The 113,823-nt window shown below is 49.6% G+C and overlaps 5 protein-coding genes across 14 annotated transcripts; 2 read left to right on the plus strand and 3 right to left on the minus strand.

The window, feature by feature from the left end:
• Nucleotides 1-932: 932 nt before the first annotated feature.
• On the minus strand, nucleotides 933-13,193 carry LOC112673114 (synaptophysin). The gene is made up of 7 exons (XM_025468661.3): nucleotides 13,102-13,193; nucleotides 11,862-11,927; nucleotides 10,652-10,776; nucleotides 7,228-7,423; nucleotides 6,313-6,504; nucleotides 4,946-5,279; nucleotides 933-2,496 (listed from the first exon to the last, which is right to left on the minus strand). Exons 1-6 carry the CDS (start codon nucleotides 13,135-13,137, stop codon nucleotides 4,950-4,952), a joined length of 945 nt encoding a protein of 314 aa, XP_025324446.1. The 5' UTR covers nucleotides 13,138-13,193; the 3' UTR covers nucleotides 933-2,496; nucleotides 4,946-4,949.
• Nucleotides 13,194-14,895: 1,702 nt separating this feature from the next.
• On the minus strand, nucleotides 14,896-41,206 carry CACNA1F (calcium voltage-gated channel subunit alpha1 F). Of its 3 annotated transcripts, none has more exons than XM_025468650.3 (48): nucleotides 41,182-41,206; nucleotides 39,513-39,765; nucleotides 39,024-39,129; nucleotides 38,656-38,795; nucleotides 38,267-38,409; nucleotides 38,027-38,179; nucleotides 37,450-37,646; nucleotides 37,241-37,344; nucleotides 36,184-36,341; nucleotides 35,787-35,879; nucleotides 35,580-35,673; nucleotides 35,381-35,407; nucleotides 35,069-35,229; nucleotides 33,918-34,143; nucleotides 32,661-32,868; nucleotides 32,443-32,563; nucleotides 32,244-32,325; nucleotides 31,109-31,154; nucleotides 30,869-30,920; nucleotides 30,246-30,396; nucleotides 29,941-30,070; nucleotides 29,672-29,731; nucleotides 29,415-29,521; nucleotides 29,236-29,323; nucleotides 28,700-28,807; nucleotides 28,560-28,612; nucleotides 27,675-27,821; nucleotides 26,770-26,971; nucleotides 26,517-26,675; nucleotides 25,599-25,709; nucleotides 25,254-25,337; nucleotides 24,423-24,443; nucleotides 24,080-24,208; nucleotides 23,667-23,732; nucleotides 23,316-23,407; nucleotides 22,697-22,856; nucleotides 22,342-22,469; nucleotides 21,952-22,048; nucleotides 21,607-21,709; nucleotides 21,245-21,346; nucleotides 20,722-20,852; nucleotides 20,339-20,476; nucleotides 19,891-20,060; nucleotides 18,444-18,569; nucleotides 18,215-18,342; nucleotides 17,981-18,093; nucleotides 17,384-17,581; nucleotides 14,896-17,093 (listed from the first exon to the last, which is right to left on the minus strand). In XM_025468650.3, the coding sequence occupies exons 1-48, from the start codon at nucleotides 41,204-41,206 to the stop codon at nucleotides 16,863-16,865; spliced, it is 5,922 nt and encodes a 1,973-aa protein (XP_025324435.3). In that variant the 3' UTR covers nucleotides 14,896-16,862. The 3 variants fall into 3 exon arrangements, with proteins under 3 accessions (XP_025324435.3, XP_025324434.3, XP_025324436.2); XM_025468649.3 differs by having other exon boundaries at nucleotides 36,151-36,341; XM_025468651.3 differs by having other exon boundaries at nucleotides 36,151-36,341; nucleotides 39,513-39,530; nucleotides 41,145-41,206.
• Nucleotides 41,207-42,866: 1,660 nt separating this feature from the next.
• CCDC22 (coiled-coil domain containing 22) lies at nucleotides 42,867-56,734 on the plus strand. 2 transcript variants are annotated; one of them, XM_035711607.2, is made up of 17 exons: nucleotides 42,867-43,119; nucleotides 44,161-44,338; nucleotides 49,652-49,784; nucleotides 50,624-50,730; nucleotides 50,874-50,946; nucleotides 51,039-51,217; nucleotides 52,762-52,956; nucleotides 53,476-53,538; nucleotides 53,625-53,744; nucleotides 54,347-54,466; nucleotides 54,553-54,669; nucleotides 54,775-54,876; nucleotides 54,985-55,092; nucleotides 55,343-55,438; nucleotides 55,681-55,740; nucleotides 55,821-55,895; nucleotides 56,354-56,734. In XM_035711607.2, the coding sequence occupies exons 1-17, from the start codon at nucleotides 43,070-43,072 to the stop codon at nucleotides 56,465-56,467; spliced, it is 1,890 nt and encodes a 629-aa protein (XP_035567500.1). In that variant the 5' UTR covers nucleotides 42,867-43,069; the 3' UTR covers nucleotides 56,468-56,734. The 2 variants fall into 2 exon arrangements, with proteins under 2 accessions (XP_035567500.1, XP_025324438.1); XM_025468653.3 differs by having other exon boundaries at nucleotides 42,868-43,119; nucleotides 50,874-50,940.
• On the minus strand, nucleotides 56,656-76,302 carry FOXP3 (forkhead box P3). 6 transcript variants are annotated; one of them, XM_035711611.2, is made up of 14 exons: nucleotides 76,186-76,302; nucleotides 72,740-72,916; nucleotides 70,866-72,444; nucleotides 63,921-64,149; nucleotides 63,291-63,395; nucleotides 63,064-63,202; nucleotides 62,567-62,654; nucleotides 62,393-62,497; nucleotides 61,395-61,482; nucleotides 61,123-61,203; nucleotides 60,031-60,181; nucleotides 59,236-59,312; nucleotides 57,925-58,026; nucleotides 56,656-57,727 (listed from the first exon to the last, which is right to left on the minus strand). In XM_035711611.2, exons 4-14 carry the CDS (start codon nucleotides 64,125-64,127, stop codon nucleotides 57,578-57,580), a joined length of 1,293 nt encoding a protein of 430 aa, XP_035567504.1. In that variant the 5' UTR covers nucleotides 64,128-64,149; nucleotides 70,866-72,444; nucleotides 72,740-72,916; nucleotides 76,186-76,302; the 3' UTR covers nucleotides 56,656-57,577. The 6 variants fall into 6 exon arrangements, with proteins under 6 accessions (XP_035567504.1, XP_025324440.1, XP_048963283.1 ...); XM_025468655.3 differs by having other exon boundaries at nucleotides 59,236-59,378; XM_049107326.1 differs by lacking the exon at nucleotides 76,186-76,302 and adding an exon at nucleotides 75,924-76,028 and having other exon boundaries at nucleotides 59,236-59,378.
• PPP1R3F (protein phosphatase 1 regulatory subunit 3F) lies at nucleotides 75,820-91,954 on the plus strand. 2 transcript variants are annotated; one of them, XM_025468652.3, is made up of 4 exons: nucleotides 75,820-76,847; nucleotides 86,306-86,361; nucleotides 86,983-87,065; nucleotides 90,194-91,954. In XM_025468652.3, exons 1-4 carry the CDS (start codon nucleotides 75,847-75,849, stop codon nucleotides 91,484-91,486), a joined length of 2,433 nt encoding a protein of 810 aa, XP_025324437.1. In that variant the 5' UTR covers nucleotides 75,820-75,846; the 3' UTR covers nucleotides 91,487-91,954. The 2 variants fall into 2 exon arrangements, with proteins under 2 accessions (XP_025324437.1, XP_035567499.1); XM_035711606.2 differs by lacking the exon at nucleotides 75,820-76,847 and adding an exon at nucleotides 76,871-85,544.
• The last annotated feature ends 21,869 nt before the right edge of the window (nucleotides 91,955-113,823 follow it).

Below are 113,823 nucleotides of genomic sequence, written 5' to 3' on the forward strand. Positions count from 1 at the left end.
TCACGACAGGGCCCCAACCCAGTATCACGATGGGACCTGAAGGTGGAGGCTTAAGCAACTGAGCCACCCAGCCGCCCCCTGAGAAATAGATCTTAAAGCCTTCCCTCCCTGGCTCCTATTTTTTCTCTGCAGTTAGATAGCCCTTTTGCTGAGCTCAGTCCCATAGCTGGGAGTCTCTCCTTTGCCTGTCAGGCTTCGCTGTGCCTCAGGGCTAGGAGGAGGGGGGTCCCCGGCCCACAGTCAGAACTTGGGCGCCGGGCGGGGGGTTTTAATTAGGCAGGGTGATGGCAGCAGCCGGGCCTTTCAGCGTGGGCACAAGGTACCAACTCCGTACCCAGCTCCATTAGGCACATCCCAGTCACTCTCCACCCCCCACCCCTCCTCCAGGGAGGATCCAGGGAAGGGTTAAAGGGAATGAATTAATGAGCTAACGAGTCACCCCAGTGCTCCTGCTTCCTGGCCTTGCAGCCCAGCCTGCCTCCCAGTTCCCCAGGTTGGGCGGGAAAGGAAATGGGGAGAAGCCTGTGTCTGAAGAACACGAGGCTCGTAGGTAGGGGGAAGTCTCCCTGTGAAGTTTGGGGTCCTCTTCAGACCCCATGGGGTTTGAGGACAGGGCTCCACAGGGTCTGGGAAGGGGAGTGGCTAGTGGACCAGAATTAGAACCGACCCCTACAAACACTGGACATTCGGCGGCCGGTAGTGGGGGCAGCAGGCAGGGCTACTCAGAGAGAGACTTAGAATGATCGACAGGTGAGGTGAGGCTTCACCTTGGATGCAGCTTGGCGTTACGCTGCTGGAGGGACCTGAAATGATGGGGTGACTTGAATGGCAGGTCCAGCAGGTCAGGGGCGGAGCTTCCTCTCGCCGCCTCTACCCCACCCCTCTTTCTTCCTCCCCCCTCCAAAAACAGAAAGACACACTGAGAAATCAGATCCGGGTGGACTCGGTGGTTGAGTTTATTTAGGGGAGGAGAATTAATCCTATTTGTTCTTCCTCGGGGAGGTCTTCAAACAATACCGACGGGCTAGGAAAAGGGTGGGCATCTGGAGGAGAGGGGGAGGGACCACAGCCAGACAAAATGGCAACACACAATCACAGGCACTACCGACGTCATAGACACAGCAGAGGGTGCAGGATAGGGACTTCAGACCGGGCCTCCAACCACCCTGGGACGGTGCGGGTGTGGAGGGAGGGAGGAGGCAAGGGAAGCGGGGGAGGGGTGGGCCGGCCCCACAGACCCGTTGGCTCTGTCCTCTGACTACCGGGGTGGGCAAGGGTGTGGGGGGTGCTTCTCTCTGGATCCCACCCCTCACCCTCCAAGCCTTCAGGTCCTCCCAGGTCACCTCAGTACTCAGTTCTCGTCAGGGATATTCCCGCCACCCCCCCACCCCCTGCCCCCCGCTGCTAAGCCTGCCCACTTTAAAACATTTTTTTTCACTGCTCTATTGGGGAGGGCTGCCCCTTCTGAAGCCACCATGAACACCCACTCTAATCCCCGCCCTGTCTAGAACCCAGACCACGACCTCACCTCAAGCTTGGCCCATTCCTGAATCCCACTTCTCGCCTTGCACAAGATCTGCCCCCTGTAGAATCAAACTCCGTCTCCTGAATATTCCTAGCTACACCCCTTCCTTACCCTCTGGTCCCAATCCAAGACCTGCCCACTCTAGAACCTCTCCCACCGTCTGGTTCAGGCCCCACCCCTCTAGAACCCAGTCCCCAGGTCCCCAGTCACACCCCTCCCATAGGACCCTGTCCTGTTCCAAATCCTGCCCACTTTGGAGGCCCAACCCCTGCTTCACTCAAAGCTCCACCCATTCTAGAACCATGCCCCCAGCCTCATCCCAAGCCACACTCCAGAATGCTCTAAGGCACCCCTCTTCTTTGGACTCTAGATCCAGTGTGTCTGGCACCCAAACCCCTTGCTTACTAGTCCTCTTCACCCCAGAGCTCCTCTCCAAGTCCACCATGGGTCAAGTCCCCCAGTCTGCCTTTCTGCCTTCTCAGGGCTGAATTTCCCCTAATCATCCCCGTTTGGGCATTGCTGGAGGAATCAAGGCCAGTTGGGAGGAGGGAAGGGAGAGAGGGGAGAGAGTCTGAAGTCACCCCGACCCTCCCCACATAGCAGAGATCTGTCTTTTTCCTGTCCCCCTTTCAGAGTCCCCCAACCTCAGGGCACAGGGCCAGGGGACAGAGAGGGGCCAAGGTATGCAAGGGAAGGGGTAAGGTTAGGAGAGGGGCCCCCTCAAGGTCAGGCCCCTCATGCATGAGGAGTGTGGAGTGGGGCAGGGCTCAGACAGATAAATAGATATTTATATATTTTATATATATATGTGTATATATATATATATATATATATATATATATATATATATATACACATACAGCAAAGAGTCTCCTGGCTTGAGGGGTGGAGACCTGGGGTGGAGGGGTGGAAAAGGGGGCAGGGCTTCTGAGCTCTTGCCCACACATGGGGTCCTCCCGGGCTGCACTGACCTGTGGAGACAAAAGATACAGAAAGGAGAGGGGGTCCAGACATAGGTTGTGCCCTTAGGGAGGGGGCTGGGCTGCTAGGCCTCCACCTTGGCTTTACCCTCTGCCTGCCATGTCTTTTCTTCCTCCTTCACTCAATAGTCCTTGAAGTCAGCTTCATCCCAGCTGCCCCTATTGGGAATATATACCTTGCACCTGCTAGGTTAAGTACCAAAGACATTACGGTTTCCCCCTCCCCTAACCCCCAAATGTCCATTAACCTGTACTGTTCTAGCCACTGGTGATAAACTGTATTGGGTAGAACAAAGCTCCTTATCTCTGTGGTGCTTGCGTTGTGGCAGAGGAGACAGACTTCAAACAATAATAGAAACGTGTAAGTGGGTTATCTATCATGACATAAGGTGATAATTGAAATGTAAAAACAAAAGGTAGCCCAGGGTGAGGGGGAGTAGGAGTACCAGTAGGGGAAGAAATGTTACTGTAGTAAGTAGGGTAGTTAGAGAAGACCTCAGTTAAGAAGTGATATTTGAGGGGCAGCTTGGGTGGCCCAGCGGTTTAGCGCCACCTTCAGCCCAGGGCGTGATCCTGGAGACCCGGGATCGAGTCCCACATCAGGCTCCCTGCATGGAGCCTGCTTCTCCCTCTGCCTGTGTCTGCCTCTCTCTGTGTGTCTCATGAATAAATAAAATCTTTAAAAAAGAAGTGATATTGGGATCCCTGGGTGGCGCAGCGGTTTAGCGCCTGCCTTTGGCCCAGGGCGTGATCCTGGAGACCCGGGATCGAATCCCACATCGGGCTCCCGGTGCATGGAGCCTGCTTCTCTCTCTGCCTCTCTCTCTCTCTCTCTCTGTGTGACTATCATAAAAATAAAAAAAAAAAGAAATGATATTGGAATAAATAGTTAAGGAGGTGAGGGAATGAGCCATGCAGACAACAGAAGAGCATGCAGACAACAATGAAGAGCATTCCAGGCAGAGGGAACAGCTGGTGCAACAGCCCAGAGGCAGAACCACATCTAGTGTATTTGAGGAACAGCAAGAAAATCGGAGTGGAGTGAGCAAGGGACAAGTGGTAGGAGGTGATATTACAGAGGTTGGTAATGCCGTCCTATAGGGCCTAGATTGTGAGGACATCAGCTTTGACTTTGATGAGGTGTAAGTCACTGGAAGATTTTAAGCAGAGATATATAAAATGAGAGTAAAATGTCTCATATTGTTTCTATTATTTTCTCAATAAATCTTTCTTAACATTAGTAGGGCTCTAAGTGATGTATGTACAGCATGAATAGGTCATGGTCACATCCTCTAGTTTAGTGGAAGAGATAGTTAATAAACATATAAAGTAATAATTACAGACTATGGTAAGAAAAGCATAGGGTACCATAAGAGAGCTAAGAAAGGGGACTTGTAAGAAGCTGGCCAGGTAAGGTTATCAGTGTGTGTGGGCACAAAACTCCAGGAGGAAAGCAAGTACCAAGGCCCTGAATTTGGCTTGTGCCTGGAACACAGTTGGGGGTGGGGAGTGGTAGGAGGTCTGAAAAGTGACAGGTGACATTTGGTGTCGTGCCTGGTGAGGGCTTTGGCTTTAAACGTGAGTGAGATGGGAGCCTAGGTAGAGCTCTGAGCACAGGAGGGTCGTGTCCTGATTTAAGATGTAACAGGATCCCTCCCAATGCTGTGAGTCGAACAGAATGCGGATGCAGGTGGAAAGCTGTGAAGATGTCCAGAGGAGAGGACAGTGAGATGTGGAAGATTATGAATATATTTTGAAGGTAGAGTCAATAGAAGTTTTTGATGAATTAGATGTAAGATACCTAATAAACTCCTCCCTGCCCTTTCCATCCTGGCCAAGTGCCAGAAGTTATCTCCACCCACGTGTTGCCATCTCCCTGCCTCTTCCCATTTCCCTCTCTCATTTGCGAAGTTATCGCTCTTCTCTTTTCCAGGCCCAGCAAGAAGGCCTGCAAACCTTTCCATTGCCCCCACCTGCCCCCTTTTCCTTCCTGAAATTTCACACCACCTTCCTCACCACAGGATCAGTGAGCTTGTTTGGCCTTCGTGACCCCACGCCCCTTTAGCTTCACCATCTACCGGCCTTATCAGAACATATTGGCTAATCAATCACTTCTGAGGCCCACCTCCTTTTCCGTCTTATGCAAGTCCTCCTGCCATTCCCTTCTTTCATTGGTTGTTCTGTCCGCTTTTTCTCTCCCCTCCCCTCGGAGAGGCATTCGTTTCTCTCTCATTGGCTTTCCATTCTGCCAATCTTCAAGCACCGCGGTCCTGCTTTCCACTTATTGGCTAGTTTTTCGTTCTTCGCTTGTAGCCCCGCCTCCCCATTGGCGCCCTCGCCCGCGCCTACGTACCATTTACTCTCGAGTCTTATTGGTTCACTGACCCGCCCGTCTCATTTCCTGTACCCTCCTTGGCCGCGCCGCCCGTCCGTCACTCACCAGACTACATCTGATTGGAGAAGGAGGTGGGCGCACCCTGAGGGCCATAGCCTTGCTGCCCGTAGTCTCCCTGAGGCCCGTAGCCGCCGCCGCCGCCGCCGCCGGCTGGCTGCCCGTAGTCGGGCTGGTAGCCGCCCTGGGGCCCGTAGGAGTCCTGGGGCCCGTACCCGCCAGGGCCCTGCCCGTAGCCCGCCTCGCCATAGGCGTCCCCAGGCGCTGGTTGTTTCTCGGGAGCGCCAGGAGGTCCGCGCATGAATGGGGCAGCCCAGCCTGTCTCCTTGAACACGAACCACAGGTTGCCGACCCAGAGCACCAGGTTCAGGAAGCCGAACACCTGCGGAGAGACAAACCCTGGCTGTAGTGTGGCGCGCATTGAGTTGGCCCCGGGGAACATCGAGGCTGCGCGCGTGGAGCATAGATCCGTGGCCTCCCGAAGAAAAAATGCTTTCTAGAACCCGGACCCTCTAGAGTCCTGGCACATGAACGCAAATGTGCAGAAAAGTCCCCTGGGGTGGGGGTGGGGGGCGTGTTAGAACTCAGATTTTCCAGGATGTCGTCATCTATCGCAATTACATATACACATTTATACATGTCTAAAATAGAATATAAATTTGTAATGGCATGTTAAGCACGAATTTTATTATGTAGATACACCACTAATAGATGCATATATACACATATACAAAGTATATAAAAATATACCTTTACATAAAATATATAGAACTCAGGCCCAGAGAGGCTAAGATGCTCAAAATCTCCTACCTTGTGAGTGACAGAAAAGTTGGTATCTTAGCATCTGTAACACTTGTATACAATTTACCACATGCCAGGCCCTTTTCTAAGCACTTTGTATGTTACTAGTTCACTGAATACTCAACTTTGGAGAGGACTTCTTATTAGTTTTCAATTTACATGCTCAGACTGAGGCTGAGAGGCTAGTTTGAGATCAGAGTTGTAGGTGGTAGAGCTCAGATGGTTTGACTCCGGCCAGTAGGGGGAGCCCAAGTGGGAAAAATTTCAAGTTATTCTTTCATTTGGCATACTGTATAAGGACGCTGGTCCCCAGACGGTATTGAGTTGCTAGAGGATCTACATGAATAGGCTGAGCCTGGGATCCAGATCTCCCAAACCTAATCGGACAGAAGGTCTCATATTCCCCTCCTGGGGACTATTTGTGGTATTGAAGTGGTTATAATTGCTATCTCATCCTTCAAGGCACTGTTGTTGGCATGCTTCCTCCAGGGAGCCCTTGGGGATCTCCTTTGACTTCTCCTCTCATTCTCCCCACCACTCCCATGCCAGACGGTGAGTTTCCCAGCCTCCCTTCCCAGCTGGCCCACCAGCCCAGCCACCTTCCCAGGGCTTACCACTGAAGTGTTGAGGCCAGAGGTCACAGGGTCCCTCAGCTCCTTGCATGTATTCCCTGTCTGGTGGCAGACAGACATCCCTTTGATAATGTTCTCTGGGTCAGTGGCCATCTTCACATCTGACAGCCCCTTGGCCCACGCTGATGAGCTAACCAGCCACATGAAGGCGAACACTGCTGTGGCCAGAAAGTCCTAGGACAGGCAGGAGAGAGGCAGATGGCCCTGTGAGTGGGCTGCTTCACCTCATGCCATGGGGCCTCCTCAGATCACACGCTTTCTTGGGAGTGGGAGGCCCCGCAGAAAAGCCTTGTCTCTCTCCTGACTTTTTAGCCAGCTCGGAAGCCCCCAATACTCACTCGAAGGTGAGCATTCCTAGCTTGGGCTTGTGTGTATGTGTGTGTGTGTATGCATGTGAGGATGTGGGAGTGAAATTGTGATGTGTGGGTGTGTTGTGGGAGGATTTTGTGGGATGGCTTCCGAATCTGTGGAAAGTAGTGTGTCTTTCTACTTTCATCTCAATGTGGGGATTTATGTCATTTTGTGTCTGGGATGAGGGTGTATGAGTATAGCTGTGTAGGAATCAGTGTGTCTGGGTGGCATGATGACAAGCATGACTGCCCCAGTGAACCTCTGTGCACTTTTCCTTGATCTAGACTGTGTGGTTGTGTGAGAGGTGGTAGGTTTCCAGGGCTAGGCCTGTTTGGGATTCTGTGTGGGCTCTGAGCATGTCCCTGTCATTCTATGATTTGGTTTCTTTGATGCTCACAGCAGCAGCAGCAGCAGTGACATCTGTGGCTGTTATGGTGACTGCTTGCATGTGGGACTGTCTAGGGTTTGGTGTGGCCCGTGAACATGGCTGTGTCTCTGAGGCTCCATGGTCCCTGGCCCCTGTACTTGAGTGGTTGTGGGGCTCACCATCATGGGTCCTTTGTTGTTCTCTCGGTACTTATTCTGCAGAAAGATGTAAGTGGCCAGAGCCCCCATGGAGTACAGGAAGGCAAACACAGCCACGGTGACAAAAAATTCGGCCGATGAGGAGTAGTCCCCCACCAGGAAGATTTTTTCAGTGTCCCCTCGGCAGGTGGGTGCATCAAAGTACACTTGGTGCAGCCTGTGGGGAGAGATGGCAGGTGTGGCCCAGGACCTAAGAATACCCCCCACTCCCCCTGCCCAGTCATGGATTCCCCAGATTCTGACAAAGTCCCAGGAAGGAAGAGGGGTGAACAACCATTCGCAGAGCACCTACTGTATACCAGTCACATTTTACCAATTGCGGTGAACTAGGTCTTCTTTGACCACTACTCCAACCCAGGCGCTTTGACTTTTTGGTTATTTGTAGAACATACCAGGCCCCTCCCACCCCAGGATCTTTGCACTGGAATGCCCTTCTCCTAGATATTACACCCTTCATGTCCTTCAAGTTTTGCTCAACTGTCACCTCAATGAGGCCTTCCCTGATCTCACTATTAAAATCAGATGGAACCATTCCCTCCCAGTGCTCCTTAGCCCCCCCGCCCTTCCTGGCTCTATTTTTCTCTGTAGCAGTGATACCCTACGCATCTGACATATCATGTGTTTTACTTTTTTCCTTGATTTTCCCCTTCATTGAAAGAGGGTTGGGCTTGGGCACCTAGGTGGTTCAGTCGGTTAAGCATCTGCCTTTGGCTCAGGTCCTGATCTCAGGGTCTTGGGATCGAGTTCTGCATTAGGCTCTCTGCTCTGCGAGGAGCCTGCTTCCCTCTCTCCCTCTGTCTGCCACTCCCCCTGCTTGTACTCTCTCTCACATGCGCTCTCTGGGTCAAGTAAATAAATAAAATCTTAAAAAAAAGAGCTGGTCTTTTTCCTTTGCTGCATTCACTGCTATATCCCTAGGACCTGGAACAATGCCGCCACATAGTAGGTACTCAGTAAATGTTTATCACATGAAATGGATAAAGGCTGAGAAAAGTGCATTAATTTGCTTAAAGTCACACAGCTGGGGAGAGAATGGCAAGGTTGGGATCTGAACCCTGTGTTTTCTCCCTATATCATGTTGACTCTTCTCTCTACCCTACTCCAGGTCCCCAAGAGAAAAGAAACATATGCATAGCAGAGGAGAGCTCAGAGTCTATAAGAACAAGAGATAGAAAAAAAACAGGAAACAGAAAGACAGGAGGGTAGAAGGGATACTGGAACAAACAGAATGTATGTATGTGAGGTGGGAAGGGGCCAATTGGGAAGGTGTCCTGGGACTAAGGCTTTCCTGTAGTGTAATGGAAATCATAGGGAGAAAATGTGTGTGAGGAGAAGGTCTGGGGTGGGGTTCTGGGGCTCTGGCTTCAGATTGGGGGGCAGGATCCTGAGACTGAGTGAATGGTACTAGTCCCCTTATGTAGCAAAGGTCCTGAGGGAAGGGGCTTATGCTGACTGATCACCTATCAGGCACTTTAGGGAACTGCCTCATTCAGTGACCCTTCCCCTCAATCTCTAAAGGAGGCATTAATATACCCATTTTACAGATGAACAGAGGCTTAGCAAGGTTATGTTAGGTGCCCAAGGTTGTATAGCTGCTAAATGACAGCTAAGAGTTGAATCTGGGGGGATCCCTGGGTGGCGCAGCGGTTTGGCGCCTGCCTTTGGCCCAGGGCGCGATCCTGGAGACCCAGGATCTAATCCCACGTCAGGCTCCCGGTGCATGGAGCCTGCTTCTACCTCTGCCTGTGTCTCTGCCTCTCTCTCTCTCTCACTGTGTGCCTATCATAAAAAAAAAAAAAAAAAAAAAAAAAAAAAAAAAAGAATGGGAAAAGTTTAAAAAAAAAAAAAAAAGAGTTGAATCTGGGTAAGTTTCTGGGTTCCTAGTAGGTTGGGTTGGAGAAGGGGTGTCTAATGGGAATTGGGGAGCTCTGGGGGGTTATCAGGGCAGCAGGGGGAAGGCCAGGGGGGCCAGGGCAAAGACTTTTTTCGCAGGAGACTTGTAGCTAAAAGGCAGATCTTCAGGACTGCAGGTCCTATGTGTGAGAGCTATTGGGGAGTCCAGGGGTTTTTGTGGCCTTCTGGATCCCCAGAGGGCTCCCAGCAGTATCCTATGCTTCCAGCTTCTCCTCCTTCCCCAAACTCTGCTTCCTGGCTTCTGTGAACCAGGGGATCCCTGCTTCCCACTGCCCCTCGGGCCACGCCTCCCTGGTGCCTCTTTTTCTTTTAACCATTCCTCAGGACCAATGCTGGATTTTCCTCTCTCCACTCTTCCCTCTCACCCTGGGTGATCCCCTGAGTCTACATTTGTCGATAGTGCTCAAAAATGCCCAATTTCCAACTCAATCTCCGACCTCTTTCCAGAGGCCCTTAAACTTACTGATTTTCTTTATTTTAACAAGCCCTTGTGGGGAGCTTATTGTGTGCCCGGCACTGTGCTAAGCACCTAACAAGTACCAACTCACTTAATATTCATCAGAACCTTGTAAGGTAGGTATTATTATCTTCTTTTGCAGACGAGGAAATTGAGACCGCAATTGAGCGGAAATTGAGCAGTTATGTGATTTGTCCAAGTGGTGGAGGAGCCTCAGGAGCCTCGACTGAAATGGTGTCTGCGGATCTGTCTCCCCACTCCCCAGGAGGTAAGCATCATCATGAGGGCAGTGACCTTGCCTGACTGCGCTCATCCTCACGTTCCTAGCACCTGGCACACAATGTGAGTACAGTAAATATCAGAATTGCTTAACTGGGTTTAATCATTCCCTATAGCTAATCAGACCCCCTCATTATTCTCTGTGATAAAACCCTGCACGAGTATCCCCTCTTTGAATTTCTCCCAATCTGCAATCATCCTTTTTACTGATTTATTTGTTAAAATGTTGGCTCCAGGAGGGTGGGGAGGTTGGTCTGGGTTGTTTTGTTTTGTTTTGTTTTGTTTTCCCTGTTATATCCCCAGCACTTTGAGCAGAAACTGGCATACAATAGGTTCTCAAAAAAAATGTATATGGAACAAATGAATGGGAATGAAATAATATTAGCTGACGTTAACTAAGCAACTACTGCTTTAATATATAAATATATAAATATATAAATATATATATTTCTGTTTTTGAATCTTGTTTATTGCCAGTCTCCTGCCCCTCTGCATTCACTAGAACACAGCCAGAGGGCAACAGCTTATGCCTGTCCTGCTTACCACGTGTCCTAAATGTCCAGAGCAGTGCCAGGCACAAAGTAGGTGCTCAGTGCATGCACAGTGACCTGAGCCAATGTGGTCTCCTGAGGTGGGGACTGAACAGGAGCCACTGGGGAGGCAGTGTTGGCCAGTCCCACCCCACTCCCACCCTCTTTCTTGGGATCCCTGGGGTGGGTTGGGGTGGGGGCGCACCTGAAGGGGTACTCGAATTCAACCTCGATGCTGAGGTCACTCTCTGACTTGTTGGCACACTCCACGCTCAGCCGGAGCTCCCCGGTGTAACTGCCGCATGTGGCAAAGGCGAAGATGGCAAAGACCTTGGGCCACAGGGGATGGGGATGGCCATGGTGAGCCCGGCACAAGCAGGGCCCCCGCACAAGCAGCAGCAGATGGACCGGTCCCCACCCCCACCCCCTAATCAGGGCTCATCGGCTCCAAGGACAAGCTGATTACAGGGGTGTGGCTGTCTCTTCCAGTCTTTCTCTCAGTGTCTCTCTCAGTCTCTACCCCTCGATGCTTTGACTGCCCCTTCCTCTCTTCTGCCTCAGCCTCTTTATTTCTCTCTGTGTACTCCTGCCTGTCTCTGTTCTCCGTGTCTCTATTTCTCTTGGTACCTGTTTCTCTTGTCTTTCTCAGATGTCTCTTCGTATCTCTGTTTTGCTCTCTGCCTCTGCCTCTCTAGTATCAATGTATGTCTCTTTCGGTCTCTTTTTTCCTCTGGCTCCATCCGTGTAAAATGTATGTCTCCCCTTGTGTGTGTTTCTGTCCTTGGTCTATTTGTCCCTATCTCCCTCCTCTCTCTCTGCCTTGGTCTCTGTCTCATGCTCTCCCTGATACATCTTGCTTTCTCTGTGTATCAGTTTCTCCTCTCCTCTCTCCACTGGGTATCTCTCTTTCTCTGTTTCTGTCTCTCCCCCATCCCATTTTTTCTGCCACTCTCTCTGTGTCCATTTCTCTTTGCATCTCTGTCTCGCTTTTTCTTGCTTGCCTCCACTCTCTCTCATCTCTGTATCTTTTCTTCTCGGTATTTCCATCTCTGTCTCCATCATTCCCTGTCTCTCATCCTCTCTGTCTCTTTCACCATCTCTGGATTTTTCTGGCTTTGCATCTTTTCTGCAGCACCAGCTTCAGGCTCCACCTTCCTTGCCCCTCTCTCACCTCAGGGGAGGAGGTAGGACGTCACATTCTTTCACCTCACAATGGGGGTATCCTTGGTCTTACATGACGTCACATCATGGCCCATCTATTTTCTGGCCCTAACCCCCTGGGACCTCACCCTGGAGCCCAATTCTTCCATCCCCTTTCTCTCCAACCCCCCGCCCATCCATTCCTTGCTCCCCACCCCTACTCGTCCAGACCCCACTACCTCCTTCTCTTTCCCCATGGCCCAGACCACACTCACCCATTGCAGCACCTTCACGAAGCCAAGGGGCTCCTTGACCACCCGGAACTGACCCCCGGCCACCAGCTGAGGAGAGAAAATGGTGGGGAGGGGGTGGGATTGTTGGAGATGGAGAGGGAGGTGAGGGGCAAGGCCACCAGGCGATGACCCCTGGGACTAGGGCATGTGTCCTCCGGGAGTGAGTGATGTTCAGAGGAGAGAAGGGGTGAGGAGAAAGTGACACTTCAGGGAAGGTGGGAGTACAGCGTATTGGAGAGAAGACCCTCAGGGTTCAGAAGTGGTGGGGAGGTCTGGGGAAATGGTGAGGTTGATGGCAGAGGGTCGTCGGGGTGAGGAAGATTGGGATGGAGTCAAGACTAATTAGGGAAGGGGAGAAGGTCTGAAACAGTAAAGGTAAGTCAGATGGTGAAGGGGATCAAGTGAGAAAGGAAGAGTGAGGAAGGAGTGGGGGTTCATTGAGGGGAAGGGGGTTTTGGGTGGTGAAGGTGAGTCATAACAGGGAGGGAGTCAGGTTGGCCATGGTGGGGGAGGGGTTTGCAGCGGTAAAGGTGAGTCAGATGGTGGTGGTGGTGGTCTGAAGTGATGAGGATGGGGAGGGGTTGGTACTGGTTAGAGAGAGGGTGAGGTTCTGATGTGGTGAAGAAGAGTGAGATGGCAGAGAGGGTCTGGGCTGATTAAGGTGGGGGAGGGCTGGGACATGGCTTCGCCAGATATGTATTGGGGGACGGGAGACTAGGGGTCTTGGGGAGGCAAAGTCGGATCGTCCCCCTTGGTCTGCTCTAGGGGAAGGGGTGGTCATCTACTGGGGTACTTTCTCTGGGAGGGACAGGTGCCAGCCCTTCCCCATCCCCCGCCCCCACGCCTTCTGTCATTCTATTTCCTAGCTCAACTACAAGCAACCCCCATCTTCCTTCCACTCTTCCTCTTCTCCCCCACCCCGTTGCCCCTACTGTAGCCCCAAGACCCCCCTCCTCCTCATGGTGGCCAGTAAGGAACCAGGCTCCAGGAGGACCCCGCTGCGGCAGTGAGGACGGCCCTCGCTGCGGCAAAGGGCGCGCTCCTTCTTTTCTCCACCTCTCCCTTCCTCCCTCGCCTGCCGCAGACCCCAGCCCCAGTGCCAGGGACCGAGCGTCCGCTGCCAGGACCCTGGCCACCGCCTCTCAGAGTCGCCCGATCCGCGGCGATCCCGGCGGGGAGGCCGGGCAGCGGCGGGCTCTGTCCTCGGTGCTGGAACGCGTACCTGATTCACCACGTCCATGTCTGCCAGCAGCAGCATCAGCAATGCGGGGGGCGGGAGGCGCCTGCTAACAAGGGCGGGCGCGGGGCGCGGCGGGGGCGGCGCGCGATCGTCGGAACAGCCCAGGCGGCCGCGGCTCCACCCCTCGCGCCCCCGCCCCACTCGCCGAGCGCGCGCCCGCACCCAGCCGGACGCAGCTAAATCTCGCTCGCCGCCATTCCGGCCGGAAAACCGGAGCCGCGAGAGCGCTCAGAGAGGATCGATGTCTCAGGGACCACAGCTAGAGTTCTGGGGAGAGGAGGACCATTCGGTCCTATGGCATGACGTTTTTGCCAGGGCCTTGGCGGCGTTTGTTGAATGTGTTCCTTCCAACAGCCCTATGTGGTAGGGACTATTAGCCCCGTTTTTACAGATGAGGAAAATGAGTCCCCGGAGAGGTGAACCTACTTGCACAAGGTCGCTGCGCGAGTAATTGGTAGTGCCCAAAGTCTCAGCGATTTAAACATTGTTCAAGGTCTTAAAAACCCCACCCGCCCCCTCCAACCATCTCCTCTATTTCTCTTTTTACTTTCAAATTTTTGCCTGCACCGACTCTGCCCTTTACAGACTGTTTATTTCTCAGCCCTCTTTTAATTGGACTATTCCACCTTCATGCTACTAAAACTAGGCCCACAAGGTCAATGACGATTGCCATGTTGCAAAACACAGTGGATAAACACAATTGGGGTTTAAGATGTTCAACCTCATTTATGCTAAAAGAAATGCCTATGAAAGCTACTAAGAAAGAAAAAGAAAGCTAAGATACTGCTTTTCACCTTCGAGGGTGGTGAATATAAAAAAGTTTACTTAAGCTCGGTATTGGCAGGTTGGCTAGAAACAGGCATTCCCATAAATTACCGGTGGAAGTTAAATTAGAATAACCTATGTAGAGGGCAATCTGGCAAAACCCGGCAAACTAACATATCCATATACTGTTCGGCTCAGCATTTATACTTCTAGGAATTTATCTGACAGATTCATACATGAGCTAAAAGATGTATGTATAAGATGACTCACTGCAGCACTGTTTATAATATGAAAGAGTGGACACTCCCTAAGTGCTCATTGCTAGTGGCCTGTTTAAGTAAAATCTGATATAGCCTCAAAATGGGAGTACAATGTAGCTGTCATTAATACTAATATGGAGCCTTGGAATGATTACCAAGATAGTTTTTTTTAAGATTTTATTTATTTATTCATGAGATACATACAGGCAGAGGGGAAGCAGGGAGCCTGATGCAGGACTCTGGGATCACGACCTGAGCCAAAGGCAGATGCTCAACCACTGAGCCACCCAGGCGTCTTGATCACCAAGATAGTTAAGTAAGAAATGAAAGATGCCAAACTGTGTGGGAATTGTGTGGAAAGAAAAGGGAAGAATTATATCATGATTATATAGAGAATGGCTAACATTTTAAATTGTGCCTGTTCTATGTCAAGCACTGTTGGGAGAGCTTCAGTATGTCACTCATTTAAATCCTCACAGCAGACCTATAAAGCAGGTACTACTACCATCCCTCATTTTACCCATATTTTTATAGCTGAATAAACTAAGGTGTGAGGAGATGAAAGAATTTTCCTAAGTTCACACAGCTGCTAAGTAGTAGAACCAGGTTTTGAACCAGGAAGTCTGGCCTTCAGCACCTGCTTTTCTTAACCTCTGTGCTAACTTATCAGTACAGCACCATATATATATATATATATATATATATATATATATATATATATATATATATATGTTTAAAATGTATCTGATAACACTGGTTGCCCCTAGAAGGAAGGGAAAATTTCCACTTTATGTTCTTCTGTGCCTTTTGAATTTTTTAAAAGTATATTTATTTATCTGTTTGTTTAATTTCTACACCACACATGGGGCTCAAACTCACAACCCCGAGATCAAGAGTTGCATGTTCTTCTGACTGAGCCAGCCAGGAGCCCTATGTACCTTTAGAATCTTGAACCATATATTTAAAAAATATACCTATTTTTTTAAACATCCCCATACATACACACTCAACTTCACACAAATATGTAATGGATACTTCCCAGGTAGTGCCTTTTTGGCGAAAGAACTTGGGTTTTGGCATTCAATTGCTTGAATTTGAATCCTACCTTCAATATTTATTCCTGTATGACTTTGGACATGTAATAGAGTTTAACATGGTACCTATGGGGTTGTTGCACTTATTAAACAAGATAATCACTGTTATGCACTTCGCACAGGGCCAAATAAATGGTTCATTCTACTTCCTACACATCTCTGGAATCCACTAATTTCTCACCATCTCCATTGCCACCTCCCCTGGCTAAGGCAACCATGGTTCTTGCCAATTTTAGCATCTACAGTCTCTTCCCCCTCCCTTCTGTTTTCAGCACAGCCGTCAGAGCATCTGTTTAAAATTCAGTTAACTATGTCACTACCCTGCTCAAATCTCTCCCATGGCTCCCCACTGCTTTTAGGAGAACTCTCGGGGTTTAGAAACTGGCATTGAAGGGTCTGCATCATCTGGCCTCAGGTGGCTTCTCCCACCTCATCCCTTAGCAGTTTCCCTTCACTCTCTGTGTTCCGTCCATGACTTGCTATGCCCACAATGCACCACCCTAGCCACCAAAGGCCTTTGTTTCAAGGTCTAGTGCAATCCTATATTCTGAGTCCCAGTCTCCAATTCTGGCTTCCCTCAAATTTCAGTCCTGGCTGGATTGACACAAATTACAAAAATGAGCAATTTTTGCTCTGAAAGCTGAGGATGAAACCCTAGGTCAGAACCTCCCCAGAAGTGGCCCCCTCCAGGACCTTTCCCCGCACTACTTCCAATTCCTTTGGAGGGGAGCTGACCAGTACCTTGGACAAGTCTTGTGGCACGTTTAAGCCCGCTCAGTCTGGGGTGAGGGAAACCCAGGGCAGTGCCTGGCACAAAGTAAATGTCCAATAAACCTTTACTTAGTTAATGAGACCCCAGAGGGTGGACAATGACTACAGGCAGGGCAAGGAGCAGAAAGGGGAGCTCTGGGATCTGTGTGGGAGGATAGGGGGGTACTCTTAGGTGGTCTCAGGAAAATCAGGTGGGTCCTAAGTGGGTACCCATAGGCTGAGGGCCTCACCCTTTGCTGTCACCCATGTCTCCTGTCAGTGGACTTAGATTTTCTTTTTCTTAGGGTAATCCCAACTTAGCTTCCCAGAAATTCCTGATGATGTCAGAGAGGACCCTTCTGCCTGACATATTACATACCAGGCTAATTCCAACCTCTAGGCCTTTCTACTGGCAGTACTCTCTACTCTGAGTATTTTTATCCTTTCTATCCTGTCTGTCTGTCCTTCCTCAGTCTGAGCTGACTGACCCCTTGTGGAATCTCTGACTTTGCCTCACTCCTTATCCAAGCCCCCACACATTCTCTCTCCTCCTCCTTCCTCCATCTCTGTCCGGTCCCCTTTCCCTCCCCCACCACCTCCACTCTGTCTCCAGCTTTTTTTGGCTGCTGTCTCTTCCTCCTCCTCCTCCCTCCTTCACTGACGCTGAATAATCAGGCCTGGCTGTCCTGGTTTCTGGAAATATTCGTGTGTGGGCAGTGGCTCAGGGCTGAAGCAGGGAATGGATGGCTGGGGGCTACTGGGCAGCCCCAGGCCCCAGTGCAGACACCAAAATCCAGGACTGTGGTCCATGCCTGTCTTCCTCTGGGGAAGGGAGAGCAGGAGTTTTATTGAGCAGTGGAGGAGGGGTGGGAATTCAGAGGGCATGGACACAGGTCATTTCATCTCCCAGGTCCTCCTCATCAAAGCGAGAGAGGATAGATTCCTCATCACTATACAGTGAGCTGGTCCCCTGTGCCAACAGGTCACTGGCAGCACTGTCCATCTCGTCCAGTGTCAGGCGGCATGCATCTGCAATCTCCTGCTTGGCTAGGGCCACAAAGCGTGGGTCTCGGGCAAAGAGGCCTAAGCCCTCGGAGATGAGCACCTGGGGGCACAGATGGGATCAGAGTTGGCAGAGGGCACAGCATGGAATCAAAGCAGTGTGCACAGAGGAGTCAGTGTAGATAGATGATGCATCATCCATGAAAGTGCGCAGGGGAGTCACTGGGGACAGTGGTGCATATGTCATGCTGAGCAGAAGTTGCAGAGCAAAGGGATAGATAATTACAAGCACAACACAGAGCCAGGGTGGGGGGGCCCTTCCCCCTCCTTCCTGAGCTCCCACTTCCTTCCCATCTCCCCCATCCCTCTTGCCCGCATCCCTTCTGGACTCACAGCCTCCACCAGACTGTCAGCACTGCCCCTCTTGCCATGGCTGGAGTCTGAGTGGGTTCCGGGCACACGCAGACAGGTGAAGGTACGCAGCGGACCGCTGGACTTGCCGAGGTATCCCTCCCCTGCTGCGCCCTCCTCCACCAATAACAGTGGGGCATACAGGAGCCGACCCCGTTGAGGAGGGGTTGCCCAAGAACCCTGGACCAGAATAAACAGGGGGATAATGACTGCTGGGTGGGGTATTAGGATCTAGGACTCACCCCTGTGCCTACCTCTTACCACTGCCCACCCCAAACACAACCGGAGTCAAACTGAACACATATAAATCAGACTTGAGTTTACTTAAGAGCATAGAAGGCCTGGGTTTAAATCTGAGCTCTGCCACTGACTGGCTGTGTGATCCTGGCTAAGCCTCTCTGGGCCTCCGCTTCCTCCTCTGTAAACTGGGACTAGCCACAGTACCTGTCTCACCGGTGCCATGAGGATTTTGTGAATTCATACATGCCTCATTCTTCAGAAGACATGTGGTGTGTTTGATAAATTCAGCCTAGGCTTACTCCATCCCTCCAGACCTCCGCACCCCATTCCCCACCTCACCTGAGCCCTGCTGGGCCCTGAGTTGCGCCCACGATGATAGGTGCCTGGGATGGGTAAATCCTCACAACTGCCCTGGCGCCGCAGACACTGTATGGTGAAGGAAGGCTTCCGCTCTGGAGGTGGGGGGAGGCATGGAGCGGGGAGGGGGGCGGCAAAGAAAAATGTCAGTGCGACCCCAGCCCTCTGCTCTGCTGGCCCCTGTGGGGGGCCCCCAGGGTCCATGCCTGCTCTCACCTGCAGGCGTGGGGGGCAGTAGACGGCGGCGTGGTGCATTGTGCCCATCAGCACATCTCTGGGGTCTGTGGGGTGGCAAAAGGATGGGGCGTGGGGGAGTCCCTGCCTGCTCATCTAGGTAGGAGAGCCTGTGCAGGAGAGAGAGCTGGGGGTGAGCTCAGGCCTGGGCATGTGCAATGGGGTCCCATTATTCCTGTCCTCCTGCACATGGCTCATGAGGTCATCCTACCTGTTGTGGCCAGAGTCTTTGGTGGGAATTTCCTCTTCCTCCTCCTGATTCTCTTGCTCTTTGGTTCCCTTGTGCTGAGAACTTCCTTCTTCGGGGATGGTGAAAATGAAACCCCCAGAGCTTCTCCTGGGGAAAGTGAAGCAAATTAGACCAGATTCCCCCCAGTATGGGGTCCTGGGGTCCTAGTTCCTTTTTGTTCCATGCCTCATCTCCTACAGAAACTCTGTAGGTTTTTTTTTTAATTGAGAAAACTTACATAACATAAAATTAACCTGTCATCATTTTATTTTCTTTATATTTTATTATCTATCTATCTATCTATCTATCTATCTATCTATCTATCAGAGAGACTAAGCAAGCACACAAGCCCGGGGAGGAGCAGAGGGTGAGGGAGAGAGAGAATTCCAAGCAGACTCTGCGCTCAGTGCAGAGCCTGAGTTGGGGCTGTATCTCACAACCCCAAGATCATGATTTGAACCAAAATCAAGAGTTGGATGCTTAACTGACTGAGCCACCCAGCTGCCCAACTTGTCATCATTTTATTTTATTTTATTTTTTTAATTTTTAAAAAGATTTTATTTATTCATGAGAGACACACAGAGAGAGGGGCAGAGACACAGGCAGAGGGAGAAGCAGGCTCCACGCAGGGAGCCCGATGTGGGACTCGATCCCGGGACTCCAGGATCATGCCCAGGCTGAAGGCGGCGCTAAACCGCTGAACCACCCTGGCTGCCCCCACTTGTCATCATTTTAAAACAAATAGGAGACACCTGGGTGGCTCAGCAGTTGAGCGTCTGCCTTCGGCTCAGGTCATGATCCCGGGGTCCTGGGATCCAGTCCTACATCAGGCTCCCTGTAAGGAGCCTGCTTTTCCCTCTGCTTGTGTCTCTGCCTCACTCTCTGTATCTCTCATGAATAAATAAATTAAATATTTTTTAAAAGATGAATATGGGCTTTATTTTAATAGATGTTTCTCATAATAAGGACCCAACATTTAAAAAATCAAAGTTGGCTTGTTGAAGAGACACCTTCAACACAAAACTGAGGGTGTATTAGGGGAAGTGAGGAGGAGGCCGTAAAAGCTAGGTGTGACTTCATTGCATTCTTTCATTATCCCCGTGAGGTAAGTGCTGTCATCATTCCCCTTTTATAGGTGAGAAAATTGAGGACCATGGAAACTAAGTTACTAGCCCAAGATCACTTAGCAAATGGCAAGCCGGGATTTGAACTTAAACTCATTTTGTTCCATGTTATGTGCTTTTTGTATTAAACCTTTGCATTGCTGTTCTCATGAATCCCTTATTACCCTCTGTTCCCATATGAACCCTTGAATCCCTTCCATCCTTCCCAAATTTCCATTCAAAGGCCCTCTTGCCCCTCAGTTACCCCCATGTAGTGGCTAGTCCCTGCCTTCCCTTAGAATTTCCCACCAGACCCTTGACCATACCTGTGGCCATGGGATCCAGCCTGGGGTACACTGGACTGTCTGGAATTGGAAGCCCCCCCATCATCATCACTCGGGCCAAGGGAGAGTGAATCTGGAAGTCTGTCCCCAACAGGCAGAGACACAGAAATCACGGAGCTCCGGCGAGATGGGGGCTGGGAGCCCATCTGGGCCTGTGGAAGTCACAAGACTGAATGTTACCATTCATGTTCTATCTAAGTCACTTGGTCAGTGACACAAGTCACTTAGAGTTTATTTCCAGTGACCTCCTTAGGGGCTGAATCTGGATCTCACCCTCCAACAGTGGATGGTAAGTACCAAATAAACGTTTGCCTGTTGCAGGGGAGCTTCTCTGGGAGCCTCCTCCCCAGAGGCAGTGTCAAAGTTACTTAGGAATTAAGGGTATATTTTTACAATCAAATTCTGTAGGGGAGTGAAAACTTGTCCTCACTTTGTGTGTTTCCGGGTGTTTCTCATCTTCCTCCTCCTCTCCCTCCAGCCCCTCTTCCTCCTTCTCCTCCTCATCTGTGTCACAGGTGAGGGCCTGCCTGATCTCAGGACCCAAGTCGTGTAGGCTCCTCAGACCAGCCTGTGGAGGTAGAAAAATAGGAAAGCAAGGCATCTCAGTGTCTAAACTCCCCCGTTAAAGAGCCTGTTTCCCATGCAGGAGTGTGGGGTGGGGTAAGGGGTTCCTCAGCCACCCCTGACCCTCTGTGAGTCCTGGGGTCTCTGTTTCTTCATCTGTGACATGGGTTCCATGAGATCAAGAGGGCAGTCAGCCTCAGCCACAGTGCTCCCATATACCCCCACCCACCCAGGCCCCTCTCTGAAGACCTGAAGGGCAGAGGAGGTACTGGAGGGGGCCTCGCTCCCTAATAGCCCCTTTTCTTTCCTCCGCCGGAATTTGCGGAAATAGTCCTGGATCAGAAATGTGGCGTAGAATTTGCCCACGGTGACCTCTTCCTCTGGGGGCAAGAAGGAAGAGGCAAGGTCACACAGGGGTCCTCTGTCCCCCCTACCCACAGCATAGACTCCTCTTCGTCCCCTCCCCCATCCAGTGCTTTTTTTTTTTTTTAAAGATTTATTTATTTATTTGAGAGAGAGCACATGAGATAGAGAGCACTGTGAGTACTGAGCAGCGGGGAGCAGCAGAGGGAGAGGGAGAAGCAGGCTCTCCGCTGAGCAGGGAGCCCAATGCAGGGCTTGATCCCAGGACCCTGGGATCACCACCCGAGTTGAAGGCAGGTACTTAACCCACTAAGCCACCCAGGCACCCCGTCCAGTGCTGGTTTTTGTGATGGTGAGCAATCATTTGACATTTGGGTGGGTTCAAGTAATTGGGGTGGAGCCATCTCACCGTCAGCAGGGGGGATGACCTCATCTAGTAGCTTCTGCTTCATCCGCTTCCAGATCTTTTTGATGACAATCCGCAGCTCCTGATTGGCTTGTTCCAGGTTCCCTGCATCAGGAGAGGATGTGGGGCATGAGCCAATAAGAGGAACCCTTTCCAGCTCCTTCCCTGTTGGGGAGGGGCTTCAGGAGCTTCTACTGCAGTTACACACCACCCCCATTGAACAGGTGGGAAAACAGGCCTGGAGAAGCCAGTCACTCATTTTGAGGTTCAGAGACAGGAGCTGGGCCCACACTCAATGAGACTAATCCCCAAACTCTCCTCAGGGGCCCTCCCGCTCCTGCCCCTTCCCCATCCCTCCCATGCACCTTCTGTCTTGATCTTCAAGGATGTCCGAACCAGGGCAAAGAGTGTGGCATTGAATGTCACTGTCCCATCTGAGTTGAGGGGCATGTTCATCGCCACAAGTCTCTACACACACCAGAGACATGGAGCCCCCCTTGAGCAAATGCCAGGGATGAAAGCATTGGATGCCCAGGGACAGAAACCTTTGAGGATAAAACCAAACATACCCTCCCCACCCAAGGCAGGGTCCCTGCCCACCCCTGCCATGTGGTGGTGGACAGCCCTCTCACAGGTGGGGGTGTGTGTGGTGGTGGACAGCCCTCTCACAGGTGGGGGTGTGTGTGCTTGGGGGGAGGAGGTGCACAGACCTTGCAGGCTACTCGGTGTGGGCAGAGCTTCCCAAATCCCAAGGGGGGCTGGATGCGTCTCAGCAGGGCCACCACATCCAGGTGCTTGATGCGGCCCCTGGGGCAGATGGGGGCAGGTGGGAGGCACCGCTGGATTGGAGACATCTCCTCTAGCCCTTTCTGAAGACTCTACCAGCTCAGCACTACCTCCCCCTCACCATCAATACCTCAGAGCCTGCCAGGGAAGAATCCGAGGGCAGTGGGGAAGGAAGATAGAGGACAGAGGCAGTGGGAAAACTGGGGCATCTATTGCCTAGGTAATGGAAGACACAGGTCAGAAGTTCTGGGGGCTGGGCTACTGGGTGGAGCAGTGCACTGTCCCCTGCAATCCCCTGTGGTTACAGGCCATACTTGGCTCCAGGGTCATATTCAGACCAGATCCTCTTGAATTCATCGAGGTGATGGGGGCCCAGGATGGACCAATCTCTGGTTAGATAGTCAAAGTTATCCATGATGACAGCCACAAAGAGATTTATGATCTGTGGGCCAGTGAACAGTGGGGATTAGGTAAAGGGCAGAGCTAGGTATGGGGGGGTTGGTGGGAGGCTGAGGTAAATTTATGGTTACTGGATCACGAGCCCCTGGTTGATCTCATCAGACCAGCCCTTTTACCTGATCTGAAGGTTTGGGCTCCCCACCTTGTCCCCAGACCCCTCAGGGCCAGCCCCCATGGCAGTTGTGGTGGTTGTGGAAAAACGGTCCTCACCAGGAAGGCACAGAGCATGAAGAAGCTGATAAAATAGGCGATGGCAAAATTGCTGCCACAGGTAAACTCCTCGCCAGGGCTGACGTCAGATTCAGGGTCACACCGACTCCCGGGAAGGCTGGCGAGCATTATCTCTTGCCACGCCTCACCGGTGGCACACCTAGGGGTCACATGGGGGGGGCCATCCTGGAGGGGAAGCTATGAAGTCATGGTAAGTGGCACTGTGGGGGCTGGAGGGATGAGGCGATGACCCACTTCTTGCCAGGGGTTGCATCTGGCACAGATAGATTCCATAAAGTATTTCAATATTTTTGAAGCTGGTGTGGTGATTATGATGACAGTCATGTTCATCAGGTATCCCCATTTTGGTCCCCATTTTACTGGTGGGTCACTAGGGGCTAACAAGAGGATCCATCTTACAGCTAGAAAAAGGATGGCTGAGCGTAGATTATTATACAAGACTCTTCAGATCACAGCCATAAAAGGTCTCAGGTAAAAATGGAGTCCCATGCTGTCCTGTTATTTCTACAGCTCAGGCAGTCTGGGGGCCAACAGGGTGTGTGGGCACTCAATGGCATGTTGGGGACCAAGATGGCAGTGGAAGGAGGGTAGATGTCACCTGAACAAAAGTAGCACAGCCTGTGGAAAGGTCTGGAAGTTGTTGTTTCGGTTGATCTGTGTGCCATCCTGAAGAGCCACCTTGCCAAACATCTGTGGGTACACAGGGCATGTGTCAGAGGAGTGAGCCCATGCCCCCACAGGTTGTCATTCATTTCACAACTTCTAATACTCAATAGATCCTCACAACCCTGACATGCAGGCACTGCTGATCCCATTTCACAGATGTGTGGACTGATTCAGTGTCATCCAGCTTGTCTTTCAACCCACCACCCCCACTGTAGATGAATTCCTACCCAACACCCCTCAGCAGAGGAGTGCCTGGGGGATGCTCCCTAGGGTCCCCACTTGCCTGCATTCCAATGACTGCATAAATGAAGAATATCATTGCGATGAGAAGAGCCACATAGGGCAAGGCCTATGGGGGTGGAGAGGAGGATAGATATTTAGGTCCAGGCAGAGCACTGTAAGCCCCAGAATGCACTGCTCCCTCAAGAGTGGGCCTGCAGAGAGATGTGGCCCATCCCCAAAGTGCTCACAACTACCAGTGTCTCACAAATGTGGACATGGTATTAAATACAATAGAATAAGGTCAGTAAGGCCAAGGCCTGTTGGGAATTGGGAGCCTAGAAAAACAGAGAAAACCAGAAGAGGTAAATTTCAGACGGTAATGATACACAGGGAGATGTAGTGCTGGGGGTGGTAGAAGGACAGGTTGAGAGGCGTGAGATGGGGGTGGGGGTGGTCAAAGGGATGGGGGTGTACCTGGAAGGACTTGATGAATGTCCAGAGCAATGTGCGGATTCCTTCACCTTTACTGAGAAGCTTGACTAGTCGCATGACTCGGAAGAGGCGAAAGAAAGTGATGGAAATGCGGGAACTGTCCTCAGAGCTCTGAGGTTGGGGGTGTGGTAGGTATGATCAGTCTACATTTGCCACAGCCACCTCCTTATCTCATGCTTTGGACCTCCCAGCCCCCAAATCCCTCAGAACTCAGGCCCCAGGATGGTCAGGGAACATTTCTAGGGACTCTCAGGAAGAAAGGAAGGGAGGGTGGGTATGGAAAGGAGAGAGTTCCTGTTGTAAGGTGGGGACTATTGGGGACTACCTCGCCAAGGTGGCCACCATTCTGAAGGGAGGTATGGCCAAGACAGAGGTGGCAGAGAAGATGATAAGATCACAGGCCCAAATGAACAGGAGAATTGATGTAGCAGATATAGGGAATAATGGATGGTAGAGTAATTATTCAAGGGATGATGGAGAAGGTTATGAGGCAGTGGATCAAGGTTGGCAATGAGGGTGGAAGGGAAATGAAATGGTACAGGAAATGATGGAGGAGAGCCAATGGAGCCAATGGAGGAAATGATGGAGCCAGTGGTTTCATGGAGATGATGAAGATTAGAGAACCGATGGAGGACCCAATGGAGAAGTCAGTGATGGAGATATGGAACCAGCAGCATTGTCAGTTGAGGTGACAGAGCCATGTAGTACCCAATGGAAGAGATGATGGAGCCAGTGGTACAGTCAGTGGTGATGACAGCCGTGGAAGACCCAGTGTCGGAGACAATGGAGTCGTTGGAGGAAATGGAGCCAATGAAGTAGAAGAGACGATGGAGCCAAAGTAGTTGGTGGAGATGATGGAGCCAATGAAGGGTGATGTAGAGGAAATGAAGGAGGAATGGAGGAAATAATAGAAATAACAGGAGAGTCATTTTAGGAGATGAAAGAGCCAGAGGATAGGTTACAAATGGAATAAGGGAGCTGGTGGAGGGGGACTTTGGCTAAACCTGACAGGGACTCAGGAGATACAGAGCTAGGATGAGGAGCACTGAGTCTTCAAGAATAGGGTGGAGGTAAGCGAGAGGCACCTCTTCATGTGAAAGAAAGCCCTGGGGTTGAGGTGGGGAAAGGCTGGGTTAGTGGAGAGGCCAGTCCTTACGTTGACTTCAGTGACGGCAATGTCCACTACGCTGCCCACTACAATAAGAGCATCAAACGTGTTCCAGGCATCGGTAAAGTAATGCTGTAGGCAGGAAAAAAGTAGAGCCTTGTCCTCTCAGAGCTAGCAAGCTAGTATACGAGGCCAGTAGTGGTAGGCGACATTGTGGAGGCAGGGCCTGGCTTGGACCACATGATGGGCCTGCATCTGAATCCCTGTCACTCCCTGGTCTCATGAGTCCTTGGTTGCTGCCCCTACCCGCCCCCCCCCAACCTGGAGCTCTGCAATGAACTCCACCCCAAGGAATTCACCCACGGCAGGTTGAATCTAGGGCTAGGGAGGCACCTTGGGTTTGAAGGCGATGATTTTGAGCACCATCTCAATAGTGAAGAGGCCAGTGAAGACCATGTTGAGGATGTCCATGGCATAATTAAAGGGAGCAGTCTGTTCATAGTGCTGGGGGAGAAAGCCAGGGATGAGGACAGAGCCTGAGGCAGAGACCTTGCCACCCACAACCAAATATTTTCTGGCTTGGACAGAGGTGAGATGTGGTAGCACTATGCCTTGGCCAAACCCCTCACATTGTATCCCAATATGGATCTTGGGAAGCCCAGCTTGTGATTTCCTAGCTTTCCTTGCAGCTGCTTCTGACGAATGAGACAGAAACAGAAGTCTGCTGCTGGCTGGACAGCTTCCATGAAAACTATTTTTGCTTTCCAATAAAAGGTTCAAATGAGGAAAGCCCCCTGGTGCAACCTTCCCTCCTTTTTCCTGCCTTGGATTTGGTTTTGATGTCTGGAGCTGCGGCAGTCATCTTGTGATCACGAAGCAACCACCATAAGCATGAAAGCCAACTTGTTAAGAATGGTGGAGGAGAAAGAGCCTGGATACCTGATGAACAATGGTCAAACAGCCTACCTCTAAACTTCTTGTTATGTGAGGTAGCTACCGTATTTTGTTGACTCCAATATGCACATCTTTTCACATTTATGATCACTGAAAATGGAGTGTATTTCACAATCAATGGCAACTTACAATGCCCATCAGCCATTTCCCCACATTCTTATATCTCTTAAGTCAGGATACAACTTCCAATTATTGGCCTTAGGTTTGAAGAAATGTGGCAAATATTTTTATAGCTTAAGTCTCTGTCAGTTGGGGGTTTTGTTACTTGCAGCTGAAAGCATTCCTAATGGTTCCAAGGTATTGTGTGGACAAAATAGGATCAGGTGACTGGCAGGGGTCAGGAAGGGGAGCTCAGACCTGCATTGCTAGAGCAACGGTGTTGAGCAGGATGAGCAGGAACATGAGGTACTCGAAGGCAGCAGAGTTCACAGTGGCCCACACACGATATTGATGTGGGTTCTTGGGGATGTAGCGGCGGAGTGGCTGGGCCTTGAGGGCATATTCCACACACTGGCGCTGCATATGGGTGCAGGGCATGAGTGAGCCATGGGATCTCAAGGCAAGGAGGTGGGGAGGGGTTGGAGGCCATGGGTGAGGGGTCAGAGGTCACCTGGTTCTTGTCCAGCTCACAGTTTTGGTATTCCTGCTCGCCCTGGGCACGGAAGGTGATGATGACAAAGCCCACAAAGATATTCATCATGAAGAATGCAATGATGATGATGTAGACAATGAAGAACACTGAGATCTCCACATGGTAATTATAGATAGGGCCCTTGTCCTCTGCATTTGCATCGATGGCCTTGTACAGTAGACTGGGGAACCAGTGGGGGTAGGTGAGGAGATATCCCAGTCTCCTGAGACCTGACCCCAGAAACCTTATAACAGACACTCCAGAATCCCCTATTTGGCACCCCAAAGGCCCTAAATCCCCTGACCTAAACACCTGGAACCTCCATGCATACTCCAAGTGACCCCCACCTGTCCTCCAAGATCCCCAAATCCCCTTCTTCAGCCACCTAGAGATCCCCATGTAGCTCCCCAGAACTCCCCCACAAGCCAAGCCCCCAAATATTTCTAAATCCTGTCCCATCAATTTGAATTCCTTGCTCCTCTTCCCCAAAGATCTTCAGTTAGTACCCCAAAGACTTGTACAGCTCCTAAGAACTGAATCTCCAGCTCCAGCTCCTCTGAGACCTCCTCCAGTGCCCCTCCACCAGACCTCTACCTGGTCCCCCCTAAATTCTACCCATTCCTCTCTAGACTTCCACCTAGATCCTCAGAGGCCTCTAGCCAATTCCTGGAGATATCCCCTACCCAGTCCCCAAAGCGCCCCCAGCCAACTTCTGGAGGACCCCCACCCACTCCTCTGATATGCCTACCAGTCCCCAAAAACCTTATCCAGTCTCATGAGACCTTTATCACATTCCAAGATACCTTCCCACCCGTCCCCAAGGAGATCCCAGTCTAGAGACTCCTGCCCTATCCCCTGTCCATCCCCGGGGCCCTGCTCCTCACGCAGGCCAGCCTTCGAAGGTAGAGACAGTGAACAAGGCCATCATGGCTGAGAGGACATTGTCAAAGTTGAAATCGCTGTTGACCCAGAGCCGCTCCCGGACCAGGGGTCGTGATACATCTCCATCAGGGTAGACCAGGAAGGAGCCCCTGTGGATGTTGCAGACAGGCTGGATGGGTGAGGAGGGATGAGGAGCTGGGGAGCTGGGGAAATGGGACTGGGGTCTCTAGCATGGATGCAGCAGGGCATAGTGGTGAGGATGGATAGCCTGGGTTCAAACCCTGGCCCCCTGCCCTATTTACTGGCTGGGTGACCTTGGGCATTTAACCTCTCTGTGCTTTAGTTTTCCTCATCTATGAAATAAAGATATTAACAGAACATATTTCCCGGGGTACCGGGATCGAGTCCTACATCAGGCTTCTTGCAGGGAGCCTGCTTCTCCCTCTGCCTATGTTTCTGTCTCTCTCTCTCTGTGTGTATCTCATGAATAAATACACAAAATCTTAAAAAAAAAAGATGGAAGCCTGGGACTAGGTGGCAGTGGCTGTGGGTGGGTGGGGGGTGTTTAGGGATTTCCGAAGGGTTTGAAGTAGAATGTGGGTAACTCTGGAGAATGTGGAGAGGGGTTTTGGGGAGGTATTGGGGGATCTCTTAGGGCTTAGTGAGATCTGAGGACTCTGTAGCTCTTGGGAAAGTTCTAGGGGTTTTATCATGGGGCCTTGGGGGAATTCATGGGGGTTTGGGGTCCTCAATAAAAACTGAAGGAGTCTCTGTAGTTTTTAGGAGGAATGTCTAAGGGTTCTAGGGGCCTTAGTGAAATCTAGGGGCCCCTTTGGCCTTTGGGAGGGGTCCCAAGATCCAAGAAGGGCAGGGTTTTAGGCACTCACTTGCATTCTTGTGGGGTGTGTTTGGCTTCATCAGTGCAACTGTAGAATTTCCCCTGTAGGGAGGATATTTGTCAGGCAGATCTCCCCCTTACTCTCCACCTTGACCCATACCCGGACATCCCTCCGGTGTTTCCTCTCACCTTGAAGAGCTGCACGCCAATGCAGGCAAACATGAATTGCAGGAGTGTGGTCACAATCATGATATTCCCAATGGTCCGGATAGCCACAAACACACATTGCACAACATGCTGCAAGCACCCACAAATATGGCTAAAGAAACTGCATGCCACAGCAGCCATGGGGTAGGGGTTCTGGGTGTAGATGGGGCTCAGGGACTTGGGCTGGGGACATCTGGTTATGGATCAGGGATGGGTGGTCAAAGATACAGGCCCAGGGCCATGTGGGCACCAACCAGGAATAAGTGTTTACCAAGAAGGGATATGTGGTCATATTTCAGGAACTTGAATCAGAGAAATGTGGCCTTTGATAAGGAATTTATAGTCACTTGGATGGAACATAGGTCAGGCCATACAATCGGTGGTCAGGGATGTGTGGTTACATGTTGGGTCCAGGCTCTGTGGTCATGCATCCACGCAAATCCAGTCTTATTGGAGGTCCTGGCCCTAGGAGTGGGGCAGGGGCATGGGTCCTGTGGGTTTGGGTGGGGTTGGGTTACCTTGAGTCCCTTGGCTCTGTTGATGGCTCGGAGAGGCCTCAGGACTCGGAGTACCCTCAGAATTTTCACCACTGAGATGGCGCTGGAGCTGGGGAAGGGTCAGTACTCAGGTTCTGGCCCAGGCTTGGCCTCTGTCCTGGGAGGAATAGAGTGAGGAGGAGGTGGGGAGAGTCACTCACTGGATGCCAAAGGAGATGAGGGATACGCTGACCACCAGCAGATCCAATAGATTGAACCAGCTACGGCAGAAGGATCCTCGATGCAGGAAGGCCCCAAATACTGTCATCTGGGGGAGGGGTAGAAGGACATCAGGCTAGACTCTAGGTGTGCTCATAGAGAGGGGAGGAGGGTATGGAAACAGGAAAGGTGGGCTGTGGGGATGGGGGCAGAGTGGGTTGGGGCAACTGGGGGTATGGCTGGGAGGCCTATTTGTTACCTTTAGTAGAATCTCCACAGTGAAAATAGAGGTGAAAGCATAATCAAAATACCCCAGAATCTGGGGGGGGGTGAGAAATAGGGGAAGCCATTGAGTCATAGCTGAGGGGACACCTTGGGGGTGTGTGTGTATATGTGTGTGTGTATGTGTGTGTGTGCTCACACCTCTCTGTAAGTTTTGCTGTCCCCCTCTCCTTCCCTCCCTCTCTTTCCTCCTCCCTCTCCTCCTGCCTCTGGGAGTGTCCCCCTAGTCCCCTGCCAAAGGCTCACATGGTTGCGGAAGGAGTGGGCTCGGATGGGGTCCTCAGCGGCCAAGGACACACTGCTGAGGATGATGAATACCAGAATAAGATTGGTGAAGATATGATGGTGGATGAGGGTGTGGCAGGCCTTCCTCAGCCTGGGGAGTGGGGAGTGGGCTGCGGTCAGAACCCAGGACCAGGGAGTTGAGTGGGAGAGCCCAAGGGATACAGCTCAGCCTCTGTTGCATCAGGCCATGCCCGCTGCCAGAGCTTTGGCTGCTCCCTGGCCCTCCACCTGCCCCAGCCCATCCTGCACCCACTCCCAGCACTCACGGGTTGGTTTGGCTGAGACAGAAGAAGGCGCTGCCCTCAGGGATGGGTACCACCTTCTCCTTGGGTACAACTTCCTGCAGGAGTTCCACATGCCCTGCACCCCCTTCCTCCTCTTCCTCCCCCTCCTCCTCTTCCTCTTCTTCCTCCATGCCTGGCATCAGAAGAAGATCAAAAGACAGACAATTCATTGGAAAACGTATGTACAGCACCTAGAACAGTGCTTGTCACATGGAAAATTCTTCCCATCTCCCTGCTAGAATGTCAGCTCCTCGGAGAAGGGATTTTAGTCTGTTTGGTTCACTGTTGTGTCTCTGGCACTTAGAACAGTGCCTGGGACACCGCAGAAGCTCAGGAAATGTCTGCCGAGTGAACACCACCATCCTCGCAGTCCACTATACACTATTTTACAATAAAGGCTCTGAGAAGTTCTGCAGTAAAACAAAAGTCACTTCTTTTCTTTAAATCTCAACATCCCAAATGTTGCTGGCCACACACCAAGCCCCTTACTTTCAAGATGATTTCAGAAAAGGCTTCTCAAGAGAGGAGGATTTCAGGGGTCAAGAGCTCTGCCTGGGTGCCATCTCTAAGGTCCAACACCTTCTCCACCCGGCCCTGCCACTTGCCTGCTCCTTCATTCTTTCTGCCCTCCTCTTCCTCATTCTCCCCACCAGCCACCTGGGGACAAAAATATGGGGGTCACCGATGGTAGGGGAGACACTATAGGATGGACCCAGGGGAGGCAAGGAAGGAGCGCAGTAATGGAGGAATGCACAGGCAGAGTATGGGGGTTAAACACACACACACATACAGACAGGTATGGGTGGTAACGCGAGGTGTAGACAGTGATCAGGCTTCTAACTCACCAACACTCCATTTTCTTGTGGGAGAGCCCCCTCGGTGCTCTTCTCCCTGTTCGAGGAAAGGGGAGTGATTGCTAAGGATCATAGCAGATAGGCGAGGCTGAGGGGGGTCAATGCAGTCAGAACAGACCTTTCTGAGGTCCCATGGAAACTCCCTGCTTCTGCCCTCATCCTCACAATCTGTTCTTTTCACAGCAGCCAAAAGGATCCTGTTAAATCTTAAGTCTGGCACATTCTTCGTCTGCTCACACCTCTCCCATGACTCCTACTCACTCAGAGCAAAAACCAAAGTCCTCACCATAGCCCAGAACGCCCCCAATATGGCCTCACTGTTCCCCCATTTGAGCTCACCTCCTACCACTCTCTTCCTTGCTTACCCCACTCCAGACTCACTGGTTTCCTTGGTATTTTTTTGGATGCACTGAATGTGCACCTCAGGACCTTTGCACTTGCTCTCCCCTTGTCTTGAGCACTCTTCTTCCAGATATTTTCTTTTTTTTTTAAAAAAGAGATTTTATTTATTTATTCATGAGAGACATACACAGAGAGAGAGGCAGAGGGAGAAGCAGGCTCCATGCAGGAAGCCTGACATGGGACTGGATCCGGGTCTCCAGGATCACGCCCTGGACTGAAAGCGGCACTAAACTGCTGAGCCACCCAGGCTGCCTCCTCCAGATATTTTCATGGCTCACTCTCTCACTTCATTTGGGTGTCTGCTCAACTGTCACCTCTGAATAATGGCCTTCCTTGACTGCCCTAACCAAAGTAGCAACTCTCATTTCTCTCTATTCTTTTATTCCATTTTCTATTATCAATTATTAACATATATTTAAATTAAATTATGTTATACATTCATTTGTTTATATTTTGCTTGCCTCCCTCAACTAGAATGCTATCTTCATGAGGGCAAGGGCTCTGTTTACCTTGACCATTGTTGTCTCCTCTGTGTCTAGAACATGGCCTGGCACAAAATAGGTGATCAAGGAATGCACATTGAATGAATGAGGACCGACAGAATGGATCTAGGGATATGGGTTGCCAGGGTGACCAAGGCATCTCTGGTGGGGTGGGGTGTATGTGTGGGCACCAAGTCAGGGATCCCAGAGAGAGACTGTCTTGGGGGCAGGGCCAGACGTACTTGCCCTTGTCCTTGGGAGTGCCTGTATCTCCACTGGCCAGGTTATCCACAGCTATGGCGAGAAACACGTTCAAAAGGATGTCTGGAGCTGAGCTCAGGGTGCAAAGAATGGAGAAGCAGCCTGCCTGTGGACTGCCCACATCCCCTTATCCACCCCTCCATTCTACCACCACCCAGCCCCCCAAAGCTCCAAGGATACAGTTGCCACAGATGAAGAGGATGATAAAATAGACACACACCAGCATTCCTGGGAAGAAGGGGCCACCATAGGCCATGATGCCATCATACATGACCACGTTCCAATCCTCACCTGTCAGGATCTGGGGTGGGAGTTCACCGTGAAGCTCTTTGGACCCTCCCACCCTACGGTTCCTCCTCCCTGCCTGGCCCACCTATCCCATGGCCTCCAGACTCCACCTGAAAGACAGTGAGGAGGGCCTGAGGGAAGGTATCAAAGGTGCTCCGCTTGGTGTGGGTCTGGTCAAAGTTGAACTTGCCCCCAAACAGCTGCATGCCAAGCAGGGAGAAGATGATGATGAAGAGGAAGAGGAGAAGCAGCAACGATGCGATGGATTTCATTGAATTGAGCAGGGATGCCACTAAATTGCTCAGAGATGCCCAGTGCCTGCAGCAGAGATGGAGGAGGCAGGGTTGACATGTCCAGTGGTGGGTGAGGCAGGAGCCAGGGCAGGACTCCAGCTTGCAATGCACTGGGCGTGGGCTGGGTTAAAATGAACTTTGGAGTTGGGTTGAGGCAAAAATGCGATGTGAGGGGAAGGTTGAGTTTGGAGTTAGGATTGGAATTAAAGGTGTAATGAGAGATGAAGTCAGGATAGAGGGTATATGGAAGTTATGAAGCTATAATTGGGTTTCAGGTTGGGAGTATTTGGAGTTAGATACCTGAGTTGGGGACAAGGTTGTTGTTGAGAGTTGGGATAGAAGAGGGGGTAGGGATGAGATTGGGTCTGAGTCTGGGGTTGCAGCTGGAGATAGGCTGCTGGTTAGGAGTTAGGGACATGGGATTGTGGTTAGTGATGGAGATGGGCTGCAAGTTAGGGATGAGATTGGAGATGGGGTTGACTTTGGGATTTGGTGTTGGGGCTGTAGATGAGCTTGCATATGATGAGTGGCTAGGGGTTTGGGGTTAGAGACGGTGTAATGTTTGGGGATGAGTATGGAGGTGAATTCAGAGATGCGGCTGGGAATACTGTTTGAGCTGGAGTTGAGTTTGAGGAAGGGGATGGAAATAGAGTAGACACCCTCCACAATGGCTTTTAATCACTAGGCAGGGGGCGCCTGGGTGGCTCAGAGTTTGGCTCAGGTTGTGATTTCAGGGTCAGAAGATCGAGCCCCAAGTCAGATTCTGGGCTGGGCATGGAGCCTGCTTAAGATTTTCTCTCTTTCCCTCTCCCTCTGCCCCCCTTACCCCCACTCGTACTCTCTCTCTCTTTCTCCCTCTAAGAACATAATCTCCATGAGGTGGGAATTTGTGTCTGTTTGATTCCTGCTGTTTCTCCAGGGCCTGGAGAAACAGCAGGAATCAAAGGGTGCCTGGCACACAGTAGGCACTCAGTGGATATTTGCCAAATGAATAGTGATACAGATAGTCACTGGAGCTGGGGAGAGGGATGCTAGTGCTGTGCTTGGGGCCCAATCCTCCCTCACCCCACGCACCTAGTGACCTTAAAGATCCTGAGGAGGCGCACACATCGGAGCACTGAGATGCCCAGGGGCTGCATGGCGCCCACCTCCACCAGGGTGGTCTCCAGGATGCCCCCACAGACCACGAAGCAGTCAAAGCGGTTGAAGAAGGAAGAAACATAGACAGAAGGACCCAGACCGTACAACTTGAGGAGCATCTCCACCGTGAACAGACAGAGCAACACCTTGTTGGCATACTCTGTGAGAAGAGGGGCAGAGGTGACTGAACTGGCCAATTTCCTTGGTGAGGTGTAAGGAGGTAGGGGCCATGGGGCAATCTGGGGTAGCTGGCATTAGGCCAGACGCAGCTGGTGGTAAGGCTACGGTTAGGGGTTGGGGTGAGTTTGTAGGTCAGAGTGGGTGAGGTTTTGAGGGGCTTGGAACCAGGGTGAGGGGCAGAATCAGGGTGGGGGCCTCAGTCAGTCTCTATGAGTCCAGGAAAACACCCCTTCACAGGTAGTGTTAGAATTTGGGGTTTAGTTGGGACTGAGGCTGGTTTGAGGCTTGGGGTCAGAAGTGTGTTCAGTATTCAGGTTGGGGTTGAGATTAAAACGAATAATAGTAAGAGCTAACACTTATAAAAGGTTAGCTTTATGTGGACCAAGCCATGTCTGAAGCACTTTTCACCTGAACTAATTCAATCCTTCCAAATACCCCCAAGAAGTGGGTATGATTACTAGCCCCATTTTGGAGACAGGAAACTGAGACATGGAAGGGTTTAACCTGTCCAGACAGCGTGGAGTTAAGATTCCTGACTCTGGGGCCACCTGCCTGGGTTTGCCACTTGCTAGCCGAGTCTTGGGATTAATCATTTAATTCTTCAGTTCCTTGGTGCTCAGTACTCTGTGCCTTAGTACTTGATTCACATAAGATTTTTGGTCAAGAGTAACTGAGTTAGTACATGTAAAGTGCTGACAACAGAGCTTGATGCACAGAGCAAATGCTACATCATTGGAAGCCACAGGGTGGGATGGGACAGGCTAAGGTTTCTGCATTTGTTAGGGCAGGAAAGCAATGTCCAGGGGGTCTGAGGAACTTTAGAGATCCTGGATTTGGGCTTCTGGGGTGGAGGGAATTGGGGGCTGGGGAAGAGGCCTGGCAGTCGGGGCGGGGGGACAGCGCACCCTGGATCTGGGTAAGCCACATGGGTTGGCCATGGTGCTCTGAGGCTATGGTCAGTGTGTTGAGGAAGACGAGCAGCAGCACGGCCCAGTAGCAAGCGGTGGACTTCACAGCCCGCCGGCAGCGTGCCCGGAGTCCTCGGTTGACTCGGCGGAGGCGGCGGCTGGAGGGGGAAAGGGGAGTTCACTGGCTGAAATCACCCACCTAAGCCATGGTGGGGGGCTCAGGTAGGGTAGCCCAGGGGTCATGGGGGCCTTGGAGGTGGGGCTCACAAAGTCATGGGGTCCCAGAGTCCCATAACTTTCTCAACTCACCAGACCCTGGTTTTCATGATCTTGTTTCTGGAAAAGAGGAGGATGAAAGGTAGGGGTCATAAGGGACGAAAGGGCACAATCAGTGGCTGGGGTTGGCGGTCAAGGGCTGGGGTCAAGGTTAGAAAGTAAAATAAGGAGTCGGGTCAGGGTCTGGACTGGGTTCTGGGCTGGTTAGGGGCCAAGGGCTGGCGTTGCTCACAGGCAGCGTGTACAACTGGCCAGAGCCCCCTCCTCCTCTTCCTCATCGCCTGGCATCTCTGCCATCGAACCGGTGTCACTGGCTGGGAGGCTGGCTGTGGGCAGGATGCGAAAAGAGGTCAGTATGTGAAGACCCCAGAGTTCTAGCCTTGGCTTTCTCCTCTGTCTACCCATCCTACCCCCCTCCTCAACCTGGATGGGCCCCCACCATGGCTGCTGGTGGAGTGTGTGGAGCGGGTGGAGTGACTGAACCAGCGCAGATGTCCACGTCTCCTGGTGGTCAGATCTGCCAGCTGTGGCCCTGGGGACAGGGAGGACATCTGAGGAGCATGGCCTGAGGCTGGGTTAGGGCCACGTGGGGGGAATGTGGTGGGGGCGGGGGCTGCTATTTGGAGTCCTTGTTTTGGGCACACTCTGGGAAGGGTACTTGAGTCTGGGTCTGGTCCTGTGTCCTAGGCTGGAACTGGGGGGACTGGGTGTCCAGGCATTGCCGGTGGGGGTGGGGTCTCAGGAGGGTAGCCCACATCTGAGGCAGCAGGGAGCAGGGAATGGGCCAGACTGGGGTTGCCTACGGTGGCCGGCCCGGCCCTCTTCAGCCATAGAACCAAAGTTGCCATCGGTTGAGGGGTCTTCGAGGTCCAGCTCCTCTGCCTGCGTGATCCAGTCCAGGTAGCCCCGTAGGTCCTCCTCCAACTGCTGCTTCTCCCGCAGCTTCTGGAAATCCCCTCGTGCTTTGGCCTTCTCCCTCTCCTTGGAGAACTCCCTGGAGGAGGAAGATGGAGAACCACCCTGGCTCCCTTGCCTTTACCATTCCAGCCCCACTGGGCTCCTTGCCGTTCTCTGAATATGTCCAGCACATGCTAGCTTTGCACAGCTGGTTCCCCTTGCTTGGAACACTCCACACAGCCCGTGCTCTCATCTCTTTCACATTTCTACTCAGATAACACCTTCTCGAGTAGGGCTGTCCTGATTGTCCCTATTTATAATTGCAAGAGTTGCCCATTTCTATCTTCAGCCTTGCTTTTTTTCCCCCACAGCACGTATTCCACATAAAATACCACATATGTGGGGCGCCTGGGTGGCTCAGCGGTTGAGCATCTGCCTTTGGCTCAGGGCATGATCCCGGGGTCCTGGGATCAAGTTCCAGTTCGAGCTCCCTGCAGGGAGCCTGCTTCTCCCTCTGCCTAGGTCTCTGCCTCTCTCTCTGCATCTCTCATGAATAAATGTTAAAAATCTTTAAAAATCTATACACACTACATATGTGAAACGCCCAGCTGGCTCAGTCAGTAGAGCATGTAACTCTTAATCTCAGGGCTGTGAGTTCAAGTCCCACATTCGGCATGGAGCCCACTTAAAATAAGGAAAAATTAAAAAACCCACTACATACGTGTGTGTGGGTGCATGTATCCACAACCTGTTGTGTATATTGCTATTATCTGTCTCTCCCCATCAGAACATAATATCCAAGAAGACAGAGATTTTTGTCTTTTATTTCATTCCTAGAATGGTGCCTTGCACACAGTAGATGCTCAATGTCGACTGACCAAATGAAGGGGCACTTCAGATGGGTGCTGAAAGGTGCCTAGGGGTTTGCTAGGAACAACAACAAAAATGAGACAGGGGCTGAAGGGCGGTATGGGGGGAGGTGTCTAGGCTCCTCACCCACTCAGGACACCAAGCACAAGGTTGAGGACGAAGAAGGACCCGAAGATGACGAGACTCACGAAATATACCCAGGGCAGCTCATACCCCATGGCGTCCTGCATCTAGGGAGAGAGGGAACATGCGTTTCTCAGGATATGCAGACACTCGCCTGAGCTTAGGAGGCAAGGCAGGGGCAGTCTCGCACCATGTGCGGTCGTCCACCTCACCCAGTAGAGCACGTCGGTCCAGCCTTCCATGGTGACGCACTGGAAGACCGTGAGCATGGCGAAGAAGAAGTTGTCGAAGTTGGTGATGCCTCCGTTGGGCCCTGCCCAGCGCCCCCGGCACTCGGTCTGGTTCAGCGTGCACGCTCGCCCTGAGCCCGAAGACGCACAGGGCGACGGGTCCTCCTCGGCTTCCAGGTCTGCGGGAAGACTGGAGCTCCGGTTCGGGTTCCGAAGCTCGCCCACCCACAGCCACCGCTACACTGGAGCCCCGCCCATCTGGTAAGTTCAACTCAGGGTTGAGATTTTTCTAAATCAAGGGCGGGGTAGGGCCTTGGCCTGTCCGGGGAGTCTTGCGATGGGGCGGAGCTATTGGCAAAGGGGCGGCCGTAGTTCGGGATTGAGGGCAGAATCTTGAATAAAGGGGTAGCACTCGTTATTCTGGGGGTGGGGCCTGAGCCTGGGGGTGGAGTCTTGTGGATTTGAGTGGGTTTTTATGAGAACAAGGTGGGGGCCTAGGAACCGGTGGAGGTGGTGGGGGTCGGGGGCGTCCTGGCTCTGGAGGGGTGGGATGGCTGACCAGATCCCAGGAAGTAACATGTCTTGTGCATGCGTCCAAGGAACAGCTCGAGTCCGATGATGGCATAGATGATGATGACGAAGAGCACGAGCAGTGCAATGTGCAGTAGCGGCACCAGCGCCTTCATGATGGAATTGAGCACTATGTGCAGGCCTGTAGGGACAGAGAGGGAGGTGGGCCTATCCCACCCCTCTCCTGTGCCCTTCCCCCACCTCCAACCTCCCAGGGCGTGCCACTCACTTGGCACCCCAGATACCAGCCTCAGTGGCCGCAGCACCCGAAACGCCCTCAACGCCTTCACATCGAAGCCCCCCGGCTTCCCCCCGGTATGCGGGGTGTCCCCCGGCCGACCAGGGCCCTGCTCAAGTAGCACGCTGAACAGCCTGATGGGGTAGCACGGGATGAGAAGGCCGAGGTCAACTCTTGCGACCTCCCTCCACCCCTCCCTTCTCAGAAAAGCACAAGTCCCTGTAACTGGAAATGCGAATATATTTAAAACATGTTAACAATCCTGATTCTGGCTGCCAAATGGGACCCGGAGGAAGTGGACATTTCCCCCGCACCCCGAACTCAGCGGGCCTGGGGTAGGAAGTTGCACCAAGGTGGGGCTGTCCCCTGTAGACGCGCACCCGACCACAACGATGATGAAGTCAAGTAGGTTCCAGCCGTTGCGGATGTAGGCGCTGGGATGGAGCACCAGCCCATAGGCCACGATCTTGAGCACGGTTTCCACAGTGAAAATCACCAGGAATACATACTCCACTTGCTCCTGAGGGCGGAGCCAGGGGTGGGGCGGAAGAGTAGGGGGTTAGTTGGGGATGGGGCTTGAGGGGAGCTGGGGAAGGGAAGCATAGTCGGGGATCTAGGGTGAGGCTCCATGGGAGAGGGTCTTGTGGGTCAGCGAGGAGCGGGGATGGGGGGAGCTTAAAGGGTTGTGGTGTGGTTCTATTGGGGCTGTATCTGGCTGGGGGCAGCAGGGGTGGAGGGCGAGCCTCACCAGGTTGTGGTTAGCAGTGTTGGAGTCATCCTCTGGGAAGGGGATGTAGACCCCCAGGGCTACACAGTTGGCAAAGATGGTCAGCAGGATGAGGATGTCAAAGGGCCTCAAGTGGACAGTCAAGGACCCAGGCAGATAGGCATCAGGATCTCCGCATTCCCTTGGTGCTCTCCCCACCCAGTGCTGATGGTTGACCCAAGGCAACCAGCCTCGGCATTCCCAACCCCTGCCCCGACCAAGGCTTTGACTTTGAACCCCTTAGAAACCTTAGCTATCCCCAACTCTAGCCTTGATTTCTTCCTTAACTCCTGACACTCCTCCTTTCCCCAGTGACCTTCACCTTTCTCAACTCACCCTCTAATCCAGTTCTTGACTCTTGGTCCCTAGTGACCTCAGCCTTCCTCCATTCCAGCCCTGACCCAATCCTTGACTCTTGGTGCCCTGGTGACCCTCACCCCTGAGCCCTGCCCCCCTGGCCTTCCAGGATGCTTCCACTCCACAATGCTGATGCAGGACCGCCGCAGCGGGTTGGCCAGAGTGAGGCAGAAGAGCGCCCGGGGTGACCGTTGGGCACTGGCCACTGCCACCGTCTTGTGCTTACTGTGCTGAGTTCTTCGCTTAGGGGTCTCTGGGCCCACGGCCCCGCTGATTTCTTCACCCCCTGATGCTGGAGGCCCAGGACACAGCCCCCATTCAGGCCCAGGGCCTGTCCCATTGACTGGGCTGGGCTCTGGGGTGGTGTCTGTGTGGAGAAACCAAGTCAGGGAGGGATGGGGTATTGGGGCAATCATGATTGCCTCCTTCCTGATCCCATTCCTGTGTCTGGGGGAAGGAGAGAAGAGTATGTAAAATTAGGGAGAGTCGGGGGTGCCCGAGTTAAGAATTGAGGGTAAGACTTGGTGTTGTAATTGATTGGGGGGTAGAGTTTTTGGAGAAGGGAGGGTGAGATTACATGTCCAAGTAAAAGAGGCTTTGCTGTTAGACTTGGTAAGGAGTTTAAATTGGCACTGAGTGGGATGAAGTTTATAGCTGGAGGCAAATTTAGGGTTAAATTAGAGTGGTGGACTTCTGGATTGGATTTCAATACAGGTAGGAGTGGAGTGTGTGAGTTGGGATTAGAATTAGGATCAAGGTTAGGGTTAAAGTTAAGTTTCGATGGGCCCTGAATTTGGCCCTGGGGTTTTCAGCTAAGGCCATTCCTAATTCCTGTGGCTTTGTTCCAGCCTCTGAGGGGCAGTAGGTCGGCTTGCTTAAGATCCCCAGGGTTAGAGGAAACAAGCTGTCTGAATTTTTATTTCTGTCTGAATTTAAATCCTGACTCAACCACTTGGTAGCTGTGTATAGCCTTGGGAAAATTATGTAACCTCTCTGAGTCTCAATTTCTTTATCTGTGAAATGGAATCATAAGAGTACCTATGTTTAGAGTTGTGAGGATTGTGAGTTCAGTATTCAGAATAATGTCTGGCACAGAGTATTATTCCCATTTTTCAGGTGAGGAAATTGATGCCAAAAGGGAGGTTAAGTGATTTGATGAAGTAGCTGAATTGGGATTCAAACCTATGTAGTCTCTGACTCCAAGCCTTCATGACTTACTACCACCATCAAATGTGTTCATTCTCTCTCTCTCTCTCTCTCTCTCTCTCCCTTAAAAATTTATCTGTGCTCTTTCTGGGAAGTCAGAGACCTACTTATAACAGTATTGATATCTAGATGTTGGGATTGAGGTTAGGTGAATTTAGAGCTCATAGTAAGAGCTGTATCTACATTGGGCTTTAGACTCTAACGGGGGTTTGCCTTCTGGTTGGTAAGGTTTGTGTTAGGATTAAGCTTGGGGCTGACTTTGGAATTGGGCTTGGGGTGGGCACTAGGATGGAGGTTGGGGCCAGGATTAGGGTTGAGATTCAGTTGGGAACTAAAGCTGTGGATGGGGCTGGGAGGCCATAGGGGCAGGGTCTGGGTAGGCTGAGCATCAGGGTTCAGGTGGCAGTAAGGCTATATTTGGTGCTGGCTGGGATGGAAACAAGGCGATATGGTTCTGGTCCCCGGTGACTCTCCAGGGGTGGGGTCCCGTTGGGCAGTAGATGGGTCAGAGGGACAGAGGGTAGAGCAGAGCCTAGGCTTGCTCCAAGGGTCTGCAAGGGTGGAAAGCTACTCTCACCTTTCCCGCCATCAGATGCCGACATCCTCCTTTCGAGGTTGAAGAGCCATCTGCACATAGCCCCCCTCTCTTCCCCCAGCTTTAGAGAGATTAAGGTCACAGGGAGGGGCCATAGCAGGGTTGGATGGGACAGTGAGTAGGGGCAAAGATGGGACATTTATGGGCTAGATCCTGGCAACAGAAAAGGCACTGATTTTTTAAAAATATTTTTATAAAATATATACCAGTACCAGTCAGTCAGAAATTAAAATAAGGTGATCCCTGGGTGGCTCAATGGTTTAGCACCTGCCTTCAGCCCAGGGTGTGATCCTGGGGTCCTGGGATTGAGTCCCACGTCGAGCTCCCTGCATGGAGCGTGCTTCTCCTTCTGCCTGTGTCTCTGCCTCTCTCTCTGTCTCTCATGAAAAATAAATAAAAATCTTTTTATTTTTTAAAAATATTTTATTTATTCATAAGAGACACACAGAGAGAAGCAGGCTCCCCGCAGGAGCCTGATGTGGGACTCAATCCCAGATCCCAGGATCAGGACCTGAGCCAAAGGCAGACGCTCAACCGCTGAGCCACCCAGGGATCCCAATAAAATCTTTAAAAAAATAAATAAAATCTTAAAAAAAGAAATTAAAATAAGAAAAATGATATCATTTCCCAATAGTATCTGAACTTTGAAGTACATAAAAATAGACCTAACATACGTATGTGCAAGATCTCCATGGAAAAAAATGATCAAATATTATCAAGTGATTTAAAGGGAACCTAACTAAATGGAAAGATAAGTTTACTAATAGAAATGGTCAATGTTGTGAAAATGCCAATTCTTCCCAAAGTGATTTAGAGATTCAATGCAGTCCCAAACGAAATCCTGAAAGATTTTTCCATGGAATTTGACAAATTGATTCTAAAATGTATATTGATATACAAAGGACCTAGAAAAGCCAAAATCCTTAAAAAAACAAGATGGGAAGGTATTCCAGATCAGATATCAAGGCGCGTTATAAAGCTACAGTAATTAAGAACAGAAAAGAGTTCAGAAAATGAGCCCCACATATATGTACACATGATTTATTTATGATAAACATGGCACTACTAAGCAGTGGAGACAGGGTAGTCTTTTTAATGAGATGGTGGTCAATTGAATGCCCTGTGTAATTATTCTTTGGAGTGTACACAGATGTGTAACATTAAAAGAAAACATTTATGGAATGCATGAATACTAGTGACTACAATTTACATAGTGCTTTCCTACTGTACTATGTGTCCGGTATATGGTAACAAGGTTTTACACAAATTGTTTTAATCCTCGCAGCAGGTATATTCATAGTTCCATTTTACAGATGAGGAAACTAAGACGCAGGGAAGTTATGTAACCTGCCCACGGTTGCACCTTTAACTAGTTGAGCTAAAGACTTTAGCTAAAAAGCTGAGACGCAACCGAAGCCGCTTTATGCTAAAGCCCTTGCCCTTATATTACGGAAGATGAATGCAAAATGAATGCCGCCTTAAATGAATGAGTCAGGAAGCCGCTCTCTGGCCGGTCCCTTTTCTACCAATGCGCGCGCGCGCACGCACACACACACACACACACACACACGCTCGCGTGCGCGCTCAAAATATATTTCTATGCCCCCTCGGAAGAACCCACTGGACTGCAAGCGGAAGAACTACAACTCCCAACAGCCACTGCACGCTTAAGCCTGTACACGCACCTTCGCACCAGGACGCCAGGCATCCGGCTCGCGCCACACTCGCTCACCGAACTACACTTCCCGGCTTTCCTTGCGCAGCCGTGACACTCTTTGGACCGCGAGTGCGGATCGGGGTTTCAACAGCTGCTTCTCTCTTCCTCGGACCCGGCCCTGGACCTGTCTCCAGACTCGAACACGGCTCCACCATGGAGGAGGCGGACCGAATTCTCATCCATTCCCTGCGCCAGGCCGGCACGTAAGGACACAGCCCCCGCCCACCCCGGAATGCCCACATCCGGGACTCCAAAACTCTGGACCCAGTCACCCGGGAACCTTAAAACCCCAGACCTTGACATCTAGGGCTCCAACTTCCAGAACCCTAAGACACCCCCCACCCACCCACCCACACAAATGCTCTCTGACATCAAGGACCTCCCAAACCCTTTGACCTCAACACTTGGTAAATCCCAGATTCCAAGACCCAGACATCTCCAAGGTTTAAAACCTTGGATCCTCAGCACCCAGGATCCTGAAATATGTGGTTCTTGACATCAATCCCCTGGGCCCCTGGTATTTAGAAAATCTAAGCCACCTGTATTTCGAGAACCAAGGAATTTAAACACCCAGGACCCTGGCACTCAAAACCCTGGGACTGGATACTTGGGAACCTTCAAATCCTGTTTTCCAACACCTGGGCTTTTAAAATTCCTGGACCCTAAAATCTGGCGACCTCAACACTTAGTGACCGTGACACACAGGACTTCTGCATTCAAGGGCTCTAAAAACCCAGGATGTCAACATCTAGGGAGCCTGATTTCTGGATTGCTTGAAACTAGAAGGTCTTGAAATCTGAAGATCTTGACATCTAGGGACCCTGACATTCAGAACTCCTGAAAACCTGAGCCTCGCAATATCTAGTCTCAAAACCCTAGTAGCTCAATACCTAGGGGCCCCTGACATGTGAGGAACATGATACCTGGGGATCCAGAAACACAGAGAGCATGCCATCTGGGTCCCTTGCCCTTCCTAGACCCTAGAAATGAGAGACTTTTAAGCATATGGCAATTTGAGATGATTTTTGAATTCAGATCCCTTCTATCCACCATTAGGACCCAAGGACTTCTCTGGTTCTTAGTTTTCCAAATGGAAGTCCCAGTCACCAACACCCAGGACCTGTCTGAACTGTGGCCATCCCCTCCGTTCACTCCCACCCCAATACTAAGGTGTCCAGAAGGCAGCATGGTCCAGCCTGATCCCAGTTTCCTGGCTGCTTCGGACCTGCCCTTTTATTTTTCAGGGCAGTTCCTCCAGATGTGCAGTCCCTGCGAGCCTTCACCACTGAGTTGGTCGTAGAAGCTGTGGTCCGCTGCCTGCGTGTGATCAACCCTGCCGTGGGCTCTGGCCTCAGCCCCCTGCTGCCTCTGGCCATGTCTGCCCGGTTCCGCCTGGCCATGAGCCTGGCTCAGGCTTGCATGGTGAGTGCCCTCCTCCCAATATGTACAGCCTCTTCCTTCCTCCTTCACAAAGTCACCAAGCTCCTTCGAAACCCTTGCCTGTCCTCTCTGCCATCTCCTCTTGTGGCTTAGCATTTATTAGTGGTTAAGGATGCTAACTCTATGCCTGAGTAGCTCAGACCCTCACTACACCACTTGCTAACAATGTGACCCTAACCCTTCTGGGCCTCAGTTTCCTTATTTGTGAAACCGAGATGATAAAAATAGAGTTGATAGGAGCATTATATGAGTTGATCCAGTTTGCCCTTGGCTCCCACATTTTACGCTTAGTACCAAGAATCCCCCCCCACTTCCATGGTATCCATTTATTATTTTTTAAAGATTTTATTTATTTATTCATGAGAGACACACAGAGAGAGAGAGGCAGAGACACAGGCAGAGGGAGAAGCAGGCTCCATGCACCGGGAGCCCGACGTGGGATTTGATCCCGGGTCTCCAGGATCACGCCCCGGGCCAAAGGCAGGCGCTAAATCGCTGCGCCACCCAGGGATCCCATATCCATTTATTAGTTCCAGAAAAAGGCTTGGCTTGGGTCGCATGTTCACTCCTAAATTAATCACTGTGTACTCTGACTGGCTCAGCCTGGATCACATAATCATCCCTATAGGACTCTGTGATTGACTCCTCCTTCAGGATAGTTTGGGAGTTGGGGGCCAGAGGGTTACTCAAAGGAAGAGAAGCTGGTTATATAAAACTGTATCTCTGCTGGGTTCCCCCTGTGGCAGCCACACACATCTTGCCTCTGCTGAGTATAATTCCCAAACTGTCTCTCTCATGGGTAAAGTGCCTTGTGATGAAGCACTCATGCCTCCCTCAGTACAGAGCAGTATTCCAGTTACTATGTCCAGGGGCTCTGAGTAATGTCATTTCTCTTGGCTTGCTAGCTCTGTCACATTGGGTCAGTCTCTTAACCTCTTTGAGCCTGTTTTGTCATGTGTAAAATGGGTATAAGAGTTGTACCTACCACATAGGTTTGCTATGAGGAGTAAGAATTAGTTAATATAGAAAACAGCTGGCTATAATATGCTTTGCAAAAGTGGTATCACTATTAGGGAGGCCCAATCTGGCTGCTTGCCTTCCAGCAACCTCTGGCTACATATTGAGTGTGTGAACCTGGCCAGTGGACCTAGGACATGACGGTAGAAGGACAGTAGAGTCACTGCAGTGAATGTTTCCATTTAGCCCCTGGGGACAGGGCGGTCAGGTTTCTTGAATTCGAATCTTGCTTGTGCAGTTTCTGTCTCTTAACAGCAGGCTGCGGAGCTCTGCCCATCCTTTAGCTCTCAGGTTTGGCTGAATCTCAGGGGTTCTTAGATTCTTCTCTCCGGGGCTCTCTTGGGGTGGCCTCGGGAGCCAGGCCTGTCCCCTGGCCTGGAGCTGTTTTCTTGAGGATGGCACTTCCTGAGCAAGAGGTTCTGTCCCCTTTGACAAGGAGAGTGCACACAGTGAGAGATGTTGAGAAGGGGCTGGGGGTCTGGTGTCCCCCAGCTCCCTGTTTCTCTCTTCTCTCAGAGCTGCCTCCCAGTGGCTTTGGTGTTGACTCACTGGTTCTCTTTAATGTGGGGCAAAGAGCATGGCCAAAGCGTGCCTGCGATTGGCCCCAGAACCCTCATGTACACATCAGCAGGCAGAAAGGGTCTCTCATAATCCAACCAGGTGCTGCCCCTGTAGCCCACTCAGGCTTGGCACCACTGCCTTCTGTTGGCCGCCTCCTCATGTGGCCCCCTGCCTGCCACCACTTTCTGCCACTCAGCCACCTCCATATTTTGGTGTCTGTCACTTCATACACCTGACTTCTGGATTGAGTTTCTGTATCAGTCACAGTTCTTTGATTGCAGGTGTCAGAAAAAAACCAAAGTAAAGTAGCTCGAAAGCCAGTGGTTTTCACACTCTTTTGACGGTGACCGTCTGAAATAAATACCTCTTATGTTGTGACCTAATAGACGCGTGGGCACACACACACATACACACACAGATAATAATGAGTTTTGCTGAGTGGATTCCCCCCACCCTGTGCTGGGTATGGTGGTATAAACTTGCTTCATTCTCGTGGCCACTTTCTGAAGTAGGTACCATGGGTATCCCTTTACTTCAGATGAGGAAAAGTAAAGCACAGAGAAGTTTAGTGATTTGCCTGAGGTCACACAGCTGGTAAGAGGCAGAGCTTGGATTTGAATCCAGAAAATCTGCTCTCAGTGTCCATGCAGCCCCAGAGCGACAGCAACTCTGAATAGAAGAAAAAGGCTTTCTTTCTGGACCTGCTTCTTAGTCCCCACGCAGAACGCTGATGGGGCCTTTGAGCTCTGAAAACAGGCACATAGAGAAAGTCCTATCAGCCCCATTTTATAGCTAGGAAGCTGAGCTTCGGGTGGTGAAATAACCAGTTCAAGGCCTTAGCCAGTAAGTTAGTACAGGCTGGATTTCAATCCTGATCTTTTTACACCAAAGCCCATAAGTCTCTTCTTAAAAAAATTGTTTTGAGGAGGTCATTTTATTAGTCTGGGTCCAGTCTGGAGCCTGAAACTCCAGCAATAGTTGGAACGGGGACATCTAAATATAAAAAATTGTTAATTTGGTAAAAGGTGGCTAACTACTGAAAGGGTAAGAGAGAGCTCCCAGGTGTGATGGAAGGAGCATGATACTGGCGGAGTCTCACGCACCAAACCGTTCACCTGTTACCCTGCCTGTCTGCTGAAGGGGATGACTTTCATTGGTTTCCTGTGTTTCTTTCCAGGTTTTTTTTCTTTTAATGCAGATATAAGCAAATCTGAATATACTTATTTCCTCCTTTCTTTTTTCTTTTTTCCTTTTTTTCTTTCTATTAGATTTTGCCCAGTTTCTGGCCATAACCAACGGTTCATGACATATACTAAAGGTCCCCTCCACCTAACCTAATATCTGTATAGGATACATATAAACCATGAAGCAAGTCAAGAACATATTTCTTTGAAATAGTCTAAAACCCTTATATCAAAAATAGATCCACTTAGAGCATTGTATGTCATATGATTGGACATTGTATCCTTCCTCTTCATGGCATTTCGTACTCTGCTGTTTCCTGGTTGTTCTGCTCCAGAGAGCACGTCTGCATACTCTGCAGAGCCTGGAAAGGGAAGAGCAAAACCAAAAATCTGCTTCCTGGTTTGGCGCTGGGGAGAAAGGCCCTCTTCCGACTCTCAGAAGGGTCGACTTGAGGTCATCTGTGAACCGCATGAAGTTTGTTTTCAGAGCCTTTCCTTTCCCAGGTCTCTGCCCCTTTATATTTATTCTTTAGCAACTTTTTCATTACTTTGGCTGTTCTGTTGAGAAAAGGCTCTATAAGGAACCCATGCTCTGTTGTAAATTAGTAAAGCATGTCACGCGGAGGAAGAGGAAGAGAGGACAATGAACCTGTAGCCTTTTGAGGATAATTCGGACATTGTAGCACTTTGGTAGTTGGTAATTTTGCTTTATGGGAAGTCTACAAAATGCGGAAAATAGAGACTTGCTACCCATTCCTGTGTTTGTTTTATTTCTCTCTTTCTTACCTTTTTTAATCCCTCGTAACAGCTGCATTAAATGTATTAAATGTCCATTGTACATATGTACTGCAGTACGTGCATATGATATCCTGTGCTTGGACACTTAGGATTTTGCAAATAATGCTGTAATGAATAATCTTGTGTGTGTCTGTCCTCTTGAATTGTTAGAGGGATGGTTTGACAGCTCCTCAAGGTAGGATTGCTAGGTGGAAGGGTAAAAGCATATATTGTTTTGTCGGACTTTGCCCAATTGCCCTCACTGGGCTTTGTTTCATTTCTGCCTTCCCAACGGCAGTGTGGGAGAGAGCACCTGTTTCCCCACAGCCTGGCCCACTGATCTGTGCCCCTTCAGTAGATGAGGAATGATAGCTCAGTATAGTTTTTCTCCCCAGCTTTCTGTTAAGATTTTGCTCCATTCTTTTCTCTGTATATAAATGCATGCACACACACTTTTTTGCAAACCATTTGAAAGTGGCAGACAGCATGATACTTCATACATATAATTTTCAGCATGCCTGTCCTAAGTAGCAGGACTTTTGCCAGCATAAGCACGATATCGTGATCACACCCATGAAATTTAATATGTATGTTAACAATCGATACTATATATTAGAATAATAGTGTCTAATATCTAGTGCATGGTGGAATTTCCCCGGTTTTTCAAAAAATATCCTCTATTGCTTTTTTTTTGAACTGTAGCATCTAATCAAGGATCACACATTTGATTTCACTGTTACCTCTTTAATCTTTTGTATCCAACAGTCCTCCTTCGTTTTTGTTTCTTTGTTTCCTTTGTGATGACAAATGTTTTCTAAGAGTCTTGGCTGGTTGTCGCCTGGCACAGCCTATGCTTTGAGTTGGTCACAGTGTTTTCTGATGATCAGATTCAGGTTTGGGGCAGCGGCACTGCCCAAGCGATGGTATCTCCCTCCCAGCATGCACCTGAACGGGACAGACGTCAGGTTGTCCTGGGTCAGTGACGTTTGTGTGAGATCTCTTGGTGTGCTTTCAATTTGTGTCTGTCTCATAAGCCAGGTTGGACATATTTGCCTAGGTTTAAGGGCCATTTTCATTTCTTTTTCTGTGAACTGCCTGCTCCTATCTTTTGCCTACTTTTTTCTTGCATTGCTGGTCTCTTTTGCTTGTTTGATTTTTATTTTAATTTTATTTATTGTTATTTTAAAGATTTTATTTACTCATTCATGAGAGACACAGAGAGAGGCAGAGACATAGACAGAGGGAGAAGCAGACTCCCCGCGGGGAGCTCAATGCAGGACTCAATCCTGGGATCATGACCTGAGCCAAAGGCAGATGCTCAACCACTGAGCCACCCAGGGGCCCCACTTGTTTGATTTTTAGATGCTCTTCAAATATGAAGTAGATTTACTCTCTGCCTGTGATGGGAACTCCAAATATTTTTTTTCTAGCTTGTCATCACTCTTATGGTTTTGGTAATTGTATTCTTGAACATTTCTGTTTCTTTCCATGGGTTCAGAAATACTCCTCCTTTATGGCCTCTGGATTTAGGGTCATAGTTAGAAAGGCTGGAGCCTTAATCTTATTTCTTGCTCTCTGTAGCATTGACTATAATCACTCTGTGGCTCCCCTCAGAGGCCTGGAGTCCTTGTGGAGCCAAGGTGGAGTTGAGAGGGTGGTGGTTGGCAAGAGAGTGGGAGCATTTGTGGTCTAGGCCCAGAGCTCCCAGGACAGGAGGGTTCTGCCTGCCTGATAGAGGCTACCCCCCAACCCCCAGGACCTGGGCTATCCCCTGGAGCTTGGCTATCAGAACTTCCTCTACCCCAGTGAGCCTGATCTCCGGGACCTGCTTCTCTTCTTGGCTGAGCGTCTGCCCTCTGATGCCTCTGAGGATGCAGATCAGCCTGCAGGTATGGTCTGCCCAGGGTACGGTGGGTGTGGGGTGAAGGAGAGCATGGCATTCCTGGGTGTTATAGGGGCTGGGGGAGGTGGAGGTGGTAAAAACGTTGACCAGGGCTGGGGTCAGGGATGTATCTTTGGGAGACCTGGGTGGGAGGGGAGGATTGGGTCTAGGGGAGGGGGGCAGGGCAGGGCAGGCGGAAGGGGGCCTGGGCTTGGGCTGCCTCAGGTGGTGGGGGGAGTTGGTGTTGGGTGCTGGGTGCTGGGAGGGGCTTCTCTGCCTTACTTCCTCCTCGCTCCCCCTCCTCCTCCCCACTCCAACCACACTAGCCTTCTTGGTGCTTCTCAGACATTCCAGGTTTGCTCCAGCCTCAGGGCCTTTGTATTTGCCAGATTATTCTTCCCCTAGATATGTTCTTGGTCCACCTTCTTACCTTTTACAGATTCTATTCACATGTCACCTCTGGGAGGCCTTACTGAGACCGCCTTGTTTAAAATTACATGCTCCTCTCAATAGTCTTTACCCTCCTCTTGGATCATCACCTGATAGTTTTTCTGTATTGTACTTTTGACTTTAATCATGTTCTCCTTTACCAGCATCCTGGCAACGTGGGGGCAGGGCAAGTTATCAGTCTGCTCACCAAAGTATTCTGAGAGTCTAGAACAGTGACTGGCACATAGTAGGTGCTCAGCAAGTGTTTGTTGACTGGCCGGGTGTGAGAAGGATAGCTAGATAGAGATGCATCTCTGGGGGGTAGGGGTCAGGGAGCCATGGCTGCTTTCCCAGGGTATGCATTTTGGGAATTGTGGCACTGTCACCTGGTTGACACTCCTTCCCCATCCCCTATAGGTGACTCAGCTATCCTTCTCCGGGCCATTGGCAGCCAGATCCGGGACCAGATGGCCCTGCCCTGGGTCCCACCCCTCCTTCGCACTCCCAAGCTGCAGCACCTCCAGGTGGGACCCCCTAGCTCACATCGATGTTGCTTGGCCCCACCTTGGCCCCATGCTCGGGTTTTTAGCCTCCCTCCCACCACCAGTGCCCTCCCCTCCCCCTGCCACAGTTCATCAGGGAGGCTCTGATTCTGCTCTCCCACCAGGGCTCAGCCTCCCAGAAGCCTTTCCACACCACCAGGCTGGTCATGCCTGAGTTGAGTTCCAGAGGAGGTACGGGTGAGGCTGTGCGGGAAGGCCGGGAGCAGGGGGAGAAGTAGGCCCGAACCACCGCCCCCTCCCCAGCCAGCTGACTCTGTTCCTGCCTCTAGAGCCCCGGGAGTTCCAGGCAAGTCCTCTGCTGCTTCCAGCCCCCACCCAGGTGCCCCAGCCTGCTGGGAGGGTGGCCTCACTCCTCGAATGTCATGCCATCCAGCTCTGCCAACACAGGGGCCGGGACCGCCCCGGGGATGAGGACTGGGTCCAACGGGCACCCCGCCATCCCACCCAGGTACCGCCCAATGCTTGGCTCTCTGCTGCCAAGGCCCTTGCTTACAGAAATGCCCCTGTTTCAGCTTCCCTTGGTTCTCTGTTCCCCCTGCCCTCACTTTCTCCCTCATCGTCTCCTCTCTGCCTCCTTCACCTGGCTCTTCCCTGAGAGAACCCTGGAGTTAGAAAGACTGTGGACTTCCGACAAGTCACTATCCCGCACTCCCTCCAGAGCCTCAGTTTCCCTTCCTGAGACTTGGGAGGTGATAGTACCCTCCCCTCAGGCTAGCACTGAACCAAAGGCAGGTTCTTAGCAACCAGCGTGCTCAGGATTTGCATACTTCTTCCCTGTTTCTGTTGCCTTCTTCCCACCCCAGAGCCTCTCATTCTTTCTCTGTCTCTGCCACTGTCACCGATGCTTATTTTTTCTGTCCCCGGGTCCCTGCACTGTCTCTTCTGGTCATTATCTTTCTTGTCCTTTGGCTGTGCTGCCCCTCCTTCCTGCCCCTCTGTCTCCTCATTCCTCTGCTGGGTGTTTCCCTGTCCTATTTGTTCACCTCTGTCACTGTCTCTTCTTTCTTTCTTTCTTTCTTTTTTTTTTTTGAAAGATTTTATTTATTTATTCATGAGACACACAGAGAGAAAGAGAGGCAGAGACACAGGCAGAGGGAGAAGCAGGCTCCATGCAGGGAGCCCAACGTGGGACTCGATCCCGGGTCTCCAGGATCACACCCTGGGGTGAAGGCGGTGCTAAACTGCTGAGCCACCTGGGCTGCCCCCTGTCTCTTCTTTCTGCCCCAGCTTCCCCCACTGCCATTTGTTCCATCTTTACTCCGCCTGTCTTTTTTTAAGCTTGTAGAAATTTTCAAACACAGAAATAGAATGTTCCAGTGAATCCTGTGTGTCCATTATCCACCTTCAACTATGAGCAGGTCACCAGTCTTTCTTCATCTGTTCTCCCCTAAGTGTTTCTCAGTATTATTTTGAAGCAGGTCCCAATATGCATGACACTTCAGCTCTAAATACTGAGACAGACATCTCTTAACTCAGAAGGGTATTGACTTTTTAAGGTAACCCGTGGGTCATTTTCATACCTACTACCATTAGCAGTGATCTCTTAATACTGTCACTGAGTTCATAGTCATATTTCCCTAGTTGTCTCGAAACTCCGTTTCCCATCCCCCATCTTGATTTAACTCTGCTTCCATTACTCCTTTGCCCAGCACCTCTGACTCTCCATTTCTGTTCCATCCCCATGTAGCCTTTCAGTGTGGCCCTCTGATTTGGGGGGTTGCTGATTGCTGCTTCTCTCCCTTGCCTCAGCCACCTCCAGTGTGGGGAGCGAGTGGGTGGAGAGAAGCATGGCTGTGAGGAGGGGACCCTGTCCTTGGGGAGCTCCCAGACCGGTGGGTCAGGAGAGGGGGACTGGGCCCCTTGGTGGGAGGGGTTGAAGGGTGGGTGTGACCATGTGGTGGCACTTTGTCAGGCAGCTCCCTGGAGGAGGCAGGGCCTCAGGTGCCTAGCAGGCCTCTACACCTTCCCGTTTGCCCTGCCTTCTGTTTCCAGGAAGATACACGGGCTCAGCGGCAGCGGCTGCAGAAGCACTTGGCCGAGCATCTCCACCAGGCCTGGGGCCGACTGGGGGCTCCGCCACAGGCCCGAGACCTGGGAGAGCTGCTGCAGGCCTGGGGTGCTGCAGCCAGGATGGGTGCCTCCAAGGGCTCCCGCTTCACACACTCAGAGAAGTTCACCTTCCATCCAGTGAGTGGGTCTGAATGGACCTGGGTGTGCTGACAGGGCCAAGGCAGGCTTGCAGGGTTGCTTTCTGTATAGACAACACACTTGATCCACACAGGTTCCTGTGTTCCCACTGGGCATGCCCTTTGTGAGCTGGTGGGTGGGGGGTGTCCCTGGTTTCTCAGGGGCTTCGGTGGAGCAAGGGTGGAGGGGTGGGAGCCACATAAGGGTGTGCGAACCCTAGCTTCCCTTAGACAGTTTCCTCTGGACTTAGCTTCTCTCCTTGATCTAGAGGGGCCCTCATCCTCCCCGTGGGCAGGAGCTGTGCCAGGATCAGGGAGGTTTCTTTATGAGCAAATATGTCTAGCCTGAGGTTTCAGAGAGTGCCCGGGTCCTCATAAACCCAGTCTGACAGCTGTCAGCGGTTGAGTGGATGTGAGGACGGTGCTGGAAGGGCACTTGGGTGCTGAGGCTGGGTGGGGTGGGGCAGGGCAGGGCAGGGCCTTCTCCGACAGCCAGGATACTCCCTTCTCATTCCCGCAGGAGCCCGAGGTCCAGGCAGCTCAGGTGTCTGATATGCCAGTCACCTCCCAGCAGCCTGAACAAGTAAGTGGAGCAGTGGGGGGAGGCTCTGGGCCTTCACCTGTCTCATGGGCCTGACACCCCGACCCCAACTGGCCTGTGCCTCTCAGGACACAAGGGCAGCTCAGGAGCAGGAGCTGGAGTCTCTTCGGGAACAGCTGGAGGGAGTGAACCGCAACATTGAAGAGGTTGAAGCCAACATGAAGACCCTGGGAATCAGCCTCATGCAGGTGGGAGGTGGGGAGGAGAGGGGCTGCCCACCTGGGGTTGGGTCACAGTGGGGCCTAGAGGGCCTTGCAGAGCCTGAGAAGACCTTGTAGAGGTCTGCCGATGTCAGGAGGGTTCAGAGGCAACCCTGGGGACCCGTGGGCTCTCATGGGTTTAGGAGAATAAGTGGAAGTGAGAGGGGGATGTAGAGTGAGTGGGTTCAGACCTGTGGGGGTCAGGGGCACCCGTGGGCATCGGTCAGGCTATGTGGGTGTCTATGAGAATCAGGAGGGGTGTGAGCATCTGTGTCAGTATGATGTATCTGTATGGGCAGGGGCTTGAGGGCCGGGTCAGGGCTTCTGGGGTTGGGGGTGTCATTTTGTGGAGGTAGAGGGATCAGAGGGATCAGAGGGGCCTGTGGATGTCTGTCACTGCTTACAGGTTTCCGTCACTATCAGGAGGGGTCAAGGGGCTGACAGAGGGTAGAGGGGTGTGTTGTCATCTGTGGGGGCTCAGGCTAGGCTAGGGCTTTCCAGGCTCAGTGGGGGCTAGAGGGCTTTAGAGGGCTTTGGTTGTGTGGCTGAGCTACTCCGCTGACGGGAGTGGGGGGCTCATGGGGTGCCAGGTGGAGACGGAGTGTCGGCAGAGTGAGCTCAGCACAGCAGAGCGTGAGCAGGCCCTGCGCTTGAAGAGCCGGGCAGTGGAGCTGCTTCCCGACGGGACTGCCAACCTCGCCAAGCTGCAGGTGGGTTTGGCACCATGGTTAGGTGGGAGGGCTGGAGTTGGAAGAGTCCATCCGGTGTGACACACATCCCCTACTGCCATCCCCAGCTTGTGGTAGAGAGTAGTGCCCAGCGGGTCATCCACTTGGCGGGTCAGTGGGAAAAGCACCGGGTCCCTCTTCTGGCTGAGTACCGCCACCTCCGAAAGCTCCAGGATTGCAGAGAGGTAGGTTGTGAGGTCCTGGGCTGTGGGTGGGGCAGGTTCAGTCCCTCCCTAGGTGCTCATCCTTGTGCTCTGCTCACTATCCCTCTACCCATGGGGTCCTGGTAGCTGGAATCTTCTCGACGGCTGGCAGAGATCCAGGAGCTGCACCAGAGTGTTCGAGCAGCTGCCGAAGAGGCCCGTAGGAAGGAAGAGGTCTATAAGCAGCTGGTAAGGCTGGTGCGGGGGCCCTGGGTAGCCTGGAGTGGGTGAGGAGTGGGTCCCAGTGGAGTGGGTGGGGTGTAGGTCCCAGGGGAGTGTCTGCTATGTTCCGTCTAGGTGTCAGAGCTGGAGACCCTGCCAAGAGATGTGTCCCGGCTGGCCTATACCCAGCGCATCCTGGAGATTGTGGGCAACATCCGGAAGCAGAAGGAAGAGATCACTAAGGTACATCATTGCAGCTGTGGAAGGTTGGGGCAGATGCATGTAGCATGGCCACACGGGGACTTCACATTCTCTGAAAGGCAGAGCTATCTAGCCACACCCCAACATAGAACACTCCTATCCCGTCTGCTCCAGCCACACCTGATGCAGTGGCGCAGTGACATCTGGGTGTGAGCACATGCACACAAATGCCTGCAGCCGGCTGGCCAGCCTGTGCCAAACATGGGCTCATGGCCACCCTGTACTCTGCCAGATTTTATCAGATACAAAAGAGCTTCAGAAGGAAATCAACTCCCTGTCTGGGAAGCTGGATCGGACATTTGCTGTAACTGATGAGCTCGTGTTCAAGGTATGGGTCAGGCTGGGCTGGGTGGAGGGGTGGGGTGGGGCTGGGCTGCTGCCTGTCTGTCTGCTTACAGGTTGGCTTGGGCCCAAGCCCTGTGTGAGCCCTGTAGGTATGCTGCTGCTCCAGCCTGGCTGTGTGCCACAGAGGATGATTAGGGGAGTGGGAGAGGGTGGCCTTGTGGGGTCCTGGAGGTGGTATGTGTTGGAAACGTGGGGGAAGCCCACTGATCCCTTCTGTCTGATCAGGATGCCAAGAAGGATGATGCCGTTCGGAAGGCATACAAGTATCTAGCTGCCTTGCATGAGGTGAGTGGAGTAGTGTCCAGGGGGGCTGGCCGGGGTGGGGCATGGTGGGGGTGCAAGCCTTCTGCTCCTGCCATCCATAGAACTGCAGCCAGCTCATCCAGACCATCGAGGATACAGGCACAATCATGCGGGAAGTTCGAGATCTTGAGGAACAGGTGAGGCCCGTGGGTAGGAGGAAAAACCAAGGCAGGCCAGTGGACAGCACCCCTGGTTCACACCAAGAGAGGCTGTGGGAGCAGACACAGCCCACGGCTGGACTCTTGGCCTTACCCCTTAGTAGCTGTGTGTGTGTGTGTAAACTGTCACTGGCTAGCAGCCTGCTCTGAGCCCTGGCTCCCATCCCAAAGGCTCTCTCGCCTGCCTCCTGGGGCCATCGGCAGAGGCCTCAGCTTGAGTATGTGTCGGCTCATCCTGCCATGTAGCAAATGATGCTTTAGGCAAATAGATGACACACGCAAAGGCCCAATGGTGGTGGGACACAGCAGGCTGTTGTGGGAGGAGGTGGGGGAGGGGCACGGGAGGGCCTTCAGCAGCCTTAATGGAGAGGGGAGGTGGGAGCAGGGTAAGGCCCCCCTCACCTCACACTAAAGACATGTGATTCACGTTGCCTTAGATTGAGATGGAGATGGGGAAGAAGACGCTCAGCAATCTGGAGAAGATCCGCGAGGACTACCGAGCCCTCCGCCAGGAGAATGCTGGCCTCCTCGGGCGGGTCCGGGATGCCTGAGGAGCCCCCAGCACCTGTCTGCTCCCAGCCTGGCCTCCAGTGGGGAGTTGAGATGTTGGGGGCGATAGCCAAGGGCTTGCCCTAGCCATTCCCTCTGGTGGCTGCGCAGCTCCTCTTGCTACGGCCTTGGCCCCAGACCCCTGCCCACCTGACCCCCACCCTTATCTAGGGTGATCATCTAGAGCATGGAAACTCAGCTGCAGTTTATTGGAGAGGGTACCGGGGTTAAGACCTTGGATCCCAAATAAATGAAGGGCTCTGTCTGCAGTCTAAGCAGAGGCATGGATGGGGACACAGGGTTCAGGACAAGGGAGGTAGGGTGGGTGGCAGGTGAGACATGGGGTATGTTTGGTGATTCAGTGTGTATGGCTGTGAAAGCCCATGTGGGACGCAGGAGACCCACTGGGGTGCCAAGTGCATGTGCATGCCCATGAGATGCACAGGTATATTCTGGTGGGCCATGTGACCAAGCTGATGTTTTGGGAGCTGTGTGAGAATGTGCACAGCTGGGATGTGTTTGTTTGTGTGGCTCTTTGGGACCTGAGATCCTGAAGGTACCAAGGCTGCTTCAGTGCAGGTCCCTGGGCACATCTCCTGTGACACTGCACCTGTGGGCCTGGGGATGGCTGTGGGTGGGTGCTTTGGGGTACGGGGGCTGACAAGGCTGTGCTAGGGTGCGATCGTCTGCGTGATTGCAGGTCTGAGGTTGTCTGAGTGTACGGAGGCAGGCTCTTTGTGTTCTGGTGTTTGTACTGCATCTAAGGGACTGGATTGTGACCGTGCATGTGTCTTTTCCAGCCCCGGGGTCATCTGTGAGAATGACTGAGGCAGGCTGGATGTGTGGTTGTTTGTGAAGGCTCAGTTTGGCTAAGGAGTGTGTTGCAGGAAGCTGGGATGGGAGCTGGGGCCGGGGCCCCTCTGAGCAGCCTGGGTGCAGAGCATTTGACCTAAAGAGGGTGGTCAGCTGAGGATCAGGGTCCCTGTACACCTCACTTTGTGGTCCCTGTAGGCATATCCAGGGCCCGTAGTCCCTGCCCCTGGCCACTTCCATCCCACCACCACCCCCCGTTCGGCCCCTGTCCTTCCTTCCTCCTTTCCTTTGCTTTGAGTTTAGGGGCCAGGTGTGGGGTTGGAACTCCTGCTAGGCCTTTGGCTTCTCTTCTTGCGGAACTCGAATTCGTCCACGGTCCACACGGCCCCCTTCTCACTCTCCACCCGCACGAAGCACTTGTGCAGGCTCAGATTGTGGCGGATGGCATTCTGTGGAAGGCAGGCCAGCCAGGCCGGGGGCAGGGGAAGCAGGCAGGCAGTCATCCTCTGAGGTCAGCAGTACCCACCAAAAGCTGGCCCCCTGCCCCTTCCCTACATGCCTAAATGCCCTCCCACTCCTGAGCTTGGCCAGTACTATGGTAGCATTTGAGGCCCTCCCAGCCACTGCTACCTCCAGAGGAACTCACCTTCCAGGTGGCAGGGTGGTTCCTGAAGAAGGCAAACATGCGTGTGAACCAGTGGTAGATCTCATTGAGTGTCCGCTGCTTCTCAGGAGCCTCCAGGATGGCCTGGAGGTTGGGGGGCAAGGGGGTCACTTCTCCAAAACTGAGCTGAGAGTGGTAGTGGCCCGCCCTGGGTATCTGACATGGGTGGAACTGTGGGGGTGGGGGGAGGGGAGGGAGGGAGATGGTATGGGGTGATAGGTCAGAGACAGGGTCAGAAGTGGGCTGAGGGGTCAGGCCAGGATGGGGTGAGGTAGAGGGGAATGGCTGACATTGTGGTAAGGTCTGGCTCAGGGTAAGGCCGGGATCAGGTTAAAGGTCTGGGACGGAGCTGGAGCTGGCTGTCTCCACAGGGGCGAGGTTGCAGGGTTTGGGGAGGTTGAAGGCCAGGAGCAGGGTCAAGTTAAGGATTTGGGCAGGGTAAAAGGTCATCAGGGAGGGGATTCATTGAGGGTCTGGCTGGGGATGGACGGGTGAATTGAGGGCTCAGGGATGGGATAGCATTAGGTTAGGAGTCGGAGGTGGACCTAGTGATACAGCAATCTTATGTGTCAGGCATGTATTTGGGTTCAGGGTCAAGAAGGAGGTTGGTTGTGTGTGGTCCTTAAGGGTCAGGGCTTGTGTTAGGTGTGGAGTGAGGCTAAAGGTCAGGGAATTTGATCTGTTTGGATTTAGGAATGGGGTTAAGTAAAGGGTCAGAGGTTATGGCTGCAGTGAGGTTCTGGGTCAGGATGGGGCTAGGCAGGGGAATGTAGGGGCTAGGTGTGGGCCTACCCAGGATAAAGGTCTGGGCAGGCTCTGATGGAAGTGCTGGAAAGGCATCAGGGAGATTCACATGAAGCGTTTGGGATGGGGTGAGGCCAAGGGTCAAAGAGACGTCACAGAAAGGGGTTAGAGGCAGGGTCTGGCCGAGGGATGTGCTGACATATTGGGGCATGTACGGGGCTGGGAAAGGAGTTAGGATAGTATCTGTGGTGGGTTTAGGGCACGGGGCAAAGATCAGGTTCATAGTGGGGCTATTCTACAGGTCTGGGTGGGGGTACATATGGGTGGGTAGCAGGGAAGGGGTGGGTCGAAGGCCCGAATTTGGCTTGCACTGGCCTGGATAGTGGTTTGGGTTTGGGTTTGGGTTTGGGGGCAGGTCTGGGGTGAAGCTGGCATGGGGAATCATATCTGAGACCTGTCCTGGGTGTGCTCAGAAGGAGGCTGGGAATGTGGGAGGCCGGTCCCCACCCTGTTTCTTTTCCTTCTCCTTGACCCCCACTGCCTGCTTACCCAGCGGATGAGGGTGGCGTAGGTGAAGGGGGGGCGCATGTTGTGGAATTTGAAGTAGTCCATGTTGTGGAAGAACTCTGTAGGGGGTTGGGGAGAATCAGGTCCCATCCTGGAGTGCCTCACTCCCTCTCCCATCCTCCATGCTACAAACAGAATCAAGTAGAATCTACCCTGGCTGAAATCCCTTGCTAACAGCACCGCTTTTCACCATTGGAGTTACTGTGCCAAGCCCCGGGCGTCAAGTATATGGCTCACCATTAGCACCATTCTCACCAAAATGGGCCTTGCTGTCCCCAAAGTTTAGAAGAAGTGAAGTAGCTGGCACACCAAAGGGATGTCACTGGCCAAGTGGCAGAGCCAGGCTGACACTCAAGGGCCTGGATCCCTCTTAAGCCCACAGCCCAGGCCTTGTGGGCAGTAAGGGGGTCCGTGAGCTTGGGAGAGTCATGCCGCTTTTTCTTGAAGGGGGAAGGGACAGTCCCTTGGAATCACTTGGCTAGTTCTCTCCCTTCTGATGACCAAATGGAGTAGCTGAAGCCCAGAATGAGTGAGCCCTGAGCCCCAGGGGAGATGGGGCTAGACACAAGAAACCATGATGGGGAGCTTGCAGGCTTTGGAAACACTGAGAGGCAGCTTCTTTTGCAAGCAGTCGAGTTTTCCCAAAGGCAGGGTAGCAGTGCTGGGGAGGGGCAGGACTGGCTGTCTCCCCCTACCTCTGTGCCAGTCAGGGGGATTAGGGGCTCAGGATGAGGGTGGTGGGGGGTGGGCACCATGTAGGGCATAGACCATCCTTACCTGGGAATGTGCTGTTTCCATGGCTGCCCCAGAGGTGCCTCCTCACAGCAAACAGGCCATCAGGGGCCTCCTGGGGGCTGGACCAGGCCGGGCCCGTGGTGGCAGGAGTGCCAGCAGCTACGATACAGCAGGAGCCTTTGTCAGATGATGCCTGCAGGAGGAGGGAGAGGCTACTGACTCAGAGGCTTAAACTTTCCACTTCAGTTTTAAATAAGTAAGTGTTTTTAAAAACAAGGGAGCTCTCTTCTCCTTTCCAGTCTGATGTGGAATCTCACGAAGCAGCATGAGTTGTATTTATGAGAGTGTGAGTGTGGAGAGTGTGGACGTGTGCGTGTGTGTGTGTGTTTAAGATTTTATTTTATTTATTCATAGAGACAGAGAGAGAAAGAGAGAGGCAGAGATACAGGCAGAGGGAGAAGCAGGCACCACACAGAGAGCCTGACGTGGGACTCCATCCCAGGTCCCCAGGATCATGCCCTGGGCTGCAGGCGGCGCTAAACCGCTGCGCCACCCCGTGTGTGTGTGTGTGTGTGTGTGTGTGTGTGTGTGTGTGTGTGTTTAGAGCACTAATGCTGGTGCCTCAAGCTGGGGCTGAATGGGGTTCCTCTCCTACCCAACTGTGACCTTAGGGATGATAGGAATACCTATCTCACAGCAGCATCAGGAGGATGAGATAAATTAACCCCAGCAAAGTGCTCAGGAACAGTGCCTTGCACTTGGGGCCGGCTTCATGGGTGTGTGGCTTGTTTAATCACACAGGTCTCTGTACTGTGTCTACTGCTCTGCGGTGGTCATCTTGAAACTCGAGCTCCCTGTTTCTATTTTGCACTGGTCCTTGTGTGTTATATAGCCAGCCCTGCCGGTGGCACAGGGTCTGCCTCCAGTAAGTGGTGATTTGCTGCTGCTTTGAAAAATCAAGATCACGATGTTTTGGGAATCTAAGGGTCAGAGGGTTTGTAACTGAAGAGGACAGATTTCCAGGTCTGGGCATGTTTGGAGCTGGCCCCAGTCCTAGGGCCTGGGTTCGAGGTTAAGTCCCCTCCCCCAACCCCTCCAGTTGTCTCTTACACCTGTGGGCCTGGGGTGGCTCACCGTGGATGGAGCTTTGGTCAGGGTCATCTTCCCAGCCAAGTGTGCCTGCATAGCACCCAGCTTCTCCTTCTCCAGCACCAGCTGTGAGGATAGGCACAAAGTGAGGCCTCACCTTGGCCTTTTTCTGTCACATCTTTGCTCAGGCCATGGTCCTTCCTGGGAGTGCCCTACCTCCTCCCTTCCTTTATGCCAGCCCCCATTCTGGGTGAGCTAAGCACAGGGTAGACATAAGGCTCGCCCGTCATTCCCCCCCCCACTCTCTCCTATGTCACCTGCTGTTCCAGAGACTGCACCACCTCCCTCTGGAGGAGACACTGTGCTCTGCCCTTCTCATCTAGGAGATGGTCCGCCTGGCAGTGCCTGGATAGGGGGAAGATTCCATGTGGGTGACCATGGTGGGCCTGCCTCCTGACTCAACACTCCGAGTGAGGAGAGCCAGACCATCTTGGAGACGTCTCTGCAGAGCCTCAGCCTCTCTCCCCTCTCTACCTCAGTCTCCCTCTTAAACCTGCTCTTGCTTCAATACATGCTACTTGGCATCTCCTGATGCCAGGCCTGAGCTCACCGCTTGAGCCCGGCCAGGAGGCTGGGGATGTTGTTGGGAGGCTGGTGAGTTAAGAGCAGACTAGGTAGATGAGGGCAGGAGAGGCACTCCAGGTGGAGGGGACAGCTCGTGTAAAGTCATGGTCATGAAGAGGACAGGGTACAGAGTTGCCACTGGTAGTTGGGTATGGTTGGAAAAGGTTGTGTGTGTGTGTGTGTGTGTGTGTGTGTGTGTGTGGCTGAGGGGAGGGAGCAAGAGCCACTGTGAGAATCTGGGACTTTGGTGCTCAATAAAATCAGGCTGCTGTGTTGGCATGAGGGGTAGGACAACAGGGCAAAGTGGTCAGGAGTGTGGATTCTGGAGCTTGGCTGCCTGGATTCAAATCCCAGCCCTGTCACTTAGGAACTGGGTGATTTTGATCAAGACACTTAATGTTTTATGGCCTCAGTTTCTGTATCTGTAAAATGGAGGTAAATAATAGTATATACCTCTATTATGATGCCCCATTATAAAGATGGGGAAACCAAGGCCCAGAGAAGCTAAATAGCTTGCCCAAGGTTAGACAGCCAGGGAGTGATGGAGCTGCAATTTGAATCTACAGTCTTAGCCTTTGCCTTTCGTCTTGTCACTACCTACTGAGATGAGGCCCGAGCTAAGACCTGTACCACATGCCACCTCCCACAGACTGGGGACCCTTCTGGACTGGAAAAGGCCTGGGTCACTCACTTGAGGAAATCCTCTGGCTCCTCGAAGACCTTCTCACATCCAGGCCACTTGCAGACACCATTTGCCAGCAGCGAGTAGGAGCCCTGGGGCACGGTCGGAAGGGTGCTGGGGGGACACAGGGTGTCAAGGGAGAGAGTGGCAGGGCAAGGGCCCTTCCCAGCCTGGTCCACTCACCTGTCTTTCCTGGGTGTGCTGGGGCTTGGGAAGGTGCAGAGCAGTGCTGGCTCCCTGGACACCCACTCCAGGCTGGCTACGTTGATCCCTGCGGGTGGGGACAGGGTACCTTGGGGGACTGTGGGCTGGGCCCTCCAGCTTAGCCCACAAAGACTCTCATTTTGAACTTTCCACCCTCCTGAGCCTTGCAGGCCCTGACTCCCGGGAGGGTTGGGGGGGTGCTCTGTTGTCCCTAATGTCCAAGGCTTCTGGTGGAGCAGCTCAAAGACTGCCATTTGCAAATGCTGACATTTTGACTGCAAAGACCTGTGGTTCTGTGATTTTTGCTATCCTGCATCTTTAGGTTCTGAGCCTGACATTTTCAGGAGGTTGGAGTTTCCTAGATGAGAAGACCTGATGCCTCCGACCTCCTGAAGGCTGCCATTCGGCAGCCTACGCTGCTCACATTCAAGCACCCAGGGGCTCGGTTTCTGTAGAGCTGTGGGGTGGGGTGTTACCAGGTGGCAGGCCTGGCCGGGCCTTGAGGGAGAAGACGCTGGTGGCAGCAGTGGGTGGTGGCAGGCTGATCATAGCTGGGCTGTCCAGTGGGCGCACCTGCAGCACCGGGGTCCGGGTGTGGGTACCCACCGTGGAGAGCTGGGGGAACACGGGGGCTGTGGTTCAGCCTACCCCTGCCCAGTTCCCCCACCTGCTCCCCTCTGCCCTGCCCATTGCGGGTTAGTACCTGGTGCATGAAGTGTGGCCTGTCCTGGAGGAGCGCCTGCAAGTGGGGCGAGGGGCCCAGCCGTGCCCCAGAAGGTGCCACCATGACCAGAGGCACTGTGGGCAGCTGGGGGGAGAAGGCATACAGGTGAGGTGCCGTCCTTTTCTTTACTGCTCTACACATCTCACTCATATACTCCTTACCACAGCCCCACGCGGTGGGCACTGACCATCCCCATTTCACCTATGTAGAAACTGAAGCTCAAGGAATGACTTCTTCCAGATCAAATGGCTAATAAGTGGCAGAACTGGCCTCAACTCTGTCACCTCACCGCCTCGGGCTCCAGCCCTCTCCCCTATCACATGGGGATGGGGACACATGGCCATGCCTGTGGGACCATGATAGGATCTCCTCTCCTGAGACAGGGATTGGGAGGTCGGGGAGAGCCTCGGATCTCTGAGACCTGCTAACCAGGGACTTTCTTGGCTCTGCGACATCTGCATAAGTCACAGACTTGCCTGGGACCCAGAAAACCACTTCCTGTGCCCCAGCTGGGCCCCCCGCCCAGTGCCACAGTAAAGGTTGGCACCTGTAGGCCCAGGTACCCACCCCCTGCCTGCCCCATCCTGGGCCCTGGGCCCGGGGCCTCACCTGCAGCTGCGATGGTGGCATGGGGTTCAAAGAGGAGGAGGCATGGGTCCCGCCTCGGAGGTCCCGGCCCTGGAAGGTCACCCCCGGGCCCTTGGCCCCAAGCAGGTCTGAAGCCTTGGGTGCAGCCCTCCAGCTGGGCAAGGCTCCTGGGGATGGGCCAGGTGCCAAGGAAGGGGCTGAGGGCTTGGCTGGCCTGGGGTTGGGCATCGGGTCCTTGTCCGAGGGCAGGCTGTGGGGACATAGGAGGAAGGAGTTACACATGTCCCCAGCAGGTGCATGAACTACTCAACCACCTAAACCATGTGGACCCCCAACTCTGGTCAGAGCAGGCAGCGGTTGGGGCCTGTTCCCAAGGGCTCCACAGCTGGATCCCAGCTCTGATCATGTGTCCATGTGGCACACAGCCATGCATACAGCGGTGTCAGGAACACAGGTATGCATGTGTCTCCACACATGTCCCATGTGCAGATGTGCCCGGGGTCAGCACTCAGCCTGCCTGTGCATGTGGGCAGAGCCCTGCTGGTGATGTGTCCTCCTCCACAGGGGAGGTAGGGGATTGGAGTAGTTTGTGGGGCCTCAGACAGAGCAGGGGCAGGTCTTGGCTTTTCTCCCCCAATTGCTTGAAGGTTGTCTTCAAACCACAGCTCCCTGGTCCTCCCTGCACTTTGCACAGGCCACACAATATTTGCTGATCCTGCTGGGACTGGTCTCTGACTTTCCTGGTGGCACAGTTTTATCCCAGTGACCTGGCATATACAAGAGCAGAGGGGGGCCATGGACTCAAGATCCCTCTGGATGCTGTGAGAGGGACAGGCTTTAGGAAGGTAAGAGCAGGGATACTGGCGGGGAGGCTCCTGTGACAGTCCAGTCACCAAGTGACAATGGTGGCACAGACAGGATGGTGGCAGTGGAGATAGTGAGAAGTCGATGGATTCTGAGTGTGTTTCGGAGGTGGAGTCAGAAGACTTTGCTGGCACCTTGGATGTGGTGGGGGGTGGTGAGAGGGGGAGGGTCAAGGTGACCTCCAGCCAGGTATTTGCCTGAGCAGCTAGATGGACAGAGTGGATGCCACCTGAGATGGGGGGAACAAGGTTGGGGGTGACGATCCAGGTGTGGATGGACACGAAGAGTCTGGCATTAGACATGAAAGTGGAAATACTGAGTGGGCAGGAGTCTGAGTACAGGAGTCTGGAGCTCAGGCAGGGATAGGGTCTGATCATCTCTGGGCTCCTGCCTTGCATGAAGCTGAAGTGGCAGGTGGCCACAGGGGAGAGAGATAGGCTCTCTTGAGCCAGGGCTTGTGGGAGCATCTTGACTCAGCCCCCACCAGAGTTTACCCCAAGTCTGCTTTCCAAGCCTGCACTCATATTCTATGCCTTGCCTGGAATGTCTGCTCTTCCTCCGTATCCCCTATCTGAGCCCTATCCAGAAAGTCCTCTGTAATGGCTCCAGGCTCCTTTGCTGAGCCCTAGAACCTTCCACTCCATGACAGGCAGGGCTTCAGTTTCTCAGAATCCCAGTCTAAGAGGAAGCCAGAGCTGGAAGAGGCTGCCTTGTCCAATTGCCATTTTACTGAAGGGAATACCCAGGTGCAGTGTTCCACAATCCTATGGGCAACTTGAGAGCTCCGTATCTTACTCTAGAAAGTGTGTGTGTGTGTGTGTGTGTGTGTGTGTGTGTGTTAGAGAGAGAGAGAGAGAGGGAGAGAGAGAGAGAGAGAGAGAGAAAGAGAGAGACTCCCCACCCCACTTCACCCCGCAGCACTGGGTTGGGCACGTAGCTGCTGATAGCAGCCCAGGCTGGCAACAAGCAGGGTTTAGGGGAGCAGCTGCTCCTTCCTTTCTTTGCTGTCAGCTCACAGGGATTGTCAGAGCTCTGGTGCAGAGGGAGGTGCAGGTGAGAATCCAGGTATTAAACTTTTGGTCTCTCAGGGGGGTTAGAACATTACTACATGAGAATCAAGAGCCTGAATCTATGGAGGCTCATAACTCAGCGACCGTGAGGAGGTGAGCAAATTAATGAAGGCAGAGATCAGGGTGATGCTTCTAGAAAGCCAAGGCATGCCAAAGACTGCCAGCAATTCACCAGTAGCTAGGAGAGAGGCACAGACAGATTCCCCCTCACAGCCTTAGGAGGAACCAACCTTGCCGACACCTTGATCTTGGACTTCTGGGCTCCAGAACTGTAAGACAATAAATTTCTACTATTTAAGCCCCTCTCAGTTTGTGGTACTTTGTTACAGAAGCCAGAGTAAACTAATACTAATTTTGGTCAGTGAGTGGATGGTTTCCACCACTCTGGCCTGGCTCATATGGCTGGCCTGTGGTCACTTCTGAAGCTGCCTGGACACTTGTCTGTGGCTCATAAGAAATCTCTTTCTCAGACACGTCTAAGATGTCCAGACTCAGAGAAGCACAGATACATTCTCAGAAAGGGGACACAGATATGGTCTGTCTGATGGTAGGGAACCTGGAGGGCCGGGCTGGGCAGCCAGCTTCCTGCACTGTCTGTTGGGGCGTCCCTTTCTGACAATTTCTCAGAAGCTGCATGGAGGATGTTTCTGGGACGCAGAGCATGTTTTCATATCGGGGTCTGCATCTGGGCCCTGTTGTCACGTCTCCAGATTTTCCGCCATTGACGTCATGGCGGCCGGATGCGCTGGGCTTCATTGGCCCCAAGGAGGAAGAGAAGGAGGCAGATACCCCACCCCACGGGTTTCGTTCCGAGAACTGGCTGGCCCATCCTGCAGCCGTCTTGGCCCAGGTGGGGGTGATGTGGGTGCCTGCGGATGTGGTGAGTGACGTCCATCTGGCCACCATGACAAGCCCTGGGCCCTGTAGACTTGGGCCATGGAGAGGCCTAAGGTTTGATGCCTGGGGAGTACCATGCAGATCCGACAGATACTGGGACCCTGGGGGAGGGGTTTTCAAGAGGGGGGCTTCTTAGGTTCAAAGGATCCCAGAATCTCAAACCCACTCTGTGGGGTCCATGGGTCCAACTGCAAAGTATGTGAAAGCTAATGTCAATGGTGTCCAAACTCACTGGAACTCCCTGAAGGACTGGAACTTCCTACCTCATAGGGCCTTTGAGGCTTAGAATTGTAGCAAGCCTCCTCTTAGCCTCCCTACTAAGTTCTGTGATGGCAAGAGGGGTCAGAATCATCTCCTCTACTCCCCCTAGCCTGGGGTTGGGCTCTGCCACTAACTAGCTATAACTCTCCTCAGGCTCATATGTAAAGTGGGACAATAATAGTACCCCTCTTCCAAAGTTAATGCACATGAAACGTTAACAAAATGTCAGTGATGGTCAGTGAACACTTACAGGGCCTCAGTCTCCCTGCCCATTCTAGGACAATGTTCCCATACTCACAGCCATGCCACAAAATATGGGCAGGGAAGGAGAGGGAGGTAGAGACCAGCAAGCCTTTGGCTAGAGCCTCAATGCAGGGAGCAGGAAAAGCCTCAGTCAGTAGAGAGCCCACTGCCAGGCTCTCTGGAAGGGCCCCAGGATGGGAGATCCCAGGAACCAGTGCCAACGCTGGGGACATGGTTGAGCTCTATCCACAGCCAGACCCAGAGCCAGACTGACTGACTTATATCCTTCCAGTATCACTACCCTCTGGCCACAAGGCCTCCTGACCCAGGGGACCCTGGGACCCCACCCTGACTAGTTCTTGTGAGGATGGGCCTCCCATGTGGCCATGGAGCCTCCTGCCTGTTTAAGCATCCAAGTTGTGAGGGCAGAAGGGGGAATGCAGCAGCTGGAGGGCAGCTCAGGTATGCCCCTCCTCTCATGGGTGCTGAGAAGTAACTTGAGGCCCACAGTGGGGGAGAGAGACAAAACCAGGGTCCTGCCAAGAGCCCCATGGTCTGAGCTTGGGGCTTAACTCTGCTACTCCATCTCTGGGAGGCCTTGAGAGAGCCCCCCCCCGCCCATTTCCAGGCCTCAGTTTGCTCCTCTATACACTGGGTAGAGAGAGGCGTGGAGTAGGTAAGGGCCAGGGCCCTTCCACTTCGTGTCTGGATGACTTGTTACATGTCTACAGGGTGTCAAGTCGACAATTTCCCCTCCATCCAGGGGACTGGCTGAAAGACAGGGATACATGGAGACAAAGAAACAGGAATAGGGAGAGACAGACAGATAGGCATAGGGGAACACAAAGACCCAGAGACCAAGAGATACAGATAGATGGGAGAAACATGAGGTGGGACAGAGATACACAGAGAGTGAGAGATGCTGGAAGAGAGGGAAGGAGAGAGAGAGAGAGAGAGAGAGAGAGAGAGAGAGAGAGAGAGAGAGAGAGAGAAAGAGGAACTCCCAGGAGCAGAAAGTCCTAGAAGTACACACAAGGAGGGAAACAGAAAATGAGAGAAACCAAAAGAATAAGATAGAGGGAGAAGGAGAGAGAGAGTGAGGGAGGGAAGGAGAGAAAGGGAGAGAGGGGGTAGGAATAGATAGACATGGATGTCCCAAATAGGAACAGTTGTTAATCTCTGTCTGGAGGAACTGAGGCTGCAACAGATAACAACAACAACAACAACAAAAACTGAAGGGCAAGATGCTGGGGGGGCCTATGGTCAGCGAATCTACTGTATGGCAAAGCAACAATCAGCAAAGTGGTATGGCTCAGACACTGAGGAACAGAACAAAACAGAAAACTTGATCACAGACCAATGTCTAGAGGGAATCAAGTTTGTGATGAGTGTGGCATTTCAAACTGGGAGATGGTGGAGGATATACTGTTTGACAAATGCTTCTGGAAACGTTAAGGGAAAAAGACAAAGTTATTGAATGAATAATCAGTCCATTTTTCCCACCAATTCCTCTCTGCCCAGTTTGAAAAGTCATCATCATCATGTACCCCAAAATACATTCCAAATCTATGAAAGAGATAAATAAGAATATCTAATGTTGCTCTTGGGTTTCTTATGTGCCAGGCCCTATGCTAAACACTTAACATGGGTAATACATTTAATCCTCACAACAACTCTTTGAGGCAGGTGCTGCTATAATCATCATGGTATCTATAAGGAAATGAAGGTACAGACAAGTTAAATGCCTGCCTAAAAATCACACAGATGGCTTGAGGTGAGGCTGGGTTTGTCCCAGACAGTCTGGCTCCAGTACCCACACTCTTAACCTCCACAGCAAATGGAAAAAATGAAGCCATAAAAGAGACTAGAAGCCAACACAGGTGAACATTTATCTCATTTTCAAGTGGGAAAGGACTTTCTAAGCATAAAACCAGAGATAGTAACCACAGAAGAAAAGAGTAACCCATTTGACTATATAAAAACATCATAGCATCACAAAACTCCATAAACAAATAGAAAAAGTGAGTGATGAATTGGGGAAAAATATTTGCTATACATGTATGGCCATTGGAAGGTTAATATCCTTTCTAAATAAAAAGCTATGACAAATCAATAAGAAAAAAATGATGAACACCCTATTAGGACTAAGGATATGACCAGACAATTAAGAAAAAGTACAGATGATTAATAGATAGTATAGGTAATCAAAGAATGCAAATGTCAACAATGTGGTAATATTTTTTCTTACCTGTTATGCTGAGAAAGGATTTAAAAATGAAAATACCCACCGAGGGTTAGCTTGAGTACAAGAAGCACAAAACAGGACAACCTTTTGAAAGAACAGTTTGCAGAGAGGGTCAGAAACCTTAAAAATGCACATCCCCCTTGTCCCAGCAACTCCATTTTCAGGAATCCAAGGAACTATCAAGAATGATTATGGGGAAAACCTAGAAATAACCCAAATGTCTGGGAATTGGCACTGGGTCAAACCAATTATGGTTCATACCAATGTGAGGACAGTCTTGACAGCCACAAAAGATCATATGTTGAAACAATTTTTAGTGACCTACAAAAACACTCCTGCTAATTAAATAAAACAGGAATAAAACCAATAGAGAGAGTGGTTCTAATTTGGTTAAAAAAATACTAACAGCTAACAGTGAGCACTTGCTAAGACTACAGAGATGAACTGGCTCCAGCCCTAAACAGCCTGCTTGGTTCTTGAACACGGACTCTGGACACACACATACACACATACACACAGGCACACACGCATGCATGCACACACACACAGTCCTGGGGTAGGACCACTTAGCTAAACCACGATTCACAATGGCATGAAGTGCCCCCCAGGAGGTTCTCTCATGCCATGCAAGCCCAGGTTCATTTAAACGCTCAGCCTGACCCAACAGCTCACAATCCTCCTTCGATAGGGGCAAAGAGAAGTGATGCTCACTCTTGTAAAAATGGAAATGTCCTCATCGAATTACTCAGTACACTATCATTAGGCACCAACTGTACAAAGCTCTGTGCTGGATGTTGGGCAGGAAGGCGGGTGGAAGGCTAGACAAGAGAGCAGGAGAAATGGTGGGAGTGAAACGGAGGAAAGAAGATGGGGTGTGGTGAAGATGGAGGAGACAGAGACAGGAAAGCTGGGCAGACCCTGAGAAAGAGCGGTGGAGAGTCTGAGTGTCAGGGAAACAGACAAGGGTGGGCAGAGCAACATGGAAAGAGGGAGATGGGGCGAGCTATGAAAAGACAAGAGGTGAAGAGAAGGGGGGGGTGTAGTTGAAATTTCCAGTTACACCTGGATAGTGTTCAAGTCATTCAAAGCTCTGAAATTCATAAAGACTGGCAGTTGGCCTATTAAAATAAAATCCTGCCCATCTCCACATCGATCAATTTCTTTATCTTTGCCTCTGCCCATGCATTGATTAAGCGCTTTACCTATCAGTCTGCTGGGATTTATTATTACTCTTATTATTGTAAAAAATATCTTACCTGACCGGAGCCACAGTTGCTGTGCATGTCTTGATGATACCAGAGGGCTCCTGACCACCCCCCAGTGCCTGCCTCACTGCCATCTCTTCCACTGGACCCACATTTGATGGGGAAGAGCAAGGGCACTCACCTTGGTGAAGTGGACTGGCAGAGAAGGATCAGCCCGGCTTGTGGGAAACTGTCACATATCAAAAACAACTTTGCTTTTATACCGAGAAGAAAAACCACGGTGTGGAAGCCACAGACCTCTCTCTTCTAATAATCCAATTTTTTTTTTCGATGAGTGTGTGTGCTGATAATCACGGGGTGGGGGGGGTTCTCATAGTTTTTTCTCTCTCTTGCTCTCTCTCTCTCTCTCACTTGCTCGCTCTGTTTCTCCTCTTCTTGATTATGAGACTTAAACGGAAATTTTGAAATTTTGGGTTTTTTCTTTGCCCTTTACGAGTCATCTGAAAATATGATTTCTTCCCCTTGCCACAGAGGTGAGAGGTATCAATGAGATAACAGGGCTCATGAGAAACCACAGTTTTTTACACAAAAGTGTGTAGAGTTAGAAAAAAAAAAACAAGGGAAAAAAAACCTCAAATAAATCACGGAGGCGTCCCAAACAGGCAGAGATACCACTGTGAGTGTGATGGGTCAGGAGACACCAGGGAAAGAAACTGAATAGGGCTGAGTTTCCAGAGGCCTGCTCCATACCTCAGTTCTCCCTTAGGGAGAATTGATATGGTCGTCACTGCTCTTACTGCCCAAGGAGCTCTGCAACCCATCTCCCCACAGAGGGGGCATGGAAGTCATTTCATGGAGAAAAATGCAGGGAGTCCCTTTCTATCTGCCGCAACTCACAGAATCGAACAGTCAGAGAATCACTGGCTCCCAGAATCCACTTAGCATCACTGAGTGAGGAAAGGGAGCAAAGTCTCATCACGTAGTAGGGCTTGAGAGCTCTAACCTGGAGGGTACCCTACAGGGAAGGACCTGAGGAGGCCCCCAGTGTTAATGCATCTGTCCTCATGAATCCCAGAAGCCCCTTGGGACACTGGCCCTCTCTTTGTCAAGGACACCATGACCCGATGCTTCTAGGCCCCCAGCCTTTGCGATTTTCTACTTTGAAAAAATCCCAGTTTCCCAGGTTTCAGGATTCCAAATATCAGCCACCATCCCCATAGCTGACATTTATCTCCAATTTTCCATATGCCAGACACAGTGCTGAATGATTCTCCCCAATGATCACATTCAGTCCTCACCACGGCTTTCTGCAGTCCATCTTGTCATTGTGGCCATTACACATATAGGGAAAACAGAAGTGTGAAGTAGTCGAGCAATGTGTCCACGGTGACAGAGCTGGCAAGTGGGGGCTCTGCCTTCTTTGGTGCCAGCCTTAAAAACCCCCAGTGTCCTTGGGCCTAACAGTCTTGGATCTTAAAATTCTGGGATGCCATGACAGGGAAGTTCTGAGATTTGGAGATTCCTCTGGGGGCTTGAAGCTTGTGAGGTTTTACGGTTGTCCAAGAAGTGGCGGCTGCATTTCCTTACTTCACCAGGAACCCTCCTTTAACCAGTGGTCAACAGGGGAAACCAGACTCCAGGGGCTTCTCCTGATCGGTCATAGCTGTGACTCCCAGACCCTGGCTCCTCAGTGCCCTGCATGGACCAGGGTTCTGTTATCCAATATTTACTCCAAGCCCTCTGCAAGATTGGCTTCAGGCCTAGGGAAGAGAGATTGGAAACCACTTTTTATTCACATGGTACAAATCTAGTGGCCAAGACCCACCCCTTAACCCCTTCACCTTCCCCCACCCACCTCCGAAACCCTGAAAGAAAGGAGAGCCTTCTTTCCTTAACTCAGACTCACCTTTCTGGAAAAGCCCAGAGGGGGCCTGATACCTTGGCTTGTGAAGATAAGAAAAAAAAAGTGAGCAGAAAAAAAAGACCTAAAAAAAAAATCAGCCAACAACAATTAAAAAAAAAAAAAAAAAAAAAACCAAACCCAACCCTCCTTACCATTAGTTCAAAACCAAACTTTCACTGGTTGAGGTTTCTGAGTTGGTGGGACACGTCTGAGACCCAAAGATGGCCTGTGTACGCTGGGCAGCCAGGGGAGGCACCAAAGTGGGATGAGGTCCTCAGGTTGGAGGCTTGCAGGTATCTTGTGTACAGCAGGGGCTTAACAGGTGTGGCCTGTGGTTGGGAGCAAGATGGTGTGAGGAGCTTGTTCGTTAAGGAGTCTTGGGGAACTGCCTTTAGGGATAGGCTAATGACCCCTTGTTCCTCATGGACTTGGGTCTGAACATTCCTTATACTTCCTGTATAACCATAAACTAGGCTAGTTCCGGAGGCTGAGGCCTCATTCCTTGCCTCAGGATCTGTCTCCTCTTAAGACAGGGGACTGGTTTTCTTTTATAGGGTCAGAGGTGTGGGCTTCATCCTCCTCATACCCTCCCTATAGACCATCCCTCCCTTACTGTCATTTACTCCATGAGAGGAGTGGCCAGAGAAGTAGGGGGATAACTGAGTGAGGGTGGTGGCCCAGGATCCCAGGAGGCCACCTGAGTGGGGCTTGAGGTAAGGGAGGGGTGATGCTGCTGCTGCTGAGACCCTTTACAGAGTGAGGGCTGGCGGGTCAGGTGGGCAGAGAGGGGCAGAGGTCACCACCTCCTTTCTGTATGGGACTATATCCTCTTGTGTGGAAGGTTTCTGGGGGAGAGTACACAGGATTACACGGACAGGTTTGTGAAAGTCCCCAGAGCAGGGGCAGGGGGTGGGAAGGGTTTGACAGACTCGAAGGAGGTGAGGGATGGATCCATGGGATCATGGATCACCCAAGTGATTCCAGAGGGAACAGCCAGCTTAAAGGCCTTGAGCGGGAGTGTGATTTGCTCCAGGTAGTCAGTGTGGTTAGAAGGGTGGGAGCGAGAGGAAGAGGGGTAGGAGGTGAGATCAGAGAAGAGACTTGGGGGTTAGACCCTGCAGGACCTTGTAGTCCATGTAGGACTTTGGCTTTTACTCTGAGTGAGGAGGAGGCCACAGGAGGGTTGTGCATAGGGGAGAGACATAAACTGCCTTAGGATTCAACAGGCTCCCTCTGACTGCTGAGTATAGAACAGGTTGTTGGAGTGAAGGTGGAAGCAGGGGAACCTGAGACAAATAGGCTACTGCAGTGGTCCAGTGACTGATGATGTGCTGGCAGTGGAGGGGGTCAGGAGAGGCTGGATTCACGAAATATTTTGAATGGGGAGCTGACAATTTGCTCAAGGATGAGAGTCTTGGGGCCAGACCAGGACACAGATAATGCCCTAACTACAAGTAAGATCCCCCCCCTGCAAATTCTATCTTGTTTAATCCTCTTTTCTTCTGTGATTTTCCCTCTGTTGCTTGCAACTGAAAATAATCCTTCCTGACCCATGACCACCTCCCCCTGGACACAGACCTGAGGAGGGGTAGGCTACTGGGGGGACCTACCCTCTCCTTGGGATGTTGTGCTTCAGAACCTTGCATACAGTAGGTGAGCAGAAAACACTCCCAGAATGGAGGGGGAACGTATGAATGGCCATGCTCAGTGGACAAAAGCTACGTATCAGTTCCCACCCAGTTCCCACCCGAGGGAGGACCTCAAAGGAAAGTGAAAGGATGAAGAAGCAGGAGCAGTTCTCCTGGCAGAGGGAACATCAGGAGCAGAGATGGGGGACAGAAAGAGGGAAGTGCGGCCACTTTGGGTGTGGAGTGCCAGTGGGGCAAAAAAGACAGGACTTTAGTTCATGGTTGGTAATGCCAACATGTCCAACCAACTCCTGGCTCATACAGTCAGGCTCAGTGTTTCGCTGAGCTGAAGTTAGAAAAAGCTAATTTTCCAAAAAAGGTTGATTTCTCATTGGGCCATTCATTCAACAATGGTGCCACGTCCTGGAGAATGCTGAGGGTGATCATCAAGGGCATTATTGGCTGGTGGCATTGCTCAAGGAAAGGTTCTGAGGTGGGCAGGGAAGACCCAGTAATTGCGACGGGAGAATCCCTTTTGCTTTCTTAGATCTCACACTAAGGGTGCAGTCTAAGTCTTCAGGGACTCTGGGCATTCACAGCCCTGGGGCAATGAGAAGTCGCGGAAGGCTAAGGAGATGGTAAATCCATTCTCTTCCCAACGGCCGTGCGCATTCAATGGCTCTGCGGCCCAACCCCCCTACAGCCCAGACTGCCTCCTCTGGCCTCCTTTTTGGCTGTTCATCCCCCTCCTTCACACAACCTCCAACACCCCGGTTGGTTCTGTTCTTTTCCGTTCCGCCTCCGTGTCCTTCCGTCCCACTAGACTTTCTAGCCTTGGCATTGGTTCATTTCGTTTTAGCACTGCCCTTTGAGGTCTCAACTGCTTCATTCTGGCTCCTTCATTGGCCATCCGTCATCGTTCTTCCCGGCTCCTGCCTTCACCATCCACTCCCATTGGCCCTGTCCCTCCAGTCCCGCCTCCGAGGCCGCTCTTACGTCACCTCTTTCTAGCCTTCGTATTAGCTAGTTTAGCCCTAGCACCGCCTCTTGAAGGCACAATGCAAGATCACAAGACTCCCCACTGGCTCACTGTGGCCATTATCTTATCGTCATCTCCTCTACGCCACCGGCGCTTGGCTCCCCATTGGCCATTCACGGTCTCTATCATCGCGTCCCAGCGCCTACGCAACCAAGGGATCTCCTGCTTTTTGGGCCTCTCCGCTCCCTGCTGCTCCCATCACCTGTAGACATTCCATTTTCGCCGCCACACACATGCCGCTCCCGCTCACACTCCCCCACCGGCTGCCCCACCTTTGCTCTTTTCAACCCGGACCCCGCACCACCCCCATTTAGGCCTCCCTATTGATTCCCCCATCATCCCGCCTCCTGCTCCGCCCACTCTCGGGCATCCCCATTGGCTGCGTGCTGCTCCTGCACTCGCTTCGCCGCTACGTCATCCGTGCACAGCTCCCCATTGGCTTTCTGCTCTACCTGTCTTAGTCTCACCGCCTACATCCCCCTTGCGCTGTCCCCCCCCGCACTGGCCTTCCCATTGGCTGCCCGCCCCTTCAGGCCCTGCCCCCGCCGGTCCCGCCACCGGTGCCGTCGGTGCCGCCGCCGCCGCCGCCGATATGGCGCGCCCGGCCCCTGTGGAGCCCCCGCTGCGGCATCCCGCGCCCCCCTCGCCGGCTGCGGGCGAGCCCCGCACCTCTGTTGAGGCGGCGGTGGCGCCGCGGAGAGTGCTGTTCGCCGACGAGGCCCTGGGGCTGCCGCTGGCGCAGCTGCGCCGCTACCGGCCGTGGGGCGGGCCCGGGGCGGGCAAGATGGCGGCGGCGGCCGGGCAAGATGGCGACGGCGGCGGGGCTGACGAGGACGACGATGGCGAGGATGGGGATGAAGGGGAGGAGGAAGAGGAGGCTTGCCCTGCGCCCTCGCCGCTGTGCCCCGTCCCCGCTGGCGGGGGGTTTTACCTGGTGCCCACATTTTCGCTGCCGTCCGCACCGGGCCGTCTGGAGCGCTTGGGGCGCGTCATGGTGGAGCTGGAGGCGCTGCTGCCGCCTCCCGGAGCGGTCCCCGGGGGTGCCGGGGTGTGGGTGCCTGGGGGGCGCCCGCCGGTACTGCGCGGGTTGGTACGCGTGCTGAACCGCTCCTTCGAGAAGGCGGTGCACGTGCGGGCCTCACACGACGGCTGGGCTTCCTTCTGCGACCACCCAGCGCGCTACGTCCCGCGCAGCCCGCCGGGGGCAGGAGCGGGAGGACCAGGAGCAGGAGATCCCATCCTGGATCCCGGCCTGGGCTTGGGCCCTGGCCAGGCGTCCGCCTCCTCGCCCGACGACGGCGGCCGCACCGACCGCTTTGCCTTCCAGCTGCCCTTTGCTGAGGGCGCGGGCGATGGGGCGCGCCTGGACTTCGTGGTGCGCTATGAGACCCCCGAGGGCACTTTCTGGGCCAACAATCAAGGGCGCAACTACACAGTCCTGCTCCGGATCGCACCCGCTCCCACACCCACTGATGCTGAAGGGCTGCCCCAGCAGCAGCAGCTGCAGCAGCTGGAGCCACAGCCCGAGTGCCAGGGTCCCGTGGAGGCTGAGGCCAGGCAGCTGAAGAGCTGCATGAAGCCGGTGAGGCGCAGGTAATGTCTGCCAGCGCCACCTCCGCCAACGCAGGGCTGTGTCTAGGATGGAGGACAAGCATCCCAACCTAGGAACCCCTCAGGCCTGCTCTCCAGGACAGGGAGGAGGACTCATTCAATCAGTTAGTCAAAGAGTAAGGCAAACATGTGCTAGGCTCTGTTTTAATTACTGGGGTTTCATTCATTCATTAATTGAATTCCACTGTAAAACTGAACAAGACAGACATCTTCCCTGCCCTCAAGGATACGTATAGGCTCCTATGGGAGACAGTTTGAAAAAAATAAGCAGATAAGATACGTACGGATAAGATTAGTTGCTGGGAGGAAAGTGAAATAGGCTAAGGGGATAGTTTGGAGGGAATAGCTAGCTGCTTTAGAGTGTTGAGGAAAGGCCTTTAAGGAGGTGAGTCCTGGAAGATTGCAAGTGGAGTCATGCAGATGGGGGAGGAGTTTGTAGAAAAGGGAACAGGAAGGACTTTTCTGATGAGGTGCCATTTAAACTGAGTCCTGAATGATAAAGGAGGAATGGTTACGTACAGAAATGGGATCAAAGGTGTTCTAGGCAGAGGGAACTGAGTACAAAGGTCCTGAAGTGAGAATGAGGTTGGTGTGAATGATGAGCAGTGTGCAGGAGTGGACAGCACTTCAGTGACCTAGTAGGGTGGACCAAGGGCCTTGCCAGTGGGGAAGAGGAAATCTGATTCCCATTTGACAGTAGTAAACCAGAGTTCAAGAGGGAGAAACTGGTTGAGGAAGTGATGGCGCCTGGCTTTTCCAATTCCACCATGGCTGACCTTGAAGCCTGTGCATCTCTTTACTGTTAATGCTCTAATCTAGCGCGAGGCCTCCTGCAGAACTGAGGGGCTGAGTCTATGCTCTCACTGGGAAGCAGTTGCTCTGGCAGAGGCAGAACCAGATGATCCTGGACTGGAAGTTCTTGTCCTTTGTTTTTGCCTGTGATCATTCAGAGCCTGGGGGAAGGGACCAGTTAACCCCAGGAAGCCTGATAGGAGACTAGGTTTTCTCAGTCAAGCTAGGAGTTCTTTTAAGGTAGCAGCTTCAAAGGCCTGATTCTTTTGGAGTGTCAGAGTCTAACCTGGGATAAGTAGAGTCTCTGTGCATGTGTGAGAAATGTACACATTTCCCTGCTTCCAGGGGGATTGGAAATGGGAATGGGAAAATGTGTTCTAGACCTTGTATGTGCTTGATTAGAAGCCTTTGGGTGCAGCAAGATGTTTGTGGACCTGGCAAGGCCATGGGCTGTGAGTGAGTGGTTCAGAAAGTTCTAGCTTGGGGCTGGTGGGCAGGTGTGCCTGGGTATGTGAGCAAGCAGGCAAGTACCGACTCACCGACCTGTGAACCCCACAGTAACCTGAGAGTCTAAAGGGGGCAGGCAGCATGCCTTTCCTTACAGTGTTAAGAGAGTGGGTTCTGACATCAGAGTGCCTCGGTTCAAATTGCAGCCCTGCTGTCTACTGGCTTTGTGACCTTGGCTAACTTATTTGACCACACTGTTCCTCAATACCCTTATCTGTAAAATGGCTAATTAACGCCACCTACTTCAGAGGAGACGAGTAAAAGCACTCAGAACCAAATCTGGCTCATAGCAGTGCCAGAAAATATTAGCTTGTGTTTATGTTTATATTTATATTTAGGGAATCACACATATAGTTCCTTGAATAGTCCTGAACTCTGCTCTGCCCATCACCTGCTGTGTGGCCTTGCCTCAGTTTCTTTACCTATAAGCCTCAGTCTTCTCATCGGACAGTTGCTTTGGTTGGGTTGAATGCAGCAAACATGGGCAAGGCACTTAAGGATGGTGGTCGGCTCTGAGAAATAGTGGCCAGCATTTACTGAGCTCTGCTGAGTGCTTCAAGTCTGTTCTCTCCTGAGTCCTGCTGTGCATGCTCTGTGGTATAAGTGCTCTGGTTATCCACATTTAATAAAGGGGCAGACAGGTAGCTCAGGGAGGTGAGCCAGCTTACTCAAGACCCCTCAGCTAGTGAGTGACAGGACCAGGGAGAAAGTGCTAGGGACTTTTTTTTTTTTTCTTTTTTTTTTACTTCTGGAAGGTCTGTCAGGTAATTCTGCATTTCATTCTTGGTGTTCCCAGCAGGTCATGCTTTCCTTTTAACTTCTTTCTCTCTCTCTTTCTCTCTTCAGTCTCTCCCTTCTTCACGTTTTTTGAGGTATACCTATACAAAGTGTACTGATCTTAAGCTCAGTGGATTTTTACCTATGCATGCTTTTGTGTAGCCATCACCCAGATCAAGGTTTCAAGTGCCCAGAATCCCCTTCATTTCTGTCACTTTTCCCAAGTTGTCTTCCCAGGTGGCTGTCATGGGAGCCCTGTCTGGAAGATGCGACAGTTTGGGTAACAGTTTGGTCATTTTGGAGTGTAAAAGGAAGAGAACAGAGTAATCAAAAGCTCGCAGGGCCAAGGTGGGTGGAGAGGGTGTTTTTCTTTTAAAATACATGAGTGGTTTTAAGGAGAAATTGAAGCAGCCCGTTCAGACAATTGTTTTGGTATCTGGCCCCAGGTCTGTGGTTCCTAACATGACTTGTGATATTATTTTAAGTGGGCAGATGGCTTTTTGATAGCTTCTTTATCTTTTGATCTCAGCTCTTGCAAAGGGGAGGTTGGTGCTCATTGCAAGATCAGCGGTAAGATTTTCTTTGTAGGTCGGTGGCTTTCTTAGCGAGTACATTTCAACTTATTATTGTTGTAAAAGCTGTGTGCTGCTGGTGACTTGGAGTGCTGTTGAAGAACAGCTGCCCCCTGCAACCCAGCCCTCTTGGGAAATGGTAGCTGATCTCAGGGGATAGGCTTAACCCGTGGGAACCCCATGGTAGAGGGTTTCTTGTTCAGAAGTACTGGCTGCAGGCCCACCGTGAACTGGGCATGGCCGTGTCAGGTGGGGGCACGGGAGGTCTGTGGTAGCCATTGGGCTACAGCTCAGAAACCGAAATGGCTGCATTCCTGGGATCGCTGGACCAGGCTTTGGATAACCCTTAGGCTTAGAGATGTTCCATCAACAAGCGTTTGTTGAGGGCCTACTATGTGCTGGGCACAGTGCTAGGTTCAAACAGAGAAAAAGATGGAGGCTGGCACTCAGCTATCAAAGGTTTTGTAGCGGTACTGGGTGGGGAAAAGCAGGGACGGAGGGCTTGGTACATGAGGCCTGGCAGAGACCCTACTCTGTGCTTGGTATTTTGCTGAGGGTTTGGGTGCAAAGGCCTCATACAATCCTTTCAACATTCCCTGTGAGAGAGACTGTTTTTATCCCTTTCCTGGATGAGCAAACAGAGGCTCCCAGAGTCCAGAGTCCTAGGACTGGTGTCAGGAGGAGCCCTCCTGGTCTGCCTTGGCTTAACACCCTTAGAAGGTGTCCCATTCCTCTTAAAAATAAAGACCAAGAAAGCCTCAGCATGGCCTTCAAGCATCCCCCTGCCCTGTCCTCCAGTCTGGCATCTGCAGCTGCCAGTCTCATTTCACACCATCCTCTGCCTTCTGAGCTCCTGTCACCACGGTCTCATTGAGGTGCCTTGCCCCTTACTGTCTCAGGGCCTTCCACCCATGCTGTTTTCCTTCACCAGGAATGTTGGTCCTGTGCTCCTCTCTGTCTCCTCAGTTTGGTCCTTCAGTCCTAAGAGGGCTTCCTCTGGGAAGCCTGTCCATCCCAACATCCTCAGGCCTCAGTGTGTTCATAACATGGAGCAGGTGAGCCCTGCTGAAGAACATCACATAGCAGAACAGATGTGTGTTGCCACAAATTTAAGCTCATTTTCCAGCTTGCCTGGCAGTCCTGTTCTATTTTTCTGATCCACTCTTGTCTCCACTTTGATGTGACTCTTTTCACATGTTCTTTACCTTCAGACTTCCTGCTTCAAAAAACAAAATGAAGCCATAAGAAGGGAACTCCCCACAACTTGCAGCCCCTAAGCCTGCAAACTAAGTTCCCTCCCTTGTGTTACAGGGGAGAAGAGGGTCCTTTTACTCAGGCCATTCCCCCCTCCCCGGACTTATGCCCTGGGTCCTATTTTCTGCCACTTGCTCCAGAACTTGACCTTTCTCTCCTGGCTGTTTTTCAACCACCCTCCTTGCTGATCCTCTCAGCCTTTATGTGTGCTAGTGTCTCTGCTTTCTTAAAAACCTGTTCTTTGACCTCACCTCTGTCCCTGCTGCTCTTGGCCAGCACCTAATCACCCCCGTTCATTACGGACTCCCCCTTCTAAAGAATTCCCCACACTCCTCCGTTTGCTTCAGCTGCCCCCCCCCCAACATCTGCCAGATTCCATAGGTGGTTTTGGTTTTCTTCTTGAAGCGGTTGATCCCTCCTTCTTAAAAAAACAGTCTTCTCTTGCCTTGGGACCACGCTCTGCTGCTTTCCTCTTAACACTCTGGCCCTTCTCCTTGCTATTTCCTTCCACCTCACATAGCCAAGCTCGGTGTCTCCACTTGGCTGATGTCCCAAAGATGCATCCCGTGTTCAAGATCACATCCATCACCTCCCTGAAAGTGTTCCTGAGCGGCCTCTTCCCTACCCCTCCCTTGCTTATATCTTCCTTCTAAGCATCCTAAGCCCATCCTGACCCTGGAGTCTGGGCCAGGGCCCTTTTTGTTCTAGGGCATTCATCCTTTCCTGAAGGCACCGACCTCAGTTTGCAGTTAGACCTTCATTAGGGGATTATTGGATGACCCTCCCTGCCCTCTTAGACTGTAAGCTCCGTGAGGGGTAGGGACACGGTCTGCTTTGGTTCACCACTGTATTCCTGCAGGGCCTGCCATGGTGCCTGGCACTTAACAGGTGCTCAATAAATGTTTGTTGAAAGAATGAGTGTGAGTTATTTTTTTAAATGTCTTCCTCCACACGAAATTGTAAGCTTCCTAGTTGAGGTGCTCACCATTGCGTCTCCAGGGTCTGTCACTGGGCTGATGCACAGTAAGGCCTCTGATTTTTAGGTCACCTGTTGCTGAATGGATGGGGACCCAATTTGCTATCTTGAGTTGGCAGCCTCAGGGGAAACCAGAACAATCAAAGTTGAAACAGGACAGGCCAAGGGCCATCTTAGTTGTCTGGAAAGTGAGGATTTTGTGAGAAAGTGGTCCTCTTTTACTCCACAGTCAGTAGGGCATCATGGTTAAGGGTGTGGACAGACGCCACCCGCTATAGAAGTGGCAGAGCTTAGATCTGAGCCAGGGCGGTCCTGCTCTAGTTCCCCAGTTCTCAACTGCTATACCAGGCTGGGTGGTACATCTTAACCAGTGGGACATCGGTGGGCAAGTTGCTTTCCTTTTCAAAGCCTCAGTTTTCCCTCAGTGGGAGATTGGAGGGGGATTGGTGTTCGTTAGCACTTCATAGGCGACGTTCCACTCTTTCCTGAATTCATGGCCCTCTGAGATAGCTGTTACCATTATACCTTCTTTACGAAGGTTCAGTGACTTGCTCCAGGTCACACAGCTGGTAGGTGGCAGAGCTGAGGTTATTCAAAAGTACACATCCTGACCCTTCATTGAGCTGTGGAATCATCAATTTCCTGGATCACAACGAATATTAGAGAAAAAAACTAGCATAGGAAATTATCAGCGTGCATCCTAACACATAGTAAAGGTAAGTGTTGTTTCATTCAAAGAACAACTTTTTCAGTTCTATATATGTATATTTCCACATGCATGGGTGTGCTGACTTATGATGTAAAATGTATTTCTTACTGTGGGTTACCGCCAAACAAATGAAGTCACTGCTGTAAAAGAAGCTCATGGCAGTGATAAACTGCTCTCCTTCCTCCACCTCGCTGGATGGGCTGTAAGTCTCAGAGTTGCTACTGACACAGACTGTAGTCGGGGAAGGCAGAACAATGCCCCCGCAGAATGTGGTGGCTTTTACAGCCACTTCAAACCCTGTTCTTTTCAGAAAGCAGATGGCTTGGGGTAACCAGAATTCCAAGTATCGAGGGGCAGGTTTCTGAAGCCATCTGACCCCCTGGAGAGTCAGCATTATCTTTGAGTTGACTACATGGGAGCTGGGGTCTGTTGAGTTTCCCTTTGGGTTTCAGCATGTGACCCACTTTGGGCTGGCTGGGTTCTTTGAAAACAATGTTGGGGGTGCTCCCAGAGGACTCGGGGTGGTAGGGGCAGTGATGTGACTGCTCTGAAAGTCTGCTTTGCTCTTCCCCATTGGGGATTGTCAGCCCCCCCTTGCCCTCACTCTGACGATTCACTTTTTTGTTCTGTCTCCGGCTGGCCCAGGTTGGGGCCAATGGCACCTCTTTCTGAAATCTCACCTCCTGCCCCACCCCCCCGGGTGTCGTCTGAGGTCAGCGGTCATTGAGTTTCCTGATGGCAGGAGGAATTTCACACCCAGGATATTGGTGTGGCCCCTTCTAGGCTGCGCGTCTTGACTAGTTCTAGAGAACACCCCAAGGATGCATCCTGGATGCAGGCCCACTACTGCCTACTGCCCTTGAGGAGATAGCATGTGGCATTTGTGGGGCCAGTGCCAAAAGAGCAGGTTTCCTTCTCGAAAATTAGCAAGCACCCTGGAGGTACAGTTTTGTTCTTAATCTCCTCCCTCCCCATTTTTCTAAGAACCCCTCTTCTCTGTTACTGATCAGTGAGTCAGTATACACTTGTACCCCATTTCTCTTACTATCCTCCTTTTGATTAAAGTCATAGCTGCCCCTGACTGTTTACTGTGAAAGACAGTTCAAGGATATTTAGTTTTTTTTTTTTCTTCAGCCCACAGTTTCAAACACTGTCTTCAAAATGGAGCCCACTTTGGATTGTTATCAGTGTGGTATGTAGTTAGTGGGTGTAGAGACATGGTTCCTTGAGCCTCAGTTTCCGCATTTGTAAAAAGGGAAGAATGTCTCTTTGAAGGATGGATGTGAAGGTTTTCAAATGACTTGGTGTATCAATGAAAAGGGCCCACGTTGGAGGAGATGAACAATAAATGCTTGTGCCTTCTGCTTTCATCTCTCTGACTTCAGAGGTATGGAGAGTGCCCTGTGTACTTCTGCTGACTTTGTGGATCTTGGGATCAGCTGAATTGCTTGACCTGATTTTTGGAAGTTCCTCTTCTCACGCTCCTTGGCTGCAGAAGAGATGCTTTGGGGGCTGAACAATTTGTTTTGTGTTTGTTTTTCTTCTCTCTCTTCTTTCTTCAACTGAACTGTGGAATTCTTTTCCTTCTGGTTGGCTGCATCCTGTGTCCCGTCACCCCCCACCCCCACACTCTTTACTCTCTCGTGTACATTCAGGACTCTGGAGTGGTATTTAGAAGCTTGGTTGTGCGTGTCAGCACTGAACCAGATGGTAGGGGATGGCTTGCCTCGTCCTGCCCCTGGGAGGAAGGGCTGCCCTTCTGTTTGTGGGTCTTCTTTAAGAAGCTTGCTTTAGAAGATCCTAGGAAGGTGACATTTTTCTAATGAAGGTTTACACCAGCAAAAGAAGTCAGTAGAAATTGTTTTGGGCCACAAGTCCAAAGCCCTTGACTTTAAACTTACTGGGGGGAGGAGGGTGGGACCTGGTGCACGATCAAGCTGGTTTGTTCCAAATACCCCTTTCTTATCCATGATGCTCAGGAGTTGGTGGCCAGGCTTCCAGAGTTACTCACTCCAGGGCCTTGTAATATTCAGATTCAAATACCTTTGGTGAGGTGCACGAGCCCTAGTCATTGGAGAAAGATAGATGGTCCCTTCTGGGGCTTCTAGACTCTAGATCTATGCACCTGGTTCACATTTCTTCCCTGAGGGACCTTGCAGCCACTGCTGTGTCTGTTGATCTAGGCACATGTCCCATGAAGGCAGGGAAACTGAGAATGAATATATGGGCAAAAGGCAGGTCCAAAGAAAAGCCCAAATGAAAGAAGAAGGAGAGATGTTGTCTTATTACTGCTGCCCGCCTCTATCTACTTCCAGAAAGGGTCGGAGATAGGGTTGAGGTAAGACCTCAGTTTCCCTCGTCCAGGAAGTAGCAGTGTGTTGATTGAGAGCTCAAATTTAGACATGGGAGCTGAAAGGCTTAGGTTTGGATCCTTGCTGTGTGACCTTGAGCTGTTTCCTCGGCTCCCTCATCATCATTTGTGAGATGCAGATAATAATACTGCCTACTTCACAGGATTAAAAGTACCTACCTCACAGAATTGTTGTGAGGATTACATTAATATAGGTGAAGTGCATAGAACAGTGCCCAGCATCATAGTGGGTATTCAGGTCATCTAGTGATCCTCGGTTTCTGTGAGGTAATTGATTATGTGTTTTCAAAAAGTTGCAACCATCTGCAGAAATGTCAACATAATCATATTACCTTTTGGGAAGAAAAAGGTCTGAGCAATTGCCTCAGCTCCTCTCTGTCCCCGCTCATGTTTTTGTTAACACTTCCCTCTCATTTGTCTTCATCTGTCAACATTTGGCACTCATTTCTGAGAATGAGAACAGCGATTTCTCCATGATCCCTGTGACCCCACCCCTGGCAGAGACTGGCTGAAATACACTTGCCTTGTGCCACTTAGACCTTGCTCGGGGCCTGACTTGCCTGGTGGAGGAAGACCAATCCTCATGAATATCTACAGTAGATTCAGCTCCCCCACCTCCCCGCTCAGTGCCAGGCCCCGGTGTCTGGCTTGATGTCCTCATTTCCCCTGACTGCCCTGTGCTTGGTGTGCACATCCTGGCTGTCCTGTGCTCTGTTTTAAGGTGAGGAGGGTGAGGCTCAGAAAGGTTAGGTGGTTGGCCAGGCTGGTAGGGTGACGGGTGGAGGGTTGGTGGAGGGACCCAGGTTTTTGTGACCTCAGTTTACTTCCTTTTTCCACTGGTCTCCTTTTGGTTATCCAGTTGCTTCCTTTCTTCCCTTTGCTGCTTTCTGAGTCCCAAAGTCCTTGCCTGCCCTTTCTTGGAAAAAGCATGCTCCTCTACAGCTAGGAATGTACCCCCAAAGAAATGATCCAGAATGCTTGTAAAGCCATGCCCAACCACATCTGCCAGAGTCTGCTTCGTGAGAGTAAAACCAAGGCAACAAACTAGCTGCTCAGTAGGTTGGGAATGGGTACATACGTTACAGTGAGCTGCCATGAGAGTAGGCAGCCATATCACACGTTGACAAAAGTATATAGTCATGCTTCTTACTGTTACAGGGACAAAGCCAGTGGTGAAATGTCATCTGCAGAATCTAAGTGATTTTTGTAGAATATCTGGAATTAAATTTTCCAAAATGGTGCTAGTGGTTGCCTCGGGCTGATGCGTGGCTTTTCCCCTTTTTTGTGCTTTCCTGTGTATCATAACATTTCTACGATGAGAGCGTAGGACTTTTCTAATTAGGGGATAGAAAGGGGTGACAGAGGGAAGATAGCCACAGTCCCTTGAGAGTGGGCCACCCCAGAGGCTCAAAAGGTACTGGTGGGTGGCAGAACTGGCCTCTCAGGACATCAGATCCATGCATTCTCCCTTTTGCCCTGCAGGCCTCCTGAGGAAGAACTGAGGATGAACAACCTGGATGGTAACACCCCTGCTATGGGTAAGCAATTGGCCGGCTTTGGGGGTTTTAGCTTCTATTTACCATTTCTTTCTTCTCCCTGTTTTCTTTTTTAAGAAAGATTTTACTTATTTATGAGAGAGAGAGAGAGAGAGAGCGCGCACGATCAGGGGGGAGTGGCATGGAGAGGGAGAAGCAGACTCCCCATTGAGCAGGGAGCCTGACATCGATCCCAGGACTCTGGGATCATGACCTGAACCGAAGGCAGATGCTTAACCAACTGAGCCCCTCAGGCACCCTCTCCCTCTTTTCTTTTTTTTAAGATTTTATTTATTCATTCATGAGAGATACAGAGAAAGGCAGAGACATAGGCAGGGGGAGAAGCAGGCTCCCCTGCAGGGAGCCTGATGTCGGACTCAATCTCAGGACCCTGGGATCATGCCCTGAGCTGAAGGCAGACACTCAACCACTGAACCACCCAGGTGTCCCTCCCTGTTTCCTTCATACAAATTAGGAGGTGCCCTCTGCCTTAGAGTGTCACAGAAAGCTGCAGAAGCAAAACTGCCAAGTAGCCAGAAGAGCAGATTTAAAAAAAAAAAAAAACTAAACCAGGCCTGCTTGTACACCTTCCTCACCCCAACACTACCCTTCTCTTCTCTCCAGCGGAACGCCCTAAAGTCCAGGAGTCAGTGGGTCCCCTGGTGGCCCCCACCCCTCTCCGTCCATGGCCTCAGATGACACTTCAGGTAAGTAGGCCCTGGCAGCCTCTGGATGGACAGCCCAGTGGGAGACTGAGTGGTGGGGGCCGACTTGCTCCAGGTCTGCCCTGGGTCGGAGGGAGGCCTCCCAAATCAGAACCTGATGGCAGAGGGGTAGAAATGCAGTTATTTACCTGAGCTTTGTTAAGTTAGCAAATATTTATTGAGTGCTTGCTCCATGCTAAGCAGTTTAAGGCATTGGGAAGATGGTTGTGACCACTCTGTCTTCATGGGGCTTATTTACATTTTAATGGAGTGAGACATGACAAAACAAATAATAGTCAAAATATATGATATTTTAGATGATGGTGAGGTCTAAGGAAAAAAATAAAGGGATGGGGAGTGTGTGTGTGCACATGCACACATGTGAGACACATACACATATACATGGGGGTGGGGGGGATGTTTTGTGAGTTTAGATCGGGTGGCCAGGGGAGGCTGTCATGGTAGGTGAGATTTGAGCAAAAATCTGGAGAACGTGGGAGAGAGACATGTGAACAACTAGGGGAAGAACATCCCAGGCAGGTGCAAAGTCCCTCAGGCCCAGGCATGGCAAAGGTATGTGAGGAACAGTGAGGAGCAGTGAGTGGGGGAGGGGAGGAGCAGCAGGAGGTAAGGTCAGACAGGTTGGGGACAGATCGCCTAGGGTCTCATGGGCCTGGGAGAGAACTCTGGCTTTTCCTCTGAGTGACAGGGGAGCCATGGAAGGGTCAGAAGGCTTGAGAGCAGAGAAGGGCCATGATCTGATTTAGGATTTAATGGGCTCCCTCTGGCTGTTGTGAGGAAAACAGGCTATAAGGGCAAGGGTGGGAGCAGGCCCCCCACGCCCACCAGGGGGAGGCTGCTGCCGTGTTCCAGGCCAGTGATGCCCTTGCTGGCAGGGAGGCAGAGATTCTGGAGATGTCATGTGTATGTGTGTGTGTGTGTGTGTGTGTGTGTGTGTGTGTGTTAGTACAAAGATTTTTTTTTAAGATTTTATTTATTTATTCATGAGAGACAGAGAGAGAGAGAGAGAGAGAGGCAGAGACAGGCAGCAGGAGAAGCAGGCTCCATGCAGGAAGCCTGATGCAGGGGATCCCTGGGTGGCGCAGCGGTTTGGAGCCTGCCTTTGGCCCAGGGCGCGATCCTGGAGTCCCGGGATCGAGTACCACATTGGGCTCCCGGTGCTTGGAGCCTGCTTCTCCCTCTGCCTGTGTCTCTGCCTCTCTCTCTCTCTCCATGTGACTATCATGAATAAATAAATTAAAAAAAAAAAAGGAAGCCTGATGCAGGACTCTATCCTGGGACCCCGGGATCACGCCCTGAGCCGAAGGGAGGCGCTCAACCACTGAGCCACCCAGGAATCCCAAGTACAAAGATTTGCAAACATATCAGAAGAGATTAGTATAATGAACTCACATATGCCTATCACCCAAGCTTCAACAGATTTTAATCCCTGTATGTGCTTACTTATTTCCATACCCCCTCTGCCCCCCCACCACTGCCTATGGAATTATTTGGGAAAAATCCAGACATTATCTCATCCATAAATATTTCAGTTTGTATCTCAGAAAATTAAGCACTCTTACACACACACACACACACACACACACACTCACTCACATACACACATACCACAATGTAGCATCACACCTCAGGAAATTAGCAGTCAGTCCATAATATCATCAAATAGTTGATAAGTGTTCAAATTTCCTTATCTCAGTGGTGTTGTAGGATCCAAACCAGGTCAACACATTGCATTTGGTGGATGGGGCTTTTTTAGATTTTTCTTTTTTAAAAAAAGCATTTATTTATTTGTAAGAGGCACAGAGAGAGAGAGGCAGAGACATAGGCAGAGGGAGAAGCAGGCTCCTCGCAGGGAGCACGATGTGGGACTCGATTCCGGACCCTGGGATCACACCCTGAGCTGATGCTCACCAACTGAGCCGCCAAGGTGTCCCTTTTTTAGATTTTTCAATCTCCCTCACTTTTCTGGCAATTTGTTTGTTGAAGAGCCCTTGTTTGTCCTGTAGAGTTTCCCACAGTCTGGTTTCGGCTGATTGCATCCACATGGAAACACATTTCTTACTCTATTTTTATTAATATATTAATTCCATTTGATTAATGTGATCTATTAAATTAACTAATGTACTTTATTAAACTATCAATTTTATTAAATTGATTAATTAAATACAATCTATTATTATTAAATGAATTTAACTTGAATTGATTCTGTTTAATTCTCTTGTTCCCATTTTATTTATTAATTGGAATTCTTCTCTAAAGAGAAACTTTCTCATATCAACTGTTTGGCTGCCTTGAGGATATATAATTTGTATTGAAAAAGCTGTATAAATTTTTTCCTTTTTATTTACTAGTTTTCAGAAAAAATGAACTTCTCTGAAGTTGACCAGTTAAAGGATTTTTGGTTTGGGTATATTATTACTAACTCACGAATTTGAAACATATTTGATAAGTTTCAATCCATTCCATTTATTTATTTATTTTGATGTTTAAATTGAACTATCTCTAGCCAGTGGAAACTTATTTACATTGGTTCCAAAGTCCTTTTGAATATATCCCCATCATTCTTTGAACACTAACTCGCATTCTAGAATGACAGCATATCTTAGACTCATCTTGTACTTTCCCTGCCCCAAACCTGGAAGCAGTCATTTATTTAGAAAACTCTGGTTCCTTTTAGTGGAGAACGGTGTTTAGAAACCAGGATATGGGTTCTCGGTGTGGTTGTTGTCGTTTCTAGGCCTTGTTAAAATAAATTGTTTTAAAAGAGAAAATACGTGAGGATATTCTGGGTATGTTTTGAAGGTCAACTGACAGTATTTACTGATAGCCTTTCACCAAATATTGTTGCTAACTGCATTCCTTAGCTTTATGATCTGCAGAAGTCCCATTTTACTCCATCTGATTTTGTTATTTTAATATAGATGACATAGGTTCTGGGGTTTGGAGAACTAGAGAGGGCCCTTTAGGGAAGGTTTATCTGGAAACACCTGTGGGGCTGGGTGTGGGCTGTCGTTAGCTCTCACTTTCTCTGCTTGTCCCATCCCCTCCTCTACTTCATTCCTTTCCCTTTCTCTCCCCTCCTGCCCTGCCCTCCCACCCCATGGCTCTAGGTTTCTGAAGTTACAGTGACTGGCAAACCCCCAGAAGAAGGTGACGTCCCCAGAAGCAATCCACCTGTGGCTTTCACAGAGGTCCCCCAGGCACCAGCCATCAGGATTCTCCCCTCTTCCTCTCTCTGTGGCCTGGGGGGCTCCCCCAGGGACCAGGCCTCAGGGCCCGATGCAAGTGAGGGGGCACCCGGGCCTCTCCTGGAACCCAACCAGCAACAGGTGGAGGCCACGTGGGAAGTATCGAGAGAGCATGGAGGGGGCCGAAAGGACTCCATGGTGGGGGCTATTATTGATGAACCCCCTGGGGGTCTGGAGGTTGTGAGTGGGTTGGAGGAGCTGCTTGGCGAGGACACCATTGACCAGGAGCTGGAGCAGCTCTACCTATCCCACCTGAGCCGCCTGCGGGCTGCTGTGGCTGCAGGTGGGGCAGGAGGTGGTGGGGAGGGCCCCACAGATGGGGGGGTGTCCCCCAGCCATCCCCTGGGCATACTCACGGACCGAGACCTGATCTTGAAGTGGCCTGGCCCTGAGCGGGCCCTGAACAGTGCCCTGGCTGAGGAGATCACACTGCATTATGCCCGGCTGGGGCGTGGTGTGGAGCTTATCAAGGACACTGAAGACCCTGATGAGGAGGGGGAGGGCGAAGAGGGACTCTCTGTCATACCCTCCAGCCCAGAAGGGGACACCCCCAAGGAATCACCTCCGGAAATCCTCTCTGGGGCCCATTCTGTGGTAGCCACTATGGGAGATGTGTGGCTTCCATGGGCAGAGGGCTCGGGATGTGACAGCCCTGTGGTTCTGGGTGCAGAGGGTCAGTTCACCAGGGCTCCAGAAAAAGGGATGGGCAAGGACACTGATTCTTTGCATATGAGTAGGGTGACATCTGGGGTGACCGGGTCCCCAGGGGGGAAGGAAGGCCGGATGGAGTTTACCACTGAGTGGGCAGACAGCTTGGTTCCCATATCTGGTAAGGAGCCAGCCGCTCCAGTCCTACGGGGGCAAAGTCTTACCCTTCTTGGTCCCTCGGGGGCTGCAGTCTGTCCTAGCCTGGCCAGGCCCCACATGAGCTCCCAGGATGAGGAGGGTCCAGGCCCAAGCCTTGATCCTCCAAAGAAGTCTCCCACCTTAGCAGCCCCTGCAGAATGTTTGTGTATATTACCTCCCCAGCTCTGGGGGCCCTTGACCCAGACTCTGGGGGTCCTGGCTGGGTTGGTGGTGGTCCCTGTGGCTCTGAACAGTGGTATGTCCCTCCTGGTGCTTGCACTGTGCCTCTCTCTGGCCTGGTTCTCGTAGAGGCTGCTTATGGGGCGCAGCAATGATAGGCTTCCCCCTCTTTGGAGTCTGGGGTAGGCAGTCCCTATACCCCCCCAGGGGCTTCTGATGGGCTATGTGGCTTGTATAGTGAGGGGTCTTTTGCTTCTGAGAATGCCTGACTGGAAAGAGACCTTCCCATCCCTGAGGACTTGTGGGCACAGGGCTTCTTGCGGTGATACCAGTGGAGGGGAACAGGGCTCGGTGGATGGTGTGAGATATCTTTTCAGAAGGGAACTGGGCATGTCCTCCCTACCCCCCAAGCCTGTATTTATTTTTGTATAATTCTCTGGACGAGGGAGAGTGGTCGTGAGCTGGTCTTGGGGCACAATTACCCAGAGATATATTTATTAACAGCCAACCTGTGCAACCTGCTGGAGCTTTATTTTTAATTTAATTTATATAGAGTACCTATTATTATATGCCACAATAGAGCTCTATGAAAAATGATGTGTCTTACTGTACAGTGTTCTCTTGTTTGGGCCTGCATGTGTGGGGTGGTCATGTTCTGTGGGAGGCTCAAGGTGGGGAGTTGGGCGTGGGACATGGCCATGCCTGCTGCTACAGCTTCAATATGCCCTTGAGGATCTGTGTCACCTCACCTTATGGTCCTACTCCGTGTGGTCTGGTGGTCTTTGGAGGGGCAGGTCCTTTGGTCTTTTCTATATTCTGCCAGGGAGGGAGGAAGAATGATTGCCATATGAGGGTTTGCTGTCGAACACGTGGCTGTAGTGATGGATGTGATCAGCTGTAGATGTGGGAATACCAGTTATGAATCAGCCACAAGGTTTTGAAGTTACTGAAAAAAAAAAAGGCCTCTGATACCAGGAGGAGACCCCTCTGTCCCCAAGATCGGGAAGGTCTCAGAAGGGACAGAGGAGTTAATGTGCTGTGAAGAATTCATACCAGAGTTGCTGTCCACAGGCATTGCATTTCTAACTCAAAGCAGGTTACCCAGACACTTTGAAAGAAAGGATAGATATATTTACTGCATGCAAATAAAAAATCTCTGCACAGCAAAATAAAACACCATATATTTACTTCCTTTCACAGAAAAAGTTTACACCAACTTTCTTCCATTCTCCTCCAGGGCTCCAGTACTTTTCTGTAACAGTCCCAATCAGATCGTTTGCTCAACCACTTCCAAAAGTGCTGAAGTCACTGATGATATATGATTGGTGTATCAATGGCCACCTCCCAGACTTCATCTTACTTGACCTATGGGCAGCATTTAACACAGTGGGTCATCCTATCAACTTTGAAATCTTTCTTTACTTGGCTTGCAGGACACCACACTTGACTAGTTTTCCTCTTTCCTCATTGGCCATTCTTCTAGGACAGTGCTGGGCACATAGTAAGTCCTCAATAAATGCCTACTGAATGAAAAAAATGAAGGAACAAATAAGCAATGTGGGAAAATACAGAGACATGGTTAGAGAACTTAGTTGGTCATTCAGTGGTTACAAGCTCAGCTTAGTTCCCCAAATGTTGACTGACCACCTCTTCTCTGCTCTGAGGACACAGAGGAAGGATCTCACAGTCTAGTGGGAGGACAGATACAGAGAAAGGATTTTAGTGGAGTGTGGTTAGTTGCATTAGCAGTGGTGGGGGCCTCAGAACAGACGCTCAGCCCAGTGTGGGGAGTCTGGAAACCTTTTTGGAGGATATGGTGCATGAACTGAATTAAGAAATGAGAAGGAATCCACCAGGTGCTGAAGGGGAAGAGAGGACAATCCAGTCAGAAGGAAGAGAATTGCAGAGTTCTGAAAGTGGAAAACAAGTTTTTTTTTTAAAGGTTTTATTGGGGATCCCTGGGTGGCGCAGTGGTTTGGCGCCTGCCTTTGGCCCGGGGCACGATCCTGGAGACCCGGGATCGAATCCCACGTCGGGCTCCCGGTGCATGGAGCCTGCTTCTCCCTCTGCCTGTGTCTCTGCCTCTCTCTCTCTCTCTCTGTGACTATCATAAATAAATAAAGAAAAAAATATTTTAAAAAAAGGTTTTATTAATTTATTTGAGAGAGAGTGAGAGCATGAGCCAGGGGAGAGGCAGATGGAGAGGGAGAGGCAGACTCCCACTGAGCAGGGAGGCCAATACAGGACGCAGTCCCAGGACCCTAGGATCATGACCCGAACTGAAGGCAGATGCTTAACCAGCTGAGCCACCAGGCGCCTTGGAAAACAGTATTGAAAACAAATTTAACACCTGCTCATTTCATCTTTCAGTGAGGATATTCTCACTTGGCCAAATACCAAAGTCCAAACATGTGCCTGTGGTCTTCCATTGATGTGATAATTTGCTCAATATCCAAAAAGGCAACTTTCCAACAACTGGATTGAAAAGTTAGATAAAATGGACAAATTACTACAGACATGTAACTTGACAAAACTGTCTCAAAAAATAAAAAAGGAAAAGTTGAGTAGTCCTATGACCATTAAAGTAACAGAACCTGGGGATCCCTGGGTGGCTCAGCAGTTTGGCGCCTGCCTTCAGCCCAGGGTGTGATCCTGGAGTCCCAGGATCAAGTCCCGCATCGGGCTCCCTGTGTGGAGCCTGCTTCTCCCTCTGCCTGTGTCTCTGCCTCTCTCTCTCTCTCTCTTTCTCTCTCACTGTCTCTCGCATGAATAAATAAATAAAATCTTTTTTTAAAAAAAGTAACAGAAGTCTTCCCAACAGAAACTCTGGGCCCAGATGGCTTCAGTGGTGATACACTCAAGGAACAAACAATTCTGATTCTACAAAAGGGATTCCAAAGTGGAGAAAAAGGGAGTGTTTCTTTTTTTTTTTAAGATTTTATCTATTTATTCATGAGAGAGAGAGAGAGAGGGAGAGAGAGATAGAGAGAGAGAGGCAGAGACACAGGCAGAGGGAGAAGCAGGCTCATGCAGGGAGCCCAACTCAGGACTCAGTTCTGGGACTCCCAGGTTATGTCCCCAGCCGAAGGCAGGCGCCAAACCGCTGAGCCACCCAGGGATCCCCCAAAGGGAGCGTTTCTTTCTTTTTTTAAAAAAATATTTTATTTATTCATGAAAGACAAACACACAGAGAGAGAGAGAGAGAGAGAGAGAGAGAGAGAGGTAGAGACACAGGCAGAGGGAGAAGCAGGCTCCATGCAGGGAGCCTGACGTGGGACTCGATCCCCGGTCTCCAGGATCACACCCAGACTGAAGGCGGCACCAAACCCCTGAGCCACCCAGGCTGCCCAAAGGGAGCGTTTCTAACTCGTTTTCTGGGGCTAATAGAAACTTGATACTAAACCTTGATGAGTGAAAAACGAATATTACAGATCTCAAGAAAACATAAAAATACCTTAAACTAAATAACTGCCTGTCTTGGCCTGTTTAGGCAGCTGTACCAAAATAGTGTAGACTAGGTTTCTAGAAAACAACAAACACTTATTTCTCATAGTGCTGGAAGCTGGGAAGTCGAAGATCAAAGCACTTGCAGATTTGGTGTCTGGTGGGAACCAACTTCCTGGTTCGTAGATGGCTGTCTTCTTGTGGTGTCCTCACATAGTGAAGGGACAAGGTTACTCTTTGGGGTCTCTTTTATAAGGGTACTCATCCCATTCACAAGGGCTTCACCCTCATGATCTAATTACCCCAAAGGTCCCACCTTCTAATACCATCACATGGTGGGAATTATGTTTCAACATACAACTTGTGAGGGAGGGAACACAACTATTCAATCTCTAGCACTGCCTACATCCAATATATTTAAAAAGTGTGATATGACCAAGGTGTATTTATTCTAAAACTGTAATGTGGTTTAACGTTTGAACTTAGCACATGTTGCTTTATTAGCATACTAAAAGAGAAAAACCATAATAATCTCAATAGGTGTTAGAGAAAAGGTTAGATAAAATTTGACATCTATTCATGATTTTACTTTTTTTAATAAAAATTTTATTTATTTATTCATGAGAGACACAGAGAGAGGCAGAGACATAGGCAGAGGGAGAGGCAGGCTCCATGCAGGGAGCCCCGATGTGGGACTCAATCCTGGGACTCCAAGATCACGCCCTGAGCCAAAGGCAGATGCTCAACTGCTGAACCACCCAGGCATCCCTGATTTTACTTTTTTGAAAGATTTTATTTATTTATTTGAGAGAGAGAGAGAGAGGTAGTGGGAGGAGCAGAAGGAGAAGGACAAGCAGACTCCATGCTGAATGCAGAGCCTGTCATGGGGCCCAGTCCCACAATACTGAGATCATGACCTGAGCCAAAATCAAGAGTTGAATGCTTAGAGTTGGAGCTACCCAGGCATCCCTCTATTCATGATTTTTAAAACCTTAGCAAGGGGTTCCTGGGTGGCTGAGTCAGTTGAGCATCTGACTCTTGATCTTGGCTCAGGTCTTAATCTCAAGGTTGTGAATTCAAGCCCTGTGTTGGACTCCACACTTGGCGTGGAGCTTACTTAAAACAAAAAGGAAAACCTTAGTAAATTAGTTGAATAAATTTTCTTAACATAAAATGTATTTATCTACAAGAATTTACAGTAAACTACATACTTCAAATGAGATTTGAAGAGCTCTGACATTTGGAGCATGGCAAGAATGCTTGCTATTGCATTTCTACTCAGCATTGTACTGGAGGTCTTAGCAAGCACAATAAGGCAAGGAAAAGAAATTAAAAATATTTAAAGATTGGAAACGAAGAACTGAATTGTCATTATTTGTAGATGATACCATTGCATATATAGAAAATCCAAAATAATCCATGGACAAATTATTAGAATTATTAAGGATTTAAAAAGATTTCTGATACCAAAAATCCATATTCAAATATAAATTGTTTTTATATACTAACAACAGACAGAAAACTTTAATAAAGATACCCCTTATGAACTATTTAGAAATTTAAAAAAGATCTTACCCTTTTTTGTTAAAGATCTTATCTTTAATTAATTTCCACATCAATGTGGGGTTTGAACTCACAACCCCAAGATCAAGAGTCACATGCTCTACTGACTGAGCCAGCCAGGCACTCCAAGAGAGCAAGATCTTTTTGTAAAAAAATGTAAAAACCTTATTGAAAGACATTCTAAAAGATTAAATAATAGATATACATGTTTTTGAATGAGTCAATGTCATAAACCTATCAGTTCCCTCTGAACTATTCTGTAGATTCACTGTAAATCCTGTCACAATTTCGATAGATTTGTGTCTGCATATCTTGGCAAGTTAATGCTTACATCTATGTGGAAGTGCCAACTAGCCAGAGCACCCATACTTAATTTAAGGTATAGCAATTAAGATGGTATGATATTGCTGCAAAGGTAGGCAAATAGACCAATGAAAGACCAGTGGTTTCAGAAACAGACCCACTTTATATGTAGACTCAGAATAGGTAGCCAATGAGATATTGTGAGACCAGTAGGAAATGGTTGGACTTTCAATAGATGGAAAAATCTGTTATCCATATTAAAAAAAATGAAAGTGGATCCTCACAACACAAAAATAACTCTAGGCAGACTCAAAACCTAAATGTGAAAAGCAAAACCAAAGAGCTCTAAGAATTTAATACAGAAAAATACCTTCATATACTCATGGTAGGAAAGTTTTTCTTAAGACACAAAACACTAACCATAGATGACAATTATAAAACATTCAATTACATTAAAATTAAGAATGTCTATTGATCAAAAAATACCATAAAGAGTGAAAACCACAAATTGGGTTGTAAATTGAGAGAAAATCATTCAAACACACACAACTGGTGAAAAGTTCAAACCTAGAATATATTTAAAACTACCAATAGAAAAACCAGATACACCAATAAGTGTATAAATAAGTTATATATTCACAGAATGGAATATTGTATAATGAGAATGAAAGATCTACAACTATGTGGAATAGCCTGGATGAATCCCACAGACGTGATGTTGAGCAAAAGAAGCCAAACAGAAAAACAGGCAGAATGAATCCATTACCAGTGGTAAAATTATAAAGGAGAGTGAGAGAATGATTATCACCAAGTCCATGATAATGGTTACTTCTGGGGGAGGGAGGGAGAGATGTAATTGGGAAGGGACCCAGAAGACTTCTGGTCTACAACTTGACCTAGGTGGTTGTTGATGGGTGTGCAATTCGTTAATGTTCATTGAAGTGTACATTTCTCAGGCAAAAAAGAGATCACAACTAAGGCAAAAAGCAGTGAGTCATGGGAGTGATGTGACTCTTTGGGACTCCACACAGGCTCTGAGTGACCCCAGTTTCCTTGTCTAGACCACGAAGTGTAGGTGGACTGCTTCTTTCAGAACCTCTCCTGGGGTCAAGGTCTTGCAGTCCTGGAGGTTACCAAGGCTCCCTCAGCCCTATCTGTGGAAGTCATGTTTGGGAACTTGCTTATTCTGTGTCTCTTGACACCAGCTATGGAGTGGGGATACTCACCTCTTGGAGGATGGAGAGAATCTGTCCATTTTGTCCTCAGATATCTGAGTTCATCTCCCCTTGGACCTCATTCATACATTGTTTTGTTTTGTTGTGTTTTATGTATGTATGTATGTATGCTATGTATGTACGTATTTAGGGGGGGGAAGGGCAGAGGGAGAGAGAGAATCCCAAGCAGGCTCCATGCCTAGCATAGAGCCAGATGTAGGGCTTGATCTCACAACCCTGAGATCGTGACCTCGTGACCTGGGCTGAAATCAAGTGTTAGATACATAAATGACTGACCCACCTGGGTGCCCCCATATGTGGTTTTAGAGCTTAGAAGAGTTCGTTTAAAAGCCAGGACCAAAAAAAAAAAAAAAAAAAAAAAAAGAAGCCAGGACCTTGGGCAGCCCGGGTGGCTCAGTGATTTAGCGCTGCCTTTGGCCCAGGGCCTGATCCTGGAGACCCACGTCAGGCTCCCTGCATGGAGCCTGCTTCTCCCTCTGCCTATGTCTCTGCCTCTGTGTGTGCGTGCGTGTGTGTGTGTGATGAATAAATAAATAAAATCTTAAAAAAAAAAGCCGGGACCCCAAGCCCTTGTGTGTCTTTGGGCAAGTTATTTGTCCCCTTCCAGCCTTAAAAGGGAGCTAATGCCCACTGAGTTTTGGAGAAAATGTGTAATGGCCTCATTCATTAATATATTTGATTAATCTAGCAATTCAGGCAGTGTAGCAAGGCAGGCAAGAGGAAGGGCTCCGGAATGGTACAGTCCAGGACTAAATTACCACTATGTCACACTATAGGCAAGTTATTCAAGCTCTCTGTGCTTCCTTTTTGCTTGTGTGTCATCAGGGATAATAACTTTCCCTCTTCACAGGGTTATGGTGAAGGTTAAATGAGATAACACATGGGTTAGCTAGGGCAGTGCCTGGCACATAACAAGTACACATCAGCTGTTACCAGACCCTCCCCACCCCCGAACTCTTAAAATCACTGTCACTCACAACACCTCATTCCCACCCTTAAGTATGTGTATTGTTGTAGTGGTAGATAATGTGAAGGGTGGAGGCCTCTATCTACCCCAGGCCCTTTCCCTGCCTGCCTTCTTGAGATGTACTGGATCTCCACACACCCTCCCCAGGGGACCCACACCCTCCTCAGTCTCCCCCTGTCTTTGAGGTTAACCAAGGCCACAGGGCCGCACCTCATCCCAGGGCACCATCTTGTAGGGGCACAGGGCTGGGCATTTCTGGCAGAAATGCAGACCTGAGAGGGAGGAAGGAAGGGAGTGGGGAACACTTGTGTTTCCCTACCTAGTAGTTTCTTATTAATCATGTAACAAATTTGCAACAAACAGTGTCCAAACAACACAAATATACCGTCTTACAGTTCTGGAGGTCAGGAGTCTCACAGGGTGTCTGTGAGGTCGTGTTCCTTCTGTAGGCTCTAGAGAAGAATCCACTCTTTTGCCTTTTCCAGCTTCTGGAGGCTGCCTTCAGTCTTTGGCTCATGGCCCCTTCCTCCATTTTCAAAGCCAGCAATGGCCAGTTGAGTCTTTCTCATATCAAATCACTCTGACTCTCTCTCCTGCCTCCTTCTTTCTTTCACTTATAAGAACCCTTGTGATTACATTGCACCCAGTCAGATAATCCAGGATAATCTCATCTCAAAATGTTTAGTTTAATCACATCTGCAGAGTCCCTTTTGGCATGTAAGGTGACATATTCCAGATCCTACAGTTTAGGATGTGGCTATCTTTTGTGGGCTGTATTCTGCACCGCCCCCCTCACCAGGCCTCTGTGGTTACTGACAGTGTCCCCACCCTGAGGCCACGGAGGTGGACAGATGGGCTTGCCCTTGAAGGGAGCAAGATGCCCATCCTGTAGCGAGAATAGCATGTCACCAAATAATTAAAATTGAGTGATTCTTGTAATAATAACACTATCAGCATTTACCTCCCAGTTACTCTATGCCAGACACTGGGCGAATTACTTTACATGAGTCATGATTTTCTCACACCAAGACCACGATGTAAATTCTACTTTTATCACGAGTGTACAGGTAAGGAAACTGAGGCCCTGAGTTCTGTGTTTTCATCAGTCCTGAGCACATTCCTTCACTGGGGCTTCCCTGATCTTCCTCTGTATCTTCCTCCTTGTTCCTAGGCCCAGTATCTTGATCTCACAGGGGCTCCTGCTCTCTGTCCTCGGGTCTCAGCCCTCTGCCCAGATGTCACTGGACCACAGAGTACAGCCCTCCACTTCCCCTTCTGGATGTCTGTGGTCCAGGGGAGTCCAAAATTAAACCTGAGCTTCCTGCTAAATCAAAGTGGCCTTTCCCTTTCGTTCAGGGAAGCATGACTGAAGCAATGGTCTCATGGTGAGGTGTTACTGTCACCAGACACAGTTCAGTCGTGGACTGTCCACATTCTAACCTTTACCAGCAGGAGGCGACTCATCTCCAAGACCAGGGAGGCCTCATGGAAGAAGATGGAGGAGGGACAGAGGCTGAAACATTCACACCTGAGAGGGTCACAGGTCTCTGGGTGCCTGAGTTCCAGACCTGAGTGTCCCTCAGAGCCTCCCTCTCTGGGTGTGGACAGCTGGGGGCAGCCTCGGGTTAGCTCTGTCTCCTTTTCCTGGAGAACCCTGGTCCTAGTCACTGCAGATGGCCTTTCTCTTCCTCCTGCTCTTCTTCCTCCTACCAGAATCCCATTTCTGTGGTCTAAGGGAAGTTCTCACATTTGTAATATTTTTCTCATTTATAAAGATTTCGTTTTTGTTTTCCCCCCCCATAAGATGGGCCTCAACCACAGGGCAGGTTGGGCTACCACTTAGCCTGTCCTGATGGCACAGTCCTGGATGTTGAAGACACTGGGGCATCCCCTACAGAGCCTGTGTTTAGGAAAAGGCCTCTAGGTCTCCTTTCAGATCCTGACCCGCTGCTAGCTCCACCACCACCCAGTCCCCTCTCAGAACCTGAATGCTGGGATGACATATAACTCCTAGCTGGGGCAAGTAGATGTACCGGGGCTGCTGGTCTCGAGGAGACACTGGCCTGAGGAAGAGGCAGCAGAAAAGCTCTATATGGCCTGAGGGAATGTACAGCTGTGGGGTAAGGAATGGCTCACCTACAACCTGCCCTCTGACCTGCTGCAGGGCCACAGACCCAGCTCCTGCCCTCCATGTGTCTCAGTCTCCTCACCTGCACAGTGGGCATGATTATACTCCCGCCACACAGGGGATGCTCATAAATTGGGGAGGGGGGGTCTCTGAAGTGATGAGAAAGCAAATTTGGCCCAAGAGGAGGAGCAGGTCAGAGTTTCTGGGGATGACTTGACTCGAGTCTTCTCAGGCACAGCCAGGGGCTACCTCCCTTGAATTGCTCAGGGCAGTCAGGCAGGTGGGAAGCTCTGAAGTCAGAACCATGGGCCAATGTCCTCTCTGGCCATTTATGTTCTTCCTGTTTGTCCTCACCTCTGTCCACGGGGACACCAAGATGAGTTCAGGGAACTCATTGCCTCATTGGTTACTGCGACCCATTTGCAGTCATTAGATTCGTGTGTCATCTTTACAACAGATCCTCATTAACACTAGTGTAACTTGTCCAAACAGTGGCTCACATGTTCTGAAATAGTTTTGATGATGTGTCATTATTTATTAAAGCCAGAGTTTATTCAGGCACTTTTCTACCAAATGGATAGGTAGCATACGATTTAGGTTCTTGCCATCTCATACTAACTATCATGAGCATTCCAGGACATACAATAATGGTCATATAGTAACTCTATTTGTAGTAGCTAAACACTGGAAACAACCCAATTATACACTAGTAGGAAAACATATAAATAAATTGTGGCAGTTTCATAGCACAGAATATGGCACAGCTATGGGAATGAATGAATTTAACCCACAAAGAAATAATGTTAGGTGAAAGAAATCAGATACAAACCAGGACACGCTATAGGATAATTTTAAAAAATACATACCAGAATATCAAAAATGTAAAAATTGACTGTGGTGGTTCTGAGTTTTAACACATGAATAGATTCATGTACCCACTGCCACGTTCCGGATACATGACTGTTCCATCACCTTACAGAGCTCCCTAGTGCTGCCCCTTCATAGTTAAACACCTTCACATGAAAATATGGTCAATTGATAGTTCATGAAGGTGTGTCTATCTCTGTGCCAGGACCACAGTCTTGATTATTATAGCTTTGTAGTAAGTAAAAATCCATGTTAGCCCTCCAATTTTGTTCTTCCTTTTCAAAATGACCTTGACAATTCTAGTTCCTTTGTTTTTCCACATACATTTTAGAATTAAGTTGTCTGTATCCACAAAAAAATGCTGCTGGGATTTTGAATGGAATTGCATTAAATGTATAGATCAATTTGGGGACAATTAACATCTTTTTTAAAATTTATTTTTTATTTATTTTTAAAATTTTATTTATTTACTCATGAGAGACACACACACACACACACACACAGAGGCACAGACACAGGCAGAGGAAGAAGCAGGCTCCATGCAGGGAGCCCGACGTGTGGGACTCGATCCCGGGTCTCCAGGATCAGGCCCTGGGTTGAAGGCGGTGCTAAACTGCTGAGCCACCCAGGCTGCCCCAATTAACATCTTTACTGAATCTGTCAACCCACATACACAGTATGTCTCTATATAATTTAGGTCTTTTATTTCTTTCGTCAGCTTCTTGTAGTTTACAACATCCACAGATCCTGTACATGTTTTTGTTAGATTTTTTTGAGAAGCTATTGTAAAATAGTATTGCATGTGTGTGTGTTTAAAACTTCCAGTTTCTGGAGCGCCTCAGTGGCTCAGTTGGTTGAATGTCTGCCTTGGGCTCAGGTCATGATCCCAGGGTCCTGGGATCAAGTCTCTAGTCGGCCTCCCTTCTCAGTGGGGAGTCCATTTCTTCTTCCCCTGCTGGTATGCTGGCTCTCTCTCTCCCTCTCAAAAAAAAAAAAGTAAAATATTATTTTAATTGCAGTTTTCATTGTTCATTGCTAATATACAGAAATATGCTTGAAATTTGTGGATAAATTTGTATTCTGGAATGTCGCTAAACTCACATATTAGCTCTAGTATTTTTTAAATTTATTTTAAATATTTCATTTATTTGAGAGAGTGAGTGAGTGTAAGCAGGGGTAGGAGCAAAGGGAGAGAGAGAGAGAGAGAGAGAGAGAGAGAGAATCTCAAGCAGATACCATGCTGAGTGCAGAGGCTCATGTGGGACTCAATTTCACAAACCTGAGATCATGACCTGAGCCAAAATCAAGAGTCAGAGGCCCAACTGACTGAAACACCCAGGGAGAATTAGAGTAGTTTTATTTCTTCTTCCCAACCTGTAAGCCATTTATGACTTTTTCTTGCCTTTCCAAACTGGCCAGGATTTCTAATACAATGTTAAATAACCAGGGTGAAAGTGAACATTCTTCCTCATTTATTTTTTATTTTTTTTAAGATTTTATTTTGTTTTAATTCATGAGAGACACACACACACACACACAGGGACAAAGACATAGGCAGAGGGAGAAGCAGGCTCCTCGCAGGGAGCCTGGTGTGGGACTCGATCCCAGGACCCCAGGATCATGCCCAGAGCCAAAGGCAGATGCTCAACCACTGAGGTGAGCCACTGAGGCATCCCTCTCCCTCATTTCTTTTTTTAAATTTTTATTTATTTTTATTTTTTTTCCTCATTTCTGATCTTAGGGGAAAAGCACTGAGTATCATGAGCTGCTCTGGTAGACAACACTTAATATGTGTTATCACAATTCGTTGCTGGGGGGATGAATTGCATGACTCCACTAGGAAAGCACTCTTAGAAGCTTGTGAGGCTTTCCTCTGGACTTTTATCTCATGCACTTTTTCCCTTTGCTGATTTTGCCTAGTATCCTTAAGTCATAATAAATAATTAGCCTTGGGTACAGCTATATGCTGAGCTCTGTGAATCCCATTTGCAAATAATTGAACCTAGGATGGTCTTGGGGACCCCAAGTGTATACACATTATAGATTATTATGTATTCTTGGTGAGTTTTTATCAGTTTGTAATATCTCTCTTTACCTCTGGTAATGTTCTTGGTTCTGTAGTTTATTTTGTCAGCTATTAATAGTCACTCAAGCTTTTATTTTTAAATTAGTGTTTATCTGGTGTATCTTTTTTCATCCTTTACCTTAACTTAGCTACATCATTATATTTGAAGTAAGTTTATTGTACATAGCATAGTTGGCTCATGTTGCCTTTTTTAAAGAAAAAATCCATCAAAATCTTTGTGATCATTTACATTTATTTTTTAAAATTTATTTATTTTATATAATAAATGAGAGAGAGAGTGTGTGTGTGAGTGTGAGTGAGGAGAGGGGCTAAGAGAGAGGGGGAGAGAGTCCTAAGCAGACTCTGTGCTGAGTGTAGAACCTGACTTGAGGCTAGATCTCACCACCCTGAGATTGCAACTTGAACTGAAACCAAGAATCAGATGCCCAATCGACTGCACCACCCAGGAACCCTGATCATTTACATTTAATGTAATTATTAGTATGTTTGGATTTACATCATTGTATACCATTTGAATTTATACCACTGTGTACAGAATGTACCGTTTTAAGATTTGTTGTATGTTTCTTCCCTGTTTTTTGTCTCTCTGCTTTTTGCTTTCCTTTGGGTTATTTGAATATTGTTTAGCATTCCTCTTAAATGTATCTATTGTGTTTTTTTACTCTATCTCTGTATATCTGTATCTATTTTTAAAAGTGATTTGTCTGGGAATTAAAATATACATAGTTAACTCTTCCTAGACTACTAAAAATCAATTTTTTTTTTACCATTGCACATAGAATGTGGAAATCCTACCACCATACAGTTCCTGTTAGTCTCCCCCTCTTTATGTTCTCATTACCTTAAATATTATTACTTCCACATATATTGAAACTACATCAGATGATGTCTTAATTTTTCATTTTTGCTTTTCATCCTCAAATATAGTTTAGTTAACCAAAAGGAGAATAGTCTATTATATCTAGCCATATATTTACCCATTTCTTCTGTTCTTCCTTCATTCCTACTACTTCACATGACCTCCTGATATCATTTTTCTTCTGTCTGAATTTTGACTGGAATTCTTTTAGGTCTGCTCCTAACACATTCTCTTTGTTATCCTTCATCGTAAATGTCTTTTTTGTACATTCATTCCTGAAGAACATTTGGCTGGATGTCAAATTCTGGGTTGACAGTTCTTTTCTTTCAGTACTTAAAAAATATTGGGAAAAAAATGTTGGGACACTTTCTACTGGTCTCCAGGATTTCTATTTCTTTAAGTTTGTTTGTTTGTTTATGTCATCTCTACACCCAACATGGGGCTCAAAGTCATGACCCTGAAATGAAGAGTCACATGCTCTACTGACTGAGCCAGCCAGGCAGTCCCGGCCTCCATGATTTCTAAAGAGAATTCTGCAGTCATTTGGATCATTGTTCCCTTATAAGTAATGCATTATTTACCTCTTAGTGCTTTCAAGATTTTTTTTTTCTTTGTGGATTTCAGAGTTTGATTCTGATGTGTCTGGGCATGGGTTGTTTAGGTCTGTCCTGTTCGGTATTTGCCAAACTTCTTGGATTGTAGGTTATGGCTTTTGCCAAATTTGTAAAGTCTCCAGCAATAATTACTATAAAAACACTTTAAATCACCATACTATGTCACCTTTTGTAATACTATGTTTCCTTTCCTTTCCTTTTTGGGTTTCTTTTTTAAAAAATATTTTATTTATTTATTTATTTGAGAGAGAGAGAGAGAGAGAGACATAGAGAATAAGCATGAGTGGGGAGGAGGGGCAAAGAAAGGAGAAGCCGACTCCCCACTGAGCAGGCAGCCCAACTCAAGGCTTGATCCCAGGACCCAGGGATCATGACCTGAGTGGAAGGCAAATGCTTAACTGACCAAGCCACCGAGGTGCCCATTCTTTTGGGTTTCTGATGATAGAAACTATAGATGTAATAGTATTTTGCCATAGGTTCTTGAGATTCTGTTCATTTTTCTTTCAATATCTTTGTCTCTGAGTTGTTTTGATTGAATAATTTCTACTGATCTATCGTCAAGTTCAATAACTAATTTTGTCATCTCCATTCTTGCTTCTGAACCCATCCAGGGAAATTTTTATTTGGTTATCTTATTTTTCACTTATAAAATTTCCATTTGTTTATTTAAATATTCTATCTTTTTCTGGTGCCAAGACTTTTTATTTTTATATTTGTTTCAGAAGTGTTCATGATTGTTTGTTGATGCTTTTTTTTTTTTTACCACAGCTGTTTTAAAGACTTTGTCAGACAATCCCAACATTTTAGTTGTTAGCCTTAAAAACATAGCTGTCAGTTATTTTACCAGCAAATTGGGTTTATTCCAGAATAGCAGAGAATTGCAAATTTGGGACATTCAAGCTTTGGGCAAAACCAGAGGCAAGTCAGGTGAACAAGAGAAAGAAATGCTCTTTTACAGAGGAAAGTGGGAAGTTGGGAAGGGCTGTTATAAACAAAAAGTCCATTGGAATAAAGTGGAAGTTCAAAATGTAGTGGTTTTGGGACGCCTGGGTGGCTCAGCGGTTAAACATCTGCCTTTGGCTCAGATCATGATCCTGGGGTCCTGAGATTGAGTCCCGTATTGGGCTCCCTGCAAGGATCCTGTTTCTCCCTCTGTCTATGTCTCTGCCCCTCTCTCTGTGCCTCTCATGAATAAATAAATAAAATCTTTTTAAAAATGCAGTGATTTTTAATTGGCTGAGTTGTGACAGTCTCTCATTGGCTGGGCTGTTGCCAGAAGAGAAAGAAAGCCTTTCTTCCTCCTGCTGGGATAGTAAAGTAGTATCGACTTGCAAAGTACCTCCTTTTCCTGTAGGGATCTGCAATTGACAATAAGTGATAGTGCATAAGACCTCTCCCTTCTGGCATCCCAACTCTATTCTAGTGAGGTTTCCTTTTATTAATTTTCAAAATTCCTTTTTTTAAAAAAAAATTCCTTTTTTTGATCAAGGCCTTTACTCAGAAGCATTGCTGATCAAGAATTAGGTTTCCCTTGGGATGCCTGGGTGGCTCAGCGGTTGGGTGTCTGCCTTTGGCTCAGACCATGATCCCGGAATCCCGGGATTGAGTCCCACATCGGGCTTCCTTGTGTGGAATCTGCTTATGTCTCTGCCTCTCACTTTCTGTGTCTCTCATGAATAAACAAATAAAATCTTAAAAAAAAAGAATTATGTTTCCTATATGTAGTGGTTTTGTCTTTCACTGCCAAGAAGGATCTTTCCTTCTTTAGGGGAAAATTGCATAGCAGCTTGAAACCACTTAAGGTTAAGCCACATTTGAGTAACAAGAAAGGCTAAGAGGAAGAACTCTCAGACACTTCTATAATCCATATTTATCACCATTGTAAGCATTGGAAATCATTTCAAAGTGTTGAGCCAGCATCACCTTATTTGGTACATGATTTTTACAAAAGTCTGATGGGCAAGAAGTGCAGAATTAAAGGTAACATGACAGGATGTCTGGGTGGCTCAGTCAGTTAAGTGTTTGACTCTTGATTTAGGCTCGGGTCATGATCTGGGGGTCATAAGATTGAGCCCCATCTTGGGCTCCTTGCTCATTGAGGAGTCTGCTTGAGATTCTCTCCCTCTTTCTCTCTGCCCCTCCCCCTGCTCTCTTTCTCTCTCTAAAATAAAAAAGAAATCTTTAAAAAAAAGTAACATGATGATTCCAAATTGCATAATGGTTCACACCTAGAACCCTAGGTGTGAAAGTAGCCAATGGAAATATTTATTGGCACTTATTCTGACTTGCAGAGAAAAGTTCCCCATATGGGGGCAAACCCAGAATCTTGTATGCCTCCTGGAGGCCCCTGCTTAAAGAGGTCATGAAAGCAAAATAGTAAATACTCTAAGAGCCCACTGAATTAGCTGAGGGCATTTGGGAAGATATGGTGCAGGTATAAACATGAAGCAATAGCTGAGCTTTTTGCAGAACAGCAAAACTTCAAAGGCATTTTAAACCAGTATTATTATCTCAAAAGAACTGTTTGAAACCAGATGTGTTATCAGTAATATGGCCTGTAAAGTTGTAAACTCAGAAATCATGAATTTGGATAGGGAATCCAAAGTCAGTTAATAGTTCAGATGAAAGAAAAGACTTTTACAAATAATGAACCTTCTAACCCTTCAGAAAAAGTGAGTAAAAACTTAATTTATCACAGGATCATGATGAAGCTATTTCCAAAAGACCGTAATCAGAAGAAGTGGTTTCCCTCTCTTGGAAAGTTTTCGGAAATGCAGAGAAGGGCATTTTCTTTCCATGAAAGAGATGGAAGAAGCAAACAGTGAGAAAAAGGTATACAGGCCTTGTCCCAACATCTTGGGAAAGGGTCTCGTCAGATGTTGTCTGCTTTAATTCTGGGAAATCTTTACTTTTAGGTCACCATATGGTGTGAGTATCCAATCAGACTTTGGTACTTTCTTTAGATGTGTCCTATGAACCCAAGAGTCTACTCTAGAGTTTGGCAGCACAAGGGTTGGTGAGCAGTACCTGATAGGGGCCTTTCCAGTGAGATCGAAGACAGTCTTTCTTGGAGGTGTCTTTTCCAATGGATAAAATCTCCAGCTTGCAAGATGTAATGCTTAAGGTCTTGTCTCCCAAGAGGGCACTATAAAAAGATTGCTCTACCAAATCATGGTTCTTTAATTTTATGTATGTATGTATGTGTGTATATATGTATGCATGTATATATGTATGTATTTCAAAGCATGGTTATTTTAAATAGAAACAATTAGGCCTTTACAATATTGAAGTGTATCTCCTTTTAACAACTGTGGGTTAAAGGAGGCAGGGGCCAAGTGCATTGGACATCCTGTGACTATCTCATAGGGTGAAAGTCTATGAGTTCTAAGGGAGTGGTTCTGAGATTTACAAGGACCAATGGCAATGCTTTCAGTCAAGATATTTGGAGGGTTTCTACAAATTTTTCCAATTGAGTCTTAGTAGTGCCTTTAGTGCATTCAACTAACCCTGAGGATTTAGGTTGATGTATGCCATGAAAGTGTTGTAAAACCAGCCAAACAGTACAGACTCATCGAAACACCTGACTAGTAAAATGGGTTCTACAATCACTATGAAATTCAAGAGGAGTTCCCCATGTTGGAATAATCTTTTCTAATAGACTTTTAGCCACAGAGGCACCAGTGGCCTTTCTACAAGGGAAAGTTTGGCCCAGTGAGAAAACTACAAACCATGACTAAAACATATTTATATCCACAAGGCAGGAGAAACTCTATGAAATCCATTTCTGTGAATAGGTGTCCCTATATTATACTTTGGACAGGTGGGACAAATGAGGTAGGCACTTTTAAAAACTTTTTATCTTTTTATTTTACTTACTTATTTTTTTATAGAGAGGATGGGGAGGGGCAGAGGGAGAGGAGAGAGAGAATCTTAAGCAGGCTCCATGCCCAACACAGAGCCTGATGCAAGGCTTGATCGCAGGACCCCAAGATCATGACCTGAGCCAAAGTCGAGAGTCAGACGCTTAACCAACTGAGACGCCCAGCTGCCACATTTTTTAAAAAAAGATTTTATCTATCTATCTATCTATCTATCTATCTATCTATCTATCTATCTATTTATTTTTATTTTTTTAATTTATTTTTTATTTATTATTATTTTTTTATTTATTTATTTTTAAATTTTATTTATTTATTCATGAGGGACACAGAAGAAGCAGAGACACAGGCAGAGGGAGAAGCAGGCTCCTCATGAGGAGCCCGATGCAGGACTCCATCCTAGGATCCTAGGATCACGACCTGGGCCAAAGACAGACGCCCAACCACTTAGCCACCCAGGCACCCTGCCTCACTTTTTAAAAACTTTAAAATTCCACTATAGTTAACATACAGTGTTATATTAGTTTAAGGTGTACACTATAGTGGTCCATCAATTCCATACGTCACATAACACTCATCACAAGTGTCCCCCTTAATACCCATTACCTATTTCACCCATCCCCATACCCACCTCCCTGCCACCTCGGGCAGAGGTAGGCAATTTTGTGGCCTCATTAATATTCCCCACCAATATTGGTTCATGAGCACTATCATTTTGTCAGTAGACTGATGGTTTAATGCATCTAGAGTGGTAAAGCAGAGGCAGTTTTAGAATTTCTGGTAGGGCCAGATTGTTATTTGGTCCAAACCAGAGTTCTCTTTTTATATTGAATCAACCATTATTGGATTTCCAGTATTGTTTTTCCCTCTCTGGGGCCAATTGTTGGCTATTTCTTGTCAATTTTTCCAAATTATCATTTGGGAGAACATTTCTTTGAACTATGACAGAGGTTAGGCTATTGGTTTCCTTGAGAGCAGCATTTTTGGTGGAAATATCAGCAAAGTAGTTTCCTTTGGTCTCTAAGGAGTTGAGTCTGGAATGCCCAGTAACATTAATAGTAGCCAGAGCAGCTTGTAAAAATATGGTATCTAATGCATTTTGGACATAAGAGCCATTTAAAATTGTATCCCCAAGGATCCCTGGGTGGCTCAGTGGTTTAGCACCTGCCTTCGGCCCAGGGCATGCTCCTGGAATCCTGGGATCTAGTCCCACATCAGGATCCCTGCATGGAGCCTGCTTCTCCCTCTGCCTGTGTCTCTGCCTCTCTCTCTCTCTGTGTCTCTCATGAATAAATAAAATCTTTTAAAATAAATTAAATTAAATTGTATTTTATGTATTTATTAAACCTCATTTCCATAGAATTCCACAGTCATGAGCTACCCCAAAGGCATATTAACTATTGGTATAAATGTTCGTGGTTTTATACTTGGCTAAGGTACAAACTTGAGGAAGGGCATCTAACTCAGCCTGCTGGGCAGAAGTAAGCAAAGGTAAAGTTGTTGTCTCGGTGACTTCAAAAGGAGTTGCAATAGCATACCCAGAACAATATCTACCATTTTCATCTTTTAAGTAAGAACCATCAGGAAGCCATGAAAAAATCTGCATTGGTTATTGGAGTTTCCTATAAATTATCACAGGGAGTCAAAAGGTAATCTGTCAGTGTTAAGCAGTTGTGAAGGGTTTCTTCTGGATCTAAACAAGATCAGATGCCCTAACTATAGAACTATAGAACTATAGAGTTTGAGCAAGCTGCATTTTTTCTTTGGGGACTTTATGACCCTTTAAGGCCAAAAGTTTTTAGCGGGAAGATGTTATCCTCCTGTGAAGAGGTTTGAGATGGGGAGCAGAGAAGCAAATAATCTATGTATTGTAACAAAGTAGAGCTTGCAGAAAGCTTTATGTCATCCAAATCAGCTTTTAAGTTTTGTGAAAAATAAGAACTCTCTGTGAAATCCTGGGACATTACTGTCCAGGTGTATTGCCTTTTTTTCCCAAGTGAAAGCAAAAAGATTTTGGCTATCCTTATCATCTGGAGTACTAAAAGTGTACTGCATAGATCAATTACTGTGAAAAATTTGCTTTCAGTGGGCATGAATGTCAGCAGCACATGGGGGTTCAGAACAACAGGATGTCAGTGGATAACAATGTTATTTATTGCTTCAAGGCCATTAGCTTTTCTCACAGGTAAAATAGGGGTATTAGAGGAACTAGAGGCAGGGATAGTGAGGCTCTGAGCCTTGTAATCTAGTATGGGGTCCATGCCTTGAATGATTTCTTTATAGGGCATTGATTAATTCTAAGGAGAGATTTTGAGGGATCTATTTGAATCTTGATGGGTGGCACACTGTGGATTCTGCCAATATCAGTTGAAGATTTTGCCCATGAAGAGGACAGCAGCTGATCTAATAGCAACAGGTGAGCAGTGTCCCTGGACTCAGCTACAGAGCAAACAAAATATATCAAAGGGTCATTTAATCTCCCTGGTTGGCTATTTTAATTACCACTGTCAAATTCTGGCATTATTTCCCCCTTTTGGGAGAAAGAAATTTTGGCATGATACGTTTCTATGAAATCTCAGCCTGATAAATGAATAGGGATGGAGGAACTAAGGAGGAAAGGGTGTGCATCTCTCAAAGGGAACACGTTCAGAGACGGGAACCTGTTGAGGTTTAGTAGAGACCCCCACTATTTGAACTTTTAGGACTCCAAGGCAGGGGCCACTTTATAACAGTGGGATTGAGCACCAAGAGTGTACCTCTGGTGTCTATAAGAACAGAGATTCATTCTCAGTCTAGAGAGTGGTTTCTCTGAGCTGATTAAGAGAGAAGAGCCCAGTCACTAGAAATTAGGAGGATATTGGAAAGGCTGGCTAGAGGGATGAATGTGCTTGGAATGCTTACGTTTATAAGTCTTTTGTCCAATGCTCTGGCTCTTTGCAATACTAGCAGAAACTAAAAGGGGTTTGGTATTGTTTAGGGGCCTTTATTTGTTGGAGTTGAAAGTTGAGAATTTTAGTGGTTTTTCTTTTGGGTGACTCATTTAGGGTGTGAGCAAACTGGTTTGGCAAATTAACTAAACCTGGAATGGACATCATTTCCCATTCCATCCTGGTCCTTTTAACTAAAAGAGCAAGATCCTGGTTCAGCCCATTAATAAACATAGAGTTAAATGCTACCCAGGTGGATTCAGTATCTAACAACAACAAAAAAACAGTGTTCATTGAAAACAATCTGAAGTTGACTGTTAATAGTCTTGAACAGGTTCATTGGGCTTTTGTGTATAAACTTGAATTTTATTCCAATCAACAGTCTTAGGAGCTACTGTAATTGCTTGGTGGAGATTTTTGGTGAGCGTTCTAGCATCTTGCCAAAAGTTGGGGGGTTATCTCTCTAAAAACCTTTCCAGATGTTCCCATCAGGCTAGTTTCATCCAATGTTTGGCCTGGTCTTCACCAACAAGCATGTGGACTAATTGATACAAATCTGAGAAACCAGGTTTGTAAAAGTTTGAGTGACTATGTTACATTCTGCAGCAAACTTAAGGAGATCCTCAGTCATTGTAGGAAACTCTTTAACTATAGCCCCCAGTTTGGACTTAGTCCATGGAACATAAGAAATCTGGGGCTTATTTGGATCCCCAGAATGTTTAACTTTAAAGGAAGCAGGTTTTAATAGATTTAGGAGGGGAGGAAGTGGGAAGAGTTTTGGAGGAAGAGGGAAGTTTGGAGAAAGGATTAGAATGAGGATTGAGGTATAGAGGAGACAGAGTCAGTGTGGAGAGAATAGAGGCAAATGGCACTGGAGATGGGGCCTGAGCACAAGGTGTCAAATGTCAAGAGACAAAGAAAACAGTGGAGGGGGAAATGAGGCCTCAGAAGCCCTTTTTACTTCTTTCAATTGTTTATTTGCTTCAGTTAATTTAGAGATGGTATTTTGTGGGGCATGTTGGTGGCTCAGTTGGTTGAGCATTGGTTTTGGCTCAGGTCATGAACTCAGGGTTGTGAGATAGAGCCCTGCGTTAGGCCCCAGGTTTGGTGCAGAGCCTGCTTGAGATTCTCTGTCTCACCCTCTCCCCCTGCACATGCTCTCTTTCTCAAATAAATTAAATTAAATTTATTTTTAAAAAGAAATAGTATTTTGCAATGAGGCAAACTTAGATTTCATGGAAATGTTTGGAAGCCTCAAGTTACCAATTAAAACATGCATTTTATTAAGTTTTTGTTTGTTTCATTATTTTGAAATGTGGCTTTCTTTCTTTCTTTCTTTCTTTCTTTCTTTCTTTCTTTCAAGATTTTATTTATTTATTTGACGGAGAGAGAGAGGACAAGCAGGGGGAATGGCAGGTAGAGGGAGAGGGAGAATCAGGCTCCCCGCTGAGCAAGGAGCCTGATGCGGGGCTCAATCCCAGGACCCTGGGATCATGACGTGAGCAGAAGGCAGATGCTCAACCAACTGAGCCACCCAGGTGCTCCCTGAACTGTGGTTTTCTAATTTAACTTTGATAAAAAGAAGTTTTGGGAGA

This window comes from Canis lupus, chromosome X (genome assembly GCF_003254725.2).
Source record: "Canis lupus dingo isolate Sandy chromosome X, ASM325472v2, whole genome shotgun sequence".
Classification (NCBI taxonomy): Eukaryota; Metazoa; Chordata; class Mammalia; order Carnivora; family Canidae; genus Canis; species Canis lupus.

Coding starts and splice junctions, on each gene's coding strand:
- LOC112673114 (XM_025468661.3), bottom strand. CDS start 13,137: ATGCTGCTGCTGGCAGACATGGACGTGGTGAATCAG. Junction 10,777..11,861: donor TCGTGAAGGTGCTGCAATGG/GTGAGTGTGGTC, acceptor CTGTGGCCCAAG/GTCTTTGCCATCTTCGCCTT. Junction 7,424..10,651: donor GAATTCGAGTACCCCTTCAG/GTGCGCCCCCAC, acceptor CTCTCCCCACAG/GCTGCACCAAGTGTACTTTG.
- CACNA1F (XM_025468649.3), bottom strand. CDS start 41,206: ATGTCGGCATCTGATGGCGGGAAAG. Junction 35,674..35,786: donor ACACTCCACCAGCAGCCATG/GTGGGGGCCCAT, acceptor TCCTGCCCACAG/CCAGCCTCCCAGCCAGTGAC. Junction 22,470..22,696: donor TCATGCTCTGTGCCTTCCTG/GTGAGGACCGTT, acceptor ACTGGCCCACAG/ATCATAAATCTCTTTGTGGC.
- FOXP3 (XM_025468655.3), bottom strand. CDS start 64,127: ATGCCCAACCCCAGGCCAGCCAAGCCCTCAGCCCCTTCCTTGGCACCT. Junction 63,396..63,920: donor TGCCACCATCGCAGCTGCAG/GTGAGGCCCCGG, acceptor TTCTCCCCCCAG/CTGCCCACAGTGCCTCTGGT. Junction 62,655..63,063: donor CCGGCCAGGCCTGCCACCTG/GTAACACCCCAC, acceptor CCCCACCCGCAG/GGATCAACGTAGCCAGCCTG.
- PPP1R3F (XM_025468652.3), top strand. CDS start 75,847: ATGGCGCGCCCGGCCCCTGTGGAGCCCCCGCTGCGGCATCCCGCGCCC. Junction 76,848..86,305: donor ATGAAGCCGGTGAGGCGCAG/GTAATGTCTGCC, acceptor TTTGCCCTGCAG/GCCTCCTGAGGAAGAACTGA. Junction 86,362..86,982: donor TGGTAACACCCCTGCTATGG/GTAAGCAATTGG, acceptor TCTTCTCTCCAG/CGGAACGCCCTAAAGTCCAG.
- CCDC22 (XM_035711607.2), top strand. CDS start 43,070: ATGGAGGAGGCGGACCGAATTCTCATCCATTCCCTGCGCCAGGCCGGC. Junction 43,120..44,160: donor TCCCTGCGCCAGGCCGGCAC/GTAAGGACACAG, acceptor TTTATTTTTCAG/GGCAGTTCCTCCAGATGTGC. Junction 44,339..49,651: donor GCCTGGCTCAGGCTTGCATG/GTGAGTGCCCTC, acceptor CCCAACCCCCAG/GACCTGGGCTATCCCCTGGA.